Consider the following 144,179-nt stretch of genomic DNA (forward strand, 5'->3'; position numbering starts at 1 on the left):
CACTAGACCACCCAGGAACCCACTGTTGCACGTTCATAATCGGCCAAAGTCTGCCAAGAGTTTCGGTTACTGCGTTCCTCAAACATTAGTATGAGAATGAAATATGACTTTGCATAAACATTGCAAAACTGTAGCCTTGCTGGTGCTGCCTGGCGAGATGGTTTGAGTATTTCCTAAAACTCTAACCTGGTTCCTGGGGTTTCCCACACATGGCAATGTAGAGTGTACACAAGATTGTGTGTAAAACAAAAAACATCCAGTGAGCAGCCGTTCTGAGAGCGGAAAAAACTTTTCTGATGTGAGAGGTAAGTGAAAATAGCGTTATTTTCAAAGGTAGACGGAGCTCAAATAGCCACTTGATATAATCATGTTGAGGAGGAAAAAAATCACCTCAGAATGCACATAGAAATTCATAGATGCCGTACAGAAAAAATTCAGCCTCGTGCATTTTTTATTATTATAATCCAAACCATTGCATCAGGAAATTCTGAAACCGTGCGCCGTCATACTGACATGACTAAACATTTTGACGATCTTGTTCGTGAAAAATAAGAAAAGGACTCGTTATTCTGATAGCATTGAGATGCTCATTGACACAAATACTTGACAGATGGACTTAGGATTTTGAGCAAAGTACAGACATTTGCAAGAAATCCAATGTGTCTTAATCCAAATGCACGTACTGGCCCGCAAATATTAAGAATGATTTAAGAAGTTGGGAAAACTTTAAGTCTTCCAATATTATTAAGCACTGACTATTGAGTTCCTAATAAAGTGACCGCTGAGTGTATTTAATGTGAATAATAGTCCAATGCATAGCAAGTATTTCCCATTGGAAGGTGTCCCTGGCTACAAATAGTTTGACAGCCCCTGTCAAAGTGTATATATGAGACACAACCACATTAATAAACACAATTTGGCAAACAAAATTCTCTCTCTCTCTCTGAATAATCTGCATCTTCCCAGCTCTTCGCAGCTGCAGCTCACTCTGTTTTGAAAACCTCAGACTGGAGCTCATCCATCATCTGCAAAACCGTCCTCCTCGCAAACTCCTGGCAGCTCCTCGCACTAAAGATCGTATAAAAACAAGTCGAGACTCCGTCTGTCTCTCTGCCTTCTTTCCCACTTCACCTCCCGAAGGGATTTCTGTGGTCCGGCTCAGATTCACACGGCTCAGTCTAATTAAGACAGTTAAACTGCCCCTTTAAACGCTTACACATTATTATACTCGGGCCTGTGTGGGACCTGTGTGTTCCTTCTTCCAGCCTCCTGGTGGGGCTGAGGCCTAGACATCTCATAACAATAATTGACCGAACGCTGCTAATGTCTTCGCATCGCGTTTTTCCTGTGTATTTTCGGGCGAGTGGGAAATCCTTCGCAGACCCAGCAGGTATAAAAATATTTACAGAAGCGGGACAAACAGGGAAATCCGAGACGCTTCTGGAACGTAGTCAAATTTTTCCCTGGCTTGCTTTCATAAATGCTTTTACATCAGGAAGTCGCAAGGGAGCGCCTTGCCAAGTCTTCCATCTGCAGCGTCGTACACGCGGGCCGCAGTTTTTAGCGAAAGTACCAAACGCTTCGGAATCTCACTTCATCTTTCCATGCGTGTTCCAGCTAACATGCTTTACTGTAAGTGCATATAGTTATCGATCGCCTGCACGGCCGGAGAGAGTGCAAACTGCTCAGGAACAACCAGGCTCTCTGACTTCCCAGCAGCCCGGGCAGTGACTGCATTCACTGAGACACTCAACAAGGAGCAGAGAGTACTAATCCCATCCCATGAGAGTAACCAGAGATACCACACACACACACACACACACACACACACACTCACACACACACACACACACACACACACACACACACACACACACACACAAACAAACACAGGATAAGCTAGAATACTTCCATTAGTGATTCTTCGAAAGTCAAACACACCAATTGCTCTGCCAAACACCCTACATTCATTTCCCAAGGTCTCTGAGGTCACGGCAGATTAAAACGACTTAAATATATAGGAAGTAGTAACCGGAGCTGGGTTATGTAAGTTACCCCTGAAGACTTCATGAGAAACGGATCAGCGTCTCAGCCAGTACCTCATGCCATGATGTAACGCGGGTTTATTAGGAATCGCAGCTTCGGGTTTTATCGGAATGTAAGGAAGACGATCATTTAAAAGGAAAGACATTCAACCTTTCCTCTCTTTAAAGCTGAGAGCATGAAATGTATAAAACTGCTGATATCATATTATATCATAATCACACATTACAATAAACAAGTTTGTGGACACCTGACTTTAAGATTCATACTTGCTTTTTGAACATCTCATTCCATATTTACTCCCCATTTGCATTTTATTATTATCTTCACACTTCTGGGAAGATTTTTCCACTAGAGATTTGTGGAGATTTCACCCGAATTTAGTCACAAAGGCATTAATAAAGTCGTAAACTGATGTAGGTTTTCATGGTCCTGTGAAGACATGGTTTACATGTGTTGGAGTTGAAGATGTCTGACCTCAAGTCTGAAGTCTGACCTCAAACCTACTGAACACCTTTAGGATGAATGTGAACAGCACCCCAGGCCTTCTCACCTCCTCATTAACTGACATTGCTAATACCCATTTGGCTGATTCAGCACAAATTTTTACAGGTAAACTGTAAAATCTTTTAAATCAGAATCAGAATCATCTGCCAAGTATCATGGGTTGCATGTATAAGTAATTTGGCCTGGTGTGCTGGTGCTAAAAATTAAACAAGATGTACTTTATTAAGTTTACTGAAATTCAGGAGGAGTAAGACAGAGTAAATGTGTGTGAATGAGAGGGAGGGCAGTGGAGTGATGCGGTTGCAGGGAGAAGAGGTGGAGAAGGTGGAGGAGTTCAGGTACCTGGGGTCAACAGTGCAAAATAATGGAGAGTGTGTTAGAGAAGTAAAGAGAAGAGTGCAGGCAGGGTGGAGTGGGTGGAATAGAGTGATAGCAGGAGTGATTTGTGATAGAAGAGTATCTGTGAGAGTGAAAGGGAAAGTTTATAGGACTGTGGTGAGACCTGAGATGTTGTATGGATTAGAGACAGTGGCATTGAGTAAAAGACAGGAGGTGGAGCTGGAGGTAGCAGAGCTGAAGATGTTGAGGTTTTCGTTGGAAGTGACGACGATGGACAAGATTAGAAACGTGTTTATTAGAGGGACAGCGCATGTAGGATGTTTTGGTGACAAGGTGAGGGAGGCGAGATTGAGATGGTTTGGACATGTGCAAAGGAGGGACATGAGTTATATTGGTAGAAGAATGCAGAGGATGGAACCACCAGGTAGGAGGAAAAGAGGAAGGCCAAGGAGGATGTGGTGAGGGAAGACATGCAGGTAGTTGGTGTGAAAGAGGCAGATATAGAGGACAGGGGGTTATGGAGACGGATTATCCGCTGTGGCGCCCCCTAATGGGAGCAGCCGAAAGAAGAAGAAGAAGAAGACTTTATTAAGTTTACACACTATCACCTGCAAAATAGTCCCCTTGAACAGCAATACAGTGCTGTCAGAGTTCCTACCATTTCTGGAATGTGTCTTGGAAGTCTTCTTTTTGAAGCGTGTCAAGCACCTTCTGAGATTTGAATCTCCACAATGGTGTAAAAATGGCACGAGCCAAATCTGGTGAGTATGGTGGTTCGGAAGTGAGATCATGCGCTTGTTCTCCGACAATCATCATGAACAAGTTGCTGAATGGTTTCGTTATTTTCGGGGGTTGAACTCGTCGAAGGTCTTCCCGATCTCTGGTCGTCTTCCAGGGATGTTCTTTCGACTTGTTGCAGCATCGCCTTGTGTCAAATGTATGTCATGTCAAATATCTCTGTAACAGATTTGCCCAGAATTTCCCATTTGTTCCTTGCTCTAACTTGATGTCCATGATGAAATCGCAGACGTAGTAATGCACGTGGTCAGAATAGCACCAGTGCTAACTAATGGTGCAACTTTTTGATACTACCTCGTACAGATTGTGCAGGGTATGTAAAGTCAGCCAGTGCACTGATCGTTTTTTCCCGAATAAGTCCAAGGTGCTGGGTTGCAATATAGTGGTCCTACTATAATAGTAGGACCACTATATTGCAGCTAATAGTAGTTGAACATCTTACCAGAAGAGTGGATGGTATTATAACAGCAAACCTTATGTTCAGGTGTTCACAAACTTTTGTCCATATAATGTACGTAAACACTTTATATATTTTCCATTTTTCAAATCTAAGGTGTGAAAGTGAAACGGGACCAAATAAAAAAAGTACAAAACAGCCGATCTGAAATCTAATCCTCAACAGCAAGCAAGCTGAGCCTTCAAACCTGCAGATATCACCTGATCAAACTCACTTTCCCAAAGCTTTGGTTACTCCATCACGTTTTCTAAGACACACAACATGACCTCAGCACCATTACTCACAGTCCAACCGACCCCAGAAAATAGAGTCATGAAGAAGAGTCCTGCCCTTCCATTCCCTGGTCCATCATGCTGACTCACTTCAATGGAAAATCTATTCTACAACGTCAGAGGCTTCATCGAAGTCAGAAAAGCCCTCTTGGGACGTCTAAACCGATGTGGTGGAATCTGAATAGTACTAATGTTTCACCTTGTCATCGGGGGATCATGTGATTATACAGCTATAGGGATGATATAACCATACATTTCCTAGAGAGCATCGACCCTGCGCTAATCACCGGCGTCTCTGAAGTCAGGCATGAGGATCAGGATACTGTTGTCAAGTGTTTGATGCTTTATTTCTCATGAAGTTTAAACGATACCAAGCGAATATATAAATATGACTTGCTTATACATGTATTATATTAAGTCAAGTCAAGTTTATTTCTATTGCAATGGACATCGTCTCAAAGCAGCTTTACAGAATTTAAGTATTAAGGTGAATTATGTGTGTTTATCCCTGATGAGCAGCCTGGGGAGACTGTGGCAAGTAAAAACTCCATTAGATATTATGAGAAATAAAGTTTTGGGCTGTCAAAATTAACAACTTATTTTATTTAATCAATGCAGTGCGCATTTCTGTTTGACCATTTTTTATTAAAAATCTAAATAAATAAATATAAAAGCGTCAAATTTAAAACCTTCAACGCAACACACGTTTATTCACGACGTCCTTTCTTTACTCAGATAAATAAAAATAAAAAACGTGCCCGCAATTTTTTTTTTTTATCGCTGAACATTTGTTTTATTGATGCGCCAAGTCTCAAATCAGCACCAAAATCCGCCATGACGGAAAATTTGGATTCACGTTGCATTGATCAATAAGTCATTTCATGCTGCATTTTTATTGGCTAGTCAGTAGACTTAGGTCAAAGCAACAAATACACAGTGATAGGAACCTTACAGAGTATTAATTAAGAAAATGATTTACGAGCCACAACCAAATAAATGATCAAAATAATTGGTCATCTTCAACAGTCCAAAATGGTGCAATGTGTATCAGACTTTTTAGAAAGTACTTGTTGACATTATGGGATCCAAAAGCTGTATATCTGTATACAGTTTCTGTATATTGCTCCTTAAAAGAACATTTGTAAATGTATAAGAACGAACTGTATAATGTATATTCGCAGGTTTGCTAGCTTGCATGTTATGCGGCAGATCTAGCTAGTTAATAAGGATTAGTCACAAAACATGGGTTAAAAAAAGAAGATGAATCCCTAATAAAACCCAGTGGTGGTCTCACATCTGCACTAAATCCACTACATTACACTACACTAAATCCTGACAGTTTTATCATGCTGGAAAGAAACTTAAGTTTCTTCAAACAGGAAAAAATCCAAAAAGCATTCCAAAAAGTTAAATTATTTTCCACGCAATTTCCTCATCTGTGCTGTTTCTTCTGAAAGATGTAGAAGATTGTGAAATTGTTTATTGTCGACCAAATGTCGCATCGCAGATGAGGCAAATGTTTGTGAACCCTTTGAAGTTCTCAGCGTATCTGCATCTCCGTCTTGATCGCTATCTAATCGCCGTTCTGTTCATCGTCTCCTTATAGCAGGTCAAGAATGCAAAGATTACGGTGAATGATCTGTCTCCAGATAAACATTAGATTTTAGAGGCTCACATCCATTTTCTTTAGGTCAGTGACCTTGGATGATTTTAAACCATCTGTCCAATATTGACCTGACAGTATAAAAGGAAAATGTGTGTGTGGGGTTTATTGATGGCCTCTATTATTAGTATACAAGATAATAGTTGAAGGAATCTGGTCACTTTTCAGAGAATGCATCAAGATTTGTTTGTAAATATAAATACCATCTGATGGACAGTTGTTAAAAAAAGCAAAATGGATGGTCATCCCCTCTGTCATCCCAGACCCTCATCATGCCTACATGTATGTATGGACAAGTTACTAAGGATTCCCTGCTCTAGGCCTGAGTGCTGGCTAATAGATGGCGTGTATAAATAATGTGTGGGAAATAAGAGGAACGTAATCGGAGGTCTTGGACAGGGGGTTTCCAGAGATCATCCTTTTGTTTTTGATCTATCTGATAGTCTACATTGAAGTTTAGTAGAACATTACAAATAAATTCGGATTTCAGCACCGGTCTCTGCATCTGACCATTCCAAAGCTGACAAATGGAGATTGATACAAGTGCGGGCTTTTATATTTCATGACAGTAAAACCATGCTCAAAGTAAAATTCAGACTCTAGAGATCACAACAGAATGTAAAAGAATAGAACATGGAGTCGTCTCAGGGTCGTACCTGTAAACCCAAGTTTCGTCTGCGTTTATGATCCTCGAAATGAAAGATGGGTCAAACACCACAGACTGAGTTCTTGACAGACATGGTGTTCCTTTTGTTCTCGGGTCACCAGCCTGGGGATGAATTTGGCAGCAGCACGGCGCATGTTCAATTCACACACGATGATCGCCCTCGAATGACTAATTTTTGCATTGATGTAAACTTACCGATTCATGTCAGACATCTTTGTGGCGGATTTACCCAGTTTCACGCAGAAGTTTAGTTTGCTCTTTGTTCTAATTTGCAGCACAAAGAAATAGAAGACGTGGTAATGCATATGGTCAGATTAGCACCAGTTGCACAGCTCCTGATTTACACAGGACAATGTCTTTTGGCACACTGACTTATGAAGTTCGGTGCTCCCTGTGACTGTGCTTGCAGGCTTGTGCTGCTATCTGTTGCCATGTTACAGGCTTCTGCTTATTTTTGCACTGTTTTCGTTTGCACACCGGTTTGGATATCTATCTGCTTATTAAAACTGATGACTGCATTTGTATCCGTCTGCACTCGTGCTTTCTGACACTTAGACTTTGGCTCAGCTATACTTCTGACAGGTTTAAGGCGCTGATACTGGCAAACCATAGATTTAAGTTTTTCTTTGTTTTGAAACAAAGAAAAGCTGATGTAATGGTTTTCTGCCACAGGAGAAGTATTGGAGTGCAAGCAGATGCAAATGCAGTCAACAGTTTGTAAAGAAAAAAAACTAAAATGAGAATTTAGACTCATTGTAGTTAACAAAGTAACAAACTTAAAACTAAAAGTACATGATAAAAAATTAAAACAACAACAAAAAGATCGAAGAAAGCTAGAAAATATTTCCTATGAAGTGGCTCATATATATTGCAGACATGCATGAAATGAAATTTTACAGATATTAGATTAAATCAAATTAAAATAAAGTGAAATTACAGTGAAAGGGATGTTTACTGAATGAAAAAAATTATAAATGAAATAAAATAAGGATTACAATCCAATTTCAGATAAAATATAAAAAGAATAGCCCTATATCTCAATAATATATCAATGATAAAAGAAGTACAATATCATTGATAAATTCTGATGGTTTCTAAAGTTCACCATATTCCCCTAGAAACGTCAGCTAGACAAAAATATCACACTGGTGTGTGAACTAGCAGTAAAACATAAAACAGATGCTCAGGAAGTGGAATAAACACTAAATGTAAGAAGTAGATTAATAATGCATTTGGACACAAATGAAAAATGCATGTCTGTTCAGCAGAAAACGGTTTGCTCTCACCCACAGAGTGGTCTGTACACTGCAGATGAGTAACACAGCAGCGTGAATTACAGAGGAAATGAAATTATTCCACATTCGAGCAGGCCTGATGTGTGGAGGATAATATTTTTGTATTTAGGACCGATTGGCTTTGCGATTAAAAATTAATATCAGAACGTGACATATTTACATGTACAAGTGTGCAATTTCCTATTCGAATTTTTGGTCGAGTTCTCCTGGTTTAGGATTTGACATTTTCACAGATTTCTTGTTGGCCTTCAAACCCAACACCCCCATCAAGCGCCCAACAATTGCCTGCATTCCGTGTCTTTAGCTCCGCCTCTGGCTGACTCTGTCAGATCCAAAACTGCTGCTTTGGAAGACGGATCTGCCAAAGAACATTAAGCCTTCAAAAGTTCTCTTATATAATTTATTTTCATCTCAGCCACATGGCATCTACAAAACCATGATTTAATATGATTTGATTGGGTTTTCATGAATTTGACATTAGACACCACCTATAATGGGAACTTGACCTTCGCCGTCATGACCTGAAGCAGAATGACTCGTGACGCAATTTGTTACTTGTGATTAGTGTTTTGAGAATGAGTTCTTTGGCTTGTCCCTCTAGGAAACCTTTAAAGCTTCTATCTAAAATCCCTACACCAGAGAATTCCAAAATAAGAGCATTTCAGAAACGTCCAATTTGATGAAAGCTTTGACTTTCAGAAATGTTACAAATAGAACCATGAATGAAAGCTACAACTTACAACCATCCAAAAAATTCTGGAGACCCTCTATTGTACCCGGTTTTTAATTAGATTTCTTCTAACACCTTCTTTAATATTTCCATAAGCGGAAACACCTCCAAACGAATCTTTTAAGAAGCCCCTCTTTTTTCAAGAGTCCAGCCCGAGAGATTTATTTCGAGTTACAGGAAGTTAATTCCCTATTTACTCCTATGTAAGAATTCTTCAAGGGTTCTCATGAAGCATGCTCAGGATTGACCTAGCACATCCCTCAATTCTACTATGACAAAAAAATTCTTTTTCTGTTGTCCAGAATGGTCCTTTTGATTTGTTTCTCTAGAGAAAACCCTTTAAGGTTCACCCTAAAACCCAACATCTATCACCAGCATTTATTGGTTTGTCCCTCAGTGGGAACCCTTATACATTATATGTGTAGCCCTACAAGAATGTGATTAAATTTCAGAAGTAGTGTAGAACCAATGCAAACTCCTTTAGCGAACTTTGACCACAAAAAAGAAAGACACCTGAAAAAACACTGTTTTTCTTAAAGCTTCCATGTATCATCGAACTGCCTTTCAGCCTGAAATCTAAATCAGTGTGTGTTTGTGTGTGTTTGTGTGTGTGTGTGTGTGTGTGAGAGAGAGAGAGAGAGAGAGAGAAAGAGAGAGAGAGAGAGAGAGAGAGAGAGAGAGAGAGAGAGAGAGAGAGAGAGAGAGAGAGAGAGAATATGGCTTGCTATGTGTTTTAATTCAGAAGTGTGGCACGTAACAGCTTACATATGGATGTTAAGATTTGAGGTTAGCATGACTGATTTGAGCTTCTATAATGTCAGTGGATGATGAGTCAGAAATAACACACACACACACACACACACACACACACACACACACACACACACACACACACACACACACACACACACACAAGAAATTCATTAGCCATCACAAATACCAGAAGCACTGCACGACTAAACAAGGTGCTAGCCTAACTGTTTTTTTGTTTTGTTTTTAATCAATTCTTAGATTACTGGATGCAGTTTCCCTGTTATACTGTTATACTGTTAGCAGACTGGAGAACTAAACAATACTCACTACATAAATCATGACAACATGACAGTCGTTTGACGTGTTGTCTTTAGATATTTGATTCATTCGAGCATTGGGCTCATATGGTTTATATCTATTCAGTCCTCTGGTATGGGTTTTTGCTAGCATTCGAACACTAGCTAATGTCAAATACTTCTTACAGGTTGGAAACAAAATGTGCGGATTAGATCAACAATTACACAAGCCCAGATCAGACTCTAGATAATAACTCTAGATTTAGAGTTATTTGACTAGCTAGAATTTTAGCTATTTAATAAACAAAGATAATAGTCCTTGTGTGTCCCTTTCGACCAGTAATGAAGCTCAAACTCATTTTGAAGAACAGTGACTTGGTGGTTTGTTGGATAGTAAAGGAAAATATCTATTAGCCAAATAAAAATAGAATATAGTCAGCAAATCTGTCTTTAGTGAGAAATTTGTTATCTCTTTATTGGACGTTTAAAGTATCCGAGTAAATGACTGTACTTAAGTAATGCTTTGGCTACTTTCTATATATCAAAGACATAAGCAACTTTTCCTCTCTACTCATCTACATTTATGATTCAATATATGTACTTTTTACTCGACTATATTTTAATTGACAATGACCATTACCAAGTACATTTTGCACTTATGTTAAAGATTTTTTTTTTATTATTTTGTTCATTGTACTACAGTTTGAGTTAACCATTATGGTTGCACAAGCCGGTGCACTGGTCCCCAGCCGGTGCACTAGTGCTGGTCCCCAGCCTGGATAAATGGGGAGGGTTGAATTAAGAAGGGCATCCAGCATAAAAAACATGTGCCAAATCAAACATGTGGATCATGAGCCAGAACTTCATACTGGATCGGTCGAGGCCCGGGTTACCAACGACCACCACAGGTATTGTTAGCCAACAGGGTACTGGTGGAAATTGGGCTACTGTTGGCTGAAGGAGGAGAAAGAGAGAAAGTCAACAGAGACGGCAGGGAAAGGAGAAGTGTAGGAGAGTGGAGGTTTGGTTTGGTACTTTAAATGTTGGTACTATGACTGGTAAAAGGAGAGAGGTAGTTGACATGATGGAGAGGAGCAAGGTAGATATGTTGTGTGCAGTAGGAACGACAGACTGGTTTAAGGTGGAGGTTGGACTGCATCAAGTTTTGGCTCTAAGCCCTTTCGTTTGCGGATAATGTTGTTATTTGTGGTGAGAGAAGGGAGCAGGTTGAGAAGAGCCTGGAGAGGAGGAGGTACACGCTGGAGAGATGGGGAATGAAAGTCAGTAGGAGTAAGACATAGTACAGAGTACATGAGTGTGAATGAGAGGAAGGGCAGTGGAGTGGTGCAGTTGCAGGGATAAGAGGTGGAGAAGGTGGAGGAGTTCAGGTACCTGGGGTCAAAAGTGTAAAGTAATGGAGAGTGTATTAGAGAAGTGGAGAAAAGAGTGCAGGCAGGGTGGAGTGGGTGGAGAAGAGTGATAGCAGGAGTGATTTGTGATAGAAGAGTATCTGTGAAAGGGAAAGTTTATAGGACTGTGGTGAGACCTGCGATGTTGTATGGTTTAGAGACAGTGGCATTGAGTAAAAGACAGAAGGTAGAGCTGGAGGTAGCAGAGCTGAAGATGTTGAGGTTTTCATTGTGATTGACGACGATGAACAGGATTAGAAATAAGTTTATTAGAGGGACAGCACATGTAGGACGTTTTGGAGACAAAGCGAGAGAGGCCTGTTTGAGATGGTTTGGACATGTGCAGAGGAGGGACATGGGGTATATCAGTAGGAGAAAGCCGAGGATGGAGCTGCTAAGAAGGAGGAAAAGAGGGAAGACCAAGGAGGAGGTTTTTAGATGTGGGGAGGGAAGAAATGCAGGCGACTTCCTCACTTCACCACCATATCTCTTTGTCTTCCTTTCTATTTACAGATGTCACACCAAGTACCTTTTTAGCTGTCTCACTAATCACTTCTGCAGTAGTTGCCCAATCATCCAGAACCTCTTCACCACCACCGAGCCCCTGTCTGACCTCTTCCCTGAATCTTACACTACAGTCTTCTTCCTTCAGCTTCTCTAAGCCTGGCTTCCACTACTCTTTCCCATAACTCCATGGTGTGACTGATCAGCTTTATTCCCTTGTAGTTACTGCAGGTCTGCACATCTCCCTTATTCTTAGAAAAGGGTACCAGCACACTCCTTCTTTATTGTCTAATTTGCCTTAATTTCAAACTCCCAGGAAAACTGCAATGCACAAAAGAAAATGCACAAAAATGCAGTGAAAGTCCGGAGTAATTTTATGTTATATTGATGCTTCTGCTAGAGATGATAAATGCGGGCAGTGCAGTTGTGGCTACAGTGAAAGGACACATGCTGAATTGTGCTCATTAACTTTCTTTTTTTAGTAATGAATTCATTCTCACTGTATGAGATTCCTATCTGTGATGCAGCACTCTGTTATACTGCGTTTCTCTATAATATCGATGGTTTCTAAAGCTGTGGCTTCATAATGATAGTATTAGGAGGTTAATTAACGCAGGTAAGACACCACTGCCACTGAATAATAATAATGATAATAAAAGATAAATAATGAATATAAGTTATAACCTGCATTTAATTATAGCTGTTTAAAATGTTATATTTATGAGCTTTTATTGAATGTTAGACACATAGACACATGTAGGGATTTGTTCATAATTGTTTCAGTAAGAACTGCTGAAACTTCATGAAACAGGGGAAAAAAATCCCCCAAATGGTAAAAATGAATTTGAGATCATGACATGGTGAATAAAATGGTAATTGAATAATCGAGAACCCACAGTCAGACAGAAACGACTTCCCAGAGTTATTTATATCTCACTTCTCGGATGAGTGGTATTATATTCGTGATTATATTTGCTATTCCAGTGTAGTTGTTGTGTTAATGCGACCAGGAAGTGCCAGACAACTTCAGCTGATCCACCAGATCTAACAAATCAATGATCACACACACACACACACACACACACACACACACACACACACACACACACACACACACACACACACACACACACACACACACACACACATCCATCCAAAATATTTTCAGACTGATGACACAAATCCTCCTTAACGAGAAACGTCTACTCGTCCTGTCCCCTTGTGAATATCTGGTGGTCTGGCCTTAAGGCCACACTGAGGAGTTATCGTGAGCTCCATCAGCGAGCGCTTCTTCACGGTGAAAGATAGCTTACTGTAAGTGGGGTGTGGAAGATGAATTCTGTGGAAGAATTAGATCGAGACACAGCATAGGCGGAGCCATATGATCTCCTCTCTTTTGATATTAATGGACCAGGCAGCAGGGACCACAAATAAACCAGATCAAACGCTTAACACACTCACACTGACACAGAAAAGCAGACATGCTCATGGATGTCGACACACATGCACACACACATCAGTGCTGTATTTCCACAAGGTATTTGTGATATTTACATTTATATTTATGCCATTTATCCAGAGCTACTTTTATCTCATTCATACAACTGAGCAGCTATGTGGTTAAGGGCCTTGCTCAGGGGCCCAGAAGGAGTATCTTTTTGTGGCTGGGATTTGAACTCACAGCCTTCAGATTTACCTCTGTTCAATCGTCTGATGTGGGTTTACTTGCAGATTGCTTTATTTAGCAAATTAATGTACAGTAATTTGTTAAATTACTACAATTCTCTGACAGTTAAGCTTCAGAATGCAGGATAGCTGATGGAGGCAGTGAGTTATCAATTATTTTTGAGGTTTAAAGAATTCCAACTGCAAGGTGGCAGGCAGAAGCTGCTTTATTGAGGAAACCGGGGCTTTAGCAAATAGTGAAATTGTTGATCTTGTGTATTATTCTGTATTATAGAGTGGGTCATTCAAGCCTTGTTAGACTCTTGTGTATTGTGTCATGTTAACACCATCCAGTTTGTGTCAAAAATGCCTTAAAACAAAAATACACAAATGAGATTATTTAGCACATTATTTATTTATTTTTCATATTTGGTTTTATAGTTTGGTTTAGCTACAAAATCAGTTATCAAAAGACTACTATGGTTTAAATGGCTGAAAGGATTACTGGTGCCCCACTGCCCACTCTAAGAAAAAAAGGCTTTGAATATCACACTGGTTTTCTCACATCCAAGCCATCTTCTGTTTGAAATTTTGCCGCCTGGCCGGAGCTACAGGGAACCAAATACCAGGAGAGCCAGGCCCAAGAAACAGTTAAATGCTCTCCGCATTGGGCAATAGAAAAATTGCACTTTTTTTATAAGATAGGATAAGTTCAAATATCATAAGGTAGAACTTTATTAATCCCAAAACAAATTCTTTTGACAGTGAAGTTAGCTTAGAAGATTTTTTTTTTTTTTTATGAAATATAATTGAAGAATATATTAAAATATCTTTGTATCCAAATGTATCCAAATAAATTTTTTTTTAAAGGTGCTATAGGGAACTAAAAGCATATTGCACATAATATAATTTATCATTTATTATTTTTGTAATCCTCCATACAATACCACTTTTGTATTATTTATTTATTTTTAGGAAAAATGTGCAATAATTGTTTTATTAATTTATGTATTTTTTTTATTTGATAAAAATGTGCAATAACTCTTTTTCTTTTATCTGTGGTTTTTGTCTCCCGGTCAGGGAACCATCCCCAGCCACTCTTAGTGCCGGTCCCAAGCCCGGATAAATTGGGGAGGGTTGCGTTAGGAAGGGCATCCAGCGTAAAACATGTGCCAAATCAAACGTGCGGAGGATCCGCTGTGGCGACCCCTAACGGGAGCAGCCGAAAAGAAAGTTTTTTGTCTCTGTGTACTGGAAGCTTCTGACAAACAAATTCCGTGTAAATGCAAACAGACTTAGCAATAAAGCCGTTTCTGTTTCTTTCAGTCCACTCATTCTTGAATCCAGATCTACGCAGTCTGTCAATGATTTGTTGTTTGCACTTCCTAAATACTTGCCAGTTCCATTCATGCAATAACACTCACGCTTCATCTATTTCTTAATCATTACATGTATAGATAGCATTAGGTCAGTAGGTCAACTAAATTCAACTGACTTATGATTACACTACATTCTGTTACTTCATGAGCACCACATCATAGGCCATGTGACCATATCACTAAATATGCTTGGCCCCCTCTAGTGCCCCCCAACAGCACAGACTTGTCAGAGTATAACAGCCATTAGGGTTGCACAAGCCTTAGTGCCGGTCCCAAGCCCAGATAAATGGGGAGGGTTGCGTTAGGAAGGGCATCCAGCGTCAAAACATGTGCCAAATCAAACATGCGGATGGCCCGCTGTGGCGACCCCTAACGGGAGAAGTCGAAAGAAAGTTATTATGTACGTTGAAAGCTCCTTAGAGTTTTTTCAAGAAGAAACCATGTCAAAGACGGGTAGATGCAGTACAATGCATTTGAAAACAATTAATGCCTGTTCAATTGTTTTTGTTTATAAAAAGAGAGATGCGTTGTCCAGGCACTGGACTTGTTCAGTGCAATTTCTATGTCATCCAACTTGTGTTGACTTTTCCCATGGGCCTCCCCTGACTGGTTCTTGGTCCCCCCTGTGCCACCTTAATGTAAAAAAATCCTAGAATCGCCCCTGCATGTGACCCTCTTCGAATTGATTCCAGAAAACAATGAACGCGTCTGCAGTAAAATATCGTTACTAAACGTTGCAAAGGAACCAGGAACAACCAGAAGTGAAGCTAATGGTTACGCTACATTTTGCTTTTTCAGCACTGGCAGGAACATGTATGTATTCAGATATTGACTGATTGAGAAAAATAACCAAGTCATTGCAATATAAGCGATCCAGTGAATTTGGATGGGTCTGTATTGTTATGATGGTTACGATAAAGGATCCTGGTACAGGAAATGAATCTAATGTGGACCAGTGAGCAGCTGAACCGGCGAGGACATAACAAAGGCTACAAAAAATGCTGTTGCCTACTGAGTAGAAAAATGAACTGAACAAGGACATGAACATGAGCGTCTATGAACATCATAAGAACGAATTGTGTGTACGGTTTCAGATACGTACAAAATGGACACCTCGTTCTCTCTGTCCAGGAGTATAATAGTCCTTTGCTGCGACGTGCCTGAAAGGATTAATCATGACTTGGAGTCTATCATGAATTTGTACGATTTGTATGTTATTGTGCGTCGCTCTAAAAGATAAAAGCAAAGTTTGAAGTAACTAATATTACATATTATTTTAAGAATTTATCAATGTGGTAATGTGACAAGTGTGTTTGGTTGTATAACACAGCCTCATCATGTATGTGCGTGTGTGTGCGTGTGTGTGTGTGTGTGTGTGTGTGTGTGTGTGTGTGTGTGTGTGTGTGTGTTTGTGTGTGTATGTGTGTGTGTGTGTGTAGGCATGTTTTTAATGTTTTAATAAAATTACATTATATCATTTCTGAGATAAAAAAAACTCGCACACACACACACACAGGCACGCACACACACACACACACACACACACACACACACACACACACACACACACACACACACGCACACACACAAACACACCATATACATCTATTCCAATTCATTGCAGCTTCTCAGGATCTTCTAAAATGTTCTTCTCATTTTGTTTGTATTAATGGATTGTCTTCGTTCCTCTACTAATCTTTCGTTATGTGTTTGTTTTAGCACACATTCCTTTTTAACCCCGACCACGTACACAAAGCCTTCTTGTTTTGCATCAGTGCAACAAATCAGTGAGTGAAAAGACCTTCGACAAATGTCTGTCTTTCAGCATCGTTTAATGACATCTTTAATAACGATAAATGAAAAATGAAAAATGTCCTACATCTGGATGACGGTTTCAGCTTTTTATTTTATTTTTTATAAAAAAAAAAAAAAAACCTATGTTCCTTGAAAATTTGTTATCACACTTTGTCCTGGGTGGTGCTTTCGTTGTTACATGCTTTTCATGCAAAATAATTCATTCCAGATTGATTTTCTGATGCAACAACAATCTTTTGTGCAGGCAACTGTTATTAATATCATGGTTACTATTCCGTTTTTTTATTATTATTTAATCTTTGCTTGAGGATTTGACCAAAAAAGGTCATTAAAATGCTAAAACCATTCTAAAAAACGTGTATAGAATTTATAAAAAACATTAACATTAAATGATATAATTTTAATGAAAATTGTTTTAGTTTTAATAGAAACTGTAATGGTACCTTTGGGTTTTTATTAGTAATATGTTGCGTCTTTTGGTGGTAATTTCTGCCTAGTGGATTCCACGGACCAATCGAAAAAGCTTTGGTGACTTGTAGGTCACATGTCGGTAGCTTCTGGGCACCAATACAACCATTAGGATTCTACAGATTGCAATGCAATGATTTATTTGGTTTGATGTCAATGATTTGATTATGTACACAAATACGCTATGCAATGAAAACCGGGGCAGTAGTGGTTTGCTGGTTAAGGCTCTGTGTTACTTGTCATAAGTTCGGGGGTTCCAAGCCCCAGTACCGAAATTCTGTCAATGTTGGGGTCTTGAGCAAGGCCCTTAACCCTATGTGCTCCAGGGGCATCATACTATAGCTGACCACTTGCGAACCGGCACTCGTCCTTGCAATCGCTTACATATATACTATAAAGATTATACAGTATAGTACTGTAAATTGCTTTGTATTGCTAAACCCAGCGGTGATGAGATCTGAACTTACAACCTTCTGCTGTAGAAATCCGGCTTTCTGGTGTGGATGAAAAAAAGGATACTTTTTAGATAGAAAAGTAGCATGAATGTAAAAAACAAACAAACAGACAGAATTAGATTTTATTCAGACTCCTAATACACAGAGAAAATCCCAGAAAAGTAATAACCCCATTACAATCTTGCTGTTATCATCATTTCCCTGCTGTTTCAGGTCCCAGCGCTGTTGTTTTTTTTTTAAATGGACAGATTTGATGTGTCCCCTTTCATTGCTCTGCTGTAGATCACCCCGCTGTAGATCACCCATGCGGCTCATAACATTAGCAGCCAGTTCAACTTGGATCAGTCACGCATGGAAACGGTGCTGAGCGAAACGAGACACATGCTCTACTGACAGCTTGTTACAATAAACACCTAGCCTAATGACCCTGCAGATCATGTCCACAGATAATAAATAATAAAGGTGTATATTAAGTTAAATCTCTTCAGCATGTCCATCAAAAACGCAGCTTTCGTTTTTATGTGACAGGAATGCATTGAAAGAACAAGGATATTTAGTGCCACAGAATGATGTTTAACATTCACTTTTATGGCACAAATCGCTATGATATCTATAACCACTTACAGTCTCATTTCCACAACTGAGCGTTTGAGCATTAAGGGTCTTGCTCAAGGGGCAGAGCAGTGGCAGCTCGCATCCTTAAGATCCAAAGGCCAACACCTAATTCACTGAGTCGCAATGCTACATGAGGTGTAATGCTATTTCATGCATTATTTACACGGTTAAAGAGTCAGATTCTCATGCTAAACATGGGCAAACTTTAAAAAAAACATTTGAATGTATAACAGAGTTTTTCTTTCGGAGCATTCCTTCTAGGGGGAGTATAAGTTTGGGAAAGTTTTTTTTTTTTCGAGTATGTCCCTTAATGACATTCATGAAGGGCTGTATTCCTTGTATGCACATTTCTCCTTGAAGAGGGCACACAGAGTGACAGTAAGCACCTCACCCATCACCATGCTTCATTCAGTTACAGACGTCTTTTCGGCATCGCTGCACAGGACTCGCTAGAGAAGACCGTCTCCAAAGAGGTGTGTTTTTGGATGTAAGGGAAGGAGAACCTTGTTCAGTACCTACTTTAGTCATTGTTGCTGCTGTTGTTCGTGATGTTCAAGGTCAGACTCGGCAGCCGATTCTGGATCAGATCTGATTGTTAGCCATCGTTTATTTCAGACTACAAAGTTTTTGTTCCTGGTTTATCTATAGCGATGTCACAGCTTGCAGATGATCGCTACGCAAATAACCTACGCCACGCCTTCTGGAGCTCAGCTGTTTTCCGAGACCAGCGTATGAATGTATATTTCTTTTTATAAATCTGATAATTTTGGCCAACGAGATTGGCCAAAATTCACCTTTAATATCTTCTACAGACTGTGTGATTTTAGCAATCTAATAAAGTCATTACAAATCACACTGTGTGACATAAATCTAAGAAACTCGTGTTTATGACGGGTATGTAGACTGTACGATGATGACACCAAATGAACTGTAGGCTACGACGCAAGTTAGTATAGAAGAATGTTATCAACATAAGTATAGACCGACATCAGTATGCGCTAGTGGTAAACAAATAGAGTGGGATGAATTGCACTTTGGCAGCTGTAATGTAAACTCTGTTGTGTTCCCAACTAAGGACTTACATAATCGAATCAGAATTGTCAAGTCCTTATTATAGTCGACTGATAGTAAAATCCTGTGTTTGTGTAATGGGGTGGGGTGGTTCTAGGGGGCGACACCAGGTAGCCAACAAGTGGGTAAACAACTTTAATTTTCTTTCACACACAGCACACAGAAACAACATTTTGGATCACTTAAACTAAAAAAAAATACTGCAGAAAGGCCACACTGCAGACAGGATTTGCATTGCATGTGTTGAAAAATCAAATGAAATCGACTAAATTGCCTGCACGATCGCGCTCTAATTGCAGCGAAACCTCGATGCAGCGAAAAGCTATAAAAAAAAAGGGGGGGGGGGTTTGGATATTTATTCACACACATTTAAATTATTTATTTAAAGTTTCTTGCTATTTCACATTTTCACAACAGCTTCATCATAATAGAATTGCTTCTCACCTGGAAGCTGGAAGCGTTCCCATTCCATTTGCTTTCATGCAGTATCCTCCTTCAAGCATTCCTGGTAACAGTTAGAGGACATGTCGGATAAGAAAGACCTCCACATGAACTTCTTATATAATAAAATCCTACATACTGGTATTTCATTTAGCTCTTTTCACCTCCACGGTTTTTAAGTTTCAGCACCATGTCGTGCTGATCAACACCTCGTGTCAGGTAGATGTAGGTCGTAGCAGCAACCACATTACATGTTCACCCCATTGCGTGGGTTCAATTGGTTACCTCCGAATAATATTCCAGGCGACGGATTGGCTAGAGTGAATTGTCCAGTGCTCAGTGTTCCAAGAATCTAATGTGATCCTGACCAGGGTCGAATGCTTCCTAAAAACGAATGAATGCTCACTAATGATGCATGTACCAAAAGCGCCTATGGGGTTCTTGTGGCATTTAATGGTGAACAGAAAATCCGTAACTGAAAGCCTACAGGATTCTGGTGTAAACCATTACGCTAATTTCCAGTGCATGATAGAACCTATTAGAGATTTCCCTAATGGTCTGTAATAATGTTTAATTTTAAGAATCTTATGGAATATGCTTTATACAGTATTTCTAGCCTGCCTCAAGTTTTTTCTCTTACACTGGTATTTCGTAAACGTCACTGTATAGCTGCCACTTGAATTGAAATCCTTGTTTTTAATACTTTTCGACTTGAGCCGAACATAAACGTGTCCCTGTGCTTGAGAAGAAAATTGTTTTTTGCTGTCCAGTCTTGATGGCTCATAAATAAAAGCAACTTTGAGGACCGATGCGTGTTCTGACTTCTATCACACCTGTTTTATCTTTATACCGCATTATTACTCCCTTTCTATGTTCACAGTCCAAAAAACAAAGCTGTTTCCATGTTCTCTGTTGTGGGAAAGCAACAAGTGTTAGAACAATTTCAACTGAGCTGCCAGCAGCTGATAGTTTTACTGAGAAATCATCACTTTCACAGTGCTTTAAGCGCTAACATGCAGGAAAAATGGATTGTAGTCCCAGTGAGAATCCAAAAAGAAATAAATGCACAGATAAAAGGAAGGAGAGTAAAGAACAGAGAGAAGGAGAGAAACTGAAATAAACACAGAGAAAATTAAATTTTTCAAAACAAGCAGAAAAGAGACACAAAGAAACGCAGAGAAACAAACGGAATTGCAAAAAAAATGCATAGACAAATACGGAGAAATACTGAGATAAACATGGAGCAACACAGAGAGAAATTCAGAGAGATACAGAAAGAAATGCAGAGAGATTAATAAAGAAAGGTAAAGAATTGCAGAATAAAAAATCAGAAAGAAGTGCAGAGAAAAATGATGAGAAATGCAGAGAGATACAAAGAGAATTGGAGAGATACAAAAAAGAAATGGAGAGAGAAACAAAGAGAAATGCAGAGAGAAGCAGACAAAAAACTTTTAGAAATGCAAAGAAAACTCAAAGAAATGTGAAGAAGTTCAAAGAGAAAGGGATAAATGCACAGAAATGCAGAGAGAAATAAAGAGAAATGTTGAGAGATACAAAAAAGAGATGCAGAGAGAAGTATAGAGAAAAAAAAACAAAGAAATGTGGAGAGCAATAAAGAGAAATGCAAAGAGGAGGAGAAAAAAAAGAAATAGAGAGAAATACAGAGGAAATGCGCAGAAAAAAAGAAAAATGCTGAGAGAAACAAAGAAATGCAGAGAGATACAAAAGGAAATGAAAAGAAATGCTAAGAAAAATCTGAAAGAAATGTAGCGAGAAACAGAAAAAAATGCAAATAGAAATGCTGAGAAATAAAAAAATAAAATAAAATAAATGCTGAAAAAATTAACCAGAAATGCAAAGAGAAGCATGGAGACATGCTGAGAGAAACAAAAGAGAAATGCTGAGAGAAATAGAAAAAAATGCGGAGAGGTACCAAAAGAACTGCTGAGCGAAACATTGAGAAGTGCAGAGAAAAACAGTGAGAAACGCATAGAGACACAAAGAGAATTGGTGAGATACAAAATGAAATGGAGAAAGAGAAAAAAATTAAATGCAGAAAGAAGCAGGGAGAAATGTACAGAAATGCAGAAAAACATCAGAAAGAAAAATAGAGAGAAACATGGAGAAATACAGAGAGAAACAACGAGAAATGCGGAGAGAAATGCAGGTCACATTAAATGTCACATGACTTTCTGCACATGAAGCACACAGTCCTGTCATTAGCGCCTTCTATAAAGACTCACCTCAGAGAAACAGCGAGAAAACGCTGAGAAAACTCAGAGAAACAGAACAGACCCAATGCTGAACCTATTGTTCCCCTTCAGAGGTTTCCCACAGACTTGGAACAACACTTTCCATTTTACTGGATAATCTGTGGCACTTTTCTGCGAAACTCAAGACCAGTATACGCACATACACACACTTTTTACTTGGCAGTAGAAGAAAAACTGCATCGCTTGACTTCTTTTGGACTCGTGCTTGCTTTCCATTCGGTCTTCTTACAGCAGCCATCAATCTGGAAATAGAAATGGAGCTTTTTCAGACCTGAAAGAGCCGGTTTTCACTAAACAAACACACTCATGCTGAAACATTTACATGGGATTATCTGTCCAAGCTTCAGTGCAACAGTGAAAGCGTATTCGTCATGTGTGTGTTTGCAAGGCAGCCGATTCTTTCTTACACGTACAGTACACACACACAAAATTCTCTCACACTCAAATATGTGTTCATAATCAGTGGTGTGGAGTATTTATGAAGTAAATGAACTTAGTATACTTAAGGTCTCTGAAATGATTTACATTAATTTTATTTGTCCATCGAATACGAAAGGTTCTTCTATTTTGTGACACGATGCTAAAATTTCATTCGTTCATTGAAAATACCGGTTTGAAAGATTGCTTTAATACCTTTTTTTGACCGACTTGTTCAATCTTTGTCCCTTTCTGAAGAAGGTGTTGAAGAGGTTGTTGTGTTGATGGTTAATGCAGTGTTGAGGTGTACAATTTGATTCGTATTTCAGGAAATAAAACCTCACAAATCAACCGTTTTTGACTTTTCACTAACATGTGTGTTGGCGTTGGGGACTAGTGCATCTTTAAAGCGACGTTCAATATGAGTTATATACTGACTTTTAAGGTATCTATACTTTTACTGTTTTTTGGGAACTCTTTATACCTCACGGAAAATACCATGTTTTATTTGATATATAAATATATGACATCATTTTAAGTGTTTAATGGATTTGTACCAATTATACAGCATCTAAACAATTCCATATAAACACCTGATGCACTGCCATGACATGCCCAATACCTTATATATATATAGATGTATGTAGCAGCAGCCCCACCCACAAACTCTTTGCACAAAGTATGAAGAAGCACGCTCAAGCAATGAAAGTAATCCATTCGTAAATACTGATTTCACAACAGAATCTATTACAAAAGGTCCACTGATGGAATTGGGGGAGTTTTTTTTTTCTTTTCTTCCCTTTTAAATGCGTCTTCGTTTGGATTTGGCTTCGTGTTTGCTTTTGCTTTTTGCTTGTGCATGTGCTTCGTGAAGTTGTTTTTCACAGTGTGTGTTTGCTTTGGAGATGGAATAATCGCTCAAGCTGAATCGGAGTCTCAAACGTTTCTGTAGGCCTCTGTGTTTCCTGATTTCACATGATGAGTCTGAATGAACTCATTTTAAATGGCTGAACCGAAGCGACACGGTTTTGATTTTCTGTCTAAATGGGACTCTTATAAAAAACATTTATATGCTCAGATTTTTGCAAGTGTTGTCAAGTTCTTCTTGTTTAATGATGTTTTTGAAAAAAAAAAAAAGAAGAAGAAGAAGAATGGTGATGCTTTAAACTCTAGACTCCACCTCTTCTGGTCAAGTTCTTGCTCTTCATTGGTCCCTTTCTCAGCTACTATTTACTTATGCTTGATAGGGGGTCCACCTCTAGTACAATAGCAGAGAGCCATAAAAATCAGAGCAAGACACTGGGCTGGAAAGGATGAGAGAAAACCACACAAAACAGGTCTGAGACATAACAATGACTAATAAAGTACTCTGGTTGTAATAGGTATTAGTAATGGGAAGATCATATCATTTTAGTGACTTGGCTCTTTAAATCTCATTCATCAAAATGAATAAATCTTTTGAGTCATTTAGTTAATTTAATTTTTCTTCTTTTGGCTGCTCCCATTAGGGGTCGCCACAGAGGATCATCTGTCTTAATATTACCCTGTCCTCTTTATCTGCCTCTTTCGACTGAACTATCTACAAGTCTTCCCTCACCACATCCATGAACACAACTTCTTCAGCATACTTCTTCCTATATACCCCATGTCCCTCCTCTGCACATGTCCAACCATCTTAATCGTGCCTCCCTCACCTTGTTTCCAAAACATCCTACATGCCCCATCTCAACATCTTCAGCTCTGCTACCTCCAGCTCCACCTCCTGTCTATTACTCAATGCCACTGTCTCACAACCATACAACTTCGTAAGTCTCACCACAGTCCTATAAACTTTCCTTTTTACTCTTCAATCACAAATCACTCCTGCTATCACTCTTCTCCACCCACTCCACCCTGCCTGCACTCTTTTCTTCACTTCTCTAACACACTCTCCATTACTTTGCACTGTTGACCCCAATTCAACCCACATCCACCTTCTCCACCTCTTCTTCCTGCAACTGCACCCCTACACTGCCCTCCCTCTCATTCACACACATGTACTCTGTCTTACTCCTACTGACTTTCATTCCCCTTCTCTCCAGCGTGTACCTCCCCTCTACAGGCTCTTCTCAACCTGCTCCCTACTCTCACCACAAAACACAATATCATCCACAAACATTTTAGTCCAAGGCGACTCCTGTCTGACCTCGTCCGTCAACCTGTCAATCACCACTGCAAACAGGAAAGGGCTCAGAGCCGATCCTTGATGCAACCTTGAACCAGTCTGCCATTACTACTGCACAATTCACTGCTTTCACACTGTCCTCATACATGCATTAAGGTTGCACAAGCCAGTGCACTCTTAGTGCCGGTTCCAAGCCCGAATACATGGAAAGGGTTGCAGTAGGAAGGGCATCGAGCTACTCAGTACTGTTTTCTGTACATAACCTACGGAGATTTTGCGATGCTTCGTGCACATAAAATCGTTATAAATAAACGACTAGCACCAAAAGTTATATTTTGATGTCTTCTTGTTTTAACAGTTAGTATATATATTTAAAAGTATATCATTTAGTTAAAACGTATTTGTTTTTATTAATTTGAAAAACACTTTCAGCATTGTATCACTTCACACCACCGTTAGATGTTAGGCCACGGAGAGCTGGAGAGTAGAGCGCTGGCACAGATTAATAGAGATGTAAAGACGAAAGGAACTACACAATGTAGCTGAACTAAGAAATGTTATTAAAGCTTAATTTGTCCATTATCAAATTTTCAACAGACTTTAAAAAACGTGGCAGGAAAATGATCCAATACACAACAAGCAGGTTTATATATATATATAAATATATATATATATATATATATATATATATATATATATATATATATATATATATATATATATATATATATATACAGTGAGGAAAATAAGTATTTGAACACCCTGCTATTTTGCAAGTTCTCCCACTTAGAAATCATGGAGGGGTCTGAAATTGTCATCGTAGGTGCATGTCCACTGTGAGAGACATAATCTAAAAAAAAAATCCAGAAATCACAATGTATGATTTTATAACTATTTATTTGTATGATACAGCTGCAAATAAGTATTTGAACACCTGAGAAAGTCAATGTTAATATTTGGTACAGTAGCCTTTGTTTGCAATTATAGAGGTCAAATGTTTCCTGTAGTTTTTCACCAGGTTTGCACACACTGCAGGAGGGATTTTGGCCCACTCCTCCACACAGATCTTCTTTAGATCAGTCCGGTTTCTGGCCTGTCGCTGAGAAAAACGGAGAAAAGATTCTCTATTGGGTTTAGGTCTGGAGACTGGCTAGGCCACGCCAGAACCTTGATATGCTTCTTACAGAGCCATTCCTTGGTTATCCTGGCTGTGTGCTTCGGGTCATTGTCATGTTGAAAGACCCAGCATCGACCCATCTTTAATGCTCTAACTGAGGGAAGGCGGTTGCTCCCCAAAATCTCGCAATACAAGGCCCCGGTCATCCTCTTCTTAATACAGTGCAGTCGCCCTGTCCCAAGTGCAGAAAAACACCCCCAAAGCATGATGCTACCACCCCCATGCTTCACAGTAGGGATGGTGTTCTTGGGATGGTACTCATCATTCTTCTTCCTTCAAAAACGTTTAGTGGAATTGTGACCCAAAAGTTCTATTTTGGTCTCATCTGACCACATGACTTTCTCCCATGACTCCTCTGGATCATCCAAATGGTCATTGGCAAACTTAAGACGTGCCTGGACATGTGCTGGTTTAAGCAGGGGAACCTTCCGTGCCATGCATGATTTCAAACTATGACGTCTTAGTGTATTACCAACAGTAACCTTGGAAACGGTGGTCCCAGCTCTTTTCAGGTCATTGACCAGCTCCTCCCGTGTAGTTCTGGGCTGATTTCTCACCTTCCTTAGGATCATTGAGACCCCATGAGGTGAGATCTTGCATGGAGCCGTAGTCCGAGGGAGATTGACAGTTTATGTTTAGCTTCTTCCATTTTCTAATGATTGCTCCAACAGTGGACCCTTTTTTCACCAAGCTGCATGGCAATTTCCCCGTAGCCCTTTCCAGCCTTGTGGAGGTGTACAATTTTGTCTCTAGTGTCTTTGGACAGCTCTTTGGTCTTAGCCATGTTAGTAGTTTGATTCTTACTGATTGTATGGGGTGGACAGGTGTCTTTATGCAGCTAACGACCTCAAACAGGTGCATCTAATTTAGGATAATAAATGTAGTGGAGGTGGACATTTTAAAGGCAGACTAACAGGTCTTTGAGAGTCAGAATTCTAGCTGATAGACAGGTGTTCAAATACTTATTTGCAGCTGTATCATACAAATAAATAGTTTAAAAATCATATATTGTGATTTCTGGATTTTTTTTTTAGATTATGTCTTTCACAGTGGACATGCACCTACGAGAACTTGCAAAATAGCAGGGTGTTCAAATACTTATTTTCCTCACTGTATATATATATATATATATCCTTCTGTTTCATTTCAAACTGTTGCTACATTCTAGTGACACAAATACAGTGTTGGCCTTAATGTGACATGACTCAAAACGTTTTTCTAAATTGCATACATATCCGACAAGCGGACACGAGACATGAACGAGAACCGATTGGAATTCCTGCAAATCCACCTGGTGCATTTTGTAATGTTGTAGAGTGTGGTAACACATTATTGTTTAAACACACACCATACATCTTTCAATAATAAAACACAAATGACGCATTTCCTTATAAAAAAATAATAAAAAATCAAATAAAACGTTTTTGTGTTACAGTTCGTCCAGAACACCGTGTTTCGCATAGAAATGCTGGTTGTTTTGTTCATCTATTTTATGCAGCATGAAACCGAATCCTTATGGTGGATCACTGTTACGTGCTTGTTTTCAGGATCATGCTCCAGGTGTGTATCAGACTTGGAATCAAACATTTGTATTTTATCACAGATGTGGGAGATGTAGGTCTCCTGGGTGAGCGTTTCTCAAATCCCTGAAATTGAAATTGAAATTTGTCCAGTCTTCTCGCTGAAAAAGGGGAAAAAAAAGTAATTGTATAAAGTGGTCCAGTTCCACAGATTTCTGAGGACTGGTTGATGGTGGCCTGTTACTGTGAAACAAACGATTGCACTAGTAATCAATTACATCACAACATTTATTTTTTTAATTATTTGGGCTGCATATGACATATGTATTGCACAGCGTTCCAGGCTCACAACCCAATCCTGAGCTCAGCTAAGTACCTGTCTAACTTCTTTGAATGTCCATGTAGGGTTTCCTCACGGTTCTCACCTTCTTCTTCCACATGTCCTCCCACATGTCCTCCTATGTGTCCTTTCTCTAGATCCACAAACACACAATGCAACTCCTTCCAACCTTCTCTACACTTCTCCATCAACATTCTCAAAACAAATATTGAATCTGTAGTGTTCTTCCTTCACTCTTGGACCCTCGAGCAAGGCCTTTAACTCTCTGTGCTCCAGGGGCGCCATACCAGAGCTGACCCCAGCTTCCTGACAAGCTGGGATACGCGACAAGTGGGATTACTGATAGGAAGGTTGTGGGTTCAAGCCCGAGTATCACCAAGCTGCCATATATGGGCCCTTTACCCTCTGTGCTCCAGTGGCACTGTATCATGGCTGACCCCAGCCTCCTATCATTCCTTTAGCTAGCAAGCTTTTGGCAAGTATTTCACAAACAAAAATCATACATATTGAAATTCTATTAATTTTACCCACTGATGGACAGTAAAGATTTAATTTTTTTTGTACAGTTTCTGTATAGTATCTGTATATTTTATCAATTTTCATTTACAAAAACACCTGCATCCATCATTCACACAGACTATTTACATCTATACCATTTGGCAAACCCCCTTATCCAGAGTAAATTACTGAGAAGTTATGGGATTGATGGTCTTGCTCAGGGGCCTAGGGGTGGTAGCTTGGTGTGTCTGGGATTTGAACTCATGTCCTCTGGATCCTACGTATACTGGTTTTGGTTCATGCTGTTTTCAAACCCCTTACCTCCCCCACGCTATTGCTCTTCTCATACATCACTACGGTTTCTTTTCATACTAAAGTCCATTCAGAAGCAGGTCACATTTGTACTTTTATTTAAATACATGATGGTACAGTTCATCCACTTTCAACATCTATTTCAACATTTTTCTGAATAATAATAATATCTGAATGCTCAGGCTAGCATAAATCCAGCTAGATTCATGCTAAGTCAACTATGACCACTTAATAAAACATTCGAGGTGTAGGCTAAGGGGGGGAGGTGATATTTGCACTGCAAGCATTGTCAATGTAAGGTGTGTTTTAAACAACTTTCACTGGTGTGTAATAAATCTACGACATGTTTGTGGCAAGAACACACCAAAATTAAGGTCCGGTAGTGATGGTAATTATAGTCATTCTATGTTGTGGTCATTTGGTGTAACTGTAATTAGCATTTGCCATTTCTGAGGTAACGAATCACGAGAACGAATTAAGAGATTTACGTTTCCTTTAAATCATTTCTGTTTCAGAAGGAAAATAATATATCCTATACTGTGTTCCCACTTGCACACTTATTTTTGGTCAAACATCTGCTCGATTATGATAACGGGTTAGTTCCAGTCTGGAGAATTTCAAAGAAAAGCACGCTGATTTCACTGCTTATATCACTTCACTTGTAATATTCAATTTCTAGCATTTGATCACTCCACTGAAACCGTTACTACTACATGTTAATGGTGGACCGTCAGTACCACCAAAACTTTCTCTGCTGACCTAAACTTTATCAGAATTACCGACTTACGTTTTAATGTTTTTGTCCATGAATATGTCGCAATATTCCATTCTGTTAATTTCTCTCCATTACATTAAGAATTTATATATATATTTTTTTTAAATACTGTTACTTTTGTACTGTGTCACTGCTTCATATTTGCAAAAATTGTTTCTGCTGTAACATGGAATTTTCCACTCTGTAGGGCGAATAAAGTCAAGTCAAGTCAAGTTTATTTCTATTGCTCTTTTCACAACAGACATTGTCTCAAAGCAGCTTTACAGAATTTAACAGTTAAGTTGAACAATATGTATTTATCCCTGATGAGCAGCCATGGCGACTGTGAGAAGGAGAAACTCCCTTAGATGTTATGAGGAAGAAACCTTGAGAGGAACCAGACTCAAAAGCGGAACCTCATCATCATTTGGGTGAAATCAAGAGTGTGATTATAGACTTTAAACAATACAGAACACTGGAGAGTGAGAACTAAAATGAGCAACTAACATAAAGCCAACACTGTTGCCTGAAGCTGTTGCTTTAACCTGTCAGACTGTGATTTGGTCCCTCCAGGGCCATCTAGAAGGCGCCCAATCACGTCGGCATTTTCACGTCCTTTGATTGGATGGTAAGAGAGAGCGAACTAGTCATAGCTTGCAAACAAGTTCTGCTGCAAACTGCACACCTTAAATATATTCATGTAAATTTAATAGCTCTATTTTTTCACTTCACAATGGCTAAAGAAGTTGATTTGTTCGCAGATACACTTACAAGATGGACAAGTATAAAAGATGGACATTGTGAGAAAAGGTCAGCCAAAACAGTTTATACCGAACAGAACCATTTATACTTTTGTGTTTTTTTTTCTTGTGGAATTTACACAAAGGTTTGCAATTTGCCTTTATTTTAAATCCCCCAGGAAATTGAGATTACTGCTAAAAATGTATGCGGGCTGTGCAGCTGTGGCTACAGTGAAAGGAGATTTGTTGAATTGTGTTCAATGGGTTTCTTGCTTTAGTCATTCATTCTCGCTGTTTGAGATTCCTGTCAGTGATGTAGCGTCCTGTTATAAGCGCTGGATTGATTCAGAGAGGAAACCACTGAAGGTCTAGGTGTGAAATGCATGGCCTGCCACTGGAAGTACTGGTAGTTTTTTGGAACGATCTTCTTTGCACATTTACATTTACATTTGCGGCATTTAGCAGATGCCCTTATTCAGAGTGACGTCCAAAAGTGCTTTGAGTCTCCAGCAATGAATAAATCTACACTGGTAGGCAAGATTACAAACTTTATATAAATATAACTCTTGAATTCTACAAAGAAACTTGGAAAGTGCTAATTTAAGTGTTTCAGGAAGAGGTAGGTCTTCAACCGTCGTTTGAAGATAGTCAGGGACTCCTCTGTACGGACATCTAGGGGACGTTCGTTCCACCACCTCGGTGCCAGAACAGAGAAGAGCCTTGAAGTGTACTTACCTCTCATTTTGAAAGAAGGTGGTACCAGTTGAGCAGTGATGGAGGATCTCAGACAGCGTGGTGCAGTGTGAGATGTGATGAGGTCCCTGAGGTAAGATGGTGCTGGTCCATTCTTGGCCTTGTAGGCAGTGTTTTGAATCTGATACGTGCAGCTATTGGAAGCCAGTGAGGGGCACGCAGCAGCAATTTGACATTGGGTCATCTTATGTCTAATAAAATCATATTGCACTCCTTGGTAAACATCAGAGACCATGGCGATTTCGTTTGCGTAGCTCAACTCTGTAAACTTTTCAGCTGAAATCAACTCGTATGACTTTACTTTGTTCAAATGACTCATTTGTGAAGAATTTTGCAGACTGGATTTCGCAGCTCCAGATTAGGGCACTACGCTCCTTTCCGCCTTACTAGGCAGCATTTTCTTGATTTCGGACACACCCAAGAAATAGAAAGTTCTTCTAATTTGAGGGTGGGAGTGTAAGAGGGGAGAAAAAGTGCAAGCACACAGAAAGTGAGCATGTGATCAGAACTCTGTGGATCTGGCTGGATGAGGAGTTTCTGTGGTCTCATCAGTAAATACATCATTAATTAATTACATCATCAATACGGGTCACATCACTTCCAGGCATGGATCATCTGTAACCCTAGACATCAGAGTTGGACAGAAAACCCGGTTTAATGACCCTGTTGGAAGAATTCCTGCTTTTTTGAGTCAGAAAGAACTTCGGTAGGAAAGTGTTCCCGGTAAACGCTGCTCTCGTGTAACACCGTGAGACAACTCGTTTCTGATGAATTGCCCCACGTGTGCGCGCGGAGGAGCGATTCCCACGCGCGCCTATAATAACGCGCCGCGCGTGGACGAAGCGCACTCGGCCGCCGGCACGCGCTGACCAACAAACACGGAACGGAACCGACAAGCGGCGTTAACACGGAAACACCGGACTGGGAGGACAAAAACAAAACAAAACATCTTCTTTCTTTATTCAATCTGAGATTAAACCCGCAGGAAAACACCGGTAAGTTACAGATGTGTTGTTGTTTTTTTTTGCTTTCTTTTTAGTGCATGACTGAAAACATCAGGCAGACACGATATAGCTCTTCTTCTTCTTCTTCTTCTTCTTCTTGATATTATTTTTTATTATAATACAAATTATACATCTGAAATAATCTGGTTTAGTTACTTTTTCTTTTTTTGCATGCATGAATTTCTTTGTGAGTGTTTTTATATCTCACTAATACTGAAGCCCAGCATGTCAGAATACCACTGGACTTTCTCATAGTAAATCAAATGTTTTGAGATAACTCAAATTTATGAGTTGGTATGATAAGATATTATGAGATAGTAAGTCATATGGTTTGGATGGTGAATAAGAGATAAGTCAGGATTATGAGATGTCAGTTATGAGATATTGTAAGATTGTAAGTCATATGGTTTGAGTGGTGAATCAGATATAAGTCAGAAATTTTAGATACTCCAATTATGAGATATTTGATTATATGAGATTGTAAGTTGCATATGGTTTGGATCCAGAGATAAGTCAGAATTATGAGATATTATTAAATATGATACAATTCTAAGTCCTGGTTTGTTAGAATATTTGAGCAAATGCAAGTCAAATGTTTGTGGACAATAAGTCAGAAATTCGGAGATGAAGCTGAACTTTCATTCTACTTTAATCTGCTTGTTCTCTGTTCCAGCTCGAGACTCAGGTGTGTGTGTATTTGTGATCGTCGGTCCTTGTTCTTCAACGATGCGCGCGCTGCGAATCATGTTGGTCGTCGTGGGGCTTGCGCTGTGCGCGTGCGCCGCCGCGCGCGAGAGCGCGGGTGCGCGGGCGGACCCGGACCCGGACGTCGCGCGGAGCTACCGCAGCCTGTTCGCGCGCATCCTGGAGATGGTGCAGAGCGGCGAGGACGGCGCGGGCGCGGAGTTTGCGCAGGACACCGTCGAGAAGGAGAGCAAACATCGTCGGCTGCAGACGAAGAGCGGGGATCAGATCCTGGGTGAGCCATAAACACACGTGCCCACGCGCACGTGCACACGCACGAGCGTGCACGAGCGAGCATGCCCACCATCCTTTATGTCAGTCTAGTGCCAATTCGGTGTTCCAGCTGTTATAGCGCACGTGATAAAGCTGTCACTAACTGGTGATGTGAACCAGTTGTGCACCTTAACTGTTCTGTAAAGCTGCTTTAAGACAATGTCTGTTGTGAAAAGCGCTATAGAAATAAACTTGACTTGACAATGTGTGAAAAGAGAGAGAGAGAGAGAGAGAGAGAGAGAGAGAGAGAGAGAGAGAGAGAGAGAGATTTGGAAGTACATGCATGTACACAAAATGCATAACTTTTTTTTTTTTAAGTGAAATCAGTCACTTCACTTCCTCTGCACAAGTATAAACAAAAGTATGTGTTGGTGCAAAAATAGATAGATAGATAGATAGATAGATAGATAGATAGATAGATAGATAGATAGATAGATAGATAGATAGATAGATAGATAGATAGATAGATAGATATGTAATGATGCACTAAAATATACTACATGATATAAAATATACAAAACACTAGAAGAGCAGAATGAATTAAAATAGGTAAAAGATTTACTGCTTTATCAAATCAAAGCCACAAAACCTTCAGGAATTAAAAAAAGAGTCAAAAACAATTCCTCAGAAACCACATATTTGCTTAGCCTGCTCCGAGATTTTCACTGCTCTCACATTTATCTTTATCAGAGTGTATAGATAATCATTTGTTACATTTTTCTTTGCTATGTGCTTAGCTTGAGCACGATCCTGCCAGGGAATGCTGAGAGCTTTGGGTCACTACTCCCTCCTTGAAGACCAACAGACTAAACATTTAACCTTTAACCCTTTGTGTTTTTTGCAGAAATCTTCCCTAGGGATCTCAGAAAGAAGGAGAAGTTTATAAAGAATTTAACAGGTGAGCACAGATGACATTTACACCAGATTAAAAAAGAAAAGAACAGATGCAGTTGCTGGAGGACTAAATGCTGAAAACAAAAACTGCATGACTGATAATGGACCTTTTTGAACTTCAGGGCCACTATACTTCAGCCCGAAGTGCAGGAAACATGTCTACAGGCTTTACCACAACACCAGAGACTGCACCCTACCTGCATGTGAGTTCTACACAGACACACAATCATTCTTCAGCAAAACGTCATGCGTCCAGAGGGGAAAATCAGCCGAAATGCTCGTTCCTGATATGGTTCTTATGCTAAAATTTTCATGCATCTTCAGTTCGCTCAATTTCGTTCCGATTAGATAGATTTTTTCATAGAGTGCGTCCAACAATAGACACTGGCACAAAAAAGTTTGCCACTAGATTTTCGAGTGTGTTTCCAGAGATTTGTGTTTGTTAAGGCAGCAGTCAGGTAGTGATGTAGGTGAGGTGAGGAGGCCTGGGGTGCAGTCAGCATTCCGAATCATTCCCAAGGGCTTCAATAGGGTTGAGGTCAGAGCTCTATAGCAGGAGATCTTCCACTCCCACACAAGTAGAGCATATCTTCATGGAGCTGGCTGTGTGCACATCATCAATGCTGGAACAGGTTTGGGTTTCCTAGTTCGGTGAAATTTCATGCTACCACAATCCAAAGACAATTTGGATTTCTCCAGCTTTGTTTTTATGAAGAACCACACACGGCTAGAAATGTCAGGTGTCCCAATACCTTGTCTGTATAGTGTGTATGTTTTTGTAGGATTTTACTCTAATAATATGAAGTGATTAGTGTGTGTTATTTACCTGGTAATGGGAATAGGAGTACATTTCTCACAGCTTGGAGATGTTCATGTGCAGACAGAATAATCATCATCCATATTTTCAGCCATGGTGCTCATGCTATGAAGGTACATCCAAGAATTTCATCTCCCGCATTTTTGCTTTGTCTTTAGATTATAGAAGATGTGCACGGCTTCTTATCAGGCTAGCCGGGAGTCCGCGATGCCTCGAGAGCTAACTGTGACCAGGTACGAATCTTTCCTGTCGTTTTCTTCTCGAAGAATGCTTGGCCAATAATACACTCTAAACACATACATGCACACATGGATCGAGTCTTTTGTTATTCGGTTAGAGTCATGGAAGATCCAGGAGTCAATCCTGAGTGACCAATATTTGACTCGTAGGTCGATTTCTCCTCCTTAAACCGCGAATATCGTGTATCGCAACACAAAGGAGGCCGAGGCGTGTCCTGAGAGTAACATAAAATACAGATTAACATGGCAGAGGTAGAGCTGCGGTTTCCTGGAGAAAGAACAGGAAAAGAACGTCTGGCATGTATGTGAAAGGGCCATGCGTTAGAAGTCAGAAGGCTCTCAATCAAATTGATGATTTGCAAAAAAATTAAAATGAACTATTTGTTCCATACTGAACTGCATAGTCATTAAATCGCATCGTGTTGAATCGAATCGAAATCGGATGCATTGTCATAGAGGTGCTTCGTATCCTCACCTAAGATGATGCACATAACCAGCAGGAATACACCCTGGATAGGACACCAGGCCATCCCAGAACGTAATGCACAACTAGGAGCAATTAAGCGTAGTCTGGCAATACACACTCGTTAATGCTGGAGGAACCTGGAAAACCCAGAGGAAACGGAGAGAACATTATGAAAATGTACACTGTAACTCGAGCTCAGGACGAAACCAGGAATCCTGGAGCTGTGAGGCAGCAATACAACCATTTGCTTATCTTTTGGGTATCTTTTAAAGAAACTGAAGGGGAAAGTAAATGTTAAAGTTGGAATTTTTTCATTTATTTATAGCGTCTCAAAAACGTTGAGGGACATATCCCTTAATTCACCGAACGGAGCAAAATGGTGAAGCACGTTAAAGCTTCCCGGTGTCCAGTTTGATCCTGAGCTTGGGTTACAGTCCTTGGGTTTCCTCTGGTTTCTTCCCGCCACCCAAAAATATCATGTTGAACTGCTCCATGTGTACATGAGTCTATTATGCCAGACATCCAGAGTGGTAAAAGCAACTAACCCATTACAGTGTAGATATACTGCATCAACAAATGTTGGTGGACACCAGAAAATGAGATGTACTTTTTGAACAGTTTCCTCCATCAGCTCTTCCCTGGCTGTTCAAAACTCCCCAAAATATTCAGACTTCAAGAATATTAACACTCATTCATACAGCCACGTTTGGTACAATCCATGATTATTAAATGTTCTCTCCATTCTCCTGCAGGTTCTAAATAATTGGATGAAGGAAACAAAAAAAAAATCTCTTAAGTGCTCTTTGGACAAGATAAAGCCTCGTCGTTCACGGCGTCCACATGGGACCGACAGCTGAACAGTAGAACGGAGCATGTCATTAGAGCAAAACGGACGTATTCATCGTTACCTTGTCTGAGACTCAAACTCGACGGGAGCTGCATCAAAAAGCTTTGGACTCGTAGGATCTGATGGAACGCTTTGTTCCAAGACAAACGGATCGCCTTGGCTATGTATTTTGTCCTGATATGATGATGACGCTTTCACACTCATTATTCCGTCCATCAGTGACTATCGTTTGGAGGTCCTTAACCTCCAACTTATTTTCATCGTATGCTTATTTCTCACAGCACATGTCTGTGAAACGATCGGATGATTGCTGACCTGAATATGTTTGTGTGTGTGTGTGGAATAGGAAATATAGTCCATATATTTTGATGTACATGACGTATCGAGGTATCAAAAATCCCAATGTAAATACTGTACATAAAGGAGACGTCAAATCTCTGGAACGAGCATAAGGCTATAGTGAAGTGTTGGGATACAGAGAAATATTTAAGAGAAATATATTTAAATAAATTATATGATTGTTACTCATGGTGACCACGAATCATTCCTTGAAAAAAAAAGAAAAATAGCTAAAGCCAAGAAAAAAAAAAAAAAAAAAAACCAACCAAAAAAAAATAATCCATCTGGACAGTCAAAGATTTTTTTGCTTTTGTTTTTTTTGTTAGCTTTTATTGGATGGTCTTTCGTTATATGGTAACTGCATAGTTGTAATTCTTTCTGTAAGCACATTTTTTTAAATGTTCTTAGATGTAGTGTTTAAAAAAAAAAAAAAGAGAGAGTGCAATTAATTCTTGCTACTAAAAAAAAGGTTGTATGTACATGTACGTTAAGGTTCCTTAAAGGTGCTAAATAAATGATTTAATAAATTGATCAATTAAAACGTACATTTGAAATTTTGCCCAAAAGCATAAAAAAAACCCCCACAGATTTTAGATTCCACGTTTTCCCTCCTAAAAGAACTGATATTTTTTAGCATTTTTTAGTTTTTAAAAATAATTTTTTTTAGATAATCTTTTTTACTTTGAAGGATGTAGAATGTAATACATTTATATAGTAAATGTTACTTAAGGGTTGTCAAAGAAAAAAAAAACAAGAAAAAAAAAAAAACAAGCCATGGTCAGAGTTTTACCTACTAGATACACTATACGAACAAAAGTATTGGGACATTTCCAGTCATATGTGTTTCTTCCCCAAACTCTTCCCATAAAGTTGGAGGTACACAAGTGTATCAGATGTCTTTGGATGCTGTAGCATTACATTTTCCCTTCACTTGAACTGCACTACTTGGGGAGACCCAAACCTGTGAACATTTATGGTTTAGTTGTTGTGTATTGGGATATCGCACAAGATCAACCTTTCCAAGCCTGAAGTGTTGCAGCACTGGTTTTATGTTAGTTATAAATATTTTTTGCATTTTTGACCCTATTATTTAAAAAAATATTTTTTTTAATTAAATATTGTAATATAATTAGCTTTATTTGAGAACTCTTCATATAAATTAGTTGATTTAAATATTAAAATATAATTAGTTTTATTGAATAAATCTTCATTTGCACTAAGATACTAATATTCTATGTAGAACCCTACAATACAGCATTTATATATTACAGAGGATTCCAGAAGAACGCTAGGACTGTTTACGCAAATGTGTTTTTCTTTTTTTAAATTCATGACTAGACACCAGTCGTCCTATACAGAAAAAACCCTTAAAGATCCCCAACTTCAGTTTCCTTATTAAAACTATGCATAGAAGCCTCTATTTTTATATATGGACAAAAGTTTGTGGACACCTGACCATAAGATTCATGCATCTTTTAGCATTCTTTTCCACATTTAGTCCCCAATTGCAATCATTACCTCTACTCTGCTGGGAAGATGCTGCTGGTGTTCAATAGGGTTAAGTTTAGAGCTCTGCAGCATCAAGATCTTCCACTCTATCCCATGGAAACCACATCATCATGGAGCTACCACCATCCAAAGACATCGTTTACAATTGTGTGCCTCCAACTTTGTGGTAACAGTTTGGGGAAGAATCACGTATGGCTGGAAAAGACCGCTGTCCCAATAGTTTTGCCCACGCTTTTTTGTGGACGCTCTAGAAAATCTAGAAAGTGAAAAAGCACCAGGGATGAAAGAGGGCTTAATTGCTTTTCCTTCTTTCATCTATCCTTCCTTTTTTTCCCCCAGCACTGATCTGATTTACGCCAGTTCCTGCCCGTTCTGCTTCCGATTACACGCCGAACGCTGGGCCCGAGACGGAAATGGGAACAATCGATGTTTGTTATTACGGAGGTGAATCCATAAAGGCTCTGGAAAGCAGAGGAAGGGAGGGAAGGAGGGATGGGAGGATGATAGATGTAAATTTTAGGCTGAAGTGCAAAATGGTCAGAGCGTAGTATTTATAACGGGAATTCCACACAGATTAAAGCGACTCGGACGCCCGGTTTATTTACGTCCATTCGTCTGCTTTATTGGGGGGGGTTTCTTTGACTTTTCTTCAGATGATGAGGTCAGAGGGTCAAAGAGCAGATTTTTAGAATAAGTACATAAAGTACAGAGTCCAATAAACTTTATAGACCAATTAAGATATCTCTCTCACACAGCAGATGTGTGAGGGTGCGTGTGTGTGTGTGTGTGTGTTAGGAGTTCCTCTCCAGGAAGACTCTGCAGCACCGTACACACTGCTCATACACCGTCTCGAAGTCCTTGTCACTTCCCTGCAACAACAACAAACACAAGCAGAAGAAATACTGTGTTAAAGGTTTTCACAGTAAGCACATCCCTCACAAAGCCTTATTTGTGTGCGGTCTTTTTCACACACACACACACACACTCTGTTTCTCTTTCCATATCCTCCGGGACACACTGCACTTCTCCACCTTTTGTTTAAAGATCCCTCCCACAAGTGCTTAATAGGGTTCAGGTCTGGAGACATACTTGGCCAATCCATCACCTTCAGCTTCCTCAGCAAGGCAGATGTCATTTTGGCTGTGTGTTTGGGGTTGTTATTATGTTGGAAAACTGCCGTTCGGCCCAGTTTCTGAAGTGAGGGCATCATGTTTTGCTTCAGAATGTCAAAATATATGTTGGAATTCATGTTTTCCTCAATGAACCACAGCAGCACTCATGCAGCCCCAGACCGTGCTGCTACCACCACCATGCTTTACTGTAGGCAAGACACAATTTTCTCTGTCCTCCTCACCATGGTGTCGCCACACATGCTGGACTCCATCTGAGCCAAACAAGTTTATTTAAGTCTCATCAGACCTCCTGCTTCTGCAACCTCTAAAGCAATGCTGGCAGCACTCGTGCGTCTGGTTTTTTTAAGCCAACTTCTGCACCTGAAGCACAGCACGAGACCTTTGCGAGGCTTGGAACCCGTCTTGGAAAACGTCTGTATGACCCTGAACGCTGTACTGCAGAGGCGGGAAGTAATGAAGGACAAATACTTTGTTACTGTACTTAAGTAGATTTTACTTCACTATTGATTTTTCGGACATATTTTTTACTTTCACTTTACATTTTTTACACAAATGTCTGTACTTTCTCCTTTTTTCAGGCTCTTTACTTTAGTTTGAATCTATTTGGTGATGATAGATTTTTACTATTGCTCCGTTTTCAGCCCATCAACCTGTTTCTGGTCATTGTGGAGTTTTTTCAATCTTTCACTGGTGTATCATTTTCTAGTTCTTACACACCACAGATGTAGTCTAGTTTACAAAGCAAACAACGAGCAAGACAGAAGGCAACAAGAAGTCTGGGGGTAACGTGGATGAGACAGAGTGAGTCGGTGATATAAACATGACTGAGAACAGACACATTCCTGATCACCTCCTGATCATCATCTTTTCTCTGCTTGTGTTCCATATGGTGGATGTTCAGACTGGATACAATCATTATAATAACTTTCTTTCGGCTTCTCCCATCAGGGGTCGCCACAGCGGATCCTCCACATGTTTGATTTGGCACATGTTTTTATGCTGGATGCCCTTCCTTACGCAACCCTCCCCATTTATCCGGGTTTGGGACCGGGACTAAGAGTGGCTGGGGTTGGTTCCCTGACCGGGGATCGAACCCGGGCCGCAGCGGTGAGAGCACCGCATCCTAACCACTAGACCACCAGGGTTTATCACCACAATCATTATTTACCAAAATTTTAAATTCTTTTGTGTAAATATATTATGATGTGAGGTCCAGTTACCAGCGTGACACTAAAACAGCTAGTAGTAATATGTGAATACAGTATAGTACCGTATACATAAAATAGCATTTTTGGGGTGGTATCTGTTTATAAAATCCTAAACTAAAAATCCTACAGACTAATTTGAACTATAAACTCATCTGTCGTAGAGCACGTGGACGCTTTTAAACCTCACCTCTGTTTCTAATTATTTTCCCAGTATCTCTCATCCTTATTCATTACCTGATGGATCGAGGAGGTTCTGGAAAAAATCTCCTGGGCTCCATTTTTTCCCCTCCTAGAATCCCTGCTTTCTGCATTTTCATACATCTAACTCACCTAATCGTTCACTGATGAGTCCCAGAGCGCTATTTAAGCATCAGAGGTCAGAAACACACATTTATCAAATGGACGAATTACGGTGTTGAACAGTGTTCGCTTGTTACTGCCGTTCTTTCCGTGTTCCTGACAAGATCTATTTACTTCGCTTTGATGATCACGTGACCTCGCCTCAGGACTAAAAACACGGGCTGACGCTCAAGGGAAATAGAGACTCTGGATATGCTGGGCCAGGGTGAAGATCCTCGGGGGCGGCGTGAACCATCAACACTTTACACAAACACACGATGAGCTGGAATGAGATTTTTACTGCCGATGAGCCCCAAGCTACATTATGATGAACATGATGATGCAATGCTTTTAGTCCAGACGAGATAGGACGAGTGGGAACGACGCACAAGGCTACTTACTAGCAATATCTACATTCGCAGGCCACTTTAATAGGAACATCTGCCCAATCACAATGAAGGTATACAGGGAACATCAGAATGAGGGAAGCTGGTCTCTTGACCATTAGTGATTTGAGGTCTGACTTGTATGGACAGACTGTTTGAAATGGAAGGCTTACTCAAATAGACACACTTTACAAATGCAATGAGAACAAATGCATCTCAAAAAACTTTGAGGATGAATTTTTTGTGGAATTAATATCAACACTCTACTACAATGGACCGCAGTTTCCATGAACTATCACTGAACAGCACACCTCAACAATGATGGAACTGTAATAAATGGACATTCGGAGTTGAGGATGAGTTCCCTTTTGAGTCCCTTTTGGGTTCCTCTCACGGGTTTTTTCTCATGCCATCTCAGGGGGTTTTTCCTTCACAGTCGCCACTGGCTCTCTCATTAGGGATAAACTTCAATTTATAAGTTACAAACTTATAGGAAATAAACCTGTAAATTCTTTTTTATGACCTCTGTGTCTCTGTAAATCCGGTTTGAGACAATGTTAATTGTTAAAAGCGCTCTACAAATGAAAATGAATTGAATGAAATTGAATTGAATCGAATAAAAGCAGCAGACCAGACCATGATCCACTTCACTAGGTCATTTTTTTCGTCCTTCTGTCTTAAATTGTTACGTTCAGATATCCGAATGATTTAATATGATGGAGTGTGCATGCATTTAGACTTACGTAGTAGGGGTCTTGAATGACATCGTGTTTTTCAGGATCGTATGAACCGAGCAGCTCGATTTTGGCTTTGCAGTTCTTTACGCTGTTCGCTTTCCTGTTCAGATCGCTGCAACGATACACAAAACACTTCAAGTCAATCACACACACACACACACACACACACACACACACACACACACACACACACACACACACACACACACACACACACAAACACTCAAGACAAACAAACAAAATTCTAAATCTGAGCATAAACTATTTAAATTATAGAATTAGGACACCGAACGTAAGATTCCAAACATGCCACATTTAGTCCTCGTTCGCTGTTAATAACCTCCACTTTTCTGAAAAGATGTTCGTTAGATTTTGGAGTGTGCTTGTGGAGATTTGTGCTCATATAGGAGGAGGCCTGGGGTGCAGCTAGCGTTCACATTCATCTCAAAGTTCAGTAGGGTTGAGGCCAGAGCTCTACAGATCTTCCACCTCAACCCATGGAAAGCATATCTTCATGGAGCTGGCTTCGTACAAAGGGACATTGTAAACAAGTTTGAGTCTCAGAGTCCAAATGAAGGTAAAATGTAATTTTGGACACCACATATAAATGGAAAAGACAGGTGTCCCAATTCTTTTGCCCAGATATTGTTGTTTTCGAGAACACCAAACTCTAAATATTTCACCTTGTAAAGTAAAACGGTGTGACAAAACACATCTTTATCCATCTTTGAAACCATACACTGACACATGTATAGCAATATACTGTGTATACTCTAATCTCATTCCTGTCCTCAATCTGGGTCCTGATCCCTTTCTTTCAAGGTCACACAAGGTTACAGTAAAGGACACAATGAAAATATGTCATCAGACAGCATTGTAGATGGACGGTGGGTGTGGTGTGGCTTCATCTCAAAAGTCTTAGATCAGAAGTTTAAATCACCAGTAAATCTTAGTATGTTTTGACATTACAAGTATTTCAGGGACCAATAGAAAAGATTCCACAGGGAATATAATATAAAAAGGAAGGGGAAAATTCACATCCATGCAAGAATCCAAGGAACTCGGTAAGCTGCTTAAGCAGGAGCACATGGACCGGGATTGGGACACATGATTGAGGTATTATCCATCGCAAACTGGACCATTAGTGAGGAATACAATCGACAAAATCTGCTGAATTTTTTTTTTTATGGTTTAGGATGTTATACAAATCTCCAGCGTGGTATTGCATTAATTGTGGGGAAAACAGGAGGCCCAGAGAGAATAAGAAAAACTGGTCGTGTTTTTCATTTCTGTCACCCGCAATGACGCCGACCAATCGCAATCACATGATATACAGTGATGACCTATAATGGTCCAGTCTGGGTGCCTTCTGAAGCCTCAGCTAAGAGGAGAAGCCTAAGCTAAGAGGATATGGAGATGATGTAATTGGGCGACCTCAAGGTTAAATGTGTTGCACGCGAGATGCAAATTGCACTTGCGATATACGTTTTTTTTTTTTTTTTTTTTTTTTTTTTAATAAAAAAATAAATAATAATACACTTTGGGATGAGCTTTTATAAGAAATTATATAAAAAGGCAAATGATCTGATCACCTTCAAAGAGATATAGTAGAGACGATTAATCGAGTGACCAATAATTTGTGAATTTGACGCATCCCAACACTACGGAGACGGAGGCGTGTGCTGAGAGTCACCTAGAATACAGATTTACATGGCAGAGGTAGAGCTGCATCTTCCTGGAAACGATTTGCACTTTTCCTGTCCCCAAACTTAATTTACTGTCTGATGTTACATTTATCTAGAAAACGGCTGTATTGAAATGTTAAGTATAAGTCATGTTGTAAATATTGTTGGATACTCATTAAGTCTCAACCAGTTCCATGCCCTCTGTGTGACCTCTGGGATCCTGGAATAGATGCTCCAAAGCCCTGCTCAATTTTTTCTAAGAATTAGTCTTAAGAGGAGAGATGAGAGACGGGGGCATCTATCTGTTCAGGAGCTACTAACGCCGCATTCCACGCTCCTCAGACTGGTGCTGGATGTTTGCTCAAGGGCACTTTGGGCACCATACAGAACAGGCTACCTTCCACGAATCAGGACAAGCCCTTTAGAAATACAAAAACGTACCCCAGGTTGCTCTTGTCCATGCAGAGAATGTATTCAAATGTCACGAAATCCTCCGTTGTCACCTATCGGGGGGGGGAAGCAGAGCAAGAGAATGAGAAAAAGAGGAAACATGCAATTTCGTGTTCCTACGTTGGGTTGAGCAAGACATTCGTTTTGCCATTGGCATATTTTTTATTTCTAACTGAAAGAAAAGGGAGATTAAAAAAAGAAGACGTAAACACAAACACGGAAAGGGGCGCCTCGAATTTAAACAAGTTTATTCTAAATCTCAGAAACAAACAGCGTCAGACTGGAATGAACTGGAAGTTTAACACATTTTGCTCACAAGATATATGTGAAAATAAGTCCGCAAAAGACCACAATAAATAAATATTTTGGTACTTGCACTAATGCATTGGGACAATGTGTTCCATATTAGTAACATGGCATTTAGAAATCCTCTATTTAGCGCAGTGAGGAAATTAGGAAATGTTTGCAATGTTTAAAACTCGGTATGCGGCTGCAACTGTGTGTTAGTATGGTTAGCCAATCAGAATTATTCTTAGAGATCATGGTATAATGCGATCACTGTTTACTAGATGCTCAAAAGGTGCGACTGCGTAACCAGGAGATATTTTTTTAGTTTTAATTTTCAACTAGCAAATCATTGTAGCAAGCAGTCTTTGAGGTTTCTACATGCTACCATGCACAGTAATTTCAAGCATCTTTGGTCTATATGAGGCCAGTTCTAAATGTATACATTATTCTATTAGTTGACGTTTATCCACCGGGAATCAGTCTGTGTTCAGACAGACTTGCCGTGACCTTGGAGTGCCCTCTTAGATCTTCGAATTGGACACTAACTTATTAACTCCTACTAAGCTCCCTGGCCAGGGTCAGTTGTATTTCATCCCTTGCAGTCCTCCTTGTTCAAATCTTAACAGAGATCAGAGAAAGCGCGACTTTGTTCCCACACAGCTCCGGTTTGGGGCCGGTTCAGTTGCAAAAATAATTTCCATGAATTTAAATAACACAGGCACGTATTTTTTTAAATGACACACCGAATAAACAAAAGCGGTAGAGCTGCGTTGTCTTTATTACAACACCCTCAGCTAATCATCTTTGTACCACAGGAAGGTTTTCTAATTGCGGACATTACAGGAAATTTTACAATTGAGTTAAAATCACTAACACACAGGAGCTACCAGACGATATACTATTCACTATATACGCTCTCCACATAGGATATTTCTATCTATTTTTATTGTAAATTAAAAAAACATTGTTATATCTCATTATATTGTTAAAGTACAGACACTCCCCACCTTACGAACGAGTTACGTTCCGGAACGACCATTTGTTCGTAAGTTATTACTGTGTTCGTTATTGACTACGCATATCTCCGAATGATGTAAGAGCTAAAAATACTATCAAACAAACAATAAAATATACTAAAACAAATAGAATTAATTTAAATACTGTATACAAAATTTTGTATTAAGTAATTTAAAAACAAATCACTTACTATTTTTTTTTTTTTTTTCGACTCTGAACAAATTTAACTTTGAGGACAGGTTTGTTTGTATTCGCGAAAGTCCGCAAAGTGAATGTTCTTAAAGTGGGGAGTGTCTGTATTTTTGTTTTATTTCACTGCAATAATATTTGAATTATATTGACATTTTTTTTATTTTATTACATTTATTTTTTATTGCGGTTCTGTTTTTTTATTGTATAAATAGATTTTTTTTTTATTCTTATTATATTCTTATATATATATATATATATTAAATTTTTTTCCACAATATGCGTTATGGACCAGACGTTTCTAAAAAATCTAACAAATCAAATTAGAACATGAAACTTATGTACTGACTTGAATAACATCAGGTTTCACATACAGATTTTCTTATTTACATAATATAAAATGGCAGTAAAAATAACTGCTTTTTGTTGTTTAATGTAGCTTGAACTAGGACACCTCGGACGGCTAGCCTCGTGCAAACCCAAAGTATTCGGAGGCTTGTGGAAATTTTAATCCAGCTCTGCCGATGTGTGAGCTGTAAATGATTCTATACTCCAAGGTCAATGTTCAGTTAATGCTTTCATTTTTTTCCACTGTTTGTTTTCTGGTGCTTGTCAGAACACATACGACACGATCATTAAGGTCAGCCGAAATCCAAGATAACAAGCTTGAAACGTTTCCAGAGGAAGTCCACTGGAGAAACCAACAGCGGCTGAAGCACAAATGAGGGATGAAGAGGGGTCAGGGGTGAGAGGACAGAACTGGTGGGGAGGAAGTGAATTTATTTGGGAAAGTGACTGACAATAAGCTTATTTTCGCTGTGGAAACATTTGAGAGTGAAAGAAATGCTTTTAAAAGTATAAAATGCCAAAAATGTCAGCTTACGTATTTGTTTGTTTTCTGTAAAAAAAAAAAAAAAAAAAAATTATAATAAAAATTATAAATAAAAATACATTACAAAACACATTGCAATCAACTTGCTCAGGGGCCTAGTACCAGATTGGTGGTGCAGGGATTTGAACTCATGACCTCCTGATCATAAGTCCAATGTCTTAACCACATCATTTATCTTTTTCTTTATTTCCCCTCATACCTAATAATAATAATATTTTTTTTTAAATCTTGGTTAGAAAAGAGGTCATGAAACAGATCCACTTGTTTACACCGAGTGAGTCAGTGTTTGATTCACTGAGCCTATACTATATTAAAGATTAAAAGAAACCGCAATACATATTTTTGTTTTCAAATCTAAAAATTAGATTAGACGCATTTACTTGTCACATGTATTCTACATTACAGAGTCACATATCCCAGCATATTAGGAAGCTGGGGTTGGAGCACAGGGTCAGCTATGATACAGCGACCCTGGAGCACAGAGGGTTAAGGGCCTTGCTCAAGGGCCAACGGTGGCAGCTTGGCAGTGCTGAGGCTTGAGCCACCAACCCAACTGAGCTACCATTGCCTTATAATACTGTATATTCATATGTAATTTATTCCTTTAAAAATATTTTCGAAAAGGTTGATAAAACTTTTTTTGTCATTAGTTACTGTAGGAGCAATAGATAAATTTTTTTGTTAATATTTGAAATTCTTTTATTTATAATTTAATTGTAATGTTTTTTGAGTGTGCGCCCTCTATAGGTCAGGGGGAGCAAAGTTGTAAAGGTAGAATCAGTATCCCCAGTAGTGGTGAAATACAGGAAGAAATATAGGAGCATTTCACCACTACAGTTACACAGATGATACATTTTGAAAGATATATAAGGTCTGCATTATTATTTGCATTAGGCACATTGAGATTTCCTGTAGGATTTTTCTGTCTTACAGCAGAACAATAAAAAAAAAAAAAAAAGACATTTATACCAACAATATAATAGAACACCTAGAACAGGAAAGAGAAGAAGTTGTTGTTCAAGTGTAATGAAATCTGGTTTCCGAGTGCATGGAGGGTCGATCAGGTGCAGTCTTAGGCACAAACCTCACACTCTAACATAATAACAGTTAATTGTTTATGAATTTTTTTTTCTTTTTTATAAAACATTCATACAGACACCACTATAATGTTTTTAAACATTTTCTTTGAGCTAGTGCAAGCTTTTGGTATTGTAATGTAAAAGAATGTGCACACACACACACACACACAAACACACACACACACACAGACAGAAGGTACCTGTCGTGCCCTGTGATCTGTATCAATGCCATTTTTCCTGAGGCAGGCAAGCCCACGAGCATCCGGAGTGCTGCCTATGTTCCAGTCTGACGTGGCACCGGAATCTATAACCCACTGCAACACACACACACAAAATGGAACTTGTGCTATGTTCATGCCCACCGTACCTGACGTGCCACGTGGCGCATGGGCACGCCATGCTTCTTCATGCAAGCTGCGCCTCGATAGTCGGGAGGGTTCCCGATCTCGTAGGTGGAGGTGGCCGCGCTGTCTATCCTCCACTACACATACACACACATAAAGAACGTCCTGGCATTACGATCGTCATCTCGCGCACTGCCAGACAAAACCTCTACCAAGGAAGATACGCTTCTTCAGAACATCAGCATCCATATGTGTTTAAAAAGTGGGGCTGAAACGATTCCTCGAGTAATTCGAATACAAATAAAAATCATCGAGGCAAATGATTATGCTTCGTTTAGTCCATTTAACTATACACGGAGTATTGCGTTTCCCCTCGGACCACTATTACTGACGCACCTCCCCCTCAAAACTCTTGAGCGAGGAGAAGATTCATATGGAAGCCCGTTTCGCCACATAAAAAAAAAAAATCCAGAGCTTTTTCTCGCAATTTTGAGTTTATTTCTTCTGACTCTTCTGGCTACAATCGATACAATCACATGGTATCAAACTAAACCTCGGATCCCTGGAGAGAACTCTGTCTACCAATCAGATCTGGAGGAGACGGAACAAGACGGATGAAGCAGCGGAGCGACAGCTTCAAACTTCAGGCCGACAACCGATGGATGCACCAGAAATGTTGGATGTTTGCGAGAAGTCGCTATTGCGAGGAAAAAAAAGTCAGAATTGCAAGAATTTAAAGAATTACGAGAAATAAAGTCTGGATTGCGAGAAAAAAGGATTATGTTTAAGAGCAATCGAAAATTAAATTGATTGGATATTTTTATTATATAATTCGATTTTTTTATTTATATGTTGGCATTATGCAATATGGCAGTAAAATGGGTTTTCACAGATATTCTTATATACAATTTCAGCAACAGGTAAATATTTCAAGAAGGAAACAAATTACTTGTCCATTTCCAGAGACCCATCTTATTTTCTTTTTTATATTTTAAATATAGGCAGCCCTACAGCCCTACTCAAATGCACAAATAGCAACGATTGCGTATGAAACAAGATTCTGCAACATTTCATACATCTAATACAGGCTTATTTTATCTACGAAGAGAACGCATGTTTATCAGCATCTACAAATCTTCCTTCATACTGTTTCTTTATGAACTAATGCAACACCAATTCTAAAAAAAAAAGTTGGGATTCTGTGTAAAATTTAAATAAAATCGGAATGTGGGTCAAATTTATATTCTATTCACAATAAAAACAAAAAAACTAAAATGTTTCAAGTGTGATTTTAAGAACAAAATATAGTCATTTTGAATTTGATGGTTGCAACATGTTTTACAAAAGTGGGGACAGGGTCATGTTTACCACTGTGTAGCATCACGTCTTCTATCTGTGTACATCTACGAACTGAGGAGACCAGTTACTTAAGTTATGAGAGAGGAATGTTGTCCTATGTGTGTCAGGATTCTAGCTGCAGTTCTGGGTGTTCTTTGTTGTATTTTCCGTCATGCTATTGTAATAAATGCGGTTTAAACTAAGCATTTTCTTGCTCAAATATGCAAGGCCTTCCCTGAAAAAGTTGTGGATGGGAGCATTTGTTGCTCTAAAACCTGTATACAACATCCAGCATTGATGGAGCCTTTCCAAATGTGGAACCCGCCCATTCCACTGGCACTAACGCACTCCCATATCGTCAAAGATGCCGCTTTTTGAACTGCACTCTAAAAACAAGCCAAATAGTCCCTCTCCTCTTAAGTCCATAGGACATGGTGTCCATGGTTTCCGAAAAATTTTTTCCAGATTCTTTGAAACTTTTGATGTGCTGTAAATAATGACGAATCTTGTTGAACATTATTCAGAAATTGTTCCAAAATTTGCCTTTTACAGATTGGTGAAATTCTGTCCATCTTTATTTCTGAAGGACACTGCCCCTCTAAGATACACTATTTATACCCAATCATCTTTCTGACCTGTTGTCAATTAACCTCATTAGCTGCAACATTTTTCTACAACGGTTTCATTTTAATAACACTTACTTTTTTTCAGACCTTTGTTGCCCCGTCCCGAATTTTTTGAGACGTGCTGCATCTATCAAATTCAAAATGACCCTATGTGTTCCTTAAAATAGTACAATTCTATGTTCTATTGTGAATAAAAAATAGGTTTATAAGATTTCCTATTCATTGCGTTCTGTTTTTATTAACTTTTTACACAGTGTCCAAACTCTTTGGGAATTGGGATTGTCCTTTATACATGCATCGTCTCCCACCTTGTCCACCACTCCGCTGTCTATGGCCATCTTCCTGAAGACGGCTTCGGCGATCGGAGACCTGCAGATGTTCCCTAGAAAGCAAAATCACAGTGGGATGTTACCCGTCTTCAAAAATGATATAATGGCGAGGAATACATTTAACGTTCATTTGTCTTCACTGCTCAGGAGGCGAGGACACACCCCAGAGAGGACACCAGTCACGTCTTGCGTTACGCCGTTACACGCACAGATGATCAGTAATTCACTTAATTATTCTAAATCGCTGTCTACGTATAAAACCCCTGTCATTTCACAGAAGTACGCTGTTGTAATGGAGGCGATCTTAATAACTCAGTTGAATCTCAGGTTTTTTTTGTATATAGTGTATCTATCTGACAATCAGGAAATTTTGAAAAATCTAACCCTTCAGGTCTTTTTTTCAAAAAGAATCTGCACTGCACAGTAAGTACAGATTTCGATTAAAGTGAAAGTGATATTGCACACGTTTAATTTGCACGTACGTTATTTATTTATGCATATGTTCATACCCTATTTCAATTTGTTCACCAAGACTTTGATACAAACAAACAAACTAAACGTTTTTCATAAACCTACTGATTTTTTTAAACTACTTTTTCTGACACAAATGCCATTTCCAGTTTCTGTGTTTAGTTTGGGACTTAAATCCTACCTTTATCTCACTAACTGAAGGGGTCGCTCAGTGGTTGAGACACCGGCCTTCTGACTGAAAGGTCATGAGGACCCTTTACCAAGGCCCTAAACTCAATCATGTCAATGAGATAAGTGTAAGATGTTCTGGATAAAAACGTTGGCCAAAATGTCATACATGTAAATGATACTACCTGCAGAAAATCCAAAAACCCTTAAGATGATGCCAAATGCTTCATCTATTTTATAAGTTGGCAGTTTTATAATATGGAAATCTAATTTTTTCTTATAACCCTGGCATTATATATGTTCAGGGAGTTTAGTGGTTAAGGCTCTGGGTTACTGATTGGAAGGTTGGGGAGGTTCAAGCACCAATATCGCCAAGCTGGCACTCTTGGGCCCTTGAGCAAGGCCCTTAACCTATGATTCTCCAGGGGCACTGAATAATGGCTGACTTTGCACTCTGACCTCAGCTTCCTACAATTACCCATATGTATGTTTTGGATTTATTAATAATAAAAATTGTTTTAATAACTCTTTTAGTCAATAAGTTACACTTTCACACAAAAATAACTAATTAATATGAAGAACTATAGGAGCCATTCTCATGTAAATGAAGCAACAGTGAGAAGAAGACCGGAAGTAGAACACTTCAATATCGTGCAATGAATTAAACCATTCTCAAGAAACTTCGTTTGAGTTTTTGACCAAACCACTACTATGTTCTTGAATCTAACACATATTTACAACATGTCTAAATGCTAACAAGGCTTTAGAAGGTTTACTAAAGAGTTCTCACCCAGACATACGAACAAAACCGATTTCTCCTCGGCGGCGGCCATGTTTGTTACAATAGCTGCCCTAACAACTGCCTGAATAAAATAAATCTAAAAAATAAATGATAACAGGCACGGAAAAGGCACACCAGCTATGATACGAGGTACACAGTACACACAGGGAATGAACACTTGAAGAAAGTGCAATACAATAATATTAAAAAAATATTATTCACGATCAAATGAACTGAAAGCATCCAGTAGTAATAAAATACAAACACTTGGCTGTTACTGTACGTAGCTGCCAACTTGCCCACATCCAGACCTACAAATAAAACTAATGTATAAAAGTGGATTTTAGTCACCAGAAAGTCATTTGTTAAGGACAAAGTACAATAACATTGTGGCTGTGAGCACGTATGCGCTTTTGTCGTTGTATTTCTTTTTTCATTTCTCAGACAGACAGCAAATCAATTTACTTAAGTGCCTTCTGACTTCTGACCCTTTCACAAACAGGCCTATGTAGTGCAAAAACAAAAAAAATAATAATACACAAAGTAAAAAAAACAATAAACCCTTTAAAAAACATAGGTTATTTTCCTGTTCGGTCTCCAGAAAGCTGCAGCTCTACCTCTGCCATGTTTTGCCACGTGCTTAAGAAACAGTTTAGCGAGGAGAACTCATTCTACATATACAATATTGGTCACAAATTATTTGTTATTTTCTTAATAATTAAAGTATAGCGCATCTACTAATATTTATCTGTAAAGAAATTTATTTCAGCGTTTTTTGTGGTACAAATGCTTGTACAGTAAAACCCTATTGTACGAGCAACTAATAGTACGAGCAAACGAAGATACGAGCGACCCTGCTGAGAAAATTTCAAAGGCACGTCCAAACCCACGCTGCCGGTTCCCCGCTTTCGGCCGAGGGTAGCATCAGTCGCTTAGTTGATCTTGTGTCACATCTTGTGTGAGGTCCTAGAACGGATTAAATCACTTTTACATTAATTCTTATGGGGAAAATTAGTTCGAAAGTACGAGCAAATGGACCTACGAGCAATTTTCACGAATGAATTATGCTCGTACAACGGGGTTTTACTGTATACGATTTACACTTTTTTAAATCGATGCATCACATCGTTAACTTTTCTGCAAATCGACAGATGCAAATCGAATATTCTTACCATCTATATTGTTCAATAGTAGCCCTATTTACGCAATACTTTTTATCATGTACAGGGCGATACATATGTTTTATGTTTGGTTATAAACTGTGGCTTATACAATCAAGATGCATCTAGATGCAATACGAATTGACGATTATTTCACTGCCTACTGGCCCACCTCCAGACGTACAAATGAAACTAATAGAGAAGAGTGTCTCCAGATGATATTTTGAAAGGCCTAATTTACGATCCGTGCAACTCGTTTAGTTCGCTTCTTATTGCAAAACTGAGAAAAATTTTCAGAGATTTAATCACAGAAGCCCTCCAGCAAACCGCATTTGTATTGTGTGAGCATGCGATCATGGTTTATCTCCGAGCTTTCCAAATACATTTCGATTTCTTTCGAACCTTGAAGTTATTAATCCCTCAGTCGTGTAAACCTTTTTCATGTATGGCTTTGATGTATAAGTTTACCTAATATGAGAGCTCCTCCTCAGAAATGTATAAATACATCACAATAAACTTTGAAGAGTCTTTGCTGCGAGAACCCTGATTTTCAGTAGCTCTTTCCACACCTCCCGAGTTCCCATTCGGAGACGGCGACAGATCAGGCACCGATCTAGAATCTGACTGAACTCAATAATTCTATCACCTTCGTCTGCCTGAGGAGTCATGCAGAAGGTTTTGACTCTAATTCTTCTCAAAGCTTTTTTATTATGTTTTCTTCGCCGTTTTACATCAATCACATTCGGTTCCATGAGAATTTTACAAATCTTTTTGAAAACACTATACAAATAATAAAAATACACCCAGTGTTCCTGGCACATGCTCCGGATCCACCCTGACTCTAACCAGAACAAGGTTTTTTCTAAAGATAAACGAATGAACGTTGCATAGAGTCAATCCAAAATTAATATTTAAGGTTTTTAGATCCGATTAATATGTGCCAATGAATAAATAGATCAAATATAAATCTTTATTTAATCTTCAGTAACCTCTTTGGACCAGGACGAATGATACACTTGACAAAGTTACATTAGTGCAGTTAGGTAGTAGGCTTCTATGTTGTCATCAAGTTTTGATTTTTGTTTTAAATCCCGTCATGTGTGTCACGTTGAAGAGGTGCCTACTGGATTTTAGTCACCAGAAAGTGCACTTGTTAAGGACACTGCAATCGGTCCTGTCACATTACTCATACCTGTTGGGCACAATAACAATGTGGCTTTGAGCACGTATGTTCTCTTTTGTTAGAAAGCAGTCAAAATGTACAAAAATAAAATGTCTTTGTCCAACAGCAGATATTAAAAACTATCAACTGTGGATTATACAATCTAGCTGTATCTCGTGCCATAGGACTTGTAGCTAGCCTCTCTTCTCTCACCCTCAGCCAGATAGCCCAGATGCTCCTTCTTGAGAAATGGTGAGAAATTTGTAACGTTTTTTTTATTCAAAAGCTGCAGCATTAGATTTACCCCTTCGAGCAAGACAATGCCCCTGAGCACAAAGCCAGCATCTTGAGTGGCCTGCTATAAAGCTCTGACTTCAAACCTCTAGAACACATTTGGAATTAATTGGAACACTGATTATATTATAATATAATTATATTATATCAGTACCTGATCCAAAATCTTGTGGAGAATCTTTTTAGAAGAGTGGAGGTTATTAAAAGAGCTATTGAGAACTAAATTTGGAATAAGGGTATTTAAAAAGCCACACACATTAGTAAATATAGTGTATGTTTAATCAAATCTATGAGGTGGTATCAAAAAGTTTTGAGACTAATGGTGTTAACTGATGCTATTCTGACCAGGTGTGCGATTTTATCACGGACAGCAATTATGAACAAATAGAACATGAAATTCTTCATGAGCCGGGCAAATCTGCATGACATAAGTTGGACATGTGGTAATGATGCAATGAGTCTTGCAAGGTGTTTCTAGTGGCAGGTGCGCTAGCTGATCGGCACGATCGCAGGAGGTGCTCGACACGCTTCGAAAAGAAGACTTCCAGGACCCATTCCAGAAGTGGCAGGAACTCTGGGAGTGCTGTATTGCTGTGCAAGGGAACCATTTTAAAGGTGATATTGTGGCGTAGATAAAAAAAATACTTTATTGTAAACTAAGCTTGTATATATTTTACTAATGTGACAACAGACACTAAGTCTTCAGCAGGTGATTCCTAATAAAAGAAAGAGTCTAGTTTTTCCAGTCTATTTCCTAACACACCTGATCCAAAGCTGTCTAAGCAGCTGTCTAACCAGTGTATCACAGATATGATTTGAGATTGGGCGAGTGACAGGTTTGACACTCTTCCTTATAATAATAACATTCCAATAATACATACTCTGAAGGATGTTTTCATAGTTTAAATTTATTCAGCAGCTTTCCTGGAACTGAGCCTCAGCGCTTTCACATTACATCGAACTGAATATTTCCCCTATCAGATCAAACGTTTCACCAGAAGAAAAGCAAAGACGCGTCGGCCCAGTTTAATCAGATCTGGAGCGCTCTGTGGTCAGATGGTCATTATTCACTTGTCGTTATCAGCTTTAAAATGCAGCTGGAAACTGATTTATTACACATTTTTAGATTCGATATAGTAATCATTAATTCATCATGCGTTTTTATCGTTTTCTTGTAATAATCATATTTCTCTTGTTTAGTGAAAAAAAAACACTTTCAAATTCAATACAAAATGTGGCCTTTATTATATTCAATATATTATATATTTTAAATATTAAATATGTTTAAAAAAAATGTTTTTTTAAATATATTTTTTAAAAGAAATTATTATTATTATTATTATTATTATTATTATTATTATTATTATTATTATTATTATAACAACAACAACAACTTAATAGTAGTAGATGCAATGATTGCATGCAAAAGTTTGGGCACCCCTTTTAAGTATTTTATTAGTATTAGTATTGTTGTCTATTTTATAAATCAAATTCGAAAATATTTTAATTCATTATATTATATTTAATTACCAAAGAAAATAGAAAGAAAAGTTATTATGGCATTGTCCAAACGTTTGTGGTGGGGTGGGCTAGATGTAAAGAAGAGCCAAGGAAACCTTGTTCAACAACCATGTACTCTGCTGAGCAGTTAGCAGAGGATCTGAAAAGGAATCTGTTTTGATGCCTACAGAGCAGAGCAAGTTTAATAATAAACATATCAAATATAACTTTTCACTGTCCAAACTTTAGCATATAAATATTTCTATTTATAGTCCATATTATTCCCATAGCATCTGTTATACATTATTCAATAATGGTCAGTAAGTACATTATTCTGGTGAGGGCACTGGGAATGCTGGGTGTAAGCTGGAAATGCACCCTGGATGGAATGCCAATCTGTGGCACCTTTCACACACCCATGCACAACAAGAGACAATTAAAGGTAATGGCATGTTTTTGGAAGACTTGGAGCTGCACCCAGGAGCAGTGATACCTGCTGCCCCATCATGCCAGGTGTCTATCTGGTGTGTAAAATAAACTGCATGCACTTTGCTGTATGTTTTCTGGTATTCTTTACTGGATGTGCAAACTAGATGTCACTTCATCGGGTGTTCTTGCATGTAAAGGTGCCTATGTAGTGTTCCCATGCATTTAAAGAGCAAACCACATCAAATCCACCAGAAGTGCACTCTAAAGTCATTTAATAGGGTTTTATCTAAGGGCAGCTATTAGGGCATATCTTCATGTTATGTCTACTGTAAGGCCATTCTAAAATCATTTTGCAAGGATTTATCAAGGAAACTTCCTATAGGGCATGTATTTCTTGTTTTTTTGGTACCTTGAGGCACTTCATCAGGTTTTGTTGCAACAGAACAACATTATTTTAACTAATCAATAAGTGGGCATTTTTGTCACTTTCCATTAGGGCACAACATCATGTTATGTCCACTTTATGTGCACTATTAAAATAATTTTATCAGATATTATATACCATCATTCATATAACTGAGCATCAATGGGGTTAGGGGCCTTGCTTAAGGGCCCAGGAGTGGCAGCTTGGTGTGGCTGGGACTTGAACATCGTAATGGGTGCGATCCGATTCAACACAATGTGATTTGATGCAATGAATAAAAAAATGATTTATCTCTTTATATATCAGACAGACAGCAAATCATCGATTTAATGAAGTGCCGTCTGACTTCTAACGCATGACCTTTTCACAAATAGGCCTTTTTAGTGCAAAAAGAAAAAACATGAAATAAAACCAGACATTATTTTCCTGTTCTGTCTACAGGAAGTTACAGCTCTACCTCTGCCATGTTGATCTGTATTCTATGTGACTCTCAGGACACGCCTTGGTCTCCGTAGTGTTGTGATACGTCATATTCACGTAACAGCGGCGGTGCTGAGAAAACGCGCTCGAGAAACAGTTTAGCGAGGAGAAATCGATCTACATATCAAATATTGGTCACAAATTATTAGTCACTTTTTAAATAATAAAAGTTGATACTGTATCCATGCAAAGTTGTATCTAATGCACACTTTTCTAAATGCTAGACGCATCGTTAACTTTTATGCCGACGCACTGAGGCGAATCAGTAAATCTTACCATCCCTACTCTCCACTGATTAGGCTAGGAGCCAGATGTCATATCGTGCTATGTTTGACCTAGACAATCCATACATCCAGCTGTGACAGTAAAGTGAGCTTTTACATAATCCAGCACCCACTCAGGGACAGGTCACACGCCTGAGTCATCCTCTCTGATGAATATGATCAGGTAATCTTTGAATGAATGATGATCAAAGCCATGTTTGTGGGAGGGAATCACTTCAGGTGATAAAAGAGACGTGTTGGGAAAAGCTACTTAGCTTCAAATGCTCCCGTGGTACTCAGAGCGAGCACCAATTATCTTTTGCGTCATGAAAACAAATCACTTATACAAAGGGTTTAACCTCATTTTAGAATACACTCTCCTGTACTTGCAACAGGCATGGACATGCACACACACACGCACACACACACACACACACACACACAAATGTCTTCCTATCAGTGTAAGGCCCTTCTGTTGGCATAATAATTAATGCAGAATCATTAATCTTATCTTAATTGAACACAAACCTATGAAATTTAAATAAAAATTAAATAAAAATGATTTTGTCTTCTTTGATATCGTGTGCGGTTTTCCTCATGGGAACACACACACACACACACACACACACACACACACACACACACACACACACACACACACACACACACACACAATCTGCACGAAGATACTGCCCTCTGCTGGCCTTTTCACTCAGTTTTTCTGTATCATGCAATAGAAAGTGGATTGATCAGATGCATATGACTGAAAACTTCAACTTTTTCGGAGACAGAGAGAGAGAGAGAGAGAGAGAGAGAGAGAGAGAGAGAGAGAGAGAGAGAGAGAGAGAGAGAGAGAGAGACAGATGAAGTGAGAGATGGGGAACAGACTGAGGGACAGGGACAAGCACACAGAGAGAGAGAGAGAGAGAGAGAGAGAGAGAGAGAGAGAGAGAGAGAGAGAGAGAGAGAGATGAAGTGATAAATGGGGAACAGATATTGAGGGACAGGGACACGCACAGAGAGAGACAGAGAGAGAGAGAGAGAGAGAGAGAGAGAGAGAGAGAGAGAGAGAGAGAGAGAGAGAGAGAGAGAGAGAGACTATAGACACAGACAATAAAGACAGAGAAAGACAAGAAGATAGGGAAAACCAGTCCCCTGTCAGTTGGTCCTGAGTCTCAGCTAACACACTTAAGCCTGTCACACATGTAGATAACAGAGACAAGGACAATGAAGGACAAGGACAGGAAGAGACAGACAGAGATGGAAAATCAGCGATAAAGAAAAAGACTGATGGAATAATTTGGCTCCCAGTTCCAGAGTGAGACAAGTTTGTGTCAGTGACTTCCTGTTTGTTTTGTATGAATGAGTAATGTGGGGATTAAAAGGGCAGGATGATGATGAGGATGATGAGGATGAGCAGGATGATGGTGATGATGATGATGATGAGTATTATGAAGAGGAATATGTGTTATAAGGGGGGAAAAGAAGGAAACTACTTAAGTCCTAAGAGGCCATGCATCATAATATGTTTTTCTTTCTCGTTTTTCCATGATCACTACTTAATTTTCTTGTGACCTTGACATAACTTTGTTTCCTCATGATTATTTAAGATAAAAAAAAAAAAAAAAAATTAAAAAAAAACTTAATACACACGTTTTTCTGTGTTTTTGCATGTTTTAAAGGCAGCATCATGCATAGAAAAAATAATGGAAAGAAAAAAGTGGAAAGAAATTTTTTTTTTAATGTATGGCCTCTTAGGACTTCCGCAGGAAACCCTAATGCGAGTGAGAAAAAAAAGAAAAAAAAAACCCAGGTAAAGGTGTGTGCCTGAAAGAGCGCGTGCTCGGTGCAGAGGTGTAACGTGTTGTAACAGGACCGACTCTCCCAGTGCAAATTCCACATAGCTGTTATTCTGTTACTGTCCGACAGCCATAACGTGTGTGTGTGTGTGTGTGTACTGTCTATGTGAGGCTGAGTCAAAGGTGAGATCTGCAACCATGCTGGGAGCGTCGCGGATCCTGGAGAAGGGCCCCGAGTACTTGAGGAAGCAGATGGAGCTCGAGCGCGAGGGCAAGGTCCGCGCGAGCGCAGCGGAGAGGCTCGCGGCGACCAGGCTCCGGTATGTGAAGGGCCCCCAGGGGACGAGTTCAACGTCCAGCACGGAACCAGGTCCAGAGACGGGTTCCTCTGTTCCACAGTGCGCCCGAGGATCCACTGAGTCTACAGAGCCGAGCGCGCCCGCTCCGGAGCATGAAGAAAACCCCGTTAAGCGGAACAGCTCCAAGAAACGACCCGACTCGGTTTTGCTGTACAGACAGAAGTGCGACCTGCAGAGAGGCGCCCCGGGGGCGAACTACCGGCGCAAGCGGACCTTACTGAAGTCACTGAGAGAGAGGAACAACGCGGGCGCTCCGGTCTCAGCGGGTCAGGGGGCGGCGAGTTCATCCGACTCGGAACACGCTCCCGGGCAGAAGGACGAGAAAGAGAAAGATGACGCGGATAAGGACAGCGGGCCGCTGCGGCGGCGCCCCGAGCGCGTGACCGTGCCGAGGCGGGCCGTCGAGGGCCAGGGGTCTGAGTCGGAACGCGCGAGGAAGGGGGTGTCGCGCTCGCACTCCGACGTCAGTTCGCGCTACTCGAGGAGCTTCGCGGACTTTGACGCGTTCTTTCAGTACTGCGGCCTCGAGAGCGACGTGGTGGAGGCGCTGGGGAGAGGAAACTTCTCCTCGCGCTCGGACGAGCGTGAGCTTTACAGTATGTTGTTTTTTTTTGCGTCCGCATGCTGAAGTACAAGATGCTTTTCTTTTCCATGTTAATCACTCACTCAATTAATCAATCAATCAATTAATCAATAAATCAATCAATCAATCAATTAACCAACCAGTCAACTAGTCAATCAATCAATCAATCAACCAATCAATCAATCAATCAATTAACCAACCAGTCAATCAATCAATCAATCAATCAATCAACCAATCAGTCAACCAAACAATAAATTGGTCAATCAATCAATCAATCAATCAATCAATCAATTAATCAGGGTTTAACCTACAATTGTCAAAACAGTTTTTTGGTAAAAGTTTTGTTCACAGTGCAATAAAAAATTTAAAACAGAGCGTGCACTCGACCCTGATTGGTCAATTGCTGCGTGTTTGACCAGTTAAGTTCTTATCCGCTCGTAAATAAAATTAATTAAATGTAGTTGAGTAAAAAGTCAGATATTTGACTTTTGAAATGCAGTAAAGTTAAAGGAAAAGTCAACGGAGAAGCGGTGGACAGTAAATGTAGTTACTGTACTTGAGTCGTTTTTTTCGCTTATCTGTACTTTACTCAAGCATTTCCATTTGATGAGACTTTTACTTTTAACTTCACTGCATCTCAAAGTCAAATATCTGACTTTTTACTCAACTACATTTCATTTATTTGACTTATAAGCGGATAAAAACTTAACTGGTCAAACACGCAGCAATTGACCAATCAGGGTCGAGTGCGCGCTGTTTATTTGTTTTGATTGCAGCTTGGCAGTGGTGGATTTAGGCAGAGGCGACATGGGCACTATGACATATTCCCCTTAGAATATACTGTATAAGGGGAATCTCCAGTGCAGCTTTAAAGGATAATTAAAAAAACATTTATTACAAGGATATAGATGTTGTATCTCATGGCTACAATTAACCAAGAAGTTGTATATTTCTTGGTTCTGAGATTGATAAATGACGTATTTAATCGTGTAATAAATGCATTTAGGGTGATATTTATACGTGAAATGCAAATCTCAGAAACTTATCCAAATCTGTGGACTGCTCTGAGAACATGTTTCACTCATTCAGCGAAGGTAGCTAAAGCAGAGAGAGCTGAAACTAATCAATGGAGATATTGGGTCATGGCATAATTCACCCAGGGCTTTATCCAAGCTAGAACCGCTCTCTCTCTCTCTCTCTCTCTCTCTCTCTCTCTCTCGCTACTTAAAAACCAACATACAGTTTAGCGTCAATTAAACAGCAAGCACAACATTTTGAGAGGAATAAATGATGGAGGAAACTCCTGACTCGAACTCGCCCACAACACGCTTGGACTTATTCTCGCGGTTTTCTGTAAGTTGTTGGAAAGAAGGTTTTGGGTTGATGATAATTTATTAGATATCAATCAGTGTTTGACTCACTAATATCATTCTATTAATATGAAGAGGAACACAGAAACAGAGAGAGAGACAGAAAGACAAGAAGAGATACAGAGAAAGAAAGGAACAGAGACATAGGAAGAGCAAGAGAAGGGAGAAGGAAAAGGAACAAAGAGAGATGGAGGCAAAAACAAAGACAGGTAGAAAGAGAGACAAAATGAGAGGTAGACAGGGATTGAGATATAGTTGGAGACAAATGGAGACAGGATAAGAGAAATATACATGGGTTAATGGGAACAGAAATAGAGACGTAGGCAGTGGGAGACAGAAACAGGGAGCGGGAAAGAGACAGGAACAGAGACATTGGACGAGACAAAAAAGAAGAGGAACAGAAACAAGGACAAGGAGAAAGGAACAGAGAGAGATTGAGGCATAAACGGAGGGGGGGGGGGAATTGAGGCATTGATAGAGACAGGAACAGAGAAATAGACATAGGCTAACGGGGACAGGACAGGAACAGAGACGTAGGCAACGGGAGACAGAAACAAAGAAAGAGACAAAGAGAGACAAAAACAGAGAGGGAGACAGTAAAAGAAATGGACAGAGAATTTGACAGGGACAGATGGAGACAGGGACAGAGATCAAGGGAGAGAGACAGAAAGAGAAGTTGACATGGACAGATGGAGACAGCGATAGAAACAGTGAGAAAGGCTGACAGGGGCAGAGACATGGGCAGAGACAATTGGAGACAGAAACAGAGATTAAGGGAGAGAGAAGTTGAAATGGACAGATGGAGACAGGGACAGACACATAGAGAAAGGATGTCTGAAACATAGACAGTGTCCAAAGCGAAACTGAACAGAGGAATAGCCAAAGGAAAAGACAGTAACAGAGACAGGGGTAGACAAGGACAAAAACAGAAGAACATAGATAGAGAAGGACAAAGACAAAGAGAAATGGAAAGAGATTGAGAGATACAGGGACATATACAGAGATAGAGCAGGAAAATACATCGGGGAACAAAGAGAGACACAAGGACACAGAGAGAGACAAGGACAGAGATGGGTTGAAAAACACCAGGTGAGGCACCGGAGCTGAAATATAGACAGAGTCAGGCATTAGAACACATAATGTGATCTCTCTAATAACTGATTTAGGGACATTTCGGCCAAAGAGACCTGAAGACAATGTGTTAAAATGTTTTTTATGTCTCATGTATCTCAGAATGTCCCGGAGTTTGAGCAAAGCAGTTCTGAACTATATAAAGAACCATTTGACGTCCCCTTAAAGAACCCAAATCCCTGTTCTTCTGTGTAATGTATGAACTTTATGGTTCTTGCTGGAAGCCTTTACAATTTTTGTAGAATTCTAGAGCATAACGTTTTCCTATTAGGGTTCCACATTTTTTGGCGGCTAAGAAGTCCAATAAACCCTTAAGGAACCTGTGGAGAACCCTGAAAAATAAGATGGGCACTGGATTTCCCTTTTTTTTTCTTATAAATATGTAAAATATCAACATACAAGGTAACAAAATGTCGTTGTGTCTCACAGCAAAGATCCGGAGTGTAAGCATGGCTGTGTCAGACAGTGAGATTTCACACACCAGCGGCGACATCGACGGGCTTCAAGAGGAAGAAGTTAAAGAGACCCGGCAGCAAGGTTCATCCGTCATCGAGCGCAATGCCCGAGTGATCAAATGGCTGTACAGCTGCAGAAATGCCAGCGAGTCTGGGAAAATGCTGCGAGATCTGAATTAGCCACGATGTCCTGAACACCTATGAACACAAGCACCAAGAAATGTCATCAAGCGTCTTCAGCTCCACCTTAAAAGTATTTCTCGATGTCCTGTCGATATAATGTCCTGTCCCACCTGAGAATTGTACTTCACCAGCATCAGTTCTGGTTACATTCCGAAAACGCTAAAGCGCTGAGACGTTTTTATGCTAACAGCATGCACAAGAAACTTTTACTTGACAGATATCACAGCTTCCTTCAGACTTTTGTCTCTTGCATTGAATGCGACTTTAACAACACAGCAGGCACAACATTGTCCATTAGCTCAGACCATGTCCACACTAATATGTTTCGGTTTGAAAAAGCATATTTTTCCCGCCGTTTTGAGACACGTTTTTGTTCACTGCTGCGATGTTTTAAAGAAAAGTAAATAAGCGCTAGGCTTTTAGGAAACTATTAAAAATAAAAGTGTGGACGGAGTGTTTTTAGACGAAAATGCCGTTTTCAAATATTTTTATTTCAAGTTTCAGATTAGCGTAGCCGTAGCTAGTTTCGAGTTAAATGTCTCACTCAGGTCATGCGACAACGCAAAAACCCTGACGCTAAACAGGAAATGCTGTGGACCGATGGCCAGAACGTAGAGGAAAAAGATGTGTTTTCAAGTCAAAGCCAGAGGAAATGTTTCAGCTTCTCAAAATGGGCTTGTCTTTTCAACCACCGGTTCTTTCTTCTGTTTCTAAAGTGACGTCAAATCATCATGGCCGCCCACACTGTAAAAAGTGTACAGATTTCATCCTTCATCTTTAAATTAACATTTAAAAAAAATACTTTTTTCATTTCCTACTTTTACATTTTGGTTTTAGATCAGATCATGTACAGACAAAGTCGTTGGTTAAATCTATAAAACAGACCAAATTTATTTATATTTCGAGAAGGATCGTAAACATAACCTGTTAGCTGGCGAGCCTGTTGCTATGCTACTTGCAGATTTTATCTGTTGTTATTGAACGACAAAAAAAATCTAAACATACAGCTGTGGGTCTTGGGGATATGTTATGATAGGAAAAGTGACAGGGTGGTGGAATGTGGTTCAACTTAAAGCAGAAGGTTATTTCCCTATGACAGTATGTCGCAGGGTGTTTTATTCGGCAACAATTACATTGTTTAACGCTCTAATGAATGAAACATCCTTATTGTTGATCTGTTTATAGCTACATCCAATGTCGTGGATGTTTTTTGTTTTTTGCACCAGTCCAGGCAAATTGTTCAGAATGCCATGAAAAAATAAAAACACAGAATATTAACACTTTCTGAAACACTCCAAACTGGAAACAATGACCATGTGTCAGTCAAAGAATCTGAGATCCGAAGCTCTTGTCCAGTATCTGCATGACAAGCCACATGATAAATAGATCATTTTATGAATGAGCAATTCTACAGATGATCCTATTAAAGTGTATATAGAGAGTGTATATCTGTATCTCTAAGGACGTAGGGACCGAAATTATCTTTTGCTTTGTCTTTATATAAAAAAATAATAATAATACATTTTTGCTGAAGCAGTCTCTACAAAACGTATTTTCATTTTTTTTGTGCCAGACACTCGTTTCTTTCTACCTATTAAGGAAATGACCTTTTAAAAACCCACAGCTTTTGGCTCGCTGCTTTTTCTGTCTTCAAAATTCCCACCATCTTTAAACCTCTTCATGTCAGATTAATACATTAAGCTCTTAAGGACATAATAGACAAAAGTTTGTGGACACCTGACCATAAGATTGGTGTCTTTTTTTTTTTTTTTTTACATCCCCTTCCACATTTAGCTTCTGGTAAGATCTATAGCAGGAGATCTTTCACTGCAACCCATGAAAAGCACATCTTCATAGAACTGGCTTTGTGCACAGGGGCATCGTCATGCTGGAACAGGTTTGGGTCTTGCAGGTGGTGTGAAGGGAAAATGTTATGCTACAGCATCCAAAAACATCCTGTACCATTGTGCAACTCCAGCTTTGTGGTAATAGTTTGAGGAAGAACCACATATGGCTGGAAAAGTCAGGTGTCGCAATACATTTTGTCCATATAGTGTGTGTCAGCTTAGCTATTTGAACAGGTACTTGGAAAAAATTGCGACTTTCTGAGGTAAGTTTTGGCCAAAGTGTTTTAGGGATTTTGAAAAAATCTAAATTGTGAAAATCCTTGTTATGTTGTTACATTACTGACAGAGAGCTTTTTATTTTTCATAAATAACAAAATAAGCACTTACTACATGAATAAGCTTTTTTTACACACTGTTTTCTCTATTTTGCACTGAATACATATTTGGCTGTAACCGCAATTTTACTTTGAACAATTAGACAACTAAGAGACTGAAGTTCAACAGACTAGTAAGTGTGTGTTTCTGGAACATGGAAGAATATGACTCTGCATGAACACTGTTTGTTTTTCATTGCCTAATACCTGTACAGGAAGAAAAAACGCCCAACCCGTGTGTGTGTGTGTGTGTGTGTGTGTGTGTGTGTGTGTGTGTGTGTGTGTGTGTGTAAGTGTGTGAGTGTTTTTTACATTTACACAATTATACAGTACGTAATCATTTACCTGGCACTTAAAAAACTTACAATGTTAATCCTCTGTTAGTCTGTTGAAAATGTTGTGTTGCTGAAATTTCATGACTGAAAAGAATAAATAATTCAGTGAACAAAATAAAGTCTGAGTGAAAGATTTACCTGACGTATTACTTCCTAACATTTTTTTTTTTAACTTCACTAAAATAAAAAGGCCCTGAATTATTGTATATAAAATTATACTGTAATATAAAAAAGTCTGTTTAAAGGAAATTTTTTATAGAAAACCAGACAAAAAAACAAAAACAAAAAAAGAACTGTGTCAAAAATTTAACCCTGAGTCACTAATCCTTGTGAAATCACACGCTCAGGTCTTTCTGTCTGTTTTATCATCAATAAGACTTACTAAATGATTTTCAGTACATTAAAGAACATCTGAATGTCTTCCTAAGTATAATTACAAACCTTGGATTCTAACAAGGGCCAAAAGCGGTGATGAGTTTATTATCTTTTTAACTTCACTGTACAGAACTACATTGTTCTTTATACAATTGGCCTTTTGAAACGCTTGATTATGATTGGCTGGAAGGTGTTGAACTGTTGAAAATGCACATAAATCGCATCTAAAGTAATGATCTTCTTTATAATTGACTTTAACCATAGTAACATGCAGTTTCATACGGAGTGACACAGTGTCCTAATGACCTTACTTTGCTAAATTAATGATTTTTGCGAGTCATTTAACTTATATGTGGAATATGGTGATTTCGATGTATAACACAGTTAATTTTAATACATAAAATTTGAAATATGATGAAATACAGCATTGGGAAGTAACACCAACACCTTCGATATTATGAAAAACTTCATTAGTAATTCGAAAAAAAATGATCTCTCATCACTAAAAGTGATCATGGTATAAGTGGTATGATCCACGGCTAGGTTTATCTAGCCATATACAGTGGTATAATCTGCTTTATGATCCATGACTAGGTTTATCTAGCCATATATAGTGGTATAATCGGCTTTATGATCCATGACTAGGTTTATCTAGCCATATATAGTGGTATAATCGGCTTTATAATCCATGCTAGGTCAAAATAGCCATATATATTGGTACAATCCATGGCTAGATCTATAACGCCGGTAATAGTGTTATAATCCTCAGATATGTCTGCCTCACCCAATTTGAATGCAGACATGAATGTAAATAACCCTCTGGCATTAAGTGAAGGCAACCTTGGATTATATCTGGTGTGATAATTATCCATAGACCCTGAATTTTACACCTCTTGTTTCACTGTAGGTACTGAATAATTGATAGTATAATACAACTTGTAGGATGGTGTTATAAATAATTACAGATGAATGAAGTTGCATATTTTCCAGTAACAGTCTACTGTGATACGCTTTACTCTTAGTGACTTGCCAATGATAACATTAAAGATTTTTTATGCATGGAAAATGTTTTTTTTTTATAAAAAAAAAAAGAGATCAATCGGATTATGGTTCCATTAAATGCTGTGAAACATCAATAGGGAATAAGTTTCAGTTAAACATTTTGTTAATGTCGTGAAGCATCCACATAACAAGTCAGTTTCTGTTTTAATTGGTGTATGTTGCGTTGTTGTACAGATCCTTGGAGGATTCACAGAGGAAGAATTTCATTATATGGTGCAACAGACTGTTTCCTATACCTTTGACAGTAGACTCGAATCTTGAATCTTGTGCAACTATAAACAGCGAAGCCTGTCTTTTGTTTTCTCTCTTAAAGATAACACTAAACAAATACCTGGGGTTTTTTTTATGTTTTTTTTTTAAACACCATATTACCAAATACGAAGATGTTAGCATTTATAGTAACCTTGGTTACAATAAATGCTAACATCTTATAACAAACACATTTATATAAAGCTTGTAATGTACAGCTGAAGTTATTATAAAGGTTAATGTTCTAGAAAATATGGCAAATTAGATTAGACAGATCGGATTTTGTTAACATTATAAGCCAAAGTAACACCAACAATGCGTTTATCTTTACAAATATTTTAGAGTGCCTTTATCATAAATTGAAAAAAGTGCCTCTGTGGGGCCGTGTATAGTTAAAGGACAGGATATGGCTATGTGTATTGTAAATGTCTTTATCTTTATTTAATATTTTATTATGTTAGTTTAGTTTTTTCTATAATTTTTCATATTTTTATAGCACCAGCACACCATGAAATATATTCTTTGCACATGCAACCTATGATACTTGGCAATATAGATGATTCTGGATATGATTCTAGTTAAAAAATAACTGTTAAAACACTACTGTATATGGTCAACTGCAGAGATGCTCAAGCTAGAGCCTGTGGGCCTGAGATGCTCCATGGTGACCTCTGCTTTGGTCCGTCATGCCGTATATGAGAATAAGAAATAAAGAGGGAAAAAATGCCATTTAAAAAAAAAAGAAAATTTATAAAAAAAATTAAACAGCTATTGTACAGAAAACTATTAAATATGGGTCTTATGGTCAGGGGTGCACATACTTTTGCCTATATTGTAAACAGCTCTAAGTGGCAATGTGGTTAAAAATGTAATACTGTACCACAATTTGGTTATGCTTCACTTTATGCCACCACACACACACACACACACACACACACACACACACACACACACACACACACACACACACACACACACACACAACAGGATGGTTCCATGCACTCAAACTCAACAGTACACTCATTGACTGGAACTTCTCACTTTTCTCTGGCTGGATCTGTCCATTTATTTTTGTTTCCCTCCAAATAAAAAGCACACGTTCACGTTTCTTCTCGTTCTTTTCATCCATCCATCAAAAAATAAATAAATACTGGAAACACGTGTTTTTCTGAGTCACGTGTCAAGCAGCCGGCTAAAAACATAGCCCCGGGGCTGGACTGAGGATGATTGACGTGTCCGTGAGCCAATCAGAGCAGGGGATTCCGGGTAGCAACAGACAACAAATGAAAGCTCGCTGACCAATCAGAGGGCGCCGAGGGCGGTCCTCATTCCGCTGTGCAGACTGTTTACTTCCGTCAATATTACAGGGAAGAGAGAGAGAGAGAGAGAGAGAGAGAGAGAGAGAGAGAGAGAGAGAGGAAATTTTGTCCAAGCAAACAAAAGACCAGGAATCAGAAGCGGTGAGCAAAGTTTTCTTATTCGATTGCTATTAAATTTAATGCACGGAAGAAAAAAGGAATAGAATAATAAAAGGCTGTATTTCACTGTATTGTATTTAAATGATGTCATTGATGATGGACACAAATCAGCTGTTGTTGCATAAACCAACATTTACATGATGCATGATATCAGTGATATGACTATATATATATATATTTCCAGTGGTTGTCATTTTTCAAAACGTATAATAGCCTTATCATATATTTACTAACACTTAAAATATGGGTTTATGTTTTGTGTATAATGCTCAAGATGCCATTTTTGGGCCAAGATTGGAGATCTCCAGGCTGGAGTTGGATCAAAACCGAGGATGGATGGAAACCCTTCGAGTTTTTGGGCACCAACAGTAAAGGATTTCAGCTTGTAGAGTAAGACTTTTATTATTTATTATACATAACATTATTATTATTATCATTATTTATTAATATTTGTCCTTGATATGTCTGTAGAGCATAACATAAAATAATCAAGCATGCATAAGAACATAAAAATAGAAATAAATGTATATTATTATTATTATTATTATTATTATTATTATTATTATTATTATAAGACCAGCAGATATAATAATCCGCAGTATCCGAATGTAACTGTCCACTTTATTGACTGTGTAATTTTGGATAACTTTTTGGACCTATATTATGCAAAAGAAATTTACAATAGACATTGGCAGAAAACACTAAGACTAAGACCACTGCTCCCAAGGGCCTGTGTACTTTTTTTATAATTAAGAAAATATAAAAAGGTAAAAAGGAAAAAAGGTCTATTTTTTATTATAAGATCAGCAGATACAATAGTAAAAATAAAGGTACAAAAGTAATGCTGTGAAACTTTAACTGAAGTATAAAAAAAAAAAAAAAAAAAAAAAAAATATATATATATATATATATATATATATATATATATATATATATATATATATATATATATATATATATATATATATACACTTCCCGTGGGCTCACCACCTGCAGGAGGGACCGCAAGGGACCGGTGCTGAGAGGATTGGGCAGCAGTCGAAGGCGGGGGCCTTGACAGCCCGATCCCTGGACACGGAGAAGTGTCTGGGGAATCTGCTTAGACTGCTGCCCCCGCGACCCGAATTACGGATAAGCGGGAAAAGATGAAATGGAATGAAATATATATATATATATATATATATATATATATATATATATACACACACACACACACACACACACACACACACACACACATTATATAACATTACAGCAAGGTTACTAGCTGTAAAAAGTCACGCTGTATATGTTAACGCTTCGATGTTTTTTTTTTTCCTTCCTCATGCATTTTAATTAAGTTTTAAGAGTCGGTGCACTTTTTCATGTAAAAAAAAAAAATAAAATTCCTAAAGGTATAAAAAATGTGCCTAGGACAGCGGCATGGCATTAACAGGAAGAGAAAATGACTGGGAACAATGAGCATACTTTTTTTCACAGCAACATTTAAGAAAACAAATATATGGTCCAAGGCGACCGTCTTAAACTACTTGGATTCAAACTCTTCATCACTCCTTAACTTGGACAACCTCCATGAATGGGATTAGTTAATGTTTTATTAGGTGGATGAACTCTGACCCATCATAAGACGGATTCGGCTTAAAATAAAATCGACAGAACAGCTTTTTTATCTCCGTCTGAGATCCTGCCGCTTTGCTACACATGGTAATTAAACAGAAGGAAGTGTGTATGTACATACTGTGTAAGCGCACGGATGCTTTGTGTAGCAGCAAACCGCTTTTGCACAGAACCCATTCCCTAAAGTACTGAGCGATGACGTGGCATAATGACCTGTAATTAGAGCTGAGAAATGGAGGTAAGGCTGCTTTTGGGCTACGTAAAAGAGCGTGCACACAGAGGAAGTGAGGAGGTTTTGATATGTGAACGTGTCTATATTCAGCGCACTGAGGAGTATTTTCCTTTTCCTCTTTTTGCACCACAAATACCACACACACACACACACACACACACACACACACACACACACACACATGCTTTTATGTTTTAAACTGTGTTTCATGTCACCGCTCATGTTTCGTTTCATTGGGTGTTTAATTTCAAGAACAAATTCCTTCTTTGTTTTGAATTCGGTTCGATTTGCATAACTCTTGACGTTGTCACGCAGGGGCTGCATAGAAATCCGGCAGCAATGGTAATTTTTGTGTGATTAAGAAAATATATAAAGGAGACAAGCAAAAGGAAAAAAGGGTCTGTTGTTTTTTTTTTATTATAAGATCAGCAGATAGAATAGTAAAAAGAAAAGAGGTACAAAAGTGTGTTTTAGGCATTTTTTTTATTATTATTATTATTTACCAAAAAACCACACATTTTTAGATCTGAATTAACAATAAAAAATAAGGACTGAATGACTCTTTCTCCTTGTGGGGTTAATTCATTACCTATACAGGGCCTGTGTAAAAAAAGTTTGGTCCTACTCTGTATTTTTGCGTAATGTTTAGAACATAAAAGTAAGAAAAAGGAAATAAAATGCCTGTTGTTTTATTATAAGACCAGAAGATTCGAGGTGGTATCAGAAAGTTTCACGACTAGATTTGTAACATACCAACAGAGGCAGCACAAGGCTGCAAACACAGTCACAGGGAGCACCGACCTTCATGAGTCATTGCGCCAAAAGACATCGTCCTGTGCTTTGCAACTGGTGCTAATACCGCCCTCTTCCCGAAGACGAATAATGGGCTCAAATGTCGATGTTTTGAGACTGTTGCGGAGATCCAGCATGAATCGCAGAAGGTGCTTGACACTCTCCATAAAGAAGACTTGCAGGACACATTCCAGAAGTGGCAGGAGCGCTGTGTTACTGTGCAAGGGGACTATTTTGAAGGTGGTATTGTGCAAACAAAGATATTTAAAGCACTTTTTTGTAAATAGCTAATCTGAAAACTTTTTGATACCGACTCATACAATAGTAATAAAAAGGAGGTACAAAAGTGTAGGTTTTAGGCATAGAGGTATTCATCACCCACTCACAGGTCAATAATTGTCCTAGAATATGGTTTCAAAGGCAGAAGAAAGATTCATAGCAGGTCCTTGGCCTCATGTTGACTGTCCACATGGACTTCTGAAATGTTTTCTTTTTTCAGGGTTCTGCTTATGTTTATTTTTAGAAATTATTTATGAGAAAAAAAACCAATGCAGCCATTAGGGTTGCACAAGCCAGTGCACTCTTAGTGCCAGTCCCAAGCCCAAATAAAAGGGGAGGATTGCATTAGGAAGGAAATCCAGTGTAAAACGTGCCAAATCAAATATGCGGATCACGAAAGAGAATTTTATACCGGATCGGTCGAGGAGAAGGAGAAGAGGAAGCAGATTTAGAGGACAGGGGGGTGTAGAGATGGATGATCTGCTGTGGCGACCTCTAATGGGAGAAGCCGAAAGAACGTCAAGTAAAATGTTTTGGATCTGTGATGACTTCTAGTCATTTATATATTCGTTTGGTCAAACTCATTCTTCATAGCGTTAAACGACATAGTTTGTTGCATAGAAACAAAGGGAACATGCATGTGTATGCAATTTTCTTTGTTGTTTTATTTCTGATCATGACATGGAAACGGAATGGCGGTTATGTATTTATTTATTTTTTGGACGTCACTGAGTAATTGAGATTTGCTGCCTGTACTTCTGTTTGTTTTCATTTTTCATATCCATCACAATCTTCTTTTTTCTTTCCTCCAGCCTGGACAATGAAAACAAAGAGAACATATACGTAGAAAATGTATGCGAGGTCGCTGCAAAGAAAAGGAAAAAGGACTACGTCAACAACAACACAAAATCGCAGTGTGAGTATCATCTGTCAGTGTAATCAATCTAAACCTCCATTCGTATAAGATTGTAAATATGCCATTCCAGCATGAGCTGGGATTGCCATTTATGGTAAAGCCAGATAGCAGATGAGTGATGGCCAAGTGCCGGTGCACGCTCACCGCTTTAATCTGGCTCACGTTGCTGATTGGAGCGGCATAATCCGAACCTTTCGTGCCAGAACGCAGCTACAGCTTTCTCTCAATATCTCAACATCACAATTTCTCAGGCACGGGATGGATGAGTACGTACAGCCGTGCCACTTTCAACCCTGCGCACTGGAGATGATTGGTTGCATTTGGACATTTTTGGCTCTGATTCCATCTGTTGTGTACATTTCACTGAGAAAAAAAAAAGGCCATATCTTTCCCATATTTGGCCAGGAAGCATCAGTGTTATTCCCAGAAGGCATGCACACATTCCGGCATTGTTTTCACTACACCATATAATGCAATTTACAATCACAAATACAATTTTGGAATAGACGACGGAAACAAAATTTCCATGTACAAGAGACATTATGTTAAGCAAGTCCTTATTGGCTGTCACCATAGAAACAATCATTCTTTGATCTTTACTTATTGTACAGGGCCCATCAAATTTTTGGAAACTCTTTGCATCTAGACAGTTTTTTTCTTCAAACATTTAACCAAAATACTTTCTTTCCTTGTGATCCAGTTCATCCCAAAGCAGCTATCGGTGCCGTTTTGCTGAATAATTGCCACCGATAATTAATTTATTGAACTATTGCCAAAAATCCATACTGATTTTCTGACTTCTGGCCTGCTGTCATTGAGAGCGACCTCTAGTGGCGAATCAATGATGCCACGTGCTTGTTTGTTTTTTCACGAGACTGCTCGCAGGAGGTGGAGCTGGAGGTAGCAGAGCTGAAGATGTTGAGGTTTTGGTTGGGGTATGACGAGGATGGCAGGATTAGAAACGAGTTTATAAGAGGGACAGCGCGGGAGTGAGGAAGGCAGTGAGGGAGGTGTGATTGAGATGGTTTGGACATGTGCAGTGGAGGGACATGAGGTATATCAGTAGGAAAATGCTGAGGATGGAGCCACCAGGAAGGAGGAAAAGATGAAGGAGGCCAAGGATGAGGTTTATGGATGTGGTGAGGGAAGACATGCAGGTAGTTCGTTTGAAAGAGGCAGATGTAGAGGACAGGGGGGTATGGACACGGATGATCCGCTGTGCCGCCCCCTAATGGGAGAAGCCTAAAGGAGAAGAAGAAGAAGACTGTTTGCTGCATGGAGAGCACTTTATTATTTATCTTTTTTTTTTTCTTATATACTTATATATATTTAATCATATATTCATAGGTGTTTCCTTTTGCACATTTTCATGATTCAGTACTGTTTTTTTTCTTATTCTTTTATAAAGTTCGGTACGATTTTACATGGAGTGCACATGGACCTCTAGTTAGCATGATGTCCATATAAACCGAAACTTAAATAAAATTTATAAAAACCCAAGCATTAATGGCATTAAATAAACTAGATTGTAGCATATAAACAAAAGGAACGTGCATGAATCTTTCAAAAACGATAAAGCCGAAAGATTGTGCGTTTCCAAACTTCTTACAGGCACTGTATAAATTATTACTTCGTATATGGTATTTGGCAGTATTAGCCATGGATATGAATCTGTTCTTCTTCCTCTTCATTCGGCTTCTCCCATTAGGGGGCGCCACAGCGGATCATCTGTCTCCATACCCCCCTGTCCTTTACATCTGCTTCTTTCAAACCAACTACCTGCATGTATTCCCTCACCACATCCATAAACCTCCCCCTTGTTCTTACTCTTTTCCTCCTTCCTGGTGGCTCCATCCTCAGCATTCTCCTACTGATATACCCCATGTCCCTCCTCTGCACATGTCCAAACCATCTCAATTTCACCTCCCTCACCTTGGATATAAATCTGTTCTGAGTTTAGAAAAAGAAAAAAATCAGGTAGATAGTTTATGTAAATCTTTCTTTTTTTTGTCGAAATTACCGCCGATGCGTCTCATACCCCAATTGTCTGTGTTTAGTTCTTTACAGGGAGCGGTGGATCTACGTTCAGAAGGAAAGCACGAGAGAGGTGAGCCATCGTGTACCACGCTGCTCCGGTTCCTCTTTTAAGCGTCAGTACGCCAACATAAACGTGTCTGATGTGTTTTATGTGTGTGTTGGTGTGTTTCTGCGTGCTGTTGTAGAGACATGGGTACTGTACGCTCGGGGAAGCTTTCAACAGGCTGGACTTTTCCAGCGCCATCCAGGACGTGCGCCGCTTCAACTACGTGGTCAAAGTAAGACGTTATGCTTCGCCTATACAACTCTTTACCTCTTTACATGACTCGGTCTCTCACACCCCGACTCGTTTCCGTCTCCGTAGCTGCTGCATTTAATCGCCAAGTCCCAGCTGACGTCTTTGAGCGGCGCTGCTCAGAAGAACTACTTCAACGTGCTGGAGAAGATCGTGAGAAAGGGTGAGGGACAGGCTAGAAACAAGCCTTTTTTTTAAATAGTGTACATCGTTTCAGGGATTACGAAACAAGACCTTCTTCATTTTTAGCACCTTTTCCCCCCTATGTTTAGCTGGAAACAGGTTTAATCTTAATAAAGGGTCATTTTCTTTAAATACTCTATAATCAGCTGTTCTAGGAAGCTGGTAATGTGCATATTTAGCTTTAGAATTTGTTGTTGAGGAAATCTTTTACCAAAAATAGAGGCGATAAGCGGAGGGAAAACTCGTTTTTTACTATCACTCCTGTACACTACGTATCCCTAAACTTTTTTTTTTTACTTTTTCTTCTTTGCTTATCCTAATTTTCGTCACAATCTTAGCTTTTTGGCTTCGCTTCGCCATCTAGCAGCGGCGTCTCGAGCTCGTACCTCAATTTTTTGCTCGCGCAACAAAGCAAAAAATCGACCGAGCGACCGCTCGTACCTCGGAAAACTCGTAGGTCAAGGTACCACTGTAGTTGGACATACTTTTTTTTTCCCATATGGGGAGACTTTTACCTTAACTCCGTTACATTTCAAAGTCAAATACTTTTACTCAACTACAGTTTGCTTAATCAGTCGCTCCTTTTTATTTATAAGGAAAAATGTGCAGCAATCAACCAATCAGGATCGAGCGCACACTTGTTTTGATTGGCGTTCGGTGTGTATCTAATTACACTAACATACAGTTCAGCATTATTTCAGCAGAACATTGTGAGTGAAGTTGTGAGGAAAATTAGGCTCATGATAATTGTAATAGACATCAATCAGAGTTTGACTCATTAATATCATTCTATTAATAGATCAGTGTGCTGAGAGTCACATTAGAGTCTTTTTGCGCATAGTCGATTAAGCAAAGAATCTTGTGACAAAAATGATAATAGGGACATTTTAGCCATGATGAATGAATGAAACGACTTTTAATTGAAAGTTTAATGGGCTGCACTTTTACATTTACTGGAGTAATTTTCAAACTAATGGATCTCTACTTTAACTCAAATGCATGGTTTATGTACTTCGTCCACCACTGACTTTATCTTCAGAACAATTCGCAGTCATTTGCTTTTGCTTTTGATAAACTGGTAGCTGTGGTACGATATCCCCAGCAAACCCTCGACGTTCCACTAATGCTCGCATGGTTTCTATTACTATTTTTGTTTGGGAACCAAATAATAACATTCTCAGAACGTTCTCTGTAAATTCTTTAAAAATAATTTTTTTTTTTTAGTAAAAACCTAAAAAAGAACCTATACAAAATTTTTATAATGGTTATATTTGGGTTTTAATTTTAGAACCAAATTAGGCATCATTACCAATTAGGACGTCAGGATCGTGTCCCATCTGCTAATTTAGAAAAAATCTGATTCATCCCTAAAAAAAAGTCCTTAGGAGGTGTTCGAACAGCGCACAGACCAGAGAATATTTAGGCTAAACGAGCAGAATCTTAAAGGAGCCCTCGTCAGTCCGTTCGACAACATCCATCATCGCTGTGTTGAGCTGTTTCTTCGAATTGACGCACCCATGTTGAGCAGAAGAGAACTGGTAATGATGCCCAACTGGAAATGACACAGAAATTCCCTTTGCGTGCCACGAACGCCACGAACGCCTGTTGCGCACCACTCCACTGCTTCATTGTAACTAATGGCAAGGGGTTTTAAACAAGGTCACACTAATTCCAAACAATTGCCTCAAAGATGCCCCAGGGTCACCAACTTTTAGTTCCGAAATTCCCTGTTTCCCTTTGCCACCCTGTATTTGTCGCGATTTAAATCTGAGTTTTGTATCCAGTTCTAATGTCGATATTGTAATACTTTGTCTTTTTATTTTAGGATTATAAAAAATGTTTTTTTTAACATACATTTTTATATATTGGCTTAGCTCTGGATGATCACCAGAACCCTCGGTTGATTAAAGCTTTACTTCAGGACCTCAGTTCAGTCCTGGGGACTCTCATCCGTGAAGTGGGCAAGTCTGTACTTGTAGGCAACATCAACATCTGGCTGTGCCGCCTGGAGACCATTCACAACTGGCAACAACAGCTCAACAACTTACAGATCCCTAAGGTATTAATTGCTTGCATGTGTGTGTGTGTGTGTGTGTGTGTGTGTGTGTGTGTGTGTGTGTGTGTGTGTGTGTGTGTGTGTGTGTGTGTGTGTGTGTGTGTGTGTGTGTGTGTGTGTGTGTGTTTTGAAGCTTTCTGATTTTCTGTTATCTGATCTAAATTTCTGTTGTGAAGGACAAATACAAGGGACATGTTATTAGGAAATAATAAACTTGGGATTAGTAATAGTAACCCCACTCAGCATCAGGCTGCACCCCAGCAAGGAGTCACTGTTTAATGGCCTATAACAGCACGCCTCGTTCAGTTTTATCCCCTACATCAGCAGTCCCCAACCTTTTTTGCGCCACGGACCGGATTAATGTCGGACAATATTTTCACTGACCGGCCTTTAAGGTGTGGCGGATAAATACAACAAAACAAAACGATACGATCGGCATCAAAACTGGTATTTTCTAAATATAATAATAAACGTGAATCCACTGTGTTGTTTGTTAATTTTGCTCGCTTGGGGGTTTCAATTTAGCGGTAATGTATTATGTGTTAGCGGACGGAGCAGCCCCTTTAAGAAGGTAGAGGATGGAGGTAAGACATGTGACCGAGGCATCATGACATGCCTCAAGAGTGAGTCATAGACAGATGTGGAGGAGAGAACACGGTCATTTTCCAAAATAAAACCGTTCAGAATCAGATAATAAATAAAACAGACATAATATAAGTTATATTTTCTTTCTGTACCAATTGAACCCGGGGGTTGGGGACCACTGCCTACTGGGGGTTGGGGACCTGGGGATTGGGGACCAGAAGCTACTGTGGTGTAAATATTTAGTGATGTCAGAATGTATATTTGTCGTAACATTCCCTACAATGGATGTGCATCTCATAACCAACGATGCAGTACAGCTACCGGATTCACCCCCTGTTAGGATTCGATTCCACGCAATGCGATTTAATGCAAAACGATGCAATGGGAAAAAATATGATGCTGTTGTACAGTTAGTTCGCTTTCATTCTTTCCGTTACAGACAGACAGCAAATCATCAATTAACTTAAGTACCTTCTGGATGATGGATGGAAGGAAGGAAGGAAGGAGCGGTGCTTTATGCTTGTCACATGTGGTTTTACAGGACAGTTAAATCCTATCTCCACATATGCTCGCTTAATAGGAAGTTGGGGTCTGAGCGCAGGGTCAGCCATGATACAGCACACCTAAAGCAGAAAGAGTAAAGAACCTTGCTTAAGGGCCCAACAGAGGCACCTGGGTTACCTGGGTTTTAAACCCCTGACTTTCCGATCAGTAACCCAGAGCCTTAATTACTGAGCTCCCACCTACACAACAATTACAACATTAAATCGTTTCGATATAAATTGATATACACTGAACAAATCACTGTTGTTTTTGCCCCCATTGTTCATGAGCTGAACTCAAAGATCTAAGACTTTTTCTTTGTACAAAAAAAAATAAGGCCTATTTCTCTCAAATATTGTTTACAAATCTGCGATAGTGAGCGCTTCTCCTTTGCCGAGATAATCCATCCAAATCACAGGTTTTGGCATATCAAGATGCTGATTAGACGCCATGATTATTGCACGAGTGCTTCAGGCTGCCACAATGAATTCCACTCTAAAACGTGCAGTTTTCTCCCACAGCACGATGCCACAGATGTCGCAAGTTTTAAGGGAGCGTGCGATCTGCATGCTGACTGCAGGAACGTCCACCAGAGCTGTTGCTCGTGAATAGGATGTTCATTACTCTACCATAAGCCGTCTCCAAAAGCGTTTCAATTAAAATGTATAAATGTATTAAAAATACAGTGAAAATGTTGAAGTATTGATCGACTTACTGTATTGGGGCAATTACAACGTCGCTTATCTTATACCGCTCGATTTCTACGTTTCCAGCAAATGACCAACGGCATGACCCTGTGTGACCTCCCGCTGCACATGCAGAACCACATCCTGTACAAGTTCAGCGACGCCTGCGACATCATCAACCTGGGGCAGGCCACGCCCACGCTGCACATGCTCAGTGAGGATCGGCAGCTGTGGAAGAAGCTGTGCCGGTTCCACTTTGCTGAGAAACAGGTGACGTTTGTTTATTTATTTATTTATTTTACTTTTATTTCTCGTGATAAGGAAATCTTAGAGAAATTAAGGACTACAGGGGGAAAAAAAAAAGAAAACGTAGCATCTGTTAAGCTCATTAGTGCAGGCTGAAAACAGGAAGTCAAAGGTTTAGTCTGGAAGGCGTTTCTTCGGTTCTGGTGAATAGCAGGGAGTTGGTCACATGACCCAGCGTGGAGGTGGAAATTGTTTTGCGGAAACCGAAGTAAAGTTACGGTGACGACACTGTAAATAGATGTGAAGCGGTTTATTACATCGTTTCTGCTTGTGTTCAGGGGGTTATTATGGTTTGTTTCTGTTTCAGGAGGGTATAATTTTGCTTTTCAAGCAAAAGTAAGTACACTAGATGGACAAAAAAATCTGACCATAACATTCACACACATACATACATATATATATATATATATATATATATATATATATATATATATATATATATAGTATGTTCCATTTTACATTTAGTCCCAATTTCTTGTTATAATGACCTCCATTCTTCTGGGAAGATGATCCACTAAATTCTGAAGTGTTCTTGTGGAGATTCGTGCTCATTCAGCCACATACAGTACAGTACCTGATGTAGGTGAGGAGGCCTGGGGTGCAGTCAGGGTTCCAATTCTTTCCAAATGTGTTCAGTAGGGTTGAGGTCAGAGCTCTATAGCAGGAGATCTTACATTTACTTTTAACCCTCAGTGCTCTAGGGGCGCTGTATAGTGGCTGACCCTGTAACCAGGGTCAGGGCTGTTCAGATGCTATTCCTTTGTGAATCCACAAGAGGGCAGCATAGATGAAAGGTCAGATGTGATGAGTATCTGGAGCGATGTGGTGTTTCCCGGTGACAGTGTGGCAATGCTTTTTCTGCTAAATGCACTGAATGTGTGTGTGTGTGTGTGTGTGTGTGTGTGTGTGTGTGTGTGTGTGTGTGTGTGTGTGTGTGTGTGTGTGTGTGTGTGTGTGTGTGTGTGTGTGTGTGTGTGTGTGTGTGTGTGAACAGTTCTGCAGGCATTTGATCACGTCAGAGAAAGGCCATGTGGATTGGAAGCTGATGTTCTTCACATTGCAGAAGTACTACCCAAAGAAGGAGCAGTACGGCGACACACTCCACTTCTGCAGACACTGTAGCATCCTTTTCTGGAAGGTAAACACTTCACTCAAGATGCAGTCAGACTTTTTATAATATGACACACTACTTTAAGATCCTAGTGGAGGTCTTCAGGCAACAATGAAACAATAAACTCTGATGGAAGGAGTCTCCAGTGGCGGTGCAGTACAGTGAAACAGTCAGTAAAAGTTCCACCAGGGGGGATTTCCCCAGAATTTCTAGTCCCAGTCCAAATGATTCAAATGCGTTTACATGTGTAGCTCGACTTTTCCGATTCGTACAAGACCTAATCATATTCACTTTGATCCTGTCCTCTACAACGACCTCCTCTGTAACCTTTAACTTTTGCCCTTTTTCTGTTCCTCTGCTGGTTTCTTTACTGTTCCACCCCGGCTTCTTCTCTCCTAAAGGACCGACACGTGGCTTTGCTATTGAAGGTACAGGCTCATCATCAGACTCATCATTCACTTTGTGCATTTCTTTTGTCCTGCCCTGTCCAGTCATGTTCTGACCCACTTTTTGCTTCATTTTTTCTTTTCAACTCTTTACACTTTACTAGCCTTTTACCTCCTGTTATTGTGTAACCTGTAAGCTGAAACTTGATCCCACATCCCACATTGTCTGTTCTTTCCGTACCATAACACCTTTACCAAGTAACAGTCACTATGAGGACATTCTGTGTAAAAAACTTTCTTTCGGCTTCTCCCATCAGGGGTCACCACAGCGGATCCTCCGCATGTTTGATTTGGCACATGTTTTTACGCTGGATGCCCTTCCTAACGCAACCCTCCCCATTTATCCGGGCTTTGGACCGGCACTAAGAGTGGCTGGGGTTGGTTCCCTGACCGGGAATCGAACCCGGGCCGCAGCGGTGAGAGCGCCGCATCCTAACCACTAGACCACCAGGGGACCTTTTGAGGACATTCTGTGTAACTGCAGCAAAATGGAAAATAGTTTGCATCATGGATCCTGGTGCTGCAGCTAATTCCATCTGTGGCCAGGAGCAAATTTCAGACACACTTTCCGAGCAGAGCGAACGGCAATCGCAGCAAAAACAAACTCGTGTATGGGGAATAGGTTAGATACCACCGCTTGGAGGGAGCACGACTTAAGCCAGGTCCACGCTGTACGATTTTGCCTGTGATTTGGCTTGAGTCTGAGGCAAATTTCATCACAAAACATCCTAAAAGATATAATCCGAGGCTATAATCTGTAGTTTGTTTTTTTTCGACATTGAAATTCTGGCAGATTTCAGAAACTTACCTGCGGTGTGACTTCCCCAACGACGACCCTCAAACCGAGGACCGATAGGAGCGACGGTACCTGATGACGCAATTAGTGCGCCAACTTCAAACCACCTCAGAAGAAAATGTGGAAACGAGTCAAATGGACTGTACAGCAAGAAGAGAATCTTATCGAGTTATAAGAAAAGGGAAATTTATATCATAAAGGGATGTCATGAACAAAATGATTGCTACAGATTGTCTTTGTTTGCTGCTAGCTACCGTTAGCGAGAGAACGCAGATTGATGTCGTGGTAAAGTCTGACATTATGACAACTGAGATGCTACAGTTTGACCTGGGGAACATGTTTCTATAGTCAGGATAAGCCTTTACCCTTCGCTCGTATGATAGAGCAGAAGTAGATGTGGAAGTTTTCCCATCTTATTTTGACACTAAAGCTCATCGATGGTAGCTGTGAATTGTGATGGGTCACAACACAACATTCTACGTTTATATTGCAGCAGGTTGAAATTTTCACTTGGTTGGAATATTGATTAACTTCCTATAACAGCAGATCTTACAGTAGAATATAAAGAATATATTGTCAATATGGTGATGTGGTGCTTTTCAATGGAAAGACATATATGTAACGTGAATGGACGGAGTCTTCAGTGTCAATTCTTCGTTCCAGTCAACTTTCCTGCTGTGGAAAAGTAACATGACAAGCCGTGTGCATTAATACACACAGAGGGTGTCGGTTCATCGGTAAAGTCTTGGTGAAGTTGCTTCCAAGTTGGTGTTGAAATATAGAGTGGTTGCCATGTTGGTTCTTTTTACCCGGAATAAGGCTCCAACCATCCCTGCTCCAAAACTACCCCAAACCATTAAGCTTCCACTTTAATGTTTCTCTGTGGGAGTGAGGCAGTCTGTCAACATTTCTTTCGCTTACATCTTATATACGTGTTTCTGTCATATTTGGACTCATTTGTCCAAAATTCATTTCTCCTATTCTTGTTTGTATCATATGAACAAAAAAAACCCATGCGTGTCTCATATAAACCATTAAAGACTACTGGACTCCTGTAAGTTTCATGGATATGAAATGTAACAATAAATGGATAACAAAATGCGTGTCTCATCCATACTCCGATTCTTTCAAAATTGAAGTTGCACTTGTGTTCTCACTTCTTTCTCTCTTTCAGGATTCGGGACACCCCTGCACAGCCAACGACCCCGACAGCTGCCTCACCTCGGTCTCGCCCCAGCACTTCATTGACCTCTTTAAGTTCTAAAGTTCCCACCATCTTGTGTAAAATCAAGGACCGAATCGATAAGAAAACATCCCTGTTCTACGAATCTTCTTTCCTCACCCAAACCTAAAGGGCTTATTAATTCTAATGATGTCATGGTTGTTAATGTTAGTTCATTCTCTTCATTCTTTTTTTTTTTTACCCATGTTCAATGCTGGCCTGTTAGTTAGGTGGAGTTTATAGAGAGGCTTTGCTGCATGCTATAGCAAGAGATGGACAGGGAAAGAAATGACTCTCGGGGGGGGGGGGGGGGGGGACAAAGAACGAGGCTTTTTTTATTGTAACGAACGCATGTTGACGGACGTAGCTGTGGCGTCGAGTTTGATTCGTGGTAATTGGTCGTGTCGTGCATTTATCAGACGTGTTTGACACTAAAGTGGACATTTTGCACCATTTTATTTTTTATTTTTTTCTTTCCATATCAGTGACTTTTTATAATACACTTTTCTCCAAACAGAAATTGATAATGGGGTAAGCACTGCTATTTATGAGCTAACGTATTTTATATCCTTTCTTTTGCACTTTGAAATATTCCTGGAATGTACTGTATATGTAACAAATGAAGTTGGCACATGAGAAGTGTGGCACTCCATTGATGGTACTGATAAAGATTTGGTAAATATATATTAAAGAAACTGATCAAATCTTCATGGGGGAAAAGTCTTGTTTAATTAAATCAGGCTAGGAAACGTGTAGCCATTTACATTTACGGCATTTAGCAGACGCCCCTATCCAGAGCGACTTACAACTGAGGATTAAGGGCCTTGCTCAGGGGCACAGCAGTAGCAGCTTGATGGTGCTGGGATTTGAACCTATGACCTTCAGAATCCAATGCCTCAACCACTGAACCTTCCCTAGCCGTAGGTTTAGCGTGTTTGTGCTACTTACTCCTGATGGAAAGTTGACACGTTTTTTTTTAACCTGACTTCCGTCTCCAGCATTAGCAAATTATTTTCACACTTTATTCCAGCGCAATTTTACACAAAATGAGGCAGAAGGATGATTTTGGTGAGAGTTTATGGAGAAGTGTGTGTGTGTGAATGATGACAAAGCTGGTGCTGTGCTGGTGGCAAAACCTGGCAGTAATGTTTTCTGACTTATATTCGCAAATGAGTCTAAAATACACACTCATTTTCTTACTGGGAATCAGTTAAAACATATCTGGTAATGTCTAGAGCACTGGTAGCTAATTTCAAAGTATGCTATAATCACAAAAGTAGTTGAACACCTAACTTTTCCAGCCATACGTGGTTCTTCCCCAAAGTTTTACCACAAAGTTGGAGGTACACAATAGTAGAGGATGTCTTTGGATGCTGTAGCATGAAATTTTCCCTTCACTTCAACTAGGAGACCCAAACCTGTTTCAGCATGACAATGCTGCTGTGCACAAAGCCAGCTCCACGAAGATATGGTTGGATTGGATGATCTCCTGCTACAGTGCTCTGACCTCCTCATCTCACCTACATCAGTACCTGACTTTACTAACACCCTTTTCGCTGAATGAGCACAAATCTCCACAAGCACACTCCAAAATCTAGTGGAACATCTTCCCAGAAGAGTGGAGGTCATTATAAGGGCAAATCGGGACTAAATGTGGAATGGGATGTTCAAAAAGCACGTAGAGATCTTATAGCCAGGTGTCCACAATCTTGTGTCCATGTAGTGTATGTCGCAAAGCTCTGGTCAAAGTTGAATCACTTTCTCAGCGTTTGAGACAATTGTTTTTAAGGTGAATATTCAGAGCTGACTCTGTATATCAGTCATCTTTCTCCTTTTTTGGAATATGAACTGTTTCTGTTACAGTAGGTGAATCGAAATGCTCCTTTGGAAGCTTCTTGTTAACATAAAATATGTTTATTTAGTGTGAAAACATTATTCACCAGTTCATGATCAGGGTCTGTTCGTTCATGAAACCAAATATTATTATTGCTTTGTTGTTTTTTCAAGCAGCTCATGAGTACCCTCTTTTATTACTGGTGAAACGACAAATTGTAAAAAGAATCGACTCTTATCTGCTGAGCTGAGTCATTTGGGAGACAAAAAGATTTTGTTCTAAAACAGATAACTTTAGAGACGAGCCAAACGAGTTGACAACAAAAAGAGTCAACCTTTTGCCCCCTAAATAACTTCTCGCCCGTTTGTTTTAAAAGAGGTAACTGCTAATAACCTCCAAGACTCGATTCTTAATTGTTGAAATGAGATGTCCGGTTGCAGCTTGAGTCGGCTCACCAACGCGAGTCGACTCATTTGGCAGCCAATCGGCAAAATTCAATATTTTGGTCTAAAACAAGCCAAATAAAAATAGTATTAAAAAAAACGATAGTTTTTCCGGCTTGCGTCCGTTGCTGTCATTATACAGTAAGAGAGCGGCCTCTAGAGGCGAATCACTGGCGTCATGTGTTAATTTTTTTATACGTGCTGCATGGAGAGTGCTCTATTCCATGTATTTTTTAAAATAATGTATTAATTACATGAATATAAAAAAAATTATTTGGCACATTTTCATGACTCAGTACTGCTTTTTATTCTTTATATTTTACATGGAGTCTTTTTTATTTAGTATCCATTTTAAAAACTATCGGTTGATTAATCCACTATTGTTTGACCTCTGGTTATGACTAAAACAAGTAAAATCTTTTATATAATCAGATCATTGAATCAGTAATAAAACAACAAATTATATAACACAGTGATAAAAGCCAAACACTAATCAATGCAGTTTAAAGTCACTTCTCACCAGCTTCATATGAAAAGGGGTAAAAGGGGCTGTTAACTTGTAACATGTACATTACAGCACAGTGATAATCTATCTTCGCATATCAGCAATGTTAGGACGTTGGGGTCAGCCATGATACAGCGCACCGGGAGCACAGAGGGTTAAGGTTGGTGACTAGGTCTTGAAACTCCCAACGTTCTAGTCAGTAACCCAGAGCCTTAACCACTGAAAAAGCTTTTTCGTTTTGTGTTAGATGCATTACATTCATCAGTCCTGTTAGTTTTAATGCACGTTCCATTAAATTTCAATAACCATGAGTGTCAGAAGATGCTTTATTCAGAATCAAAAATCTGTTCATAAAACCTAATGATACAACAAAATTTTCAAACAAAAACAGCAAACAGGAAAAAATAAATCAAATCATATTCATAAAATCCTTATATAATTTAAGAGAATACTAAAAAAAAAGACCCTATGCACTAGTGCACTGTTAACAGCAGTAGAATTTGGCAAGCATGATTGTTCAATTTCAGTTCAAAAGCTTGGCAGATTTGGACCGGTTAACGAAGAGCATCACCATGAATGCTCCGGTATAACCAAATAAAATCTGATCGTGACCAATTAGCAACAAAAGATTGTTTAGCAAATAGATCAGCGTTGACCTCAGAAAAGGAAACTGCGTTCGAAAGAGATCTGTGGAAGCACTGAGAATCCCTGATGTGTGCTACAGTGTATTGAGGCCTGAATCCTGAAAGTACAGTAGCGAATCGATCACGATTTGGCCTGACATTTCACGACTCATCGCAGGCAAGCGAGCGAGTTTGGCTGCTCGACGACATTTCGGACTATTTTTTCTCGAACTCCTTCAGTAATTATAAGACAAAGCAGGAAATTCTGAATCAGTAGCAGTTCAGTGGTTTCACTATATTTTTTAAGGATCAGAAGGAGGAAGGGAATAAATGTATAACAGTAGTAGAGCTTTAAGGCAGTGACAAAAATGTACTTCGCAATAACGTTCTATGAAATGCCTTTAAGGCAGAGAATTATCTGCAGACCTGCCAGCCCTGGAGAGGACTAAGAAACTGTCTAAGAAACTGGACTGTGGGTTGATGCAGGGTTTTATGGTAATCACCAGGCAAACATGTTTACATGCAAACTTACTATCAACTTTTCCAAGCATACATTATATGGACAAATGTACAAAGACCTTTCCATCCATATGTGGTTCTTCCCCAAACTGTTACCACAAAAGTCGAGGCACACAATTGTATTGGATGTCTTTGGATGCAATAGCATTAAACTTTCCGATTTGCCTGAACTATGAGACCCAAACCTGTTCCAGCATGACAATGCCCCTGTGCACAAAGCCAGCTCTATGCCGATATGCTTTAAATGGGATGGAGTGGAAGATCTGCAATAAAGCTTCAACCCTATTGAACACTTTGGGAATAAATTAAAACCGCATACCAGGCCTCCTCACATCACCCACGTCAGTACCTGACTAACACCCTTGTGGCTAAATCTCACACAAATCTCTACCAGCACACTCCAAAATCTAGTGAAATATCTTCCCTGAAGCGTGAAGGTTTTTCTAACAGCAAATGGGGACTGAATATGGAATGGGATTATTGGTCAGATGTCCATATAGTGCAATAAATAAAATATGTATTAACAAGCACCTGGTGATTAATTAAAAACCCTTAATATGTGCACACTCCGGTTTCTATAGCCGCGAGGACTTGACTGAATGTGTCTGCGCCTGTCTGATTATCATAAGCATTAAAATTTTAGATTGATATTATCAGTGTCGCACAACTTTGGATCGGATTTGACAATTATAATAAAATTTTGACGTTGAAACTAACACAGTGGCATGAGCTGACTAATGTAACGGGGTAGGGGGTGGAGCTTCTAGTGCAGAGCGTCCAAAAGTGGTGGTGTTAAAATAAGTTGTGACACTAAAAGGTTGGCAGGTCTGCATCTGCACAGCCTTGTATCGAATGCTCTGAACGCCTAAAGTTGTGAGATTGTACCAACAGAATGAACTGTTTCGAATGAGTGTCCTGTGATGGCTAATTGAAAATGTAAAGCGTGGGTGAAGGTACCGCACTGTGTGGTGTTCACAGTCAGGTGGTATAAGGCATTGTCTAAATGATTCCAGTCAATTTCTTGCTTTTTTTTGTTTTGTTTTTTTTCTTTCACCAGCATTAATCCTTGTAATAATCGTTGAAAGCTTATAAGGCACAGTAGTCTGTTACGTGGCCCCAAGCCTGTAGCTTTGAGCAGTGCGGACAAACTTCAGACGAGTGACGCGCCCGAGCAATTGGTCAAATGATTAAAGGACTTAAGGCTGATTGCAATTCATTACGATTAAATATGAAACGATTTGGTCTGACGATAACAAGCATCACAGTCCTGCACCACTGGTCAAAAAGGCAGCACATACGGTGAGGTCTGTCCATAAGCTCAGTGTGATTAAATCATAGCGTTTTAGGATTAACAACAAAAAAAAAAGAGCCATTTCTAGATTAAAAAGTGGCAGGATCTTCACGGATGAGAGTCCTGTGAGGCTTTAAACCTTCACAAAGACCACCAAGTCGTCAAGTACACTCTAAAGAGGCGTCTCCTCATGTTAGTCACCCGCTCCCCGTGTTGTTATTTTTCTTTTGCGCTTGTGCATGCTATCCAATCATTTCCATGCGCTTGGTTGTCCGGAGTCATATGAGGTCAAAGAGGATAGAGTTCTCACTTAAGCCCCTCCCACACACTCTCTGATTGGCTGCCGGGACTACGGCGTCGAACAGCCGCCAGTTTGTCTCGAGCGCGAGCGGCCCACTGAGAGGGACCTGTGGCTTGGGGTTCGCTCAGACTGGCGTAGCGGGAAGAGTCTTCCTCTGAGCCGATGCCCGTCCAGGACGGCAGGGTCAGCGAGCCGGGTAGAGAGAGCGAGAGCCCGGTAGAGAGCGGAGACGAGTCAATTTTCTTCCCCTCTCCATCACTTCTTCTCCCCTCTGCTTCTTCACCCAACTGCGGCGGCTCCCATCCCTCCATCCGGTCCATCTTCCGGTTCGGTGTGATCTGACGCATGGTCATGGTGATGCTGTCCCAAAGGCAGTGGACGCGGTCTTTCTCGGAGTGCGCTTTACCCTTCTCCTTCTCCTTTTCCTTCTCCTTTTCCTCTTCCAAATTCTTCTTAGCAGCCCTGAGGGGGAGGAATTTATTATAAATTAAAACGCAATGATTATAGAATAAATTGTATGTACATCACATGCTTATTTTGTCGATTTGATTTTATTTGTATCGCACTTTGAACAAAAAATATTGTCCCTATAAGTCTTCAGAAGTTTATCCCTAATGAGTGACGCAGTGGTGAGGGTGGCAAGGAAAAACTCCCTGTGATGGTATGATGAAGATTCCTTCACGTTCCCAAAAGAATGGAGGATTTTTATAACAGAAAATGGGGACTGAATGTGAAATGGGATGTTCAAAAAGTCAAAATTTTGTCCATAGCCCTGGTTCATTAGGTCACAGACTAAGACTAAAAACACATTTGGGAGTAAATAAAGATTTTCCGTCCCTTTTTCCAGGGGTGTATTTTCTGTCCAGGAAAGCACTCAACCCCCAAATTCCATGTCCATACGATAGAATGATTACGATTGTTCTACAACAGATGTGCCTGGCATTTTGATTGTGATCTAAGGACAGGTATGATGATTTATTGCCTGCTGCTCCACTGTAGACAGGAAGCTACTGTTTAAGGCACAAATAGTTTCCCCAGTTTTGGAAGGAAGCACACGGTGTAAGACTAAGGGTGGGGTTTCCATGTGTAGTGCATGAGTGAGATGTGTGGTTAATGCCTGAGGGTGTTATTCACTCCACACTTTCCCTGTCTACATGTCGATTCAGCCACGCTTCGAATACAGTCCTACTGATCGTAGTCTGGCAACCGGAAGGCTGAGAAACCTGTAATGACTTTGAATGACTTTAATCACTTATTTTGCTATTAGAAAGAGCAATATTAACAGGCTTACCCTTTTCTGTGAGAGACCGTGACTCCTGTGAGCAGGAAGTGCTCGTCATCTTGTGAAGGAAACAGCTTCTTGTCTCCTTTGTCCTTCTTAGGTTTCACCTTCTTGATCTTGGAGTCCTGTGGGAAATGATGGCGATCAACATCAGGCAAAATCTATATATATCTATATCTATCTTTATATCTATATATCTCTCTCAAATATGAACTTAATGTCCAGGTGTTAGTGACACCAACATAATGACAGAAATTGACTCCTACAGTTCTAAGACCACAGGACAGTCATTTTCAACAATTAACACTGCACTGCCTCACACACAAACAAAAATATAATGATTTACTTAGTGGGACTTTTGGCATTCCTTGCCTTGAACAATCCCCTTCAAATCTGCCTCGTGTTCCGTTGTTGCCACTCGAAGCAATTCTTTCACATGGGTGTCAGTCAGAACAGATCGATGCTTTGATTTCACGTGTTTCAGGGTAGAAAACAAGGACTTTGTTTGTGGGGTTTTTTATGTGCGTGTTTACTTCGCTTAAGTTCAATACGGTATTTTCGTCAAATGCGCATGCGCGTGAGATGAATATACTGCAGGGGTGGGCAATTAATTTTTACAAGGGGCCACATGAGAAACCTGAATTGTGTCAGAGGGCCACACAAACGATAATATTTTAGGGATGCACCGAAATGAAAATTCAATTAAAAAGTCAATGAAATCCAATATGTTTTGTGTTATGCCTTTTGCCTTGGCACCATCACTGGAAAACTTTCCTGCCTTTTCAAAAACGTCCTCTACAGACGGAGTGCGCATGCTCGGATTGCAATCGGGATGTTTGGATTTCAGGTGATAAATTAATCCCGGCTTGGAGAAACTCTTTGCAGATACACCCCCTCTTGAAATTTCAGCATTGCATGTTTTGCAAATCGCTCTCCACACACCGCAGACATGTTGCTCTTATCCAGATAACCGTGTGCTGCTGCGCTTTTTTATTGCGTCATTACAATTGTGTTTCGTCTGATATACCGCAAAGTTTTCCAGTAGGGGCAAGCTCATTTAAGTCTTAAAATACCGTATTGAACTCAAGCGAAGCGAACACGCACATTAAACAACAAACAAACAAAAACTTCGATATGAACGTAAGAGCCGCATGAAACCAGCCAAAGAGCCGCATGCAGCTCGTGAGCCGCGGGTTGGCCACCCCGATGTAGCGTATCTTGATTTGCTGTTGCTCGTAGTGAAATATTACTTTAAACTAATAAAACGCATTATTAATACTTTTATTAATTAACTGCAATTAAGAAAAAATTAAAGTTTTTTTTTTAGCTTTACTGGCCCTCAGTCACCTCTCTTATTGTCAATTCATTATCTATAACCTGAAAGTCTCTTATACAGTCTGTGTGTGAGGGGTATTTGGCCAGAAAACGCATTCCTGCAGACGCCCTCCGGCTTAAGTTTGTCAGAATCTCAGGATTTTAAATACCAGGACGGCTTTGCAGCTTAAAAGGGTGAAAAACCTTTGGCCCATTTTCTCGCTCACCCTCCTGATTTCATCAAGGGGTTTGGGTGCATTTGTGTAGAAGAGGATTTAAAGACTTCAAAGAGCATTTTCCACCCTAGAAATGCTACATGGAATCAAATCCAATGCTTCGGTGTGGACTCTGTGACCTGGAAACTTCATGTGTAGCGCCCACCACGTGGTCTCATCTGGTGGCTCAACAAATAATGCTCTAGTTTACTGATGAAGCGGTTGAGGGGGGAGTATAAGTAAATCGTTTTATTTTCAAAGACGTGACTTAAAAGATTATTAACTTCCGTCTTTCAGCTGTTACACAAGATTAGCCTTTCTGCTGATTTTGTGCTAACGTTTTAAAGAGTTTTGGGGGCGTGGCTAAATGTAAATGAGCATGTCTGAACATGCTGCGCACTTTACTGGACTTTACCAGAATCCGAGTACTTTATTGATCCCCTTTCAAATTGTTGGGTTGCTGTTGTTCACAGTAAAATTTAAAAGACTGCAGTGATGATTATACAAGTTACTGCACATTTAACAATTATTATTAGCTAATCAGCTAGTGATCGACACACAAACGCAAGTATATCGAAAATTAGGATTTCCACAAATAATCTTAAATCCAGTGGAAGCATGGTTGGTTTAGTTTAGTCACACACACACACACACACACACACACACACACACACACACACACACACACACACACACACACACACACACACACACACACACACACACACACACACACACACACACACCCCTTTTCTAAAATACTGATCAACAAGGCTCACTGTGTGTCAGCCAACTGTAACTGTAATTACATACAGTTGAGGGTTAGGGATCATGATCGATGGCCCAGCAGTTGTCGCTTGGCAGTGCAAGAATTGGGAATTTTCCGGTCAGTTTAATCTCTTACCCACTGTGCTACCACTTAAATTAATAATCCTGATTCACTTTGCATAGCTACATTCAATATTTACGTCATGTTCTCTATTGAACTTGTGCTGAATTTTCAAGATCTATTTTGTTGTTCAATCGGGCTCTCTTTCAAATGCATCATTTGCGCTTATGTTAAATTAAAAAAAAGAAACTCAGAATTGTGTATTCATACATCCAACTAACTGCAGGAGCCAATTTTAATGTAGAAATTTACTGACATGATTTCATGTTCAGAATTCAACAGGACAGTTCCTGTGTTTTTGCGTCCACAGCGAAACCTTCTCCAATCACAGAACACTGACAATAAAATTTTCCCCGCCTGTTTCCAAAGGCACTTTCGTGATTTTTATGCCATTAATAACTCAGAGATCATAACAAAAGAAAACTAGTGAGGCCTGCGTTTTATAAATGAAATTCAAATAACAATAAAATTAGGTTTAAAATTGCTTTTTGGTTAAACAGTAATTTATTTTAAATATACCTTATTTACAGTCTTATTATTTGACTTTGAGTGATTTGGATTTGTGGGACGAACAACCAACCTGGATATTAAATAACTTTGTGCATACCATTATATATATATATATACACACATACACACATATATATAAACATATATATACACACACACACACACACACACACTACTTGTTCACTACTTGTTTTTCAAAAGAACGCTTAATTCCGCATATCGATGCGAGGAAGCTGGGCTCAGAGCGCAAGATCAGCCATGATACAGCACCCCTGGAGCACAGAGGGTGAAGGGCCTTGCTCAGGGGCCCCAAGAATGGCCGCTTGGTGATTTCGAGGCTTGAACCCCTGACTATATTGTCTGCAATCTCTGAGAATGTTGCTCTAGTTTGCATCATTTTATATATCATTTGTGCAAATGGCTTCAGAGTTAAAATGTCTTCCCAAAAAAAAAAGACTGTTCCCTTTGAACAAATTACCCTTTGACCTCCAGGTTAGGTTTGGGATGTTCGATTGCAAATATTGTGCAATTCAGGCAGTTTGGTATTGTTAAATTTTGATTAGTAAATTTCGTTTGAATATGGGGGAAAAAAAAAATGTAAAAGCAACATACACAGACTTAGCGAGATCATATAAAAGTGCCTTAGAAATCATGTTACCGCAATCCACTGCACCAGAAGAAGTGTGTTAGAGCTGATGTGATAGTCACAAAGGACTAATCTAATAGAGTAATTCTTTTTAAGTACATTTATCTGTCTTCACAGATGATTAAACACAGCACGACTCAACTCTAGTTTCCATAATTAGGACTTTTTTTCAAAAAGAAAACAGAATGTGAAAAAAAAACACGGTTATCTATTTATTTATTTTTTATAAAGACTCCACTGTTAGTCCAAAATCATCAGAATTACTGCGACTCTGATCAGCGATTTCTGTTTTCTTCCATTGCCCTATGCTATAGCTTTTCTGAGAACCTGTAGTTTGAAAGCAGACACAACACATGCCTGTTGCTATTCTCAGAACTGTTTTGCTTTGGTCCAGGCTGTGAAAGAATGCGTCCTGTAGATTACAGCGGACACACTTACTCATTTATACACACACACACACACACACACACACACACACACACACACACACACACACACACACACACACACACACACACACACACGCACAAGTCAAGTACACACAAACATCCTCTTTCGTAAAAGGAGGCCAAACTACCTAGATGAGCCACAGGCATCTGAAATTATTAACCCAGAAGTAAAAATATTCCACACACTGGGTTTTTTTTTTACCTCCAGATGTACATTAAGTGTGTATTCATATCAGACATTGCCATGAGTGATATTCCTGGCTTAGGAAAGAGCAGTGTTTTGCTCAGGTTAGGCAATGTGTCCATCTAAATATTCACAGAAATGATTTGTTTCGTACTATTCCTGGTATGTTTATTATCCTAAATGTTTCAACCAACCACAGACTTTCCTGGAGTCAGTTGGCATGCTCTATTACATTCTACTAACAGACAATAAAAAAATTCAACAAGCAGATTACCTTAAAAAGCAAAGAAATCAGTAGTCCTGGTTTGCTAAGGGGCATTTATTTGTTAGCTTGTTAGTCTATTATGGTTATTATCGGCGCTGTTTGGTATCATTATCATTGCAGCCTAGCGCAGGATGACCCCTGCCCCCACCCCAGATTGTGAATCATCTACTGTGGCCTTCACACACACACACACAAGATCTCAATGACTGAAGGAAAATCTTTCAGAAGAACGATGCTGCAATGCTGTGCCAGAGATCCATTATTTATGCCTAGGGGAATTCTAGTGGCTCTATACTTTTCATCCAGTGACATTTTGCTTATAAGTCACGTTTGATTTAGGTCTAAATCCACGTATGGACACACGGAAATGTGTACAGCCAATCAGATTACTGATTGAAAATCACTGCCAGAAAAGTGGGCAATAAGCTTCAAACGCTTCGGGGAGAATCTGTGTCCGAGTCTAGGCTTTTACTGAAGGTAATGTAGGAACAACGAGTCATGGAAGTCTACCTCATTTAAAACCCCATCTATAAATCTTGTTCAAAGGAGAAATTCCTCATGCACTCCACAACAAGCTGCCACTATAAGCTTTAAAATATCTAAATTAAAGATAGTTAAACTCAATATGTGGCTTTTGCATTTTTTAAGTACCGTATTTTTCGGACTATACCCACGTTTTAAACCCCGCGGCTTAAACAACGAAGCGGCTTATTTATCAATTTTTCCTGGGTTTTTCCCGGTTTCAAAAACTTCAAGCCAAAAAACTGAGCCCCATAACATTGGACTAATTAAATTTCCGAACGGAAATAAAAAAAAAACGCACCTCACCTGTGTTCTGAGCTGCACGGCATCGGGGAAAGAAAAGTTTTTTTTAAACGCACGACGATGCCAAAAGATAAACTCCCGAAAGAAATAGTTGTGAAAGGAAGGAGGAAGACAGTGAACAATGACTTTCTTGGTCGGCTACTGTTTAGATACATGCCGTTGTAACGCGTTGAGTCTGGGTGAAGGAAGAGCTCGCTAACTCCAGTTGCAACAGAAATCATATAAGCACAGACAGGTTTCCAAAACTCTTGCTTTTTTATTTTTCTTGGCAACAGCGTAACGGGTTAGTCAAAGAAACTTAGAAATATACATCAGAAAATAATAAGGCCATATTCCTCGTTCTTGCACACGTGCAGTAATACCGGAAAAAAAGCGGCAGGCTATTCTCAAAATGCCGCTTTGCTCTTAAAGGAGACGCAACACATTTCACCTGTGTAACAGACACTGTCGTTAAAGCCTGTGTAAAGTTAATTAGTTTCACCTGCGGCTTATAGACAGGTGCGGCTTATTTATGTTTAAAATATAAATCTTTGTCAAATTCTTATATATGGGTGCGCTTTATAGTCCGGAAATTACGGTACACTTTTATACATAAATACCTTGAATTAAGGTTTTATATAGTTCGAATAAGCAATACATTGAATTAAATTGTTCAACAGATTAAACGAAAAATTAAATAATCGTCCGATGAATCGATTATCAAAACCATCGTTAGTTGCAGCCCTACAATAAATAGATAAAGAGTATATAGTGGTACTGCGTTATTTTATCAACCTGATGTTGATGTGTTGGTGTGATTGAACACACAGCATGACTTCCTGTAGCTGTAGTGTAGCTTCTCATTACTGGCTTAACTGCAGCAGGATTTGTGTTACTTTTATTCCACAAACATGTAATACAATAAAAAATTGTGGATTCTCTAATGCCATCAGATTCATGGACATTGGGGTGTGGAGTTTTAAAAAGCATTTTGGGTGAAATATACTTAGTAGCTGATGTCAGATGCCACATTCCAACCTAAATCCATCTGGGGAAAAGGTAAAAAAAAAAACCATTCCTTTAAAACGTTGTTTGTGAACAAACGTTTTTGTAACCCGCTGAGACTTAGACTATTTCGGGACAAAACCTATTGTATACGCGTCGGGTGTTTCAGTAGTGTGTGCATGAGCCTGTGTGTGTGTGTGTGTTTGCATTACCTTGGTTGAGGGGCCCAGTACTTCCTCTGTTACTTCGGATTCTTTATCCTGAAAAGCAGAAGCCGGTGAATAACACAATAAGGAAACGCACATGCAAACTGCTAATGGGGTGAAATATTTTTAGTCGAGTAACATAAACAGAGACGTGTGTTGTAAAGGAGGGAGCCATCGACGTGCATAGATCGCTCGGTGCCAGACTTCACTAAAGCATTTCAGGATTCGCTACAGTGAACAGATGGGTTATTTCTCCAGCCCAGACTGCAGAAGAAACCAATACAACAAGACTCCATTAGCTATGACCCACTAAAGCTGGTATAAACCATCTTCAAAGTGACCTCTGACTACTGGATCAATAACGCTAACTCTTGCTAAGGGTCTGGTTGAATTTATTATCCTTGTGTCACAAAAGCTTGAAAAAACAGAGGTAAGAAGCCAACAGTGTCTCCAAGGGGTGTGTACTAGTAGATGCTGCTTAATTTTGGATCAAATATATATATTATGGCCTGTTTTATTCTACTTATTCTACAGAAGTTTCCTATTTCCAGAAAAAAATCAAATTATTAAAGAGTTTCACTTATTAACAAACTCAGTGACGCTTGTTTTCCATTTACCTTAAACGATGTGGAACGTCAGACTTTCATTTATTTGTAATGCACCTTTTGTTGTTAGCTATCTCATTCATTTGTCCCCCCCCCCCCCCCAACCCCCACATAAAACAATTCCATGGTAGTTAAATAAAAATGCAAAATGTTTCACTAAGACCAGAATCTCAGAATATACAGTTAAATATCCATGAATTTTTTGTTTAGAGTTAAACTCAAGAGCCATGAAGATGGATTTGGACTGTAAATAATACAAATAGTTTGCTACAATAGCTTGAGGCTTGAGTTTTAAACACACCTTTCAATCAGTAAACAGGTGATAACCTCAACAATGATGGAACGCTAATTAATGGACATTAGGTGTCACCCATATGAGGGTCGGTTCCCTTTTAAATCTGGTTCCTCTCAAGAATCCCGAGTTCCTCTTAGGATTTCTTCTTCATAACATCTCAGGGAAATTTCTGCCCTTGTCAGTCACCGATGGCTTGCTCATTAAGGATAAACCTATCTGGGCTCATTTATAAATATGTAAAATGTATATTTGTTATCTAGTTAGTTCTGTAAAGCTGCTTTGGGACAAAGTCCGTCGTTTGAAGCACTGCTCAAATAACTATGAATTAAAATATTGAGCATATGTGTACTTTAGTTCTGTAAAGTACCTTTGGGACTATTTTCATTGTTAAAAGAGCGATACAAATAAAATTTTAATTGGTAGAGTGCGCAAGATGTTTATGCCAGGAACTGAATTATACAGTATGTATGTAGCGTTAGAAGCTAGCTGGCTATCTAGATCTTAGCTAACATGTTAATACTTGTCATGTGTAGAAAGAATTTCAGTTAGTTCTGGTCATTACTTACATTATAGCAGCAGTAAACAATCACTCGATTTTCCTCTGTCTTTTTGATGATAAGACAAAAGGAAAATAAAGAAAGCATCACAATATACATTTCTATTGTATCATACTTATACACTATATAAACAAAAGAAATCTGTCATCTGACAATTGTATAGGCTGTTTTTTGGATAAAGTTAGAACAGGAACTAGATTACATAAACTAACACTTTCTTTCTTATACAAGAAAGCAGCTAAGGGTTAATGGTCTTGCTCAAATGCCCAACAGTAGCATCTTGCCGGTGCTGAGGTTTAAACTCATGACCTTCTGATCAGAATGTCATAATCACTGAGCATTTCTATAGAATGTCTTTGCACCCAGAGATTTCCATTTTTCCCTTCAACTGAGCGAACAGACCCAATCCTGTTCCAGCATAGCAATGCCCCTGTGCACAAAGCCAGCTCCATGAAGATATGCTTTACATAAGTTGGATTGGAAGATCTTGAGTGACCTGCTTTAGAGCTCTGATTTCAACCCTATAAATCCCTTTTTGGATTAATTGGGATGTTGACTGCACCCTAAGGCGTCCTTACTTCACCTACATGAGTAAATAATAAGATACTGATAAAACCAATAAATGCAATCATTTTATATTTTGTGGACAGAAAGTGTGAGAAAAAGGAGAAAAATCTACAAAAATTTTGTGGGTTTAAAAACTATGAGATACTTCAAATATTTTACATGTTTTGCCCTCTGAACTCTGTTCTGCCTGGTCACGGTGGTGACAGACTGAGAGCGGGATCGGGGATTTTCCCAGCCTTCCTGCGAGTTAGAGAGCATGAGAGCGACTCGCGTGATCATTCCACTCTCGATGTCAAACCTAACCTAATATCCAAACGTCGTACGACTGACATGATCTCAGAGTCGAGTGGAACATTCCGCCGTCCTCTGTTGCTGACCACGGGATTACAGCGTGCATACTACGGCTAAGCAGTTAAACCTTCTTAGCCCTGAAGACAAACTAATTCTATTCAGGGATGAAGAAAATCTTATGAAGAGGATCTTTTTCTCTTTCTGTGAAATAGAATATGAAACTCTAGCTCTGGCCCAGATGAGGCACAGGGTAGATCGTGTCCAGGATAGAGGGGTGCACTTTCTATTACAGTGCTGAATGAATCATCATCTTCCCCCAAAAGCACACAACGGATGGTTTATTACAATCTTTATAGTCTCCTCTTAATGGCTGCCCTTGTTGATGTTATAGATCCACTGTGAATTTTTTTTAGAATGATTTTATACATTACTTTAAGTCTTCAGCATCATCCACTTGACTCCTGAAAAGAAAACACGACCCACTGTACCTTTAGCATATGTGATTAATATTTGATATCTTATTACACTCATATCAAAGCCAAATGATGTCTGGAGATACTTTGATGACCATGTGACCCGTTGGCAGGAGCCCCTATATATTTAGTTAAGTCACTGTTAAGTCCCTGTTCTAGTGTTTGAGCAGAACTTCCTCCATCATTTGCTTATCAAACACTTACTATTTCTTTCCTAGTCACAGATTTGTAGACAAAGATGAGGAAGTAACCTTCAAATACTGCTTTTTCCATCACCAAATGAAAAAAGGAAGTGTACATCATTTTTTGCACTGAGGAAAACATGCAGGACATTGTAGAAAATTATCTCATAGCTTCAGGCTCAGATTTCAGTAAAGTGCGCTTTGATTGCTTAAAAAAAAAAAAGAAAAAAGAAAGAGAGCAGCAGGAATAGTAATCTTACAGCATTATGTAACTTAATAGGTTATGAAATGAAACCGCTCATGTGACTCTCTGTCTTTCTTCTAGATGTGGACGTGGGAGCTGCAGTCTGCTCTCTGTCACAGCTGTGTCACGAAGATGTTTACAGAGCAGGGCATGCTGGGAACAACAAGGATGTACACCAGGCTGCCTAAACCGGGGTGAACCTGAGGACTGCGGGGGCTCGCCTTCCTAATGGTCATAAAAATCGAATCCAAAACCAAGTGTGTGAAAGTGGGAGATTTCTAAACACACTTGAAACAAAGGGAAAGTGTGGAGTACACGGCGCTTTGCTCTCAAACCTCACTGTTTCCCGTGTGCCGTATAGTGCTGAGATGAAACTAAAGAATCGCTAAAACTCGCAAAAGAGCTTAAGCTGTGTCCAGTCTGTGTCTTTAGATTTATTTAAAGATTTCAGAATTGAATCATTCAGGATTTCAGAATGTGGCTATTAACAGAACAATCCACCTTGAATGACTTGCGTATTAACGTTTATAAAGAGTTTAATGTTTGTCAGATATTTTTATTTGGGTTATACTGGGTTATCATACACTACCCACAATGCCATTTATCTTTCTGTCGTTAGTCTGCCCAGGTCCCCCACCTTCTTACACAGATCAGCTTGCAAAGCCTCAGATTGCATACTAGCGTTTCCATGACTGCCATTTTGTAGACCACTAAGATTTGATGTCTTTGCTGTCTCAACACTCTTTGCATTTCTTACTAGTAGCAAATTGAACCATGCTGTAAAGTCATAACTGAGAAAATATTTTTTATCAGTATGAGATGAGTTCAAGCTTTTCTTTAACAAACACCATTAAATAACATGTGGTTCCATGCAACTAAACAGTCTCGTTCGAGCAATGTTCAAAAAGTACTAATGTTTAGCATAAACTGCAAGGAAACTTTTCACTGTTCATGATGGCCATGTAAATGAAAAAAAAAGCAATAAATTTAATTATAGGGTGATTATAGATATGGCTTCATATGCACCAAAAATCTATACTCTATATTAATTTCTTGTTTAGAAAACTGTTGTGTAAAAGCACAAAGTCACTGGCAATCGTGATCTACTTGTCATTAGACCACCTTTGTAAGGTCAGCTTGGTCTGACCAGCTGCCAAAACACTGGCTTAGCTAGTCAAACTGGTAGACCATGTATTTGTTAGGTTATTTTCCATATCTTTCATATTATTTAATGCAAAAACTAATAAAAAAATAAATGATTCATATCTTCATTAAATAGGCAGAATCAGCAGACAGATTCTTTACAAACACAACTTTTGACTCAAAATATATATAAAAAAAAAAAAAAAAGAAAGATCAGAATCCCATTTTACTCAGAATGTAAAAATTAATGAGAGCTAGTCAGCTAGCTGACAAGTTGTGAAGTAAATGTAGCTTTGTTGGGACCTATAAGAGCAACACATTTGCTCATATTGTATACCGGTAGATAAAAAAAATGTTGTGTAGAAGCAATAGGTCATTGGCAATCCACTGCTCTTGAACTATTGCTCAATAGTATGTGCAATAAAAATGGCCCCGTCCCCGTTTTGTGAGCTAAGCTTAGTCTGACTAGCTGACTCAGCTGGTTTAACTGATAGACCATATATTTGCCAGGTAGGAACTTATTTTCCTTATCGTTCATATTATTCAATTAAGAAACTAATTCATAAATGTTTCACATCTAATTAACTTCACTGTTTTGAGGTTTTCTAGAAGAAAAATTCACTTGTCTCTGAACTAGCATTAGGACCAACCAATAAATTAGCCACCCACATATATACATATATAATTTATATAAAAGTATATATATATATATATATATATATATATATATATATATATATATATAGAGAGAGAGAGAGAGAGAGAGAGAGAGAGAGAGAGAGAGAGAGAGAGAGAGAGAGAGAGAGAGAGAGAGAGAGAATTATACTATATAGAAGTATTAGTGTTCTTTTTTGTTGTTGTTGAAAAACCAACATTTCCAGCTTTAATGTCTGTGGAAGTAATAAGGACTGTGTGTACGATATCCTGTTTTGTTTGTATGTTAGATAAAAGTGCCGGGAAAATGAAGGGAATGAAAAAAAATGCAAATGAATGTAAATGAATCACTGTTCAGTGGTTCTGCTTTCATACATATATTAGCAGGATTCTCCTTCTCTACAGCAACAGAACTGAAGTAGAGCGGGTCTCCAGCTTTAGGTTCCTGAGAGTCCACATCTGTGAGGATCTATCCTGGCACCAGAACTCTTCAGCTCTGGTTAAGAAGGCGCAAAAGTGTCTATGCTTCTTTAGGAGCTGAAGAAAGTTTATCTGTCCCCTGAGATTTTAAATAGCTTTTACTGCTGCATCAACAAAAGCATCTTAACCAACAGTGTGGTATAACAGCTCCTCGGTGTGTGAATGGAGAGCCCTACAAAAAGGTAATCAAAACAGCATCACTGGCACCCAACTACCTGCCAGTGAGCACCTTCACAACAGTAGATGTCTGCACAGACCGCACAAACTCATCAGGCACTATTTACATCCCAGTCACAAAAAGTGAAATGTTAAAGTTTGGACACACCTTCTCCTTCAGTGTTTTTTCTTAATTTTTTTTTTTTTATCATTTTTACCATTCTTTTTCTTCTTCTTATTTCGGCTTCTCCCATTAGGGGTCGCCACAGCGGATCATCCGTCTCCATACCCCTCTGTCCTGTACATGCATGTCTTCCCTCACCACATCAATAAACCTCCTCCTTGGCCTTCCTCTTTTCCTCCTTCCTGGGGGCTCCATCCTCTTCTCCCTGCAACCGCACCACTCCATTGCCCTCCCTCTCATTCACACACATGTACTCTGACTTACTCCTACTGACTTTCATTCCCCTTCTCTCCAGCGCATACCTCCTCCACTCCAGGCTCTTCTCAACCTGCTTACTACTCTCACCACAAATCACAATATCATCCGCAAACATAAACCAGGGAGACTCCTGTCTGACCTCTTCCGTCAACCTGTCCATCACCACTGCAAACAGAAAGGGCTCGGAGCCGATCCTTGATGCAGTCCAACTCCACCTTGAACCAGTCTATCGTTCCTACTGCACACTTCACTGCTTTCACGCTGTCCTCATATATGTCCAGCACCACCCTTACATACTTCTCTGACACACTTGACTTCCTCATACAATACCAATTTTTACCATTGTACCGTAATATTAAATAATCTCAAACTATAAACGCGTATAGAATTATGTATTAAATGTGTTAAAAGTGTTTAGTTAAAAATATTAAACAACACAGCACCAAAACTTATGATGAAAAAGGCTTTCATGAGGACTGTCCCATGACATGATGACAAAGAGCTACCTCTGCTGCAGAGGATGTTTATTAGAATTAACAGCCCTCAATTTACATAAATGGTTCTCTGAGCTCAAGTGGCAGACATATCAACATCCAGTTCAGAGGAGACTGTGTAAATCAGGCCTTCATGTTTGAATTGTGGCAAAGAAACAATTACTTCAGAAGAACAACAAGCAGAGGAGACTTTTTGGGTCAAGAAACACAAGGAATGGACAATAGACTTTGGTCTAATGAGTCCAAATTTTTGATTTTTGGTTCCAACTGCCTGTCTCTGGTGGACATACAGTACAGAGGGTCAACAGATGGTTCCTGGTTCCCACTGTGAAGCATCAATGAGAAGGTGTGATAGTCTGGAGCTGCTTTGTTGGTGACACTGTTGGTGATTTAGTAAAAATTGCAGTACAATTAACCAGCAAGGCTACCACAGTATTTTGCAGCAACATGCCATCCAATCTGGTTTACACTTCATTGGACCATCATTTGTTTTCCAACAGGACAATGACCCCAAACACACCTCTAGGTGATGTAAGAGCAATTTATGCAAGTAGGAGGGTGAGTGATTGCTGCGCCTGATGTCCTGGCCTCCACAATAAGCCGATCTAAATCCAGTTGAAATAGTTTGGGATGAGTTGGACCAGAGAGTAAGAAAAAGCAGCCAACAAGCACTCAACATCTCTCTGAGAACTACTCAAGATGTTGAAAAAATTTTTTCCAGGTGACTCTCATGAGGCTGACTGAGCAAAGCTGTCATCAAACAAAAGTTGACTACTTTAAAGAATTGAAAATCTAAATCATTCTGGGTTATTTAACACATTTTTTGTTAACTACATTATTGTTTTTCCTACACATTCGGTCATAGTTGGGATGTGTTAGTGTTAAGATGGTTCTCACACTGGTTCACACACATTCCTTTGTCTGTTCAGTGTCTATAGAATATTTATGATGTTAGTATGTCGTAGATCTTATGGAAAAACCTCTTCAAGAATTAAGTTTTGTTTGGGCATGATAAAAATCTAACAAGATGTCTTCAGTATCGATGTTGAAAATGAATAACAAATATTAGAAAAACGACTGTAGGAGAAGGTGTGTCCAAACTTTTGAACCGTGTGCATATATTTATGCATGTATATACACACAGTACCAGTCAAACGTTTGGACACACCTTCTCCTACAGTGGATTGTCTAATATTCGTTTTTATTTTGTAAGCGATATATAGATATTATTAATATTGTATACATATACAATATTTTCAATGCCCATGGCCTTTATTTTATTTGTTGTACATATTTATCTGCACAATTTTTCTGTAGTTTGCACTTCTGTAGATGCTGAACTGCATCTTATTGTTGTCTGTCTGTCTGTCTGTCTGTCTGTCTGTCTGTCTGTCTGTCTGTCTGTCTGTTTACACATGGAGCTCCAGGCAGCCTGATGTAATCCACTAAAAGTCTAAACTGGACAGAATGTAATCCTCTGAAGTAGGCTGGGGGACATTTTCCAGAAGTGTCCTGCAGTGAACGATGGCAGACATGTTTTCCACCTGCATGAGTGCGACTACATTCACCATCCTTTATTCCTCAATAGAAATAAAAGTAGCGCTGGAAGGAACTACACATCTGAACCGCCGACAGGGGTGCTCAGGGGGCGTGGCCACATCTGCGCGAGCCTAAGCCTCGAACCGTCGCGCGATGACTTTTCAGCCCGAACAAATGGCGTGAAGCTTCATAACATAACGAGTGGCGTTCGATATACAATAAATAAGATATTTGCGTTCAGGAAAAAAAAAAGACACGGGGAAAAACGTCGGGGCGCTATGTTATTTGTTTAAAAAAAATAAATTAAAATATATACACACACACACACACATTATTATATTAATGAAAGGCGGCGCACGCGCGTCTTTTGTTTGATCGCGCTCCGCGCGCGAGCTCACCTTCTCGGCGCGTTCCCGACGCCAGGGCGCGTCCCCTTCTCCTTCAGATGTCTCCTCGTCCACCAGAACTTCGTTTTTAGTCCGCTTAAACATCTCGAACGCTTCAAAGACTAGAGAAACGAGAGTAGGATTCAAAAGGGTACACGGATTTAACAGTCAGACTTTGCCCCGTGGAGGAGGTGGATTTTGGGGGAAGATCACAGACAGGCACCGGTCCAAAACGTGAGACAGAATAAAGCCGAGCTCCTTGTCCTCGTTGTCTTGTTCCGTGTGGTCAGGAGTGGCTGTGTGTGCTCTCAGCTTCTCTGGCCGTCTTGCGCCTCCTCTGTGTCGGATCTGAGTGGATTGGAGCACCTGAATCCCCCCGATACACAAACTCCTGCTCCTCCCTCCGGCCCCTTTCCCATTAGCGGTTCAGACTGCAGTCCATCCTGCACACTTGGGTTCTATCTAGGGCACTTAGATAGGGTTCATGGATAAACCAATTCGTTATTATTAGTGTGTTTCCAAAACTATTAGGAGAAACATTTCTCTAGGAAAGTTCCTTATTTAGTCACAGAAGACATTCTCGAAGGACACATGCCCAGAATATCAATTAATATAAACGAGTTGCATCAAAATATGTAATAAGTAATAATATGTAATAATATGTATAAGTAATACATGTCATTTGAGGCTGAACTCTATTAAATTTATCGTTGACCGCCTTTAAAATTGATCCATGTGTCTCACAGTGTATGTGCAACCATGATTCTTAATCATTTACCCACTGGAAGGAAAAGCAAAACACGTGACAGGAGGTTACATCACCAAGACCCTTTCTAACAGCATGGCTTTGATTGATTGATTGATTGATTGATTGACAGTCAGACAGACAGATATATAAAACATTTTTCTTTTGCACGTAGAAGCTACTGAGCAAAACAGTATGAATATTTCTATCAATATTATATATGCTGTTGTTCCAAAGTTAGCGTCCTATACTATATAATTATATGTATAACATCGGTCTGCATTTCCAACACTTTTCACTAGCAACCCTTTCACCAAACAACCAAGCAGCCCTAAAACACTCCCCAAATATAAATCTCAGAGTTTTACTTATAAAAACCCATACCAAAATCTAGGGGGGGAAAGGAAGTGCTAAGCACGATCACACCTCTGACCAGATTAATGAACTATCCATTAATGAACTATCCATTAATGAACTATCCATTAATGAACTATCCATTAATGAACTATCCATTAATGAACTTGTTTATTCACTACTGTATTTTTTTTATCTATTTATTTAGCAACTAGGAACCTTGTAAAACCAACTCCTCAGACCTTTTCAGTACAGATCACTTTTCTGGACTGTATTTATATTATTGATCTGAGCTCTAGTGCTTTCTATTCCTGAACCTTCCAATGACAGAACACATTATTCCCAGGCCAACATGTTTTTAGGTCTACTGTCCCATCAAACAACTGTAACTATCCAATCTATTAGGACTCAATAATTCATATTTATGTTTATACTTATGGGATTTTTATTTCTAGCGCTGTAACTGGATATGTTTTATACAAACCTTAGAGTTTTCAGTTAGGTTAAACCTCCTAGATGCTTCATAATCTATAAATAATTTTTTGACCACACAGTTTCATCTGAACCTTATATTCAGTCTCTCATGGAAATCTCTGTTTATCGGTATATTATGTATATTATATATATATATATAATTTTTATTCTATCTAGGAATCTTATCCATTCCATTTGAAAAATGTATTTAATGTGCGATTATTTTGCACTTCCATAAAATGTGAACACCTACCGAGAAGACACTTATCTTCACATATATTGCACCACAGCTTTTTCATGGACCGTGTGTGTTCATGATCTAAAATCATAGCCAGATGCCAATTTTCATAAATTAAATTCTGACAGAGTTTTTTCAAAACCTTTTCAACTCTGAACAAAAATTTTCCAGAAATTTCACTTGGTATGGATAGAAATACTGTTTTACCTTCTTGAAAATATTTTCAATTTAACGACGATTTCGGAAAACATGCTTGTATGAACGTGTAACAACGTGCGACTCGTGAAAAAATTTGCTCCACCGAATTTGAAAGATCCTGAAACCCCAGGTCATTCTTTCATATCCTCACAACATTAAGATCACTGTAGTTCCCTCTGCATTGACATTTTCTAGTTTAACATCTAAACAGACTGTTAGAGTCCTTACTTATCCAGAACACATCACACAGTTCTGCTGTTTACTCAATTCACAGGGAATCAAACACACACCCAGACTTCTCACTTACTCATTAATACCTTTCACTGCCTAATCTCTCCTACACCCCTGCATAGAATTTCAGCTCTCATGGACTGAGTGTGGTGCCTAAGACCAGATTGCCATTAGATCATCTAGTGCCATAGCTTCTAAACTTTGGAATGCAATTCTCCACGACCTTCAACGCTACAAACCTACTACGCTTCATCATGTGGCTAAAACATGACAAAAAAAAAAAAAACATGACGCAACATGGTACTGGCAATATCATGCTTTAGGGATTTTTCACCCAGTACTAAATCAATGATATAATCTAGCATTTCCTAATTACACATGCATTGACCACAGATTCCACCATTTCGAGAAAATAACCTGTTTACATGAAGGTGCAACAATGAAAGTCTTAACCAATAGCAAGACCTGCAGACATGAGCCCACGTCCTGGCAATGCTGTTCTTGCGTCATTTTGTCCACTTGACCACTTTTAGCCTTAAAATAAGAAACGTCATTAAGGTTATTTTTCGCTTTCCCTAAGTTTCCGCGCTATCCAAACAGGACTAGGTGGACGCTGAAAGACTCCTGTGTTTAGTTCAAGCTATGACGGGAACACACAACCACAAATTCTTTCCTTTTTAAAAGAAGTTCTGTGTCTGAGAGGACGGGTTTCACAGATTAAGATCTTCTTCTATAAATGCCTTTTGAATGAACAGTTTACGCTTTGTTCCATGTTTATTGCCTGCCCAAACAGCTGCCCTCTTTAATAAGTTTTGAGGAAAAAGTTTTTTTCAGTAGCCTGCATGGTAAAGTGCTGTTATTAATTCAATAAAACATGTAAAGCATAGAAATCAGGGCACTGAAGCAAGCGTAATGATCAGGCCGTGACCGATCGGAATAAAACACCACCAGTTGTCCACCAAAAAGCTACAATCTCAACAATCTACAATTCCAAAAGTTTTTTTCCCATAAAATCATGGACCCACATGTTTTATTCTGCATGTAACATAGCAGTATGTTTATAGACACATGATGTTCATGATGAAATGTCCCTGAGACCAATACGTTTCTATTGTTTCATAACTCATAACATATACTGTTATGAAACAGCAGTTTTCTTCACCTGCTTTTCTTTTTTTTTCTCTCTGCAGCTTTTCATTATACTGAAAAACCATAAAAGCTCAGTCTACTCTACACCAACCCCAGGCATAACTTTATGGCCATCAATCAGAACATTATGACCTGCCTAATATTATGTTGGTCCCCTTTTTGCTGCCAAAACAGTCCTGACCTGTCGAGCAATAACAGCATTAACTTCTTCAGCATTCTGAGCTGCAGTTTCTCGTCTGCCGGCCTTCACTCTCTACGTGCATCAATGTGCCTTGGCCACTTGCCGGTTCACCACTGTTTCCTTCCTTGGACCACTTTTGATAAATACTGACCACTGCAGACTGGGAACAGCCCACAAGACCTACAGTTTTGGAGATGCTCTGACCCAGTCGTCTAGCCATTACAATGTCAAATCCTTCATTTTTCCTGCTTCTAACACATTAACTTTGAAGACAGAATGTCCCCTTGCTGCCAAATACAGTACATCCCATCTATATAAGAGTTGCCATGATGACTAGATAATCAGTGTTATTCACTTCACTGGTCATATTGCTATAATGTCATAATTTTATGCCTGGTTGGTGTATACTGATCCTGAATACTTTCCCATTATATTAAAATGTACTGAATGTTACAACATGCTGACACTGGAGACTCCATACACCGATGTTAAATACGCATCTTTAAACAGAAAGCTACAAAAGTCTACTGTATTTTAATCCTATTGCTAAACAACAAAACCTTTTTGTAATACTTTTATTATTATTAGCTTAAGGTAACTCATGTCAGTGATACAAGTCCCTGTGAATGTGCCGTTTCTATAGAATCAATAACGTATATCAATATATTAATATTATATATTTGAATTATGGATAGAACTGTGGTTATAGAAAATGAATGTACATCTTGTGTCCAATCAGAATTGAGAATTTAGTCACACTTTTACAAAGACTTCTTCTGTGGTACGGCTTCTTCAGTTGCAAAAATGCTGATTCATGGAACAGGGCCATGTCAAGGCAAGCATAGTAAATGTAAATAGACACCTTGTGCAGAAGAAGACAATCTGCTGTAATAACAGAAATTTGAACCATCATAACCAGAATGAGCTTTCTGCAAAGCAAGACTTTCTGCAAGTTTCTCAGGTTTGTGGTTGTTGAGAATACCGTGACATTTCTGACAAGATGTACAGTTTTTCTTGACAGTTGTACAGTGATATCCAAGATGATGCACTTGTACAGGATTTACACACAAATTCACCAGTTAGGTTTTTTTCCTCATTCTACAAATTGAGCAATTATAATTGTTTTTTATGTAAAACATTTGCCATTTGTATAATTTTTTTTTATTTGTCCTAGCACATGAGAAAATTAGCCAAGGTTTTGACTAGATTGCATTAGTACAAATGCATAAACACCAAATGCAACACAGTTCCACACCAAAACCTACTTTATACAAGCTATTAGCTTTAAACTGGTCCTCAGTTTATGGTCCTCAGTATAATTTATGGTGTGTTCCAGCACAGATTTGCAATAGAAACAGGTTTTATTTATCACATTCACCCCAAATTGCACTTGAAAATGTGTTATCTGCTTATGAAATTCTGGTGCTGGTGTTCAGCACAGTAATGTACCTCAGGCTGAATCCTCCCTTGGCACATCATTAGTTGCTGCCAACTTTTTAGGCGTGTCGATGTAAACAACTGAGCTGGAGAGAACTACCAGAGCTGCTACTCAGGCATTCAACAGCAGTCAAGCATAAGTTAAAGGAAAAGTCCAGACTTTTTTTTTTTTTTTTTTTTTACACTTTTTGCCCACAAAAGCTGTTGTGTGCTATATGTTTAACTTATAGTATAATAATAGAATAGAATAATAATCATGTTAATTTCCCTCATCTAATAAAAAAACAAATGCAAATCCTGTTGACCTGGAGCTCATTTATAGGAGTCTAAGGACAGCAGTGAAAAATCTTATTACAATTATATTAAAGAAATCCAAACAAAATGCGAGAACTTATTTGCAATGTGTTCCTTTATAAAAAAAAAAAGAAAAGTAGTCATCTCTATCTATCTATAGATCTAATCTATCTACCACATGATTGTCATTTCTATCAGTTCTAAATGTACCTTAAATCAATACTGTTTTAATAAATAAAGTTTTTTTTAAAACAATGAAGTTTTTAATATTCTAATCAACATGGCCATGGACAAATATTGATGCTTTATTATCAGTGAAACCAAACTCAACATAAAGCATGTTGACAAAATATTCTTGTAAATGTTTTTAAGGAATTATAGTGTTTTAATTTAAGAAACTCATCAGGACACCAAACGGAACTTTTGCCATGTTTCCACACGGACGGGTTTAATTGCCGGATGTGTGCATCATGGCGGATTTTGGTGCTCGATTTGAGACATGGGATATCAGTAAAACAAATCTTTAGTGATTAAAAAAGATTTTTGGGTGGATTATTATTTTTTTTTATATCCGTGTTAAAAAAAAAAAAGACATCATGAATAAATGTGAGTTGTGTTGAACGTTTTCATTTCTTCTCATATTTATTTATTTAAATTTTTAATAAAAAATAGTCAAACAGAAATGAACGCTGTTAAAGTGCTGTTAAAATGAATAGATAGATAGATAGATAGATAGATAGATAGATAGATAGATAGATAGATAGATAGATAGATAGATAGATAGATAGATAGATAGATAGATAGATAGATAGATCAGTGAACAACCAGCAACCAGTATACATATAGTTAATTTACAACCAGTGAAAAATAACTTTCATGCAGATGTTTTGTTGGTCTGATTGGTCATAAGATGGCTTTTTCATTTTCTACAACTACTCACTTGTTCCAATATGCTACTGTTTCTATAGTAGACTTTTATATTGAAAGACAATCGTAGACTTATAACCTACAGATTAAATCCTCGGTTCTCGGCTCTACTGTCAGTTAGTAGGTTTTCAGGACGTTTGCACTTCCTGGAATACAAGACAAACATTTTTACTTCAGCAGATAAATAGAGTTTGATGAGGAAACATCTGTGTAAAAGCGTTTTATTGTGAAAGCTCATTTTGTCTCATGGTCACTGAATGTAACTAGTTGGTGTCAGTCACCAATATTATATATAAATATTGTAATTATTTGAAGATAAAACACTCCGCTGTAGATGTGCTCATGCGATCCTACGTCCATGCGAACACTGAAAGACAATAGTGACAGAAAGGTCACCTTTACACTTGTTGTAAGTAAACATTTGCTACGGTCATTCTTTTGAGGCTGCATAAGATTCATTGCGACAAGGTCAGACCAGTTGCAACGGCAACAAAGCCAGAAATACACTAGTGTGTTTGTGTGCACTTGTGAATGTGTGGGTTTGTTGGGCACATCTGATGGTCATACATACATGTCACAGCAAATGACCTGTATTGGATATGTAAGCACAAAGAACATCATTTCCCATAGGTCAAAGGATTATCAGGAGAAAATAAGCCTCAGGGAAAGCAATTAAGTAGCATACAGAGACAGAGAGAGAGAGAGAGAGAGAGAGAGAGAGAGAGAGAGAGAGAAAGAGAGAGAGAGAGAGAGAGAGAGAGGGGGGGGGGAGAGCTTACATGATGAAGATCTTGCATTAAGATCAAGGGAGCAGGAGACACACCTGGTGAAAGTATGAAAGTGTGGCTTAGTGGTGAAGCATGCACCCTAGGGCTGTTTTAAAACAGGATTAGATGAAATCAAATCCATGATATATACACTCTTAATCAAAGATTTCACCATCTCTTAATCACACACACTTTTGCTGAGGTAATCGTTTTAAAAAGAATTGGAAAGATATATCATGATTTTTCAACCAGATCACCATTGGATTGGTCAGAAGATTTACAATAATGGATTTCTACAAAAACAGTGTTATACAGAGCCTGTGCTGGTGAAAAATTGTGTATAACCCTACAGGAGATGTTTCTGTATCCTTACTTTAAGAAGTCCCTAGTGTCAGTGCATCCCATAGAGTCCATGGTAAAGCTCTTGTACACAGATAATTCCAGGATGAAGGGCTTCATGGTTTCTTGGTATAACTTGACAAGTAACTCACTTGTTTCATAGATGTTCCATAGCATTATTTCTGATCACATGCACATTATCAACTTGTGCTTGTTAATATCATGAACAGCAGCTATGCTAATTCCTCTCCACTGCTTCTCTTTCTCTACCCATCCTGAGGCATCCTGAGGTTGCTCCAGCCCCAGTCACGTTCCACCTCATGAAGATTGTGGACCTTTAAAGAACAAACATTGCAAACATCCCGAACCATCTAGAGCCGTACCAGTGCCAATTGGATCCCACTTCATGTGGAGTTTTGACACTGGACCTCCTTGATTGTTTAAAGGCTCTGGCATGGAGAAGCTGGTGTTGGATCTGTGATGATCGCAAATGTTAAGCTATTATAAGTTGCTGAGTAGCTCCTAGTTTTATAACCATAATGACTGTAAAAAGACTGTAGAAAGATCATTACTCATAATCTTACACTCCAGTGCTCATGTTAGTTTTCACTCTCCAGTGTTCTGTATTGTTTAAAGTCTATAATCACACTCTTGATGTCACCCAAATGAGGATCAGGTTCCCCTTTTGAGTCTGGTTCCTCTCAAGGTTTCTTCCTCATAACATCTAAGGGAGTTTTTCCTTCTCACAGTCTGCTCATCAGGGATAAATACACATCGTTCACCTTAACTGTTAGTTTCTGTAAAGCTGCTTTGAGACAATGTCTGTTGTGAAAACGCGATAGAAATAAACTCGACTTAACTTGACAATATTTAGAAGAAAAAAAGTATGTTATTCTTTGGGAATGAAAAATAGAAATCGTTAGCAAACTGTTGCGGTATAAGAGGAATAAAACACTGTGTGGTCTCATTGAAACTTTCCAACTTTGTGGGGGCTATAAGTTAAAGGAGTGCTGTTAAAACCTCATCCTTTGTCTTTCTCATGCCATTTCAGTGAAAGTTTTTTTTTGCCAATTCTATCTGAGATCTAAGAAGCAAATATTTTATGATTTGATTTCAATTGGCATAAACGCAGCTGTAGCCATTAATAATATTAGTTACAGTGAGGAAAATAAGTATTTGAACACCCTGCTATTTTGCAAGTTCTTCCACTTAGAAATCATGGAGGGGTCTGAAATTGTCATCGTAGGTGCATGTCCACTGTGAGAGACATAATCTAAAAAAAAAAATTTAGAAATCACAATATATGATTTTTAAACTATTTATTTGTATGATACAGCTGCAAATTAGTATTTGAACACCTGTCTATCAGCTAGAATTCTGACCCTCAAAGACCTGTTAGTCTGCCTTTAAAATGTCCACCTCCACTACATTTATTATTATAATTTAGATGCACCTGTTTGAGGTCGTTAGCTGCATAAAGACACCTGTCCACCCCATACAATCAGTAAGAATCCAACCACTAACATGGCCAAGACCAAAGAGCTGTCCAAAGACACTAGAGACAAAATTGTACACCTCCACAAGGCTGGAAAGGGCTACGGGGAAATTGCCAAGCAGCTTGGTGAAAAAAGGTCCACTGTTGGAGCAATCATTAGAAAATGGAAGAAGCTAAACATGACTGTCAATCTCCCTCGGACTGGGGCTCTATGCAAGATCTCACCTCGTGGGGTCTCAATGATCCTAAGGAAGGTAAGAAATCAGCACAGAACTACACGGGAGGAGCTGGTCAATGACCCGAAAAGAGCTGGGATCACCGTTTCCAAGGTTACTGTTGGTAATACACTAAGACGTCATGGTTTAAAATCATGCATGGCACGGGAGGTTCCCCTGCTTAAACCAGCACATGTCCAGGCACGTCTTAAGTTTGCCAATGACCATTTGGATGATCCAGAGGAGTCATGGGAGAAAGTCATGTGGTCAGATGAGACCAAAATAGAACTTTTGGGTCATAATTCCACTAAACGTGTTTGGAGGAAGAAGAATGATGAGTACCATCCCAAGAACACCATCATACTGTAAAGCATGGGGGTGGTAGCATCATGCTTTGGGGGTGTTTTTCTGAACATGGGACAGGGTGACTGCACTGTATTAAGGAGAGGATGACTGGGGCCATGTATTGCAGAATTTTGGGGAACAACATCCTTTCCTCAGTTAGAGCATTGAAGATGGGTCGAGACTGGGTCTTCCAACATGACAATGCACGAAGCACACAGCCAGGATAACCAAGGAGTGGCTCTGTAAGAAGCATATCAAGGTTCTGGCGTGGCCTAGCCAGTCTCCAGACCTAAACACAATAGAGAATCTTTGGAGGGAGCTCAAACTCTGTGTTTCTCAGCGACAGGCCAGAAAACTGACCGATCTAGAGAAGATCTGTGTGGAGGAGTGGGCCAAAATCCCTCCTGCAGTGTGTGCAAACCTGGTGAAAAACTACAGGAAATGTTTGACCTCTGTAATTGCAAACAAAGGCTACTGTACCAAATATTAACATTGACTTTCTCAGGTGTTCAAATACTTATTTGCAGCTGTATCATACAAATAAATAGTTAAAAAAATCATATATTGTGATTTCTGGATTTTTTTTTCAGATTATGTCTCTCACAGTGGACATGCACCTACGATGACAATTTCAGACCCCTCTATAATTTCTAAGTGGGAAAACTTGCAAAATAGCAGGGTGTTCAAATACTTATTTTCCTCACTGTATATGTAACTAAATTAAATTTTCTGCTTTGCTTATGCAAGCTCTGCTTTAAACGTTTGGCACACGCTGCAGTACATCTCTCTGTAATGGCAAGCGTCCAAGCTAAAAAAGTCGGAAAACTGCAGACGCCATTTTGTCTTTTCTCTTGGCACACTGTTTGCTCCTTTGCTTTGACATTTAGCTTTCTTTGTCTGGCCTCTCTGCACTTTTCACCATGTTCCTGCCAAACTTACAGCAGGAAAATGAACATGGTTAAAACTGCTCTTTCTATAATGAGTAGAAATGCACTAGGGACCATTTTTGGATTTTCACCTCCATCTTAAAGCTTCCATATACAAATTTTTTTTTTGGTGGAAAATATCTTGTGCCTTTATTCATGCAGGTCCACATGAATGCTTCAGTAATCTGAAAAGATTTAGCCTCTTGAATCAGCGATTTTCAAGATATCTACATCTCAATTTCAGGCTAGTCAGGAATATAAGCTCCTCCTTATCACCTACATCCATATCGTAAATATTATTCCACAGAAAATCCTCACAATGCCATGATACCCGTCTTTTCAAGGAAACATTTCTAAACTTTGATATTGATGCTGATCTCCGGTTGTCGATTTTACATATATTGAAGAAAAAAAAAAAAAAAAGAAGACAATTTCAGCTCAATCAGTTGCAATCAATTTAATGGCATACACTTATATTTATGCAATTTACTTGACCTCCTAGAAACGTTCATGCTGCTGTGGCAGCGGAAATACATTTAATAATACATACTTTTGGTATAATATCATATTATATAAATATTAGGGAAACTCTTTCAAGTACTCTCACTCACCCTTTATCTGTCTCTGCATTTCTTCTTTGTAATTTTTTATTTGCAGGAACAGAGACCAAGTTTTGAAACCTGTATACAACGTTATCCAAAGCGACTGACAATTGAGAGCAAAATCCCACCCAAGACTATATCTGAGGTTGACAATGGCAATGTGGCAGTCCTTTGATTCTAAGTTTAAGTATGTCCACTTGGCAGCCATCTTGGTGTCACTTTCAATCAGTTTGAGTCTTGTACTATTTCAATGAAACAAATCAACAAAACGGTGTTTCGAATGCGTCTTTAAAAAAGCTGTTAAAATCGCACAAAGAATTGTGAAAGTATTATAATGAGTGGCTTCAACAAATGAAAATGTTGAGGTAAAGGAATGGACTGGCTGACGCTGGAATTTTAATATTTCTGATTGTTGTTTTTTTTTCTTCACACATTTTAAAATAACAATATCAATAAGCACGGATTCTGATGTATGAAGAAATGAAAGAAAGATCTTTTCTTGAAACTGATATTTTTTAAACCAGACCCAATGAGGAAACAATCTCGAATTATTTCCTTTATATTTCTTTATATTTGCGCTTTTTGTGTAATAATTATGCATTTTTATATACAAAAGGAGACCTGCCGTGTTTAAATATTGGCACTGGGCACATAATATGCTGTTATTTATACAAACATATACTGTAAAATTGTGTCAGTGTTCTGTCAGTGTTAATTTTTCCGCCAGAAGAAAATCTTTGGGTTTTCGTTTTTTTATTAATATGAAAATATGATTACATCTGCTGTAGGAGAACTAACTTGTGTAAAAGAGATGTTCGACAGCATGAACACAGATGCTATATGGACACCAGCTTCTTGAACATCCCATTCCACATTTATAAGAACCTTCACTTTTCTGGAAAGATGTTCCACTAGATTTTGTGGTCATTCAGCCACAAGGGCATTAGTAAAATCTGATACTGATGGAGATGAGGTGAGGAGGCCTGGGGTGCAGGCTGTGTTCACATTCACCTCTAAGGTTTTTAATAGGGTTGAGGTCAGAGCTCTACAGCAGACCACTCAAGATCTTCTACTGTAAACCATGGAGCTGGCTTTGTTCACGGGGACATTGTCATGCTGGAACAGATTTGGGTCTCCTAGTTCAGGTGAAGGAATAATTTCATGCTACGTCATCCGAAGACCTATACAATTGTGTGCTTCCAACTTAACATTTTGGGAAAGAACCTCATTTGGCTGGAAAAGTCAGGTGTCCCAATACATTGCCCACCTTCTTCAAGTAATAAATCACTTTGAAACGCTGCTGTTTTAAGAAAATAATTCACTACACGCCTGTAATTGTAGCTGGACTTTAAATCAGGCGGCATCAACCCATGTCGTCACCGATTGTTTCCCTATAACCTCCTGTCATGTTTCATACCTAAAGTGTTAATCATGAAAACAAACAAGACTTCTTCCGTCTCTCAAGGCCTGGAGCAGCAGAATCAGTCGGTGAGATGTCAGTGGAGCTGACTCATCCTGACAGAGCTTCTCTCTTTAACTCTCTCTCTCTCTCTTTATCTCGCTCACACACACACACATAAACACGCACACACCAAACAAATGCTGTACGATAGATATCGTTTGCTCAGTGGACCTTCGACGTATCGCCTTTCATGAAATTTCATTTGATGTTGACGCTCCATCTGAGTGCTCTGTGGTTTGAGTGGGCATATAATGTAACAATGTCTTCAGTGGGAACAAATCTTAACATGCATGCTATGTGTAATTGTGTGTAGGAACATGTGTGTGTGTGTGTGTGTGTGTGTGTGTGTGTGTGTGTGTGTGTGTGTGTGGTGTGTTCAAACTGGTTTGAATTTGCACAGCTTAGTGAACTGGGTCAATCCATCAACAATGTGCTGAAGACCGTAAGTGACCGTCTGGGAGAGTGAAAACACACACACACACACACACACACACACACACACACACACACACACACACACACACACACACACACACACAATTTGGCTTATATTAGTGTAATATGAGCACTGTGTCCGTTAACAGTAGTTTATTATACTAGGTGTATTTCAGTGGCTCCCCCTACTGCTTAAAGCACAATCAGGCATCGTTCAGTGTGTGTGTGTGTGTGTGTGTGTGTGTAAGAGAGAGAGAGAAAGGTAAGAGGGGAAAAAAAAAAATCAGGAATGAAGGAAATCCAGGATTGCATATGTTTTTCACTATATGACTATGAATCTTTGTTTTCTTTTCATTTTTTATGAAATGCATCGTTCACATTTATGCAGTTCAGTAAAAATGTGTTATAATTAGAAATCTGACACACCAAACCCTCTACAATCAGCTCACACATTTGACAGAAGCTCTTGGCCCTGTGGTAAAGGGGCACTGTGGAGAAAAAGACCTGCGCCTTTGAGTCCCTGCAATGTCAATTTGAATGTCTGATCCCATGATAAGACTCTGTGAGACTCTCCTCTTCTTCATGATCACTTCGGTTCACAGCGGTTTGACCTAATGTAGAAGCCATGCCTTGATCAGATTAGAAGAAGCGGATTAGCGTGGCTTTCCTGCTTAATACCGAGTCACATGTGTCTATCATATGATTCAGCAAAATGGGTTTTATTTCAATAACAATTTTAAGGTCCTTATTGATGCTATAAGACATTGACTTCATTTAATAAGTTATGAATACTTATATCTGATTGGTCAAAAACTTATTTAACAACTTTTTTTTTGTAGAAATGGTTAGGGTTTTTTCTAAGGAAATTTTTATGTAACATTTATGAGTTATATGATGAAAGTCAGTTTCAAACAAATTACCATGGTATAAGATCAACAGAAAATAGTAATAATATTAATGGATGCTCTATTATTGGAAACTAATCAACTAAAATAAGCAAGCAAATTATTTACGTCATCCTGGTTGATTATTGTTTTATTGACGGTGCATAATATCATTCAATGATCCTTCAAAACTGTGGTGTAGCTCTAAAAAGAACAATACATTTGTCCTGCATTTTGCAGAACCTGGAGACTTTGGCTCTCGTTTTTATGCAGATCCCAAAAAAAATGCCTTCATGATTATTTTAGCATTTCGATGCAGCATTTACATTTTGCGGGGAAAACGTAGTATGTAATATAGTAGTTAATTCAGATTTATATGCATATGCAGTCATGAATATTTCACTTTGTTAATACAGTATGTTCTCATGAACTCACATAATGCACAATGTATACATTATATGCAATCATATATTTTGTTAACAATGTAGTTTGCATATAGATAGATTTACTGGGGTATAAAATATATTTGGATTGACTCTTTTTATTCAATTAGAAAGCTGATATAAAATAATTTACATTACATTCATTTACAAATACTTGCCAGTACATTAAATTACTGAACAAAATTATATACATGTCTGTGTGGATTTTTGTGTGAGCAGATTTATAAAGAAAATCTGAATAGCAAAAAAAGAAAAATGAAAGAAAACTTGTGTTTATACACATTGCGTTCCAGTATTTCATGCTGCTCACCTACATGTATCTAATGTATCTAAGTGTCAGATGATGAATGTGGAAAATCATTGCTCTCCTCACAGATTAGTTTCTCACACACACACACACACACACACACACACACACACACAGACACACACACCCTCTTTGCCAAAGGACTGATCTGATCTGATCTAATCATCTCCACCTGCCTTATTAGGCTTGGGCTGCTTGAGTAACGAGTCACATGTCAGCATCCTGCATCCCTGCATTTTACTGTGCTTGTGAATACTTCTTTTCTACACTCTGTCTACATCTAGTGGACGCATCTGGAACTTCACAAGCGGAATGAGAGCTAGATTAATGTACAATTCGTTTAGTTCACTTCAATTATTTATTTATTTATTTCTGCATCCTCATAAAAGTCTTTGTCATCGTTGTAAAACCTTTTATATTAAACTCATCTCAGTAGTTACAGCTGAGACACAAAGCTGTAAAACACACACACACACATTTAAGAGGGTACATATGTATACCCTCTTAAATGGGTGTTTATTCCTGAGGTACTTGGTGCATCTCCTCTTCCCACCACTTTGAATGTATGATACAATATCTCAAAACAACAAAGAGATACAAAGACAACAGTTAAATTGAATCATGGACAACGCTTTGAGAGTTCAGGTCATGGTGGTTGGGACATGACACTACAACTTACTAGCATAGCCAGGAATCACAGTGTGGGTGGGTTTGGGAAAATAAAAGGTGGGCCTACCCTACAATGCATCTACTAGTAAAAAACAGACCAACATAAAACTACACCTGTCTGAATGCATTACCCTTTTAATCAGAGCATGAGCCTGTATGTCATCATAATGATAAGCAGTGTTAAGAACAGCATTGGCACTGCAGCCTCATCACACACACACACACACAAATCTGACAGACACAACACCAAACCATCAACGAATCATCAGTACAGTACTGGACAGTAGGGGTGTTATGGAACACGTATTCATACCGAACTTTTTTGCAATCCTTTTTATGTGCGGAACATAGTTCAGATCTGCGTTCCCTCAGGAACGCATTGAGTGGCGGACCGCAAGTTTGTTTAGCGCCACCTTGCATTTTTTTTTTTTTTATCATTTTAAACTTGTAAACATGCACAACAATGCCAGTGGTATAGAAAAAAAAAAGAAACTACAGTTAGCGCAGTGTCACTGTTGCTACTCACTCCATACCGGAAATAAGATTTATTTTGCACACGCATCAAAACGCAAAAAAAACCCATAGCGCTAAAGTTAGCCGCTCACCAGGAAGTGGCCAGTGGCTAATGCTATGGATACTTTAGGGTTTTATGTCAAGCTGAATAAAAGTGAATAAAAGAAGGACAGAAGGAATGAAGACATTTGTTAAAATATGCTGAAATAAGTAGATCATATCTTTAGAAAACTAAACATCAAATGTAGCACACACACACACACACACACACACACACACACACAAACACACACTTACACATCTGTATTATCCAAATGGGGTCTAACAAATGTAAACTTATCAATATAATAAAAAAAAGTGTATTGCATTAATTAGATTTTTTTTATCTGTATAAGATTTTATATAATTTATATAAACTGTTTTTGTTTTTTTTTGTTGATCACAAATGTTAATAATAATAAACTGCATTAATAAAAAACAGACAAGCTATTTTTGTTTTGCATTTCTTTCCCCCAAACCGACTTTAAAACCGAGGTACGAGATGACTCCTGAAAATCTGAATTCTCGTCCTCCTGTGGCCACCCACAACGTCTTTTTGACACAAACTTTAGTAAGTTGCTCCGTTTTATTTGAGTTAAATATACGTTAGGGTGGAATACATGCCGGACGTTTCATTCATACTCGAACCTGGAAGGTGCTCTCATGCAGAAAGTCCAAAATGGACTCATAGGAGTAATAACTTATGACAGGAAATCTCTAATATGGATAAAGGCATGTATAAAGGCATCGCTGTAGTCAAAGCAATCTCTGCTCCAACTAAGCGACAAGGTGCTGTTCCCAATCAGACTTCCCAATCAGACTGCCCAATGCGCTGCATGAAACAATACAATTGATTTTAATAGGTCAAGTATTGCTATTATTGCAACAGAATTCACTCATTAATGATTAGGCTACCTTGTGAGACATCTGACTGGATGGGCCTAACTGACAGGTAGGTGGGCCCAGGTCCATCCAGGCCCACCGGTAATATATATATATATATATATATATATATATATATATATATATATATATATATATATATATATATATATATATGTTATATCCATTTTAAACATGACATCCACTACATAAACAGATATTTGAAAGCCATTTTGAACCATTTAAGTTTTAGCAATTGCATGCCAAAAGTTTGAGGACACCTGGGGGGTATTCCAGAAAGTTTGGTTAACTTACCATTTAATAAATCAGAGGTAATTCGCGTGCACGGTGCATATATAAAGACATTTTCAATGGATCGCCGAGTTCACGAGTCACCATGGAAACTCAAAGCAGAAAAAAGAGAGAGGCGGAGTTCAGAGAGGCGGAGTTCATATATAATATAGGTGTGTGTGTGTGTGTGTGTGTGTGTGTGTGTGTATGTATGTATGTGTAAAGCAATATTAAAAAAAAACATTTTATTGAATTTTACTTTTATTGTTTTTCAGGAAATAAAGAAATTAACTGCCTGGCAGACCAGTGCAAAAAAATTATTAAAAGTAATTTTGACAGATCCTGTCAAAAAGTCTTCCGTCTCTGTTGGCCTCTAAAATCTGTGGGTGTTCCTCTGGGCCTTCTTCCTCAATACAAGGACGGTAGCGCTCTCCTCTTATAGTGGCAATATTGTGAAGCACAACACAAGCCACTATAATGTCGCATGCCCTCTCTGGACTATCCCGGAGCTCACGCAGACACTGAAACCGAGATTTGAGGATCCCTATAGTCATCTCCACCTTGGCCCGTGTTCGGCTGTGAGCCAGGTTAAACCGTGTCTGTGGTCCAGGCTCAGGTTCAGGGTAGGGTGTCATTAAATAGGGCAGACAAGGGTATCCTCTGTCCCCCAGCAAGTAACCATTGTACTGTCCTGTAATGATTGAAGTGTACAACACAAATATAGTAAAAAGGAAAAAAAAAACCAATTGTATAAAGTAAAACATACCCTGCTGAAATGTCTGGCATATTGATGACTGGTGGAAAATTCTGGCATCATGCACAGATCCTGGCCATTTTGCCTCGACATTGGTAATGATTTGGGTTGCCTCACATATTACCTAGTTAGTGGAAAAAGTAATGACTTTAATGATTTTAAGAAGGGAAAAAATTAAGTTGTTACCTGCACATTGATACTATGAATTGATTTCCTATTAACCTAGTCTCCCTCATTTATTGGTGGAGCTTTAATAGGAATGTGAGTGCCATCAATGCACCCAATTACATGTGTGTGTGCGCATAATGAATACATGTATAGATATAAATAATATGACTAAATATAAAAATATATATATATATATATATATATATATATATATATATATATATATATATATATATATGTGCCAGACATACTGTACGAACGGCTCTACACACAGTTGCCTTTCCCACATGCTCTGAATCGCCCACACGGTTTGTCACATTTGCGATATGCGGTTTTAAAAGACGTGATAAATAAACTAACGAATCTTTTGAAAAACGATAACGCTCTTTTAAATAATCATTAGGGTATGCAAACACATCAATACGCGGTCTTATAACCCTCTCCCGACGAACAAAACCTCGTATAATTTGTGCTTCTACGTCCACAGGATCCTCATCAAAAGGGCACGCCGAAGTTACACTGAAACATAACCTGCTCCCGAGCAGGTTATCTTCAGAGAGTCAGTTGCTATGGTTACATACATACCCAGAAAGTTACCTCCGTTTTTGGAACCGAAAGTTGAGGTTATCCACGAACTTACCCTTAAACATACCCAGGTATGTCACATAACCGGCTTTCTGGAATACCCCCCAGGTCATAAGTATGGAATGTGCTTATTGAGTATTGCATTCCACATTTAGTCCCAATTTGCTTAGAATTCCCTTTACTCTTGTGGAAAGATGTTCCTCTAGATATTGGAGACATTCAGACACAAGGGTGTTATTAAAAGCAGGTACTGATGTAGGTGAGGTGAGGAGGCCTGGGGTGCAGTCAGTGGTCCAAATCATTCCAAAAGTGTTCAATAGGGTTGGGGTCAGAGCTCTATAGCAGATCTTTCACTCCCAACCCATGCACAGTATATCCTCATGGAGTTTGTGTATTAGTATTTTTCATGCACCTGTTCTGTATATTCTAATGTAAAAAGGTAATGTTATTGCCACATTGTTTGTATATGGCTAATTGCTTAATAAAATAATGATAAATAAATAAATAAATAAAATTCGGCATGATGCGCACATCCGACAATTTACCGTTTGGTGTCGACAAACGCGCCGGCGCGTTGTGTGGCATGTTTTCCTCATAATGCCAAAACAAACTCAAATTACTCTTTTTTTTTATCGAACAGATAAAAGGCAATAAATCATTCGAATCTGTAAATGGTCTACTTTTATTTGTACTCATAATAACAACAAAACGCTGTGCATTTGTAATATAAATTAAACAGACAGGGGGCGCTCTCTGCCGTCTCCTCACTTCACAGACACCCAAATAAAACAACCTGAATCTCAGTGAATACTCGCCTCACAGACATAATAAATATATGAATAGAAAGCTCGAAAAGTCAACTTTTAAATAAACCAAATTCAAATACAACTATTCTTTGATTATGTAATCCGTATGAAAGTTATAGGAGGTGCCGTTTCTCCGGTATCATCTCATTAACCGTCCGTGTGGAAACAACGCAATGGTTCCGGTTTGTGTCCTAATCATTTACGTAATTAAAATTACCATAATTAAATTGAAAACGTTCACAAGAATATGTTGTCTTCATGCTCTATGTTGACGTATAATAAACACGCATTTGCGTAAACCATCGATATTTGTCCGTGCTCGTGTTGATTAAAGTATAATTAATATAACATTAATTTAAGGGGAACATTTAGAGCATATTGTTTATGTTCTCTCCGTGAAACTCGGGCACAGGGGGGAAAGGTCAGCATGAGCACGATAGGAGACGTCATAGAGAGAAGGTCACAGTGCATCGAGACCTTTTAGTCCGTGTATAAGCGACGGTGTGTGGAGCGTTAGAGGCTCAGTTCTGTTACAGACTCATAGAGGAGGGGGGAAAAAACATGGAACAGGACGAGAACATTTCTGTCACAGAACCGGAAGACGATGATGGCGCCGAGGGGACCTCCGTTATAGACCCGACGGTGGGGGACAAGAGGTCTTCTTTAAACGGCGAGCCGACGGAAGACGACGATCACGACGAGAGGACTTCCGGTAACGCCACGCCCACGGAGGACGTCGATCACGACGAGAGGACTTCCGGTAACGGCACGCCGACGGAGGACGTCGATCACGACGAGAGGGCTTCCGGTAACGGCACGCCGACGGAGGACGTCGATCACGACGAGAGGACTTCCGGTAACGGCACGCCGACGGAGGACGTCGATCACGACGAGAGGACTTCCGGTAACGGCACGCCGACAGGGGACACCGATGAAGACGAGGGGTGAGATTGATGCTTCTTTATCCCCGTTATTGCAATTAATTACTTTTAATTGATATTTTGCAATTTAATGTGAGACTCGCTAAACTCTCAGGGGCGATACCGCGCATGCGCGTTTACAGCTACCCTCACTCCATTCCTAATTGAAATAATTTATAAGCCTGTAAATCAGGAGGCAAAACTCACAGCAACATGATAAACATTTATTGAACACTAAAATGTTTTTCGAACATAAATATGAATAAAAACAGACAGCAATATTATTCCAGAATAAAATCAACTTAAACTTTAAATAACTTAAAATATTTTGCTCTCCATAAAAATATCTCCTGTTATTCTCCTAAACAACAGACGTCCCTCAGCTTCATCATGCAGCTCTTCAGAAACTCTCCCTCGGTAAATAACCTCTGTTATTCTCCTCTGTGCCTCTGATTTCTCCTCTGTTTTCACACCAGCTTCACTTTGTGATTTTGCTCAGGTGAAAAAACATCTGCTGAAATGTCAGATTCTTCTTTAACTCTTGTACTTTCTGTATCTTCTGCTCTGCATTTAGGTTTTTCAGCTTCTCCTGGTGTTTTGTCTCGTAGTTCCTTCTTAGATTTAACTCCTTAATTACAGCCACATTCGCTCCACTAATAAGACACACGTGTTTACCGGCAGCGTCAGTAAACATCTACTCAGAATCAACTTTTCTCTTCGCCACTGTGAGGCGCTGTTTCACAATAACTTTACAATAGGGTTAAATACATCAATAGAAGCTCGACTTGATTGATGCTGGAATGTTCCCAGGTAGTCTAGCGTTCGGTAAGGCAGCTGAAGCGCTGCATTATGGGAACTGTAGTTTGTGTTTATCAGTGCTTCATATCGCCGCGACATTAATAACAATGGATCTATATAAAATCATCTCGCAGGCCAGATATAATTGTACGTCGGGCCGGAGTTTGACACCGCTGCTGTAAACTGATTTTTAGAAGTTAAATATTCATTATTACATCAATCCTGAGATACGAAAGTCCTAAGAGGCCTTGTATTTAGTAATCTTTTTCTTTCTTGTCTTAATTTGCCCTTGATTTCGACATAAGGAGTTGTTTTCTCGTGATCACGACTTAATTTGTCTCCATGTGCACGCACCAGCATTATGGTTATTATCCATGTTGCTTGATCTAGAACATTCTTCGTGATCAGTGCCTCATTTTTCTGTGTATTCGACATGTTCTAGAGGCGGCATCATTGCAGCATCATGAAGAAAAGAACCATAACTAGAACACAACTTTTGTTATGTCAAGATCATGTAAAAACCAGGGGGGAAAAATACATAAATATATATATTATAATTGCATTTCTATTATTATTGACTCAGATATAAGATTAGACCGATCAGTTATTCACAGAGAGTTGGAACATCCAGAGGGATGGATTTATTAGGAAGACCTACATGGCTGATGATGATTATAATGATGATGGTCTTAACATTTATGAAACAAGAACTGATCTGATATTAATACAGGACGGAAGCAAGCGAGATGCCTCCAGAAGACATCAACCCTTTTAAGATAACCAAGGACTTGTTACTGTACAAACTCGAGCAAGACGAAGAGATTGGACAGGTCAGAACGAACGAACACACACACACACACACACACACACGGATTAAAATTAAAGCAGCATGTGCACCTTTCAGGAAGGTGTAGAAAAGAGCCAGATCCAGTACATGGCAACATCAGTCTTTCTTTTTGAAATAATAAAATCCATTTCGGTTCCGAGAAACACTTTTCCAAATCTTTGAACACAACCGTGCTATGCGGCACATCATATCGACGGGCTTTTCTTTCGCCCCATAAAACATCACATAGTCCATAACCCTAAAAAAAAAGATTGTGTAGCCCTTCATTTGACTGAATATAAACATTTGATCTCAGGCTCGAGAAAGGCAGAGGACTCTACAAATGCAGGAGAGGGGGGCTGAACCCAAAGAAAGCGGGCGTGTAGCTCTTTCACGTTTGCAGAAAGACATCGAGGAAGAGACCGAGAAGGAAGTGCCAGACAGCTTTTTCGAAAATCTGGGCCATCCTCCGTCTAAAAGGGAGACGCTGTTCATTTTGGGTGAGAAAGTAGAAATCAGAACTAGTCTAAAAGAAAGTGTGGTATTTACAAGTATTTATTAGAGCTGTAGATGTTTCTATTCCTGACAGAACACATCAGGTAACACACTTTTTGTATAATATTTTATAATGTATTGGTAGACTTGCGGTTGAGACGCGGTACACTGACACCATCGTAAATCAAAGCATGACCTCAGTAGTCAGAATGGTGATCAGTATGGGGTAGTATAGTGTCACTTGTTAATAATTTAGTAACTTACAGTACATGATGTAGCAAAACAGAGCAAAAAACTACTGTAATGTATAAACTTTACAGTATATACGTATGTACAGTGTACGTTTTTACAAATCTAAAGCGCGAAAATGTTTTCCGTAACGCCATCATCACCGCAAGTTAAAAAAAATCGAACATTGTAACTCGGGGACTACCTGTGGAGAAAATGTAAATAGCGAAATTACCTTCAATAAACCATTTAATCATTTAATATTAGATGAATATTAAGCAGACATTACAAAAACAAGCCTATATTACTATTCATTATTGAAAACAGGACTAACACTTAGGCCAGTGGTCCCCAACCTTTTTTGCACCACGGACCGGATTAATGTCAGACAGTATTTTCACGGACTGGCCTTTAAGGCGGGGCCTTTAAGAAGGTAGAGAACGGAGGTAAGACATGTGACCGAGGCATCACGACATGCATCAAGAGTGAGTGATAGACAGATGTAGAGGAGAGAATCCGGTCATTTTCCATTCAGAATCAGATAATAAATAAAACGGAAGTTATGTAGTCTTTCTGTGCGGCCCGGTACCAAATGACCCACGGACCGGTGCCGGTCCAAACCCGGGGGTTGGGGACCACTTACTTAGGCTACAATAACGATATTTGTTTTAATATTAAACACGACCCTATTACTACAATAGCCATAGCATGTTCTAAAACTATTGAACATAAATATATTTCTTACACTACACCGGTCATCATTTACACAACAATTAAACCGACCTCATTTCTTATTTCTCATTCAACCAGCTGCTCAGACCAACTAATATGAAATGCTGTACGTCTTGACAGCGGTTTGTGGGTTGTATTTTTTTTTCCCCAGGCCCTAACAGTGGAAAAACTGTGAGATGCTGCATCGAGGAGCAGCGAGAGATTTCTTGTCTGAAGGTGAATCTAAAGCTTAATTACTGTCCATTTTAGAGTATTTATCATCTGATTTTTCATTGATTTAATCACCAGAGTACAACACCAGGCTAGTTCCTATGAAACACGATCGGTTCTGCTGAAATATCGTGCATGCGTTGTCGTTATCCTATTGTTCACTCACTCGCGCTCTCTCTTACTATAGTACAGTGTTACAGTGGGACAAGAGAAAATTCAGAGCTTTAAAAAACAGCTGCAGGCGGAAGGCGAAGAGATCGCAAAGGCAGAGGAACAGTGCAACGACGAAGCCTTTATGAAGTACGTCCAGGAGGAAGAAAAGAAGACGATGCAGATTTTACAACAGTATGTAAAGACAACAAGATCATTTTAGGTGTTCCTCACGGAACAGCCTCCAATGAAAAGCGCTGATTATGAAGGAATAAATTGTGTATATATATTTATTTTTTTTAACATAAATTGTTTTTTCATGGTGCAGGGCTAGAAATGAAAGTGAAAAGCTGCGAACCATGAAAGAGGAGATCAAACGGACCTCGAAAAAAATACATGCAGTTAAAAGGTGCGTTAATAAATGAATAATTTGAAAAAAAAAAAAAGCAATACATCGAGAGTTACGGCATCAGCGATAAGGCTTGGTTTAGCTCTCTCTCACTGCTACAAGAGATAAATAGCATGGGGAAACAAATTATAATTTCCCAATGAGATTTTTTTTACTAAAGCTCCCCAGAAAAACAATATATGACGGAAAAAACTGTATATTTTGTACATAGATCCCTAAAAGAGCTGTGCTTTTTTTTTTTTGCTTCACCTGCATGTTGTAATTCCTCGCCAGGGAAATCGCCAAGTGCAAGGCCCTGATAGAACATGATCAATGCTGTCAGGAGTTTCTCTGGATTCTCTCGCCCCCTGAATGGCAGAAAGAACAGAACGCCAGGAGGGAGATGGCTGAGAAAATCAAGGCTGCTACTCCCAAAAAGAGAGAATCGGCTCCGCATTTACTCAGGCGTACGTTACACACTCCTGACCACCGGATTCAAACCACTCTAGAGCTTTCCAGAACACTAGCTCTACGAGGAGACTTCCTGCCACTCTTTCCCCATTGCAATACTGATCATTTCCTACAATCCAGATTTTATTCGTTAATTCAGATTTTTTTTCCAGACGTTTTGTAAAGGATCTTAATCTTTTTGCAGGGCTAAGCAGTGGATATCGTATACATCTTCCCTCCATGTCTCGATCTCAATCTTTCTCTATTGAAAACAGCCAAATGTAAGCGATTCATCTCAGTCCCTGTCCTTTAGGGATACCTCTACTGCACATGATTATTTCAAGGGAGTAATCTACCGTAATTTCCGGACTATTAAGCGCACCCAAATATAAGCCGCACCCACTGAATTTGACAAAGATTTTTATTTTGAACATAAATACGCCGCACCTGTCTATAAGCCGCAGGTGCACATTGAAACTAATGAACTTTACACAGGCTTTACCGAAAGACAGTGTCTGTTACACGGCTTGTATCTAAACAGTAGCCTACCAAGAAAGTCATTGTTCACTGTCTTCCTCCTTCCTTTCACAACTATTTCTCTCTGGAGTTTTTCTTTTGCATCGTCGTGCGTTTAAAAATCACCATCGGTGAAGCTTTTCTCCCGATGCCGTGCAGCTCAGAACACAGGTGAAGTGCGTGTTTTCATGCCCGGTTGTTTTCAGCGTGACGAGTGATTCGCAATTCCTGTAGACAGTCCGAGTGAGCGGCAGGTCAAACTTCAGAGGAACCTCATCCATATTTATAATTTGATATAAAGAATTCCATTGGTTCACCTGAACCCCTTCGGCAATTTCATTAGTCTAATGTTATAGGGGTCAGTTTTTTGGCTTGAAGCTTGTAAAACCGGGGAAAAAAATCCATAAATTAGCCGCTTCCTTGTTTAAGCCGCGGGGTTCAAAGCGTGGGGAAAAAAGTAGCGGCTTATAGTCTGGAAAATACGGTAATATTTTTAAGAAATAAGGTCGTCCCAGGACTGAAAATTGCTGAAAAACACACAGAGCAGACGAAATTTTATAGCTTTGCTGCTTAAATACAAAAAAATAAGGGTTATTATTTACATCTTAATGACATCTCTATCAAGACGATACTGAGACATTTCCTGTGCCTGGTCTTTGAAACTCTCTATCTGCGTAACCAACGCAGGGAGAAGACGATTCAAGAGAACATGGAGAATCTGGAAAATCTGGAGTTCTATGAGGTCTGATTCTGTTTCATTTTCCTAAAACAATTTAAATTCCAATCTAATGTTGATTTATGTATGATGTATAGCTATAGGACACTCTGATTGTCCAATGAGGAACATTAAGCCTTGCTGATTGCTGCTATACTTATCTTATTTTATATTTCCTGTATGCTTAGTTGTTCTGGGTTTTTTTATTTTTTTTTATTTTTTTGCATGTGTAGCATCCTATGGTGTATTTTAAAGACCACAGAGAGCTGCGGAACCACCTTGAACAGATGGAGGACAACATCAGCCGGTACAATAAGCAGCTAGAAAGACTTGAACAGACTCTGGAGAACCACAATAAAACCCATGGCGAGGAACAGCAGCACATGTGAGTGACACTGACAAAACTATAGAATGTCTTTCTAGAATCTTAAAGGATTTCTGCAGTTTTACCCGACTTCGATTCGACGCACCGCAGCTGTAGTGCATGTAGATAATACGACCATGAGCCAAGTCCTGGTGCATGTGTCTACAGTGGATATTCTGACTGCATCTTTTAACCTCGGAGGTGTTTGTGTACATGCAGGAAGCAGGAAAACGAATGGGTTAATGAGGAGATGAACCAGCTGACCAAGCTGATTCAGGACAACAATGCGAAAGTAAAAGAGCTTGAAAAGAGGATCTGCGATTTTTGCGACAGCGATGATGGTCCTGACAAACAGGTACACACACATACACTCACTGGGAATCTGGAAAGATGGTAAGATTCACTGATTTACATCGGTGACCAACAATTTGTGACCAACATTTGATATGTAGATTGCAGACGGCATCATTCAGTCACATAGAATTTAGATTGACATGGCAGAGGTAGATCTGCATCTTCCTGAAAAACAAACAGGAAAGAACGTCTGGTTTTATTGACGCTTTTTTTCCCCTCTTTTTTTGCATTACAAAGGCTTGTTTGTAAAAGGCACTTGAGTAAATTGATGCTTTGCTGTCTGTCTGAACCAAAGAAATAAAAGCGACCGATGTGCACTATGTTGAATTTCATAGCATCGTATTTTTCCATTGCATCAAATCGAAATCAGATTGCACTGCATCATAATAGAAGTGAATCGTATTATCTTTAATGTGTCGTATCATTGGCTATGCATCTAGATGCAAATCGCAGCGGCCTCAGTTATGGGGCTGCACACAGTTTAAATAAAATCAAACGTATTTAAAACCACTAGATGGCAACGTTTAACACTTGACCCTCTCTCTCGTCTCCTTTTCACTCAGGATGCGATCCTCAACCAGCTGCACGAGAAAATAGCAGAAGTGTACGAGTCCTGCACAGGAAAATCCTCTCTCGGCGAGAGCTCACAAAACATGCTCAAAAAGTTCGAAGAGTGCTTACATGTGGAGCTGGATAAGTTCAGCCAGCTTCCAGAGGACGAGTTAAACAAAATAAAGAGACAATATCGCCAAGAGTCAATAACCAGGTTAGAACATGTAGAAAAACGCAAACACACAAACACACACACACTCACACTTGTTCAACACCAGTCCCGCAAATGGTTAAATTCTGTAATAATCCAGAATCTCTTATTATATAAATCGCACTGAAACAGATCTTAGATCAGCTCTCACATACACAGCTCTGGATTTGCTTAAAGCCAGTTGAAAAGTTGCTATAATCATGTTTCAATGATTGACTTTTCATCGCTCCAAGGTCCAGAAAACAGGAAGAACAGCAGAGGTTCCAGGCTCAGGAGGAGTTATGGCAGCAGCGTATGGAAATGAGGAAACAGCGGTCTATGGCCGAGGTTAAGAAACCTGTAAGTTCTATCTGTTTTTTCTCTCTTACACACCCACACACACACACTCTGCTAGCCACGACAGATCTTTCTGCCTAAAAAATGTCACGTGTTCACACACACATCATTTGTATGTCCTGTAAAAATTAAGCAAATTTTTAAATCTGCCCCTTTTTTTTACTTCAGGTAGGAAAAAAAGTCATGTGGAGGTCCGTTTTAAAGAAGGACACCACCGCCGCCTCAAACAGAAAAAAGAAAACTGCCAAATCAGAGATGGAAGAATTTGAAAAATTAATTCACTGGTAGTAACACAGCGACAAGGTCCAAAAAATAATCAATCAGCATTTTAGCAATGTCGTTCTTAACCAGGAATTAATAAAGCACACCGAAGACGGAAGAAGCAGATTTATGGATTTATAATATTATTATTGGTGTACCTTAATGTAATGTGCCCTCCCAGTAGGGTTTTCTTTATAGCAAGGCAATATATACAGTGGTGTGAAAAAGTGTTTGCCCCTTCTTGATTTCTTATTTGCATGTTTGTCACACTTTGTTTCAGATCATCAAACTAATTTAAATATTAGTAAAAGAGAACACAAGTGAACACAACATGCAGTTTTTAAATGAAGGTTTTTATTATACCACCACCAGATTTTACTGTAGGTATGATGTTCTTTTTCTGAAATGCAGTGTTACTTTTACACCAGACATAATGGGACATACACATTCCGAAAAGTTCAGCTTTTGGTTTGTTAGTCCACAGAGTATTTTCCCAACAGCCTTGGGGACCATCAAGATGTTTTCTGGCAAAACTGAGACAATCCTTTTGCAGCACCGGTTTTCGTCTTGGAACTCTTGGCCATGCAGACCATTTTTGCCGTCTCTTATGGCGGAGTCATGAACAGTGACCTTAACTAAGGCATGTGTGTCCTGCAGTTCTTTGGGTGGTGGTGTGGGGTTTTCGTGACCACTTGGATGAGTCTTTGCTGTGATCTTGGGGTTATTTTGGTCGGCTGGACACTCCTGGGAAGGTTCTACACTCTTCCATGTTTTTGCCATTTGTGAATAATGGCACACACACATATATAACATTCCAACAAATGGGCGTACACAGTCAAAGAGAGCACCGACCTTCAATAGTCAGTGTGCCAAAATACTTCTTCCTGTGTACATCGGGAGCTGTGCAACTAGTGCTATTGTGTTACCACGTCTGCTATTCTTATCATGTGAAAAAAACTATTTACAACAATAAAATTTTAGATATATTTTGCACAAATGTTGTACATGTGACTGGAATGTTTACCACAAGATGTCACACAAGCACAGTAACACTGCAAACATACTTTTATATTGTGTGTTGTCTCACTATCTCCAAGTGAATTATGCAAGGTAAAGGTTGATAGGGAAACAATAAAACTAATATTCTTAGCACAAACACTCATCCCGCTGTCCCATTTTTTTTACTTTTTCTGCCTATAAGACAGCTTGTATAGTTAGAGGTTCTAATGCACCATTTCCATATCAAGACTTACATAATTCAGAAGAAACTATAACGGAAGTAAGCAAAAAAGGAATTCAGTTTTTCATGAACACTTAAATTGCTCTGACACTGAAACAAAAGTGAGGGGGAAATCAAAATGTTTTTTTTTTGCAAATTTGTTGTTTGCCTCCCATTAATTCTCCAATGAGTTTGGGAAAGCTCCACACTGTACATCTGTTAGAAGGAGTTTATAAAGGTAATCAAGCATTGTTTACAGAGTTTGCCATATCTAATGCAACTACTAGCCAGCAGAAGTAGCAAAAGTACACACACCCTTCACTCAAGTAAAAGTAGAGATACTCATGTTTTAAAAGACTCTAGTAAAAGTTCAAGTACTGACTTCACTTTTTCACTCAAGTTCAAGTAAAGAAGTTTGGGCTCTGACATGTACTTAACTGAAAGGTAGACATTACTTTTACTTGATTTAGCATCAGGCTTGTAACTGAACCTTACATCGTATTAATATATTAATACAAATATATTATACGGTATATCACGAAAGTAAGTAACAAACTGTGTTAATAAAAAAACAAGCAATTTGATGTTTTAAATACACTGTAATGTATAATACTTGTATTACATGTATGAGGACAGTGTGACAGCAGCGAAGTGTGCAGTTGGAACGACAGACTGGTTTAAAGTGGAGGTTGGACTGCAACAAGGATCGGCTCTAAACCCTTTCTTGTTTGCAGTGGTGATGGACGGGTTGACGGACGAGGTCAGACAGGAGTCTCCATGGATTCTGATGTTTGCGGATGATATTGTGATTTGTGGTGAGAGTTGGGAGCAGGTTGAGAAGAGTCTGGAGAGGTGGAGGAACACGCTGGAGAGAAGGGGAATGAAAGTCAGTAGGAGTAAGACAGAGTACATGTGTGTGAATGAGAGGGAGGGTAGTGGAGTGGTGCAGTTGCAGGGGGAAGAGGTGGAGGAGTTCAGGTACCTGGGGTCAACAGTGCAAAGTAATTGAGGGTGTTAGAGAAGTGGAGAAAAGAGTGCAGGCAGGGTGGAGTGAGTGGAGAAGAGTGATAGCAGGAGTGATTTGTGATAGAAGAGTACTGGGAGAGTGAAATGGAAAGTTTATAGGACTGTGGTGAGACCTGTGATGTATGGTTTAGAGACAGTGGCATTGAGTGAAAGGCAGGAGGTGGAGCTGGAGGTAGCAGAGACGAAGATGTGGAGGTTTTTGTTGGAAGTGATGACGATGGACAGGATTAGAAATTAGTTTATTAGAGCGACAGCGCATGTAGGACGTTTTGGAGACAAAGTGAGGGAGGCGAGATTGAGATGGTTTGGACATGTGCAGTGGAGGGACATGGGATATATCAGTAGGAGAATGCTGAGGATGGAGCCACCAAGAAGGAGGAAAAGAGGAAGGTCAAGGAGGAGGTTTATGGATGTGGTGAGGGAGAACATGCAGGTAGTTGGTTTGAAAGAGGCAGATGTAGAGGACGGGGGTATGGAGACGGATGATCCGCTGTGGCGCCCCCTAATGGGAGCAGCCGAAGGAAGAAGAGGAGGAATGTATATAGGTACTTGTATTATGTCTCTACTTTTGTATTTATTTGCACATTGCTTTTTCTTTGCGGCTGTATAAATTTCGCTAAACCAATATTTCAATATATACAGTATTTATAAAAAAGGTGTGTCGCTCTATCTATCTATCTATCTATCTATCTATCTATCTATCTATCTATCTATCTATCTATCTATCTATCTATCTATCTATCTATCTATCTATCTATCTATCTATCTATCTATCTATCTATCTTATCTTTTCAATTAAATTAATTCCAATCAGGCACTTGTTGTACAGCTTTCTTATACGTCACTAACCTGCGCCGCTGGTGCTTCAAGGCCCCCAATGAAAGTTGAACGCGGGTTTAGCATTGCACACTTATTGACTTTATGGAAATGTCGTTGTTGTCATTAGGTTGTTCTACTTGTATATAATGTGGACAAAATGTTCACGTTGCATTGTGCGTTTCAGCTGCTCTGGCACTTGATTTGCAATTTAAACGCTGAACTTTGTTGCCACTTAGCTTAGCAAGATAGCTAGCCTTTATTTACCCATGTTTCTCTAAAGCAGTTGGTGATTTCATATAATTGGAATCGTGTCTGTTTACTACAAAAGAATTCAATCGGTGCAAAAAAGTTTTCTCCGAAACGCAGACCAGGGACAAGAAACGTTTTAGAAGCAGTTGGTTGCTTGGGGTTTCATCTAATGGATTAGTTGAAATTGAAACAGAAACTCAACGTTTTGAGTTCTGGAGCAGCAGATCGGAGGAAGAAGGAGAAAAAGAAACCTTGGCCACATCATCTAACCCGTGAAGCTGGAGATGATCTGACTCTGGTATGACTTGTCTCAGCTAGAAACAAATAAGATCATTAAAGGAAAACGTGAGTACTTTCACTTAGTTTTAATAGAGTTTGCAAATCCACAGTAGCAATTGAAAGTTTGGACACACCTCTAATTCAATATTTTTTTGCTTTAATTTTTATTGTTTTCATCATTGTATATTAAAATTCAAGACACAATCATTACAGAACAAATGGAATTATGGAATGGAAAAAAAAAGTGTTAAACATCCCAGAATATTTTTTCGATTCTTCTTTTGGTCTGATTTGGTCTCTTGGCATTCTCTCAGTCAGCCTCGTGTGGTACCTAAAATAGTTTTCCAACAATCTTGGGTAGTTCCCAAAGGTGTTCAGTGCTTGTTGGCTGCTTTTTCTTCACTCTTTGGTCCAACTTTTCCCAAACCACCTCAACTGGATTTAGAGGGTAATTGTGTAGGCCAGATCATTTGATGCAACACTCCATCACTCCTTCTTAGACAAATGTCTCTTACATAACCCTAGAGGGGTGTTTGGGTTCATTCTACTGTTGGAAAACAAATGATGGTTCCACTAAGTGCAGACCAAACATCTCTTAAAAATGCTGTGGTAGCCATGCTGGTTAAATTTGCCCTCAAATTTCACCAAATCATCAAGTGTCACCACAAAAGCATCCCCACACAGTCATACCCTCACCTCTATGCTTCACAGTGGGAACCAAACATTCAGGAACTGTCTGTTCACCCTCTACATTTGGACTCATCAGACCAAAGGTGCTTGTTGCTCTTCAGAAGTAATGTTTTAGTGCAATTCAACTATGAAGGCCTGAATCACACAGTCCTCTCTGAACAGCGGATGTTGAATTAAATCATTTATGTAAATCTCTGGTTTCTGAGGCTGGTAATTCTAAAAGCTTGTCCTCTGCAGCAGAGGTAGCTCTTGGTATTACTTTCCTGGGACAGCCCACATGAGAACCTGTTTCATTAGAGTGTATGATGGTTTTGGTTTTGCACTTGGTGATACATTTAAAGTTTTATTTGTAGTAGCACTAAAAAGGCTTTTGACTCTCTACTCACATTTTCCTCTGCACAAGTCAACTGATGATCTAAAGCACATTAAGAAGGCAAGAAATGTAACAAATGAACCTTGACAAAGCAAACCTGTAAATTGAAAACCATTCCATTCCTTGTGAATCTGATGAAAAAATGCTATGAGCTTGACAAGCTATCATCAAATCTAAATGTGGCTTCTTTGGACAAAGTTGAACACTTTGTTTTTTGTTTTTTTGTTTACTTAACAAGTGTTCTTTCATAGTTTGGATGTCTTCGGTATTAATGTGCAAGGTTAAACATACTAAAAATAAAACACAGAATTAGAAGGCGTGTCCAAACTTAAAAAATATCTCATGAGACATGATGGTGTGGTGTTTAAATAAAAACACAAAGAAGGCAAATGAAACCTTTGATGTGAAGAGAAAAAAAAAATAAATCATGTTGTGCATCTCATCTAACTGAGGTTTGTGTAGGAGCTCACCTGCAACCATGATGAAGAGGAATCTGGATGCATCAGATGCACCAAAGTGGAAGAAGCCCAAACGAGAGGAAGCCAGCTCTGATGAAGATGACGAATCATCACAGAGAACCACAAGCCACGGTGGGTCTAATGTATGTTTAGAAAGGGTGATTAAAACGATGAGGTCTGATGCCAGATGAGACGCAGTCCTTTTAGAACCAATTTCAGCCGAGATCACGCAGCCATCTAGCAGCATCCATGAATTGTTAAAAATATATCCTGTGCCTGTCAAAAGTCTGAAAAGACTTTTATGGTATTTGAGAGAGACATGAGAAATGTACATACATTGTTTATATGCAACAAACTCAGTAATGTAACAGTATAACTATTGACTTTGACCAAACAAATATATAAATGTCCAAATGTTCCACTTTCATTTGCATAGGCTGGGAAGGACCTTCCATGGTAGATAACACTTCAGCTAATTTTTTGCTCTTTAAATAACGCTTACAGAGCTTCGATGTATGCTTCTGCTCGTTTTATGTCGAAGTTGGTTCCGTTGAGCCACAGTCCAGAGAGAGTTGCATGTTGTGGAAGTATGGAATGGTTGCCATGTTGGTTCAGTTTTCCTTTCACCTGGAATGAGTCTCCAACCTTCCCTGCTCTAAAACAACCCCAAACCATTAAGCTTGACAGTGAGGGTGAGGCAGTCTGATAACATTTTCTCTCCTGTTCATCTTATTAAAGGTCTACTGTTGGAGACAAAAATGTCAATCATTTGTATTCCTCTGCCCACAGAACTTTCTTCCAACAATTCCCTGTTCAATTCTTGTGTCTTTGCCTTTTACCTAGTTTGTTGCATATAAACAAAAGGATCATCCGTCTCCATACCCCCCTGTCCTCTACATCTGCCTCTTTCACCCCAACTACCTGCATGTATTCCCTCACCACATCCATAAACCTCCTCCTTGGTCTTCCTCTTTCCCTCCATCCTGGTGGCTCCATCCTCAGCATTCTCCTACTGATATACCCCATGTCCGTCCTCTGCACATGTCCAAACCATCTCAATCACGTCTCCCTCACCTTGTCTCCAAAACGTCCCACATGCGCTGTCCCTCTAATAAACTCATTTCTAATCCTGTCCATCCTCGTCACTCTCAAAGAAAATGTATTCATTAAGGCAAAAAAGGGTCTCAAAAACCGTCAAAGGGTCTGTATCTACCGGTTTCGGTGTGCACGCCTTTAATAAAAGCTTGTGCGTTTTTCCCCCTCAGATTCCAGTCAGAGCGAGTCTCTCAGTGATGCTGAAGATCAAAGACCCAGTTTCTCCATACCATCAGCATCCCAAAATGCCTCGAGCGGTGAAGCTTCGCAAAGCGCCGCCAACTTCTCCATCTACAACAGCGTCTCACAGAAGCTCATGGTGAAACACAAAGCGTTGGCTTTTCTTTGACGTCCATTTAAAGCCAGTTGCAGTGTGGACTGTTAATATTGCTTGTGCTTTATAATAAATCTCATCTCTTGTCCGCAGGCCAAAATGGGTTTTAAAGAAGGCGAGGGCTTGGGAAAGTTCGGTCAGGGACGGAAGGAGATTGTGGAGGCGTCGACGCAGCGCGGGAGGAGAGGTCTCGGCCTTACGTTGGAGGGCTTCGAGGGAGATCTGAACGTCGAATGGAAGGAGGAAGCCGAGGTGTGCACAACGTTTTCGAGTTTCTCTATTCCATGATGACACTTTTATCTTCAATGTACCTTGCCATTAGGTTCATATCATATACATGGGTTTCAATTCGTGTTTACGTCTTTCTCTTTTCCTCTCTGTCTCTCAGCCTAGCACTTCTGAAGAAGTGTCCTGGTTCCCAGAATGTACTACAGAAATGCCAGACTCTGATGAGCTGAGAGACTGGATGACTATAGGCGAGGTATTCTAGAATAAACGACACACTCCGATGAATGTCAGGGCTGCCAGGACAAATCTTAAGACCACTGGTTAGCATTGTTTTAGCAGCATTTTGTGTCTCAGTGACCATTGTGCTACTTAGGAGAATAACTTGATGGGACAGGGCTGGATGGTGGGGATCAATTGGCAAGTGAGCAAAAGTTTCATTCCACAAGTTCTTTTCCCTATAAAGAAGCAAAGATTGGTGCTTTTTCTGCTTCTGAATCTAAAAAAAAATATTGAACATATAATTTACATGTAATTATGCAAACGATTATTTTACAAAGCAAATGAGGACAATCATTACTTATAGCCTGGTAGTGACTTGGTAGCAACTATTCCACAGCCTGGTACTGTAAAAGTCAACAAAACTCTGGAGAACTAAGACGAACAAAAAACACACGTGTACGTCTAACGATTTGCGTCGGATGTGTGTTTGCAGAGGAAACTAAAGATCGACGACGAGACAGAGTTGTGTTCCGAGGAGCTCCTACACATGCTGCTGCGCTGCAAGGTGAAATACACACGTTTCACATGATGCTCCAGTCTACACAGGTTGTGTGTAAGGGACAGTGTTTGTGTGTCTGAAAGCGAGTTGCTGCCAAGGAGCCTCATATGTCATTTTGATGTTCATGTATCAGTGAATGTTTAAGGTGTTTTAGGAAGAAGCACTCTCTCTTGGATAAACTTGTTGATTTGTCATTTAATCTGTGTTTGTGTGTGTGTGTGTGTGTGTGTGTTAACTGCAGAGTGTGTTCGATAACTTAGAGGGTGAGGAAATGAGGCGAGCTCGTACACGGTCCAACCCGCACGAAACGATACGGGGAGCTTTCTTTCTCAACAGGTAACACATACGGTGGAATCGATATCCTGTTACTATCTTCTCTCACACTAAAGACTCTCTTTATCTTTCTTTCTCTCCAAGAGCTGCGATGAAGATGGCAAACATGGATCATGTGTTTGACTATATGTTTACCAATCCAAAGGACTCCCAAGGGGTAAAATCCACATATGTATTTATGTATGTTAGAGCTCACAGTGTGCTTCGAGTTATAAATGGGTTTTTTTTTTATTTTATTATTAATTTGCCATATAAGAAATATTCTTAGTTAATAACGTGCAAAAATTTGTTTTAATGGCGGCAATTGTATTAACGCGCGATGGAAGCAATAATATAAATATATGAGGCAAAATGAAAAACTTCAACGCAACACACACTTATTCACAACGCCCTTTCTTTAGAAAAAAATTTATCACTAAACAATTGTTTTACTGATGCACCAATTTGAAAACCCATAATTACTTTGAAACATTTACAAGAATATTTTGTCTACATGCTCAATGTTGAGTTTGGTTTCACTAATAATAAACATACGTTTGCATAAAGCATCCATATTTATCCAAGCCTGTGTTGATTTATAGTATTAAAAACTTGAAAAGTATTTAATTAAGGTACATTTATAACAAATAAAAATGTGATTAAGTATTTTAATCTTTGGGGTATAAGCCGGCTTGGTTTGCTATGGAGTCATATTTTAATAACATTTAAATTTTTGAAACATCAAGTGACTCATCTCGAATGTCTCTTGCTGCAGTTTTGGTATAATTTTGGTCTCAATGTGAGTTAAAAAGAACTTTAATTTCTGTCTCTTCAGCTTTGCATTTTATGGTATTTTGTGGGCTCAAGTGTAAGCAAATCAGCTTTGCTATTTATTTGCCTGGTAATTTAACTGTAGTGTGTGTGTGTGTGTGTGTGTGTGTGTGTGTGTGTATGCGCGCATGCTTATGAAGAAGCCGCTATTCCGTGACCGGGAGGGAGAGCTGCTTTATTTCGGAGATGTGTGCGCCGGACCCGGAGGATTTTCAGAGTACGTTCTATGGCGGAAACGTTGGCACGCGAAAGGCTTTGGCATGACCTTAAAAGGAGCCAACGATTTTAAATTGGAGGACTTCTACTCCGCTCCCAGTGAACTCTTCGAACCGTACTATGGTGACGCTTTTCATTTTGCACATGATGAACTTATCCAAAAAAATAAATAAATAAATAAAAGACCTTCTGTAGCTTTAAAGTATGCTTATCTGAAGACGGTCTCTTTGTCCTGGCTCTATGGCGTGACGCAGGTGAAGGTGGGATTGACGGCGACGGCGACATCACGCGTCCTGAGAACATCAGTGCGTTTCGCAACTTTGTTCTGGAGAGCACCGAGAAGCGAGGCCTCCACTTCCTCATGGCTGACGGAGTAAGTTAACTGACCTGCCTCTGAGTAAATTTAGCCATGCTGGTGTTTAGAATGGGTGTTGGGCCTTCCAGAGCTTGGCTGAAATATGATTTTGATCACACAGGGTTTTTCAGTCGAGGGACAGGAGAACCTGCAGGAGATCCTGAGCAAACAGCTCCTCCTCTGCCAGATCCTCACGGCTTTATCCACCATTCGAACAGGTACTTTATTTCTGCCTTTGTATTTCCCTGGTAATTAATAAAAAAAAAATTATAAAAAAAAATGTATTCATTGTTCCCGCTCACACACTCCAACTTTTATGTGTCTTTTGCGTGTGTGTGTTTTCAGGAGGCCACTTTGTATGCAAGACGTTTGACCTGTTCACACCATTCAGCGTAGGTCTGATCTATCTGCTGTATCTCTGCTTTGAGAGAGTGTCGCTCTTCAAACCGGTGACCAGCAGACCCGCGAACTCCGAGAGGTCCGTGTGCTGTATCATCTTTTTTCATTGTTTTTTATTATTTATTTTGTTTATTTAACAGTATTTCTTTTGTTTAATGTTTTAATTTTAAATGTTTAATTAATCAATTTATACACGATGTATTTATTTTGATTATCCATAGTAGCGATTAATTAATTTAGCCATTTCCATGCTTTTGTTTGCACAGCACTATTTATTGATTTTTGTTTGTTTATTTACCAATAGTAAGAATTATTTTATTTAGTAGTGTGTAATTACTCACCAGGTGTAATTCATTATTTAGTGTATATCGGTGGCGGCCCATGCATTTCGCACCCCAGGCCTTCAGTTGTGCTCTACCTGACTCGATCAACCTCTTAATACCATCATTATGACGCCACGGCTATAGAAACCGCCGATATTATACAGAAACGCAGTATAACAGAGCAATGCCTCAGACAGGAATCTCATACAGTGAGAACGAATGCCATTTTTACAGCAAGGAACACAATTCAACACGTCTCCTTTTACTGGAGCCACAGCTGCCATGCTCGGATACATCACCTCTAGCAGAAGCATCAATATAAAATGTTTTTTTTCTGGCAATTCTTTTCAATTGATAAAAATACAATTATGAACACTGTTTTTTTTTTTTAAAAGCATACTTACTTTACTGCAGGATTTCACACCTGCCGAAAACGCATGCACCGTACTGAAGGTCATTCGTTAAAGCTGATATTTGTTTTACTAACCCTTGCGTGTGTACGCATATGTTTGAATATGTAGGTATGTCGTGTGTAAGAGTCTGAAGCCAGGCTCTGATGCAGTCAGGGATTACCTATTCAAGGTGAACCTAAAGCTGAATCACCTAAGACTCTCGGAGAGGGACGTCACAGAAGTGGTGCCTCTGGAGATCATCAAAGGAGACACAGATTTCTACCAGCACATGATCGATTCCAATGAGAGGTAGGACACGCAACATGCAAAGTGTACCTTGGATAGCCATATACAATATAGGGCCAAAGATTTGTGTAGGGCTGAAACAATTATTTGCATTGATGCTTCATTTAGTCCATTTAACTACATACGGACCACTGTGTTTCCCCACGGACCATTATTACTGACGTACTTCCCACTTAACGCTGGATCTGGATCATTTCGAAGTAATACAAAATAAACCTGCTACAGTGCGGTTACCGTTTTTCTTTTTGATGTTATATGGCATCATATGGCACTTTAGTTTTCACAGATATTCTCGTATTTCTCTTTAATAAAGAAAAAGTACTTCTTATTACTCGATTAATTGATGGAATAATCTGTAGAATACCCGTTTACTAAAATAATCGACAGCTGCAGTTCTAGATTTGTGGACGTCTGATTATCACAGTCGTATGTGGTTCTTTCCCTGACTGTTGGTTGCAATGTTTAGAGCACACTATTTTCTAGAATCTATATGCTGTATATCTATATAACCTGAAACTAGGAGGGCTGAAACGTGGTCCAGCGTGACCGTGCTCCTGTGCTCAAAAGTGGCCTTACTGACTTTACATGCCTGGCTAAGGTTGTAGTGCTTCAAAATATCATTATCTTTATAATGTTGTAAATTACAACCAACCAAATGAGAGAAAATGGCCTTCTCCTTTGAGAAGAGGAAACCACCTTCCCTTTGCCATGTAATAAAAGTGACCAGGGTCTAATGGTGGTTGGAAGTCTTTGTGCAAAGCTATGGCTGACATCACACTCACTCACTCACTCACTTATTCTTTTTTTTTTTTCTCTCTCTTTCTGTCTTTTAGTCACTGTTCTGTGCAGATCAAGGCTCTAGCTAAAATCCATGCCTATGTCAGAGACACGTAAGACACGGATTCTTCTCAAAGATTTTATCCTTTATTTACATCATATATGTTTCACATGGGATTTATTTTCTTGGAATAGGACGCTGTCTGAGCCAAGACAAGCTGATGTTCGCAAGGAGTGCCTCACAGTATGGGGGGTATGGAAATATTAACACACACTCACTAGGTCACTGAGTGACTCACTCATTCACTCACACACTCATTAAACCACCTACTAGGTCAATTATTTACTCCATAGGTCACTTATTTGTCTGCACATTAGGCCACTCACTAGGCCACTCACTTACTCACTAGGCCACATTTTAGGCCACTCACTAGGTCACTAAGCCACTCATTTACTCACTATGCCATGGTCTATGCCACTCACTAGGTCACTCTTTTACTCATTTACTCACTTACTTATTTGCTCAAGAATTAATTTTTTTACACACTAGGACATTCACTAGGCCTCTCACTGAATCACTCTAACTAGTCTACTTACCAGGTCACTCATTAGCTCACTTGTTTACTCTCAGGATCACTCACTAGGTCACTCGGTTACTCACTAGTTCACT

At 39.2% G+C, this 144,179-nt stretch overlaps 7 protein-coding genes across 15 annotated transcripts in view; 5 read left to right on the plus strand and 2 right to left on the minus strand.

Moving 5' to 3' along the window:
- The first annotated feature begins 31,065 nt into the window (after window positions 1–31,065).
- Window positions 31,066–36,484, plus strand: alkal2a (ALK and LTK ligand 2a). 2 transcript variants are annotated; one of them, XM_083521043.1, is made up of 6 exons: window positions 31,066–31,585; window positions 32,268–32,573; window positions 33,456–33,509; window positions 33,628–33,708; window positions 34,481–34,555; window positions 35,780–36,484. In XM_083521043.1, exons 2-5 carry the CDS (start codon window positions 32,321–32,323, stop codon window positions 34,543–34,545), a joined length of 453 nt encoding a protein of 150 aa, XP_083377169.1. In that variant the 5' UTR covers window positions 31,066–31,585; window positions 32,268–32,320; the 3' UTR covers window positions 34,546–34,555; window positions 35,780–36,484. The 2 variants fall into 2 exon arrangements, with proteins under 2 accessions (XP_083377169.1, XP_083377168.1); XM_083521042.1 differs by lacking the exon at window positions 35,780–36,484 and having other exon boundaries at window positions 34,481–34,684.
- Window positions 36,485–38,318: 1,834 nt separating this feature from the next.
- On the minus strand, window positions 38,319–51,410 carry acp1 (acid phosphatase 1). Of its 3 annotated transcripts, none has more exons than XM_083521026.1 (7): window positions 51,405–51,410; window positions 51,192–51,264; window positions 49,742–49,815; window positions 47,326–47,439; window positions 43,652–43,713; window positions 41,532–41,637; window positions 38,319–38,591 (listed from the first exon to the last, which is right to left on the minus strand). In XM_083521026.1, exons 2-7 carry the CDS (start codon window positions 51,232–51,234, stop codon window positions 38,514–38,516), a joined length of 477 nt encoding a protein of 158 aa, XP_083377152.1. In that variant the 5' UTR covers window positions 51,235–51,264; window positions 51,405–51,410; the 3' UTR covers window positions 38,319–38,513. The 3 variants fall into 3 exon arrangements, with proteins under 3 accessions (XP_083377152.1, XP_083377151.1, XP_083377150.1); XM_083521025.1 differs by lacking the exon at window positions 47,326–47,439 and adding an exon at window positions 47,493–47,606; XM_083521024.1 differs by lacking the exon at window positions 51,405–51,410 and having other exon boundaries at window positions 47,326–47,606.
- A 7,299-nt stretch (window positions 51,411–58,709) lies between these two features.
- Window positions 58,710–63,768, plus strand: fam110c (family with sequence similarity 110 member C). Its single transcript, XM_083521001.1, has 2 exons — window positions 58,710–59,648; window positions 62,566–63,768. Exons 1-2 carry the CDS (start codon window positions 58,892–58,894, stop codon window positions 62,769–62,771), a joined length of 963 nt encoding a protein of 320 aa, XP_083377127.1. The 5' UTR covers window positions 58,710–58,891; the 3' UTR covers window positions 62,772–63,768.
- A 4,570-nt stretch (window positions 63,769–68,338) lies between these two features.
- fbxo25 (F-box protein 25) lies at window positions 68,339–83,304 on the plus strand. Of its 2 annotated transcripts, XM_083520993.1 has the most exons (11): window positions 68,339–68,476; window positions 68,769–68,884; window positions 72,227–72,330; window positions 74,388–74,437; window positions 74,553–74,645; window positions 74,732–74,825; window positions 76,720–76,904; window positions 78,803–78,985; window positions 80,016–80,159; window positions 80,534–80,560; window positions 82,549–83,304. In XM_083520993.1, exons 2-11 carry the CDS (start codon window positions 68,769–68,771, stop codon window positions 82,636–82,638), a joined length of 1,086 nt encoding a protein of 361 aa, XP_083377119.1. In that variant the 5' UTR covers window positions 68,339–68,476; the 3' UTR covers window positions 82,639–83,304. The 2 variants fall into 2 exon arrangements, with proteins under 2 accessions (XP_083377119.1, XP_083377120.1); XM_083520994.1 differs by lacking the exon at window positions 80,534–80,560.
- Window positions 83,305–85,690: 2,386 nt separating this feature from the next.
- On the minus strand, window positions 85,691–104,925 carry LOC310714931 (testis development-related protein). 2 transcript variants are annotated; one of them, XR_014530164.1, is made up of 5 exons: window positions 104,402–104,925; window positions 95,888–95,935; window positions 89,404–89,519; window positions 87,088–88,574; window positions 85,691–86,847 (listed from the first exon to the last, which is right to left on the minus strand). XR_014530164.1 is itself a non-coding variant. In XM_083521020.1 (4 exons), the coding sequence occupies exons 1-4, from the start codon at window positions 104,492–104,494 to the stop codon at window positions 88,118–88,120; spliced, it is 714 nt and encodes a 237-aa protein (XP_083377146.1). In that variant the 5' UTR covers window positions 104,495–104,925; the 3' UTR covers window positions 85,691–88,117. The 2 variants fall into 2 exon arrangements, 1 of the variants encoding a protein (XP_083377146.1); XM_083521020.1 differs by having other exon boundaries at window positions 85,691–88,574.
- An 18,565-nt stretch (window positions 104,926–123,490) lies between these two features.
- Window positions 123,491–133,206, plus strand: LOC310714884 (uncharacterized protein). The gene is made up of 14 exons (XM_083520915.1): window positions 123,491–124,488; window positions 125,993–126,092; window positions 126,405–126,588; window positions 127,695–127,759; window positions 127,941–128,098; window positions 128,232–128,312; window positions 128,586–128,758; window positions 128,947–129,022; window positions 129,945–129,999; window positions 130,206–130,357; window positions 130,556–130,691; window positions 131,254–131,456; window positions 131,687–131,792; window positions 131,958–133,206. The coding sequence occupies exons 1-14, from the start codon at window positions 124,106–124,108 to the stop codon at window positions 132,075–132,077; spliced, it is 1,992 nt and encodes a 663-aa protein (XP_083377041.1). The 5' UTR covers window positions 123,491–124,105; the 3' UTR covers window positions 132,078–133,206.
- Window positions 133,207–135,132: 1,926 nt separating this feature from the next.
- The window catches only part of cmtr1 (cap methyltransferase 1), a 20,613-nt gene continuing 11,566 nt past the window's right edge, over window positions 135,133–144,179 (plus strand). The window contains exons 1-15 of one of the 4 annotated variants that reach the window (XM_083520876.1): window positions 135,133–135,708; window positions 137,168–137,295; window positions 138,429–138,577; window positions 138,686–138,844; window positions 138,981–139,073; window positions 139,533–139,604; window positions 139,840–139,934; window positions 140,016–140,088; window positions 140,882–141,080; window positions 141,212–141,330; window positions 141,434–141,530; window positions 141,658–141,790; window positions 142,556–142,735; window positions 143,566–143,622; window positions 143,705–143,762. In XM_083520876.1, the coding sequence (XP_083377002.1) occupies window positions 137,184–137,295; window positions 138,429–138,577; window positions 138,686–138,844; window positions 138,981–139,073; window positions 139,533–139,604; window positions 139,840–139,934; window positions 140,016–140,088; window positions 140,882–141,080; window positions 141,212–141,330; window positions 141,434–141,530; window positions 141,658–141,790; window positions 142,556–142,735; window positions 143,566–143,622; window positions 143,705–143,762 (1,596 nt within the window). In that variant the 5' untranslated portion in view covers window positions 135,133–135,708; window positions 137,168–137,183. The remainder of the gene's footprint in view (window positions 135,709–137,167; window positions 137,296–138,428; window positions 138,578–138,685; window positions 138,845–138,980; window positions 139,074–139,532; window positions 139,605–139,839; window positions 139,935–140,015; window positions 140,089–140,881; window positions 141,081–141,211; window positions 141,331–141,433; window positions 141,531–141,657; window positions 141,791–142,555; window positions 142,736–143,565; window positions 143,623–143,704; window positions 143,763–144,179) is intronic. The other 3 variants (XM_083520878.1, XM_083520877.1, XM_083520879.1) reach the window with 3 other exon arrangements.

This window comes from Silurus aristotelis (genome assembly GCF_946808225.1).
Source record: "Silurus aristotelis genome assembly, chromosome: 19".
NCBI classification, from domain to species: domain Eukaryota; kingdom Metazoa; phylum Chordata; class Actinopteri; order Siluriformes; family Siluridae; genus Silurus; species Silurus aristotelis.

Excerpts from the sequence above, each read along its gene's own strand:
- alkal2a (XM_083521043.1), top strand. The coding sequence starts at position 32,321 with ATGCGCGCGCTGCGAATCATGTTGGTCGTCGTGGGGCTTGCGCTGTGC. Across the intron at positions 32,574-33,455 it reads GAGCGGGGATCAGATCCTGG|AAATCTTCCCTAGGGATCTC; the intron begins GTGAGCCATAAA and ends TGTTTTTTGCAG. Across the intron at positions 33,510-33,627 it reads GTTTATAAAGAATTTAACAG|GGCCACTATACTTCAGCCCG; the intron begins GTGAGCACAGAT and ends TTTGAACTTCAG.
- acp1 (XM_083521024.1), bottom strand. Across the intron at positions 47,607-49,741 it reads ACAGCGGAGTGGTGGACAAG|TGGAGGATAGACAGCGCGGC; the intron begins GTGGGAGACGAT and ends GTGTATGTGTAG. Across the intron at positions 43,714-47,325 it reads CAGATCACAGGGCACGACAG|GTGACAACGGAGGATTTCGT; the intron begins GTACCTTCTGTC and ends CCCCCCCGATAG.
- fam110c (XM_083521001.1), top strand. The coding sequence starts at position 58,892 with ATGCTGGGAGCGTCGCGGATCCTGGAGAAGGGCCCCGAGTACTTGAGG. Across the intron at positions 59,649-62,565 it reads GGACGAGCGTGAGCTTTACA|CAAAGATCCGGAGTGTAAGC; the intron begins GTATGTTGTTTT and ends TGTGTCTCACAG.
- fbxo25 (XM_083520993.1), top strand. The coding sequence starts at position 68,769 with ATGCCATTTTTGGGCCAAGATTGGAGATCTCCAGGCTGGAGTTGGATC. Across the intron at positions 74,826-76,719 it reads GGAGAAGATCGTGAGAAAGG|CTCTGGATGATCACCAGAAC; the intron begins GTGAGGGACAGG and ends ATATTGGCTTAG. Across the intron at positions 76,905-78,802 it reads ACAACTTACAGATCCCTAAG|CAAATGACCAACGGCATGAC; the intron begins GTATTAATTGCT and ends CTACGTTTCCAG.
- LOC310714931 (XM_083521020.1), bottom strand. The coding sequence starts at position 104,494 with ATGTTTAAGCGGACTAAAAACGAAGTTCTGGTGGACGAGGAGACATCT. Across the intron at positions 95,936-104,401 it reads GTCGGGAACGCGCCGAGAAG|GATAAAGAATCCGAAGTAAC; the intron begins GTGAGCTCGCGC and ends TCTGCTTTTCAG. Across the intron at positions 88,575-89,403 it reads ACGGTCTCTCACAGAAAAGG|GGCTGCTAAGAAGAATTTGG; the intron begins GTAAGCCTGTTA and ends CCTCCCCCTCAG.
- LOC310714884 (XM_083520915.1), top strand. The coding sequence starts at position 124,106 with ATGGAACAGGACGAGAACATTTCTGTCACAGAACCGGAAGACGATGAT. Across the intron at positions 126,093-126,404 it reads AAGACGAAGAGATTGGACAG|GCTCGAGAAAGGCAGAGGAC; the intron begins GTCAGAACGAAC and ends ATTTGATCTCAG. Across the intron at positions 130,692-131,253 it reads ATGATGGTCCTGACAAACAG|GATGCGATCCTCAACCAGCT; the intron begins GTACACACACAT and ends CTTTTCACTCAG.